The 121,896-nt window shown below is 42.8% G+C and overlaps 1 protein-coding gene across 9 annotated transcripts; it reads left to right on the forward strand.

Annotated features, from left to right (window-relative positions):
* Nucleotides 1–12,270: 12,270 nt before the first annotated feature.
* Nucleotides 12,271–121,636, forward strand: GTF2I (general transcription factor IIi). 9 transcript variants are annotated; one of them, XM_042922187.1, is made up of 35 exons: nt 12,281–12,605; nt 38,326–38,429; nt 42,371–42,509; nt 46,388–46,522; nt 47,546–47,729; nt 48,127–48,155; nt 52,807–52,861; nt 53,308–53,351; nt 62,817–62,894; nt 72,104–72,163; nt 74,160–74,216; nt 76,170–76,232; nt 83,338–83,448; nt 84,459–84,524; nt 87,399–87,582; nt 91,306–91,364; nt 92,424–92,495; nt 97,210–97,393; nt 99,041–99,099; nt 102,816–102,887; nt 103,910–104,093; nt 104,737–104,795; nt 105,462–105,536; nt 109,241–109,342; nt 110,102–110,167; nt 110,924–111,107; nt 112,552–112,610; nt 113,121–113,201; nt 114,542–114,625; nt 114,979–115,162; nt 116,364–116,392; nt 118,350–118,391; nt 119,196–119,237; nt 119,715–119,790; nt 120,495–121,636. In XM_042922187.1, exons 2-34 carry the CDS (start codon nt 38,331–38,333, stop codon nt 119,771–119,773), a joined length of 3,000 nt encoding a protein of 999 aa, XP_042778121.1. In that variant the 5' UTR covers nt 12,281–12,605; nt 38,326–38,330; the 3' UTR covers nt 119,774–119,790; nt 120,495–121,636. The 9 variants fall into 9 exon arrangements, with proteins under 9 accessions (XP_042778129.1, XP_042778121.1, XP_042778123.1 ...); XM_042922189.1 differs by having other exon boundaries at nt 72,107–72,163; XM_042922188.1 differs by lacking the exon at nt 12,281–12,605 and adding an exon at nt 21,687–22,025.
* The last annotated feature ends 260 nt before the right edge of the window (nt 121,637–121,896 follow it).

Below are 121,896 nucleotides of genomic sequence, written 5' to 3' on the forward strand. Positions count from 1 at the left end.
AAAATACAACAGAACAAAACACCAAAACCCGCTAATATGGACAATAATATAGATGAATGTCAACAACTGCTGAGTGAAAGAAAACAGACACGGAAAACTACGTGTTATGATACTCCATTTAAATAAAATTGTCAAGATTGACCGTTTAAAATTTTTAAATTTTTTTTTTTTTTTGAGAGAGAGTACAAGTCGGGGAGGGGCAGAGAGAGAGAGGGACAGAGGACCCGAAGCATGCTCTGTGCTGACAGCAGAGAGCTCGACGTGGGGCTCAGACTCACGAACTGTGGGATCCACAGTTGACCTGAGCCCAAGTTGGACACTTAACCCACTGAGCCACCCAGGTGCCCCAAGACTGACAATTTTAATCTACGGTGATAGAAAGGATTCGTGAGCTGGGAGGAAGGGGTGAGGATTGGATGGGAAGGAGCGTAAGGGAGACTGCGGGTGCTACAAATGGGCTCTATTTTTATGACAACGGTTGTCATGTATTCATAAAAACTCAAAGAACTGAGAACTATACTCCTAAAATGGGGGTGTATTTAAGTTAATAAAAAAAAAGATCTATTTTGGGGGCAGCGGAGTGGCTCAGTTGGTTGAGTATCCGACACCTGATTTTGGCTCAGGTCATGATCCCAGGGTTGTAGGATTGAGCCTCAGGCTGAGATCTGCCAAGCGTGGATTCTGCTTGGGATTCTCTGTCGTTCTCTTTCTCTACCTCTCTCTCTCTTAAAAAAAAAAAAAAAAAAAAAGTCCATTTTGTTCTCATCGCACATGTGCGCACACACACACACACACGAGGTAACTATGTGAGGTGATGGATGTGTTAACTAACCTTATTATAACTGTTTCACTATATACATAAAATCATCAGGTTGTGTACCTTAAGCATACACAGTGTTATGTCAGTTATATCTCAATAAAGCTGGCAGAAAACATAAAAAATAAATACCTATGACCAAAAAAAAAAAAAAAAAATCCATTCCAGTGCCACACAAAAAGGTTACATAGGAAGCCCTAGTGGTTGGTCCCTCCTCCAACTGAAGCAAATGTTGAGCTGAAAGGAATGGCTGTAATCAACTATTTCAGAACTCTGGAGCCTGATCAAACCCTTGTAACAACCAGAAGAGTGCTTGAGGAGGGAGAGACTGCTGTTTCGTAACCAGTGTGCACAAAGCAGCTACTATTGCCCATTCCTCAGCCCCCGCCATGAAGGTGGGGACAGCAGCCTATGTTCCTGGACTGGCTGGACAGGTGCCAGGGAGGGCAGTGGGGATCTTGTCCTTCACTAATTTGGGATCATACACTTTGGTTAATCCGGTGGTTACCGGAGGGACTAGTGTAGACGCTTAGCTTAGTTTTGGGCACCCCCCCCCCAACCTGCCCTTAGGCTACAGCAGCTTCCCTGGCAGTTATCTATTGAAAGATTTAAGGGAACAGCCTTTTGCGGGGGGGGGGGGGGAGGTGGACATCTTCCCAGGTTACTGGCTGACCGCAGAGACAATGGAAAAGAAATGTCAGTGACCACATGCAATAAGGAATATACACCTTATAGTCTGGAAGGGGCTCCTGGGTAGCTCAGTCAGTTGAGAGACTGACACTTGATTTTGACTCAGGTCATGATCTCACTGCTCATGAGTTTGAGCCCCACATTGGGCTCTGTGCTGACAGCTCAGAGCCTGGAGCCTGCTTCGGATTCTGTGTCTCCCTCTCTCTCTCTGTCCCTCCCCCACTTGTGCTCTCTCTCAAAAATAGACATTAAAAATAAGTAAATAAACATTAAAAAAAATTAAAAACAAACAAAAGGAAAAAAGAGAGCACGAGAGAGGCACATCAAGACACGGACTTTTAACTACAGAGAACTGATGGTTACCAGAGGGGAGGCGGGGGGGTGAAATCGGGGATGGGGATCAAAATGTGCACTTGTCATGGTGAGCACTAGGTGTTGGGTTGGAAGTATTGAATCGCTATATTGTACACCTGAAACTAATCTAACACTACATGCTAACTATACTGGAATTTAAATAAAAACTTTAAAAAAATTGGACCAAGGACCTGATTTCTCCAAAGATATACTCATGGTCACAGCTTCATTAGTCATGAGGGAAATGCAAACGCAAACTACCCCCAATGGGACACGGCTTCACACCAGGGAGGATGGCTATCATCAGACACGGGAGTGCGCGCACGGGCTCGCAGAATGGAAAATAACAAGTGTCAGCGAGGATGGGGGGAAACTGTAACAACAGTACCCTGCAGGTGGGAATGTAAAATGGTGCCGCCCCCCGGGGGAAAAGTTTGGTGCTGCCTCAGAACGTTTGACATGAAATTACCATAGGACCCAGCAATTCCTCTTGGAGGATTATATCCAAAAGAACTGAAAACAGAAACTCAAACAGATACTTGGGCATGAATGCTCACAGCAGCACTATTCACAATAGCCAAAAAGGTGGAAATAACAGCTGTGTGGATCGGCAAAATATGGTATATACATACAATGAAGTATTAGCCATAAAAAGGAATTTTCTGTTGCGTGCTATACGACACTGAAAACTCGCCAGATGAAATCAGCCAATCACAAAAGAACAAACATCGTAGGCGTCTCTTTTTAGGAGATATCTAGAATAGGCAGAAAGTAGGACAGAAGTTACCAGGCGCTGAAGGGAGAAGAAAATGGGGTATTAGGGCTGAATGGTAGCCCTAATTCTCTTTTTTTTAAGTTTTATTTATTTTGAGAGAGAGACAGAGAGAGAGAGAGAGAGAGAACAAACGGGAGAGGACCAGGGTGAGAGAAAGAGAGAGGGAATCCCAAGCAGGCTCTGAACTGACAGCACGGAGCCCGATGTGGAGCTTGAACTCACGAATCTGAGCTGAAAGCAAGAGTCGGATGCTTAACCAACTGAGCCACCGAGGCGCCCCAATGGTAGAGTTTTTTGGATGATGACAAAGTTCTGGAAACAGATCATCCTGAAGATACTGAATCCCGCTGAACCGCAAACTTACAAATGGTTCAAACGGAACATTTTATGTTATATATGTTTCATTTACCGCAACGAAAACCAAACCCCTCTCAACTATTTGGGCCAACGATGCTGTCAGGCAAACAGGATTAGGACGAGGACTGGGCAGGCTAAGTCATACTAAGCAAGCTCAGGCCGGCTGAGCTACAAAACCAGAATACTGTTCACCTGGGCACCATTTCCAAAGACGGACAGACACGACAGACGGAGCGGACGGGGCTTTTGTTTCAAGCTGTTCAGGTCCCGTCCGCAAACGCGCAGGCATGGAATCCCTACCTGCACTGGGACGTCTGCGCTCGCTGGCAGCTGCCCCAGAGATTGCACCAGCTTTCAGGAGTATCCTCCCCCGTCTCCCACCTCCTCACCCCTGCCAGTGCCCTGCCAACACTCCTGCGGCCACGCCCAGAACCCGAGAGCTCCCTGCCTCTGGTGAGGCCTGATCCGAGGGCGGTGGGAGCCTGCGGGAAGGGCAGAGCGCCCCCACCTGGAAAACCATGGCCCTGGGCTGCAGGGGAAACAAGATAGCGCGGGGTCCTGCCGCCAGCCTGGCTGGACAGAGACCAGGACCCGACCGGGATGGAAAGCCTTAAAGGCACCCTGAAATAGAAAGCCCACACGGCTCAAGCAAACAAGTGAGATGTACAGAGATGGAAATGCAGAAATCTTGCTTGGACAGAACGCGTGTGTACATGTGCCTATATACATACATGCCTTTATCGGCAGATCTATGTCTCTGTATCTATGTCTGTATAGATCTTGGTGTGGGGGAGGCTTTTCTCACTAGGGATTTTTAAAAAATGTTTTTAAAAACGTTTTCATTTATTGGGGGGGCAGAGAGAGAAGGGGACAGAGAATCCAAAGTAGGCTCTGTACTGACAGCAGAGAGCCCGATGTGGGGATTGGACTCATGAACTGCAAGATGATGACCTGAGCTGAAGTCGGCTGCTTAACCGAATGACTGAGTCACCCAGGCGCCCTCACCGGGGATTTTTAACACTGAGCATGGATACATTCGACGAGGTCAACAATGAAACTTGAGTATAACAACACAAAAAAAGTCATGGTCAAAAGACAAACCAGGCAAATATTTGTAACACACCTAAGGACAGAAATGCAAATTTCTTTCATTTTATAAAGCACTCACACAAAAGAACATGGGGGAGAAAGCAAAGGATCTAACTGAGCAAATGCAAACATGAATATTGTTTGCAGAAACGTAAATGCAAATGGCAAATACAAGTATGAAAAGACAACTCTACTCGGTTCATAATCAATGTGCACAGAAGAGCTGCGGAAAAAAGTGCTACTTTCCACTGGAACTGGGTGGGTGTGGAGGAAATTGACATGTTCACACCCTGTAAGTACAGTGGTGCAATTTTTCTGAAGGGCAAGTTGGCAACGTGTGTCAATATTTTAGATGCACAGGTTGTTGTGATCATTTTGCTGTTGAGATACAGAAGGCTAAGAGAGTCCTCTGAACTTCTGCTTTTTTTTTTTTTTTTAAACCATATTCATGTTATTCTGTTTTTAAAAATCGATCCTGGGGCGCCTGGGTGGCTCAGTCGGTTAAGCGTCCGACTTCAGCTCAGGTCACGACCTTGCAGTCTGTGAGTTCGAGCCCCGCGTCGGGCTCTGGGCTGATGGCTCAGAGCCTGGAGCCTGTTTCAGATTCTGTGTCTCCCTCTCTCTCTGCCCCTCCCCTGTTCATGCTCTGTCTCTCTCTGTCCCAAAAATAAATAAACGTTAAAAAAAAAAAAAATTTTAAATCGATCCATCCAGGGGCACCTGGGTGGCTGTCGGTTAAGCATCTGACTTTGGCTTGGGTCATGATCTCACAGTTCGTGGGTTCAAGCTTCACATCAGTCTCTGTGCTGACAGCTCAGAGCCTGGAGCCTGGAGGCTGCTTCGGATTCTGTGTCTCCCTTTCTCTCTGCCTCTCCCCCACCTGTGCTTGCTCTGTCTCTCTCTTTCTCTCTCTCTCCCCCCAAAATAAAAGAAACATTAAAAAAAATTAAAAAAAAAAGTCCATCCATCCATTCACTGCAAATGCAACCTCCTCCATGAAAAATGTCTTGCTTTACCTCCAACCTTCTGGTACCATCTCATGGCATGAACCTGAGTATACCTTGTATTTGATTCACTTATCATATCTAGCTGGATGAGATGGCTGTAGCCTACCAATAGTACTAGTTAAGAATTCGGGCTTGGATATGGGCCGATTTAGATCAGAGTCTAGATTTGGCCATCTATGTATTCTTGGCTAAGTACTTCAAGCTTTCTGAGCAAAGGGGGAGGTTCTGAGCACTCAGCACAGGGCTATGTGTGTGTGTGTGTGTGTGTGTGTGTGTGTGTGAGGTGCGGGGGGAGAGGTCAGCGTGCAATGCAATAATTAAGCACAGTATGTGGCACTGAAGGAAAGGAACGGTCTTATCTGGACAACTGAGACAGTCTCACAAGATTTCCAGAATGGAATAGATACTCGGATTCTTTCCAGTTGCTTATGTGTCCCTTACCTTCCCCGATGATCTCAGGGCCAATCTGAGTTCATTTGGGATGGGACTGCACACTTTGCTATAATAAATGAAGTGTGTCTAAGAGCCCAGGTACAACCCAGAGCTGGCCAGCCTGCTCCCCAGGTGCAGGGGAAGGAGAGGGTGACTTAACACCTTCCCACTGTTCGGAAGACCACTGGAAGTACTTGACACAGCCATGGTGGCTAATTGCACATTTGAACAGCTTCATTGTCCCTGGTTTCTTTTTTCCTCTCTAATCCATTGTTCAAAAATTCCCTTTATTCTTAGCTGAAAACTTCCCCAAGTGCATGTACCTTAATTATTATAATAAACACAAGGTCTGAAAGGGGGTTAAAGAGGTGGTTATGGGGGCACCTGGGTGGCTCAGTCGGTTAAATGTCTGACTCTTGATTTTGGCTTAGCTTATGGTCTCATGGTTTGTGAGTTCAAGCCCAGAGTCAGGCTCTGTGCAGCACAAAGCCTGCTTGGATTCTCGCTTCCTCTTTCTCTGCCCCTCCCCTGCTATCTCTCTCTCTTTCTCAAGATAAATGAACATTTAAAAAATAAAATAAAATATGCTTTAAAAAAAAAAAAAAAAAGCATTTTTCACCAGAGAAAGAGGAAAGGCTTGTAAAATGCAAAGATAAAGACCCAAGAATTTGGACAAAGAGAAGAAGGAAGGAATGGGGATATTTGTTTTCAGTATGTAAACGAGATTCCTTTTCTTGGTGTTATCAAAGCAAGGCTATAGGTTATGCATTTGCTTTGGAAATAACTTTGCTGACACAACTTTACACTGAGGTTTCTGAGTCTTCTACAATAGTTTTGACAGATATATATTCTGAAAGGGTGTGCTGCTTTTGCATTACTAGTTATGTCATTAGTTATATCATCTCATCAGTCAGATATGGTAACGGGTCCACCTTAATTCAATGATAAGAGTTCGCCTCAGTAAATGTATTTTCTCAAATATTAGCCTATAAAGCATCTTTACAATGAGCAATATATTTCTTCAGTCAGAAAAGAAACATGGACGTGTTGTTCGCATTTAAAAATAATGTTTGGAATGCTAAATTATACCATGTAATATTTATAGAACACTCAACTTAGAGTTTCTAATGTATTTTCGTTTACATATCATCTGATTCCCCCAAATCCCTGAGGAAGGCAGAGAAAATATTACGGAGCTTTTACATTTTAAAAATTAAGTTACATGGGGCGCCTGGGTGGCTCAGTCGGTTAAGCGGCCGACTCTTGATTTTGGCCCTAGGTCATGATCTCCCGGTTAGTGAGTTCGAGCCCTGCATCCGGCTCTCTCTCTTCATCTCTCTCTGCCCCTCCCCTGCTTGTGCACACAAGCTCTATCAAAATAAATAAAGTTTAAAAAAGTAAAAAATTGTTACACGACTACAGCAATGTGAACATAATGTTAAATAGAAAACCATATTCATCTAAATCCTGTAAACCCCCCCCCCCATATCTTTATTTCAACAAGTTTTACACAGAGAGTAGGTTTATTGCATAGGCAGGTGCTTGCACAAAAGACACAGCAAGAGCTGGAAGGTCGGTTTAGATCACATCTACATTATTAATTGTTATGAATAAATTATAGCTCGGATCTAGTTTTTGTTTTTGTTTTCCACTTTTGAAAGAGTTCTGATAAAAGATCATTTATCTAGCATTCTAAATATTCAAATTATCCAAACAGAAAACTGTCCAAAAACAGTGGTTTAGAATCAGTTAAAAAAGTATCTTTGTAGGGCGCCTGGGTGGCTCAGTTGGTTAAGCACCTGACTTTGGCTCAGGTTGTGATCTAGTGGTTCATGGGTTCAAGCCCCACATCAGGCTCTGAGCTGACAATCTACTTGGAACTCTCTCTTTCCCTCTCTCTCTGCCCCTACCCCACTTACACTCTCTCTCTCTGAAGTAAACAAACTTAAAAAAAAAAAAAAAGTATCCTTGTAATAACGAAGGATTTATCTTCTAACAGGGAGATACCCTCCAAAATCTAACGATGTCACTGTGGCCCAACCTGTGTGATTTGGATGGAGTTGTACAAATCCTAATTGAGAACACTGATATAAGAGATCACACTGGCACCTTACAAATGATATATATTTTATGGCCCATTCTCTCAATAAACAGTGCTTATGCATACTGTAAAGAAAAACCAAGAAACCGGACCCAGAAGATATTGGGCCAGCATCGGGGCCATTATGGAAAAAAAGGCCTCTGTTTAGTTTCAATCAAAAGCCTGGATGTATTCCTGAAACTAATGTAAATTGTGTCCACTGTATTTCAATAAAAATACGATAAAATAAAATATTAAAAAAAGAGACTGGGGGGCCTGGCTGGCTCAGTTGGTAGAACACGGGACTTTTGATCTCAGGCTTGTGGGTTTGAGCCCCAGGATGGGTGTAGATATTACTTGAAAATTAAAAATAGATCTTTAAACAAACAAACAAACAAAAGACTGGGTGTGTTGTGAAAAATGGGTATGTCAAGAGCACTTCAACTTTTGCTTAGAATGACCGTTTTGGACGATCGAAAATACATGACAGAGTCACAGAAAGATTAACTTATGCAGTTTGGATTCAAAAGAGTATCTTTAAAAAGAGCATTAAATGATCTCTCAACAACGGTAACCTTGACCAAGTGGCGTCAGCAGGGTTCTGTCGGCATGGGTGGTCAGGGTTTCCTATCCAGAGTGGGTCCGTGTCAAATAGTCCCATGCTAATGGAGAAGGCAGACTTCTGATACCAAGCATCAAAAACCCCAGGAGAATGTGATTATTTTTTTACTTTTAAATGTTTATTTATTTTTTTTTATTTTTTTTTTTCAATGTTTTTTTTTATTTTATTTTTGGGACAGAGAGAGACAGAGCATGAACGGGGGAGGGGCAGAGAGAGAGGGAGACACAGAATCGGAAACAGGCTCCAGGCTCCGAGCCATCAGCCCAGAGCCCGACGCGGGGCTCGAACTCACGGACCGCGAGATCGTGACCTGGCTGAAGTCGGAGGCTTAACCGACTGCGCCACCCAGGCGCCCCAAATGTTTATTTATTTTTAAGAAGGAGAGAGAGAGAGAGAGCGAGAGAGAGAGCGGTGGAAGGGCAGAGAGAGAGAGGGAGACAGAAGCTGAAGCAGGCTCCAGCTGTCAGCACAGAGCCTGCTGCGGGGCTTGAACTCATGAACTGCGAGATCATGACCTGAGCCGAAGTTGGCCCCTGAACCAACCGAGCCACCCAGGCGCCCCTGATCATTTTTTTTAAAGACCGGTGAACACATTCAGACATTACCACTTGCTATTTAAAAGTAGTGGGGGCACCCGATGACTCTGTCGGTTAAGCGTCCGACTCTTGGTTTGGGCTCAGGTCATGCTCTCGTGCTTTTGTGACTTCAAGTCCCACATCGTGCTCTACGCATGTAGCACGGAGCCTGCCTGGGATTCTCTCTCTCCCTCTCTCTCTCTCTGCCCCTTCCCCACTCGAGCTGTCTCTGTCTCTCTCAAAATAAATAAACCTAAAAAAAAAAAGCAGTCAACAAGGCTGTAAACCCAGTCTATATGAAAATGCATTTGTGCCTGGTGTAAGAGTTCACAGCTGGTCTAGATCCATCTCTTGACTGGCCAAGGCCCATTAGACTTGGCTTTTGTCTCTCAGGTATTCAGTAGAACGGAGTCATGCTATATGGATACTCGTCTGCACACACCAGGTTAAACGTTAAAAAGAGAAATATCTGAAAAAATCCAAAATAAATAACACGCAAGGTTCTGCCACCTGTTGGCTTCTGTGCCCTTTGGTCTTAAGTGAGCACGATCCAAGAGCTGCACATCAAGCTTAGCACGCACATCTTGCTATGCTGAGTGTGATTCTGAACACACTGAGCTGAGTGCAACGTAACAAAGGATTCCACCCCTAAACACAAGTCGTGGTTTTTTGTTTTTTTTTCCCATCTGTTGCACAACCCCCCAAACCAGCAACTTGATCCTATGGAAAAACAACTCGAGGTGCTGAGATGGTATTCAGTGGCTCATCTCACCACGATCACAATGAACACAGCACCTGTCCCCGAGGAGAGGGACCGACTGGCCAACAAAAAGGAACAAGTGTAACGGGAACTGCCAAGGTGGTGAGCCAGGCCTTCGGAAAGACCACAAAAGTGTATCCGTGACTATAAGACAGAAATGTGAGGGGTACAGCCCCCAACAACAGTAGGCAGATTAAAAAAGAAAAAAAAGAGGGGCGCCTGGGTGGCGCAGTCGGTTAAGCGTCCGACTTCAGCTCAGGTCACGATCTCGCGGTCCATGAGTTTGAGCCCCGCGTCAGGCTCTGGGCTGATGGCTCGGAGCCTGGAGCCTGTTTCCGATTCTGTGTCTCCCTCTCTCTCTGCCCCTCCCCCATTCATGCTCTGTCTCTCTCTGTCCCAAAAATAAATAAAAAAAAATAAAAAAAAAAAAGAAAAAAGAGTTGGCCCCCACACACCCTTCAAACCACACACCATTCCATATGCTGTTCGCTGTCCCAAAAGGGCCAGCTTTCTATCTAGAGGCAATTCAAAGCTAGCTAAAGCTTGAGAAAGTGTTTTAGGATTTAAGAATTTTTATGTATGTATGTATTTATTTTTTAAATCTTTTTTTTTTAAATATCTTTTTATTTCTGAGACAGAGAGAGACAGAGCATGAGCAGGGGAGGGGCAGAGAGAGAGGGAGACACAGAATTGGAAGCAGGCTCCAGGTTCTGAGCTGTCAGCACAGAGCCCGATGCGGGGCTCGAACTCACAAACCATGAGATCATGGCCTGAGCCGAAGTTGGTCACTCAACCGACTGAGCCACCCAGGCGCCCCAGGATTTAAGAGTTTTTAGGAACTGCCTCACCCTCAAAGAAGTTGGGAGTTGTTCATGGAGCAGCAGTTTCAAAATTCCACACCGAAGTGTTAAATGCATAGAAGCCAGGGGCTATCTCCCAAACAAGTTTTTAATGGTGACAGGCATAATCTTGGCCAAATGAACTTTTTCTTTTTTTTTTTTTAGCCTTACCAACTAACTCACTTTCTAACACTCCCAAATGCTACTTCATGACACCAGCGATTCACCCAGTGAATCCTTCCTTCACTGTCCTCAACATCCAGTGTCCTCAGGAAACCATCTAAGACTGCGGCCGCATAAAACGTACTCACCGGTGCTCACAGCGGCTGAATGTTTGTCCCTGGAAGGCTGACTGCTCCCAGCAGCTCAATTGCAGACTTTCTCAAAATTTGGTTTGTTCCTTACATAGATGTCAGTTTTACGTGCTACTGGGAATACGGAATTTAATAGTCCGGCATGTTAATGAAATACGAGTGCAAAAAGAAAACTTTTCATGAAAACGAAATGAACGCTTTGGAGAGACTCGACAAAGGAGAGTCACAATCGAGTTAGGCGGGGACAAAATGCCTGTAAAAACGTTGCAGGGGAAATCGTAAAAATGTGGAAATCTGCAATCGGACCGCTTCTGCAGGGATCTTTAAAGTCTCCCTCTATCTTAAAGAATCCCAGCATGGAAATTCTAGATTCGGCTGCCTTATGGGTGCGGTCTATTGCAAGAAAGATGGGGAACGCCAATCTGGAACGAAGAGTCAAAGGGAAGGTCTTGGACCTACATCAAAAGCCTGGCTGCTCGGAAAGTTTTCTTTCCAGCGACAAAGGCTGGAAAAAGCGCCGTGGTCGCCACCTACCGAGGAGGAGGGGGAGGGGGAGGATGGCCGGCGTGGTCCCCCCATCTCCGCTGGGGGGTAAAAATCGCAAAAGCACTCGATCTTGTGCTTTACAGAACTGTCTAAGCCCTCGGGGCTCGAGTTTGGTAAACTTTGGAGTTTCGCTTAGGTGAACAGCAATGTCTCATCCTTTTCGAAATTCGAGAGCTCAAGTCGAGAAGCAAAAGAATTAGTCGCGGGGGGAGAGGTTTCGGTAACCTTTCTTCGCGGTTGACAGAACAAAACGGGCTACACGGCAGGTTTTCTGCTCTCACTCGGTGGCTTTCCCTCAACTTTCCTTCTAAATGTTGAGTGAGGGGGCGTGAGGAAAGCAAGCCTGGGGTGAGGGGCGGTAAATAAAAACAGGAGAGTCCCCTCCCGTCGCCCGTCCAAAGTTGGGGCAACAGTCTCTGTCGGACGCTTTTGAGGCAAGCTTTTCAAAACTAACAGAAGTTCTTTGTGTCCCGAAGGGTGGTGCAGCGCGGAGGAAGTCCCTTGGCGGAGCACCGAGAGCGGCAGGCCGGCTGGGGCTCCCCGGCCTCTGCCGAGTTCCGGCCTCGCAATCGGCAGGGAATCTGGGGTGCAAGAGTGGGTGCGAGTCCCGGACGGTGGCTGAGGCCGGCTGCATCGGGGCAGTGAGCGGGCGGGGGCTACCCCCGGCCTCGATTTGCGCCCCCGTGCCCCGGCTCCCCTCCCCCACCCAGGCGGCCGCGCAGGCCCCAGGTGCAGCCATGTTCTTGCTCCCACCACCCGCGCCTCCATTGACAGTCCTTGCCGGAGAGGGCCGGGCGCCGCGCTCGCCGCGTCCTCGGGTTCGGGGCTCGCCCGCGCAAGGCTTCCTGGGAGTCGTAGTCCACCGCCCCCGCCGTCGCGTTGGTGGGGACCGATCAGAAACTACAACTCCCGCTGGGCGGCGCTGCGGGTGCGCACGCGCAGCGCGCCTTCGAGGAACAAAAAAAAAAAAAAAAAAAAAAAAAAAAGGAGGAGGAGGAGGGTGAGAGAGAAGCTCGGAGAGCAGAGAAAAGGGGCCACCGATCGCCCCCCCGCTTCCCCGCACGCGCTCTCTAGCTGAGGCCGCCCGCCTGCCGCGGTTACCCCGGCCTCTCCCTCGGTCCCCTGTGATCGGATCTAGGTGCTGAGCGAGGCCCTGCCGGGGCGGCCATGCGGCGGTGACAGGAGCTCGGCCGAGACGCCCGGGCCCCTCGCCCTCTCACCTCCTGCCCGCTCGCCAACTCGCCTCAGCCTGAAGCTGCTCCGCCGCGGCTGCAGCTCTCGCGCGGCCCACACTCGCTTCCCTTCTGCTCCCCCGGCCCCGGCGCTGCCTGGAGGCGGCTGCACTCGGGTGAGTCCCTGTCGCCTCATCCCCCGTCCCCCGCCCCGGTTGCCATCGCGAGTAGGGCCTTTATTTGAGACGCGCCCCCTCGGGGGCCTGCACCCACTGGGGTCTGGGGGTCGTCGGCTGCAGTGTGGGGGTACCCGACCACCCCCCCCCCCAACCACCCGGCCAGCCGGCGTGGGGGTGGGGCAGGAGCAGACGCGGTCGCGGGGGACGACAGTTGCACGCGCGCGCCTGGGTGCGCGTGGGGGAGGGGCGCGCGCGCTGGCGCTGCGTGGGGGGGCCTCACGCGTGAGGCCCGCGCGCGAGCGAGCCTGCGGGCTGCGCATGCCCGGCCGCTGATTGGCCATCTCGGGCGGTGCGGGTGCGCGCGCGGTGCCAGGCCCGAGCCGTGGGGTCGCGCTCGGCCTGGTGTCTCCGGGGCTCGTGCGCCCGGGCAGCAGACGCGCCGGATTGGCCGGCGGGCGGCCGGGGCGGCGCCGCCGCGCTGCCTGGTAACTGCGGCCGGCGGGCCGGCGGGCCCGGGAGCGCCGCCCCTCCCCGCCCCTGCCCCTCCCCGCCCCTGCCCGCGCCCAGGTGGAGCCCGGAGTGGGCTTTGTCCCGGGCCCGGCCGGCGCGCCGGCCCCGCGGGCCCGGTTCTTTGGGGGAAATAAACACAATGACCGGAAGGAAAACCTCAGCCTTCAGGCCATGAAAATAAGCCGTCTGGATCCCGCCAGCACCCAGACGGGGTTTTGGGGAGGGAAGAAGATAAAAAAACTGTCCTCTTTCCCTTCTCTCTCCCTCCCTCCACTTTTATCCAAGTTTTGCCCTTTAATAAAGCAAGTTGGGTTGTTTTGTTTTGTTTTGCGGCTGAGCATGTTCAGAGATCTACTTACACTGTTGGAGCAGTGCTCGCTCCTGCTGATGGGGTGGCTCCGTGCGGACTTCTCACCTCTCGCAGACAATGGCTTGATAGGCCATGCAGAAAAGTAGTCTTTGGGTGTTCAGGAAACAAAAGGGGGAAGTTAGTTTGCAAATGTGGGTGCATTAGAGTGCCCCGAGGAGGCCGAGCCTTCTCCCGAGACTAAGGCCTACGACTGTGACATTTACTCCTGCGACTGTGTGTTTTGTCAGTTCTTCAGCCCGAGTTCTGCCTGGCGCTTCTTTCCTTTTGCCTACTTGTTTGGACCTTGGCTCACACTTTTCGGCCGGAAGGACTTTTTCTTCCCTTCGGGCTCTCCCTTCTTGCTTATAGGCATCGCTTGAATCCGTCTCTTGCGTTGTTCGGTCAGAATTTGTTCGTACGAGGTCCCAATCAACTTGTTTGCCCCTAGGAGGGCATCTTTATTTTATTTACCCAAGGAGTGTGTTTGGTTGTCTGGTGTACTAGTCGGTAGGTAGGTAGGTAGGTAGGAGGGCTAGGGATTAAGCTTTTTCCGCCTTTGTCTCCCTCGAAGTGTACTCCCCGCCCAAGAGCCTTGTATACAGTGGTAAGAATAGCTAACATTTGAATGTTTCTTAAGTGCCCGGCATCGCTCTTAAGCGCTTAACGCGTATTTTCTTATTTAATCTTCAAAACAGCCCCGTAATTCCCCTGTGTAGATGAGGAACAAGTCTGGAGAAGCGGAGTAGTTTACTCTTGATTACTCAGCAAGTCAACCTTGACTCCAAGATCTGAACCGAGGCAGTATGACTCGTAACCCCTAAGCCAGTGGCTTTCAAAGTCTGGAGCATCAGCAACCCCTGGAGGGCTCGTTAAAACTTTTTGCCGGGCCGCACCCCAGACATTCCGATTCTGCAGGTCTGGGGTGGGGCCCGGGCGTTCGCCTTTCTAACTAGTTCCCAGGCCGCGCCGCCGCGGCACTTTGAGAGCCATTCACCGCGGTGCAAAATTAAGTTGTAAGTGTGGGAAATGGATTCTAGATTCTCATTAAATCTTTTCATTACTTTAAAACTGCGTCTTAAAGAACCAAAAATAATTCAGACTGCTTACTGTCGATTGCTTGGAAAGCTGATTGAGAGTTGAGAATTTTTGTTAGCTATGATTACGAAATTAAAAGTTTAATGAGTCTCCGGTTTTAAAAGGAGCCATGGATTTAAGTATAGGATAAAATTAGAAGACTAAATAATCTTGGCTTTTTTTTTTCCCCCCACTCAGTCATTTATCAATTTATTTATGGCACTGGCATTTATTATCTTCTCCCAGAGATGGCTGAGGCATCCCATCTCCACCACAGAGTCTAAAGTCTGGGAGCCAGAAAGGAGTGTGATAGGCCTGAACTTGACATTTAGATGGGGGAGGTGCTGAGCACCTGTAGCCCAGAATCTCCCCCCACCCCACTCCTTCCAAGCCCCGGGTACCTCCAGTGATTTGGTTTACTTTTTTTTTTTTTTTTTGTAAGCTCCATGCCCAACCTGGGGCTTGAACTGAGGACCTTGAGATCAAGAGTCACTTGCTCCACTGACTGAGCAGCCTGGCATGCCAATTTGGTTCCCTTTTAATAATGACTGCAAAGACTGTCCTTAAAATGTAGGTTTCTGGCGTTTTCTTGGAGCACAAGTCTTGAAAGGAAGATTTTTCCCTTATTATAATGGATTTCCTTTTGGAAGAAAGTAACTCAAATTAGGTAGAAGGAATGGGATTGGTTTACAGTTATGTTCTGTCATTTTTGATGATCCATAGATTGCTCGTGTGTTCCAAAACAAAATAGAAAAGACCATGGCCCTTCTCCAGGTTGTTATTAGAGAGCTGTAAATAAAACACTGACAAATCACTAAACACTTAACCTTTCCTGTTATTATTGCTGACTAGCTTGTACATTGCCATTCCACACCTAATTCAGTTCTACCGTGGTTTCATTCTTCTTTGAAAACATGAGTGTAAATATTGCAGTTCTCCCCATAACTGCTGTGGTATCATTAACGTGAAATTGTTTTAACCACTAGCTGAAACAGATGCTGATCGAGTGATTTTTAGGTATGTCTAAGGGAAAGTATTTTGTGAAGAGTTGTTTGAGAAGTAATATTCTGAGAACAGCATTTCACTTTTTAGAAATACATTAGAGGACAATTTACCCTAAAGAGAATGGCCAAGAATTTTATCCCTAGCAATCTCCTAATCACCGGTAGCACTTTTCTTTAAAAGTTGTATACTTCCGTTCCGCTTAAGCTTATTCATTGTTACTAACTGAAAGAAAATGGGAAATGCAATCAGTCATTTGGTTATAGTTGTAGAGTTGAGATTCCTTGTAATCAATGCTGTTAAAATAACAACATGCAGTATATTCACTTAACCAGCATGTAGCCTGAGGGACCTGTCTGGGAAATAAAGTTAAGAAGTCATATGTACACTGGAAAAATGATGCGGCTAAATCATCGTGAGTGCTGAAGGTAGTATCTCGATACTCAAGTTTCCATTTTTTCTCATTTGCCCTGTACTATTTTCTTCTCTCTTGTCTGTAGTTTGCTGGAACTGTCCCCACTGCAGTTTTCCTGTTTTTGTTTTCTTTCTTTCTCTTTGTTTCTACAGTCCTTGCCTTCCTACCCCTGGCTCGTTTCTGTTTTCTTGCTGGCACTTACTTTTTCTTGCTGGCACTGCTTTTTTTCCACTTTGGCCTAGTGGGAAAGTAAGAGAAAGTTCTAGATAGTCAGGAATTTTCAGAGTTGATGGGAGAATTGACTCATTGCACCTTGGTTGTAACTTGGTTGAAAACTATAGAGGATTTTTAAAGAATTAGTCTGTTTACAATGTAACTTGAGAAACAAAATGAATTTATAAATTGCAAGAGATGAAGGATGGCTTAGTGTGGCTATAGACACAGGTTCCGAAATCAGACTGCCTGGATTCAACTCCTGGCTTGTGCTACTTCTGATTATTACCTTGAGCAATTCACCTCACATTTTTGTGCTTCGGTTTCCCTATTTTAGGAAATAGGAAAGATAATGATAGAACCTGTTTCTCTTGTAGATTGTTGGGAAGATTGAGGGAGGTAAAACTGCTTGGGATTGTATCTGGCCAACAGTAAGCATTCAGTAAATATTAGCAATAAAAGCACCATGTTTGATACTTTTGAGAAATTGAAAAGTTTTTTAAGTTTATTTTTTATTTTGAGAGAGAGTGCGAGAGAACATGTGCAAACAAACGAGCAGGGTAGGGACAGAGAGAGGGAGAGAATCCCGAGCAGGCTCCAAGAGCTCACTCTATGCCGGACTCGATCCCACCAGTTGTGAGATCATGACCTGAGCCAAAATCAAGAGTTGGCTGCTTAACTGACTGAGCCACCCAGGCATCCCAACAGAAATGGAATTTTCTAAGGAAATAAAGGGGCACCTGGGTGGCTCAATCGGTTAAGCGTCCAACTTCTGCTCAGGTCGAGATCTCACGGTCCCTGAGTTTGAGCCCCACATTGGGCTCTGTGCTGACAGTTCAGAGCCTGGAGCCTCCTTTGGATTCTGTGTCTCCCTCTCTCTCTGACCCTCTCCTGCTCACGCTCTGCCTCCCTCTCATATAAATAAACATTAAAAAAAATTTTTTAAAGAAAATAAAAATTGTCCCAGTAATACTGACTACAAGATTTATCTTCCCACATGGGAGAATAGAAGCTCTGGAAAGGCAAGGACTTCTTGGGATTTTCCCCTGGGACTGTTGTTTTGTTTTTGTGGGATGGCAAAGGAAATTGTGTGTGTTTTTTTTTTCCCCCTTAAAGTACTGTATGATTATATTACAGTATAATTCTACAAGCAGAGAGTATTGAAGAGTTTGGTCTTATTTAGGGTATCTAGTTAAAATGAGCCCAGAATCTGTAAGTTTGTATTATGGAGACTAAACATGTCTACCCTGTGAATACTGAATTTGAATTGAAAAATAACCTTCTAGAATTGCTTACTTAACACGTAAGTTCACTGCACCCATTTACTGTCTTTAGCCCTTATAAGTTTTAGAGGTAGTGCCTTCTTTCCCTGCTGGTGATGTTGATGTATTTGAGATAGAAAACTAGTAAAGGAACTGAAAGGTATTTGTAATTTCTTGCCTTTACAGGGCAATTAAAGGAGGTAAGAAAAGCTTAGCTATCCTATTTGTGGCCAGGCCCCAGACACTTAGATTATTTCGTTGATAATTTGACAGAGAAGGATGACAGCATGTATTATGTCCACTGGGCTTATTATTATTATTATTACTTTTAATGGTTATTTATTTTGAGAGCAAGAGTGAGTGGGGGAGGGGCAGAGAGAAGGGAAGAGAAATGCAAGCAGGCTGCTTCTAGCTATCAGTGCAGAGCCCAACTCAGGGCTCGATCTCCCTGTGCCCGCTTTGTAAGTAAGGAAATAGAAATTAACCCTAGTTCTGGAATTCATTTGAAAATTGTCTGAACAGTTACAAGGAAATCCGTTAGCTTCACTTCTTCCTCCTGCTTTTTCTTTCTTTCTTTTTTTTTTTTAAACATTTTTTATTCTTTGGCATTAATTACATTCACAATGTTGTACGGTCATCACCACTATCTCTAACATTTTGCTTGTCACCCCAAATAGAAACTCTGTACCCATTAAGTAATAACTCACCATTTGTCCTCTCTCTCAGTCTCTGGGAACCTCAAATATACTTTTTGTCTCTGAATTTGCCTATTTTATTCTTTTACTTGTTCACTTCTAAGTAGGCTCTATGCCCAGCGTGGGGCTTGAACTCTCGACCCCTAGTTAAGAGTCTCACTCTACTGACTGAGCCAGTCAGGTGCCCCTTGCCTGTTTTACATATCTCTTGTAAGTGGAATCATAGAACATTTGTCATTTTGTATCTGGTTTATTTCATGTAGCAAAGTGTTTTCAAGGTTCATCTGTGTTGTAGCAGGTGTCAGATCTTTATTTCTTTTTATGGCTGAATAATGTTTCATTATATAATACACCACATTTTATGTATACATTCATCTGTTGATGGACATTTAGATTGTTTCTAACTTTTGGCTGTTATGAATATGCAACTATGGACATTGGTTCCCCAGTACATTTTGACTCCTGTTTTCAAATCTTTTGTGTATAAATACTTAAGAGTGGAATTGCTGGGTCATTGTTTTTCTTGTCGATGCTTTTTTTTTTGGAGAAGAATTTGGATGGATCTGAACAGATCTCCCAGTAGTATAGAATAAATGCGTTTATGTAAAATGCATTTGCTCCCTTTGTAAAGAGTAAATTTGGGACTACCGTTTCTAATTTTTTTTTTTTAACGTTTATTTATTTTTTGAGATAGAGACAGAGACAGAGCATGAATGGGGGAGGGTCAGAGAGAGGGAGACACAGGATCCGAAACAGGCTCCAGGCTCTGAGCTGTCAGCACAGAGCCCGACGCGGGGCTCGAACTCACGGACCGCGAGATCATGACCTGAGCCGAAGTCGGCCGCCCAACCGACTGAGCCACCCAGGCGCCCCGGGACTACCGTTTCTAACATGAACACCTCTTTCTTTCAAGTGGTTCCTTACAGTGATCTTAAAAAAGAGTTGTGAAATATACATACACCACAGAACTTGACCGTTTTTTCATTTATATTGCTTATTTATTTTTATTGTCCCTGTTTTATTTAAGTTTATTTATTTTAGAGAGAGAATGAGAGAGAGCAAGTGGGGGAGGGGCAGAGAGCGAGAGAGGGAGAGAGAATCCCAATGAGGCTCTGTGCTGCCAGCGCAGAGTGCGACATGGGGCTCTAGCTCAGGAACCATGAGATCATGACCTGAGCTGAAATCAAGAGTGGGATGCTTGACCCACCGAGCCACCTACATGCCCTATATTGCTTATTTATTTGTAGTGTATTATTTATTATGATAGCTACATAATGTTTTCAGTAAAGGTACTACAGAGAAATCACATCAGTAATCATTTTAACCATTTTTATTTTTATTAAACTTTTTTAAGTAGGCTCCATGTCTGAAGTGGGACTCGAACTTATGACCCTGAGATCAAGAGTCACATGCTGTACCAAGTGAAGGAGCCAGGCACCCATGTTTTGAAGAAAAATTTTTAATGTTTATTTGATATTTTATTTTACTTGATATTTTATTTTATTTGATAAAGAGAGACAGACAGACTACAGCATGAACAGGGGAGGGGCAGAGAGAGGCAGACAGAAACTCAAACAGGCTTCAGTCTCTTAGCTGTCAGCACAGAGCCCGATGGGGGGCTTGAACTCACGAACCGCGAGATCATGACCTGAGGAAGTTGGATGCTTAACGGACTGAGCCACCCAGGCTCCCCAGCATCCCATTCTAACCATTTTTAAATGTACAGTGGAGACATTCAGTACAATCACTTTGTAACAACTATCACATCTCCAGGACGCTGTCATCTTCTTAACCTGAATCTGCCCATTAAATAATACTCCCCATTTTCCGCCTCACCCCATCCCCTTGAACCCACCGCTCTGCTTTCTGTGGGTGATTTTGAGGATTTTAGGGACTTCATCTAGGTGGAGTCATACAGTATTTGTCTTTTCCTGACTGTTTTTCTTCACTTAGCATAATGTCTTCAAGGTTCGTCCATGTTGAAGGGCGTGTCAGGATTTACTTCCTTTTTAAATCCTTACAGTGGTTCTTGGATTTTTGAAGTTTTTGTTTTTATGGTACGGCAAAGAAACTACTGTGCGTGAATATTTCATGGCATAGTTGTAGAAGTAGGGAGTAGTGAAGAGTTTGATCCAATTTAGGGTATTTGGTTCAAACGAGCCCTGGTTAGAACCTGTGAAGATGTCTGATTGTATGGGTCTCATACTTTTGAGAATAGCTGTGTGAGTTTTGATTCTATTTGCACACATAGTCCTTAGCTTAGTGGTTTTTTTATAGTAAGTTAAAAATTATTTTCTGATTCTGTATTTTTGTCGTCTTGTTTGCTTCTGCAGAGCTTTTAGAATAATTTTTCTTGGGTGTGTTGGGAAACAGTGCGGTAGTCACTTAACTAGATATTCACTTTCTGAGTCTACTTATTTCATAATTTTCTTTATTTATAGCCTTATCTGTAGGAAAAACAGTTTTCTTATACTAGCAAAATGAGTGAGCTATTCACTATTCATCTGCTGTATTTTAAGCTTTGGAAAAGAAGAGATCCCTTATTGCTTTTGGAACAGTACTTATTTATTCACTTACCCAACATATTGAGGGCCTTCTGGGTGTGTAAGCTATTCTGTGAAGCCGCAGGACAATCTATTTCTTGGAAAATACTGGTCTAGGCAAATTATATTGTTGAGAGCTTCAGGGTAAAGACTCTTTAGTTCAGTGTGTATATTCAGTCTAGTTTCTTTGTTTTAGGTATTTGGAGTAAGGTGACTTTTTTAACTTAAATTTAAAACCTATTTAAAAAAATTTTTTTACTGTTTTTTTCATTTGGAGAGACAGCGCAAGCAAGGGAGGGGCAGAGAGAGAGAGAGAGGCAGAGACACAGAATCCAAAGCAGGCTCCAGGCTCTGAGCTGTCAGCACAGAGCCTGACGTGAGGCTCGAACCCACGAACTATGAGATCATGACCTGACCAAAGTCGACCGCTTAACCACCCAACAGCCATCCAGGTGCCCCTAAAACATAATTTTTGAGGACTACATTTGATGTAAACAACTTTTCATGCTGACACATGGATGCTTTAAAAGCATTTCAGAGCGATGATTTATTTATACCTTAAACTTACACAATGTTATATGTCAGTTATACCTCAATGAAGTTGGGGAAGACAAGTAAATAAAAATAAGTGGGGGAAAAAATGCAGTGACTTATTTTGACACTTTCTATTAGTTTTCTTGCCCTATCAGACAATAGGTTATTTTATTTAGTAGTAATTAAAGCAATTAGTTGGGAAATTTTCATTTTATCAGACTTGGATTTGGAGAGTTTGTATGTAAATAGATACATAAATGTGTGTTTTGCAAGTAACTATTTTAATAAAATTTAAATTTTTAAATGGTTAATTTACTGAACGCTTGTGTGAAACACTGTCAAGTACTTAACTTACGTTCTGATAAGTGTGTAAGGTAGGTACACCTATTCTTGTCATTTTCAAGACTAGTAAGTTTGGGGTTAAAGAATCCCAAGGTCAGTCATTCTCTAGTAGATAGAACTTGAATTCAGAACTTGGGTGTCATTCCAGAATTGGCGTTCATAAATACTGTGCTCTGTTGCCTAACATCTGTGAGCAGTATACTAAAAAAAGATGGACTTTTTAGATCATAGTTACTTGATTTTCATTTCCTCTTCCCATTTATACAAAGTTAGAAAAAGAACAAGTGATCCAGCTTTTCCAGTACTAAATGATTTTTAAGCTTGTAGTAAGGTCAAAGGGATACATTGTTTGTGTATTGGCAGAGTAAGCTGCTGCTTTTTAAAGGACCATCAGTTTCAAAGGATAACTTCTACATTTGCAAACAATTTCTCTCAAACTGTAGTACCAAGAAAAGTTACAGATCTTCCTGAATAGCTGGTAAGATTTTTTGTTTTTCAAGACCCTTGCTTTGGCTACCCTGAGGCTCAGGACTGAACATGGGATCCCTCACCTGGGCAGACCTTCTTTCCCCAGTTTCGTTTTATTATTTTGCCATTCTTCCTTTTACCTGGCTTTTTAAAATGTTTTGAGAGAGAGAGAGCATGAGTGGAGAAGAGGGGCAGAGGGAGAGAGAAAGAATCTTAAGTAGGCTCCACTCGCAGCACGGAGCCCGAAAGGGACTCGGTTCCATGACCGCATGGTCATGAGTCCAGCACTTAATGGGCTGATCCACCCGGGCACCCCTTACCTGGGTTTTTAAAAAAAAATTAAATTTAGCTATTTTTGTTAGGTATCTCAACATGTTTTTGAAACATGGTGGAGAAGGGTGTCAAGTTTTAAGTATATGTATAACATAGTTACAGATCATTTCAAATCCTAACCTTTCAGGGGCACCTGGGTGGCTCAGTAAGTTAAGCGTCAGACTCCTTGATCTCAGCTCAGGTCTTGATCTCAGGGTCGTGAGCTCCATGCACTTACATTTTAAAATGTAAGCAGAGCCAACTGTACAAACTTAAAAGCCTTGACTTAAAAATCAAATCTGGGGGCGCCTGGGTGGCGCAGTCGGTTAAGCGTCCGACTTCAGCCAGGTCACGATCTCACGGTCCGTGAGTTCGAGCCCCGCGTCAGGCTCTGGGCTGATGGCTCAGAGCCTGGAGCCTGTTTCCGATTCTGTGTCTCCCTCTCTCTCTGTCCCTCCCCCGTTCATGCTCTGTCTCTCTCTGTCCCAAAAATAAATAAACGTTGAAAAAAAAAAATTTTTTTAAAAATCAAATCTGAACAAAGGTTTGTCTTAGGGATTTCTAATTTTGTTTCGAAGCCCTTGCCATCACATAGAATTTCTAACATTTAATGGAAGTTAAGTGAACTAAAATGGGTCTTTGGCTCTGTTTCTTCTGTCTGCTGAGTATATATGTTAAGTATATATGTTAACGATATAAATTATGATTTTACATTCTGTTATTAAATATTTGTAAAATGGAACCTTTGAATGAAACGCTAACCTAATTTTCTTCTCTTTGGAAAATACCTATTAAGCCTGTGGAGATAAGCTCTTAGAAATGTGAATTAAAATATTTCTCCGTGGTAATAGGCAAGGAATAAGGAAATTCTGGGAGTTGCAGGTCCTAGTGTAGAGTCTGATGAACTGATCTTACCCAGAATGTTATGTCCAATTCTGGGACATTGCCTGGACAAACGGGAATATTTTGAGGATGGTGTGGTAAAGGTAAAAGGATGTTAGGGCTAAAGCACAGGACAGACTGGGGATGCTCATTCTGAGATGAGAGTGTTGGAGGAGCACAGTGCATTGAAAGGGCCTTTTTGTAGAATAAGGCTCTTCCAGGAGGAAGATGCCACAGGGACAGATTTTGATTTATTAGGAGGACTAATATTAAACCAGTCCGGTAATTGCAAATTGCAAATTTAAAAGTAGCAAGCTCGGGGCGCCTGGCTGGCTCAGTCAGTGGAGCGTGTAACTCTTCATTTCGGGGTTGTAAATCAAGCCCCGTGTTGGGTGTGGAAATTACTTGAAATCTTTAAAAAAATATTAAAAGTAACAAGCCCTCTGGGACGTTTCAAAATTTGAGGGGCAGTAAGAGAGTTGGGCAAGAATACCAGTCACTAGTAACATTTTTGAAGTGTTTTTTATGTGTTTGCTATTCTAAGCGCTACCTGAATCAGGGCGCTTGTCAGAGCAATCAATCCTGTGTCCCAAGGTAGGCAGGCTTTATTAGGACTCCCGTTTGAAAGTTGAGGAAAATGAGGTTGTGGGGATGCTAACTAATCCAAAACAACCCATAGTGAGGGACAGGTTTTTTGATTTTTGTTTTTTAAAGATTTTTAAGTAATCTCTACATCCAACATGGGGGTTTGAACTCACAACCCCCATGTCAAGAGTTGCATGCTCTACCAGCCGAGCCAGCCAGGCACCACAAGGGATAATGTTTTGGTTTTGTTTTTTTTTAAGTTTATTTATCCATTGAGAGAGAGCGTGCACAGGCATGAGCAGGGGAACTGTAGAGAGAGAGAGAATCCCAAGCAGGCTCCGCAGTGCAGAGCCCTACGCGGAGCTCCATCCCACTAACAGCAAGATCATGACCTGAGCCCGGTCAAGAGTCAGATGCTTAACCGACTGAGCCACCCAGGCGCCCCCTAAGGGATTGTTTTAGTATAAACTTAAGTAGTTGGATTCAGAGCCCATGCTTAACCACCACGGTATACTTATTTCCAGTTCTGATAATAACGTTTATAAAGTATAGGTAATGAGGGGCTCCTGGGTGGCGCAGTCGGTTAAGCGTCCAACTTCGGCTCAGGTCATGATCTTACAAGCTCGTGAGCTGGACCCCCCATTGGGTTCTGTGCTGACAGCTCAGAGTCTGGAGCCTGCTTCTGATTCTGTGTCTCTTTCTCTGTCTCTGCTCCTCTCCTGCTCATGCTCGTGCGCGCGCTCTCTCTCTCTCTCTCTCTCTGAAAAAAAAAAAAAGTATAGGGAAGATATTAGTGATAAACTAGTAATTTTCCTTAACTGTTAGTAAAGAAGATAGCTACAAGGTTGAAAAATCACGTACGCATACCTGGGGTCACATTATCGATTACATACTCTGACATGCATTCTATCCAGTGATCTACTCTGATAGCATGCAGTGGGACTAAGTTCTAGTATTGGGAGAAAACACCAGCCAGGAGCCCAGTGTTCACTGTTGAATTCAGCACGTGTGAAGAGTGCTCGCTATGCAGGATACCACTGTGTTGGTGCTGGGGTGCGAGGCTCCCCCGACCTACCCGTTGACAGAAGTACGGTCAGTGGCAAATACCGTCCAAACTAAAAGACCCTGGTTTACCAGTTGATGTGCAGTCTGTAGAGAAGTTTGATAACCTTTGAAGTGAAGTGTGTGTGTGTGTGTGTGCTTTCACTTCTGGGCTTCCCTCTTTCAAATGTAAACAGAGAGAAAAACAGCCCATTTCCAGTTTTATTGAAGCTAGTAGAGACAAATTGTAATCAATAAGTTACTATTTAACATCCTTTGCCTTTCTCCCAGTTCTAACATTCTACTTACCTTTGATAGCAAAAACAGCAAGACTTTAACACCCATGAAATAAGGCAAAAGTAGAGACATTTTAATTAGCTGCTTCGTTGGCACACATGTACTTAGTGCTTTAAAAATTATTTTGGAACGCTTGTAAACTTACAAAATAGTTACAGAAGCAGCAAACAAAATTTTCCCACACACCTGTTACCCAGAAACCTCATTCAGGTTTTGCCAGATGCTACTTTGTAGCAAAAGGGTCTAATCCAGGATCACATTTTCACCCAGGTGTCTTGTCCCTCTAATACACCTCACTTTAGAACAGTTTCTCAGTCTTTGAATTCCGTACTCTTGAACTTTTTGAAGGTTACAGGGTAGTCATTTTACAGAATGTCCCTCAATTTGAGTTTGTCCATGCATTTAGGCGGGAGTATCACAGTTCTAGTACGTTCTGTTGGTTGGCACATGATATCTGTCTGTTCCCTGACTAGTTGTTAACTTTGATCACTTGGTGTGTGCCAGGCTTGGCTTTGTTAATAAGTATTTTGTGTGGAAATAATTTGGGATAATGAAACTCTCTCTTTAGAATTGAGGATAAACTTTTTCTCTAGAGGCTGGGAATTTTTATTTTGTCCAAGTATTTGAAAACTAAATGTTTTTTTTTTTCAACGTTTTTTATTTATTTTTGGGACAGAGAGAGACAGAGCATGAATGGGGGAGGGGCAGAGAGAGAGGGAGACACAGAATCGGAAACAGGCTCCAGGCTCCGAGCCATCAGCCCAGAGCCTGATGCGGGGCTCGAACTCACGGACCGCGCGAGATCGTGACCTGGCTGAAGTCGGACGCTTAACCGACTGCGCCACCCAGGCGCCCCATGAAAACTAAATGTTTTTCTGGAATTTAAATACTGTGAATAGTGGCATTTGGGGAACGTTAAAAGTCAGATTAAATTTTATAGTAGGTGGTGTGGTTTGAAAGAACATGGAGAATTAAGAACAGTCAGATCTTGATTAGATTCTACTTAACAATTCTGTAATCTTGAGCAGTTTACCTTGTTTTTCCAAGGTATAAGCTGTTCTTAGATTTTATTTTATTTTTTTAGGGGTCTCTAAATGTTTTTTTAACGTTTATTTATTATTGAGAGACAGAGAGAGACAGAGCATGAGCATGGGAAGGGCAGAGAGAGAGGGAGACACAAAATCCAGGCTCCAGGCTCCAGCTGTCACCACAGAGCCCAACAAGGGGCTCGAACTCGCAAACTGTGAGATCCTGACCCAAGCCAAAGTCGGATGCTCAACCGACTGAGCCACCCGGGCGCCCCTGTTCTTAGATTTTAAAAAGAAGTTCCGCTTGGGGTGCCTGGGTGGCTCAGTCAGTTAAGGGTCTGACTGGCTCAGGTCATGATCTTGCAGTTCATGGGTTCGAGCCTCACCCCCCTCCGGCTCTGTGCTGACAGCTGAGTCTGGAGCCTGCTTTGGATTCTGTGTCTCCCTCTCTCGGCCCCTTCCCCACTCATGATCTGTCTCTGTCTCTCAAAAGTAAGTAAAAACATATAAAAAATTTTAAATACAAAAAAAGAAGTTCTTTGTAAAATAGGTCAGGCAAATGCCCCCCTTTTGTCATAAACACGTCAAGTTAATTCCTTTGGTATCCTTCAGAAGACACGCGAATAGGGTCAGTGAGTTACCTTCAACACGTTTTCTGCAGAAGCTACCGAGCAGATGTAATTAGAACAAGCGGTAGCGTGTTGAGAAAAGTTTGAGACACAAGTTCTGTGTTTGCAGAGTCCAAGCTGATTGTAGTCAATGCACGCTGCCATTTGAGGGATGAATGTTTCTTCTCCTGAAAGACGGATTTTTTAGCTGTTAGTAATTATAGGTAGAACGTGAAGGTGTTAAGTATTGTCAGTTGCAAAGGTAGAAAGACTTAGGCAGCCTAGAAGATTGTCAGAATACAGTATCACGTGATCACCCAAGTTAATCTTCATGCAACCAAATCTTGTTAAGGATAAAGATGGCTGATCACACTATTGGATTCTTTCCGTTTATTTTAGGGACCGTGTTATGACAAAATGTGCAACATCCCAGATGATGAATTTTAACTTTTAGTTCTCATCATTTTGAAGAAACTTTTATAAATAACTATACTTAAAGATTTGGTTTTTAAGTAATTTCTGTACCCAATGTAGGACTCAAACACACAACCTTGAGTAAAGAGTCACGTGCTCCACTAGCTGAACCAGTCAGGCATCCCAACAGTTCATTTATTTTATTTATTTATTTTAGAGAGAGAAAGAGAGAGAGAGAGGCAGAAGGAGAGAGAATGAATCTCAAGCAGGCTTCACGTTCAGTGCAGAGCCTTATGCAGGGCTCCATCCCGTGACCCTGGGATCATGACCTGAGCTGAAATCAAGAGTAGGTCACTCAACCGAGTGAGCCACCCAGGAGCCCTAACAATTTATGTTTTTAAAAGTCTGAGATCCCATTTTACTTTTTCCTTAGAATTAAATGATACTTGAAGTTATTTTATACTTCTCCCTGAAGACGTTTTCGTTAGTTTATATATTTTAGACTATGATGGTGCTTTTGTCAAATTTTGTCAAAACTTGACTTTAAGGTTTCTAAATAAAATGAGTTGGTAAATTTGCATTTTACCTCATATGCAAATAATAACCTGTGTGACTAGATCTCAGAGAATGGAGACAACTGGAACTGATACCAAAAAACCAAGGAAGAGATCATCTTAAATACTGGTCCAGAAAAAGACCGTTCATAATAATGGAAAGTCACACGGCATTTTTTTAACATATCATATTCGTCTTGCGTGTAGTGCACCCAGCAAGGGGCTTGAACTCACGAACCTAAGGTTAAGAGTGACGTGCTCTACCAACTGAGCCAGCCAGGCACCCCCCACACTGTATTGAAGGGTAGAAGTCAACAATTGAAGAAGTTTGAATGAAAGATTCAGCTATTTGAAAAGATTCAAGATTTTACTCTTGGTCAAAGTATTCCTTGTTTTGTTTTGTTTTGTTTTGTTTTGTTTTGTTACTTAAGCCTGATAAACAATTACAGAATTCAGTAGTACCATTATCTGTCCTGAATTGTCTGAATTCTGAATTCTGTCTTCCATGGACAGTATCCTAGTGGTAGATATTTTAGCCACTTTTGAAATTTTTCTGTTTTAATTGATCCAGATCTGGCTGGGTTTTTTGTACAAAACATTGAGTTAGAAAAGTTCCTGATTTTTGCAGTCTTGAAGTTTATTTCACCATACTTAAGTAAATACACAGGTTAGATCTTAATTGCTTAAAAATAGCTGAGATAACCCCAGCAGTCTGCGGAAAAATTTGAAAATAAATAAAGTTTTTGAGAAAAGAATAAACTAATGGGCTTGGTACTTCTATCAGTTTGAATCCACTTCCTCCTGGTTGAGAGTAGCTCCTGGGTCTTAGATTTTTTAACTAAGATTTGACTGAGTCAATTCTGAGGGCTGTTGGTAGTTGTTAGAGGAGATGCGTTTCCTGATCGTGCCTGTCAGCATTTTGTGACCCAAATTACGTGTTCATCTAGACACTAGGTTTGTAATTCATTTTTTTGCTTTGAATCAAATCCTTTATATTCTTCATAGAACGTGACCGATGTTGATATATATGAAGTATTCCTCAGTGTCCACCGTCATCTTTGTTTTATGGACAAAAAGGATACTTTCCTTTTGCTTCAGTTTGTTTACAGTGGGTGGCAGTTAATTTACTGCCTCATAAAGATTGCCTAGTATTACAGTTTTAATCCCTGTGTAATTATTTACTTTGGGTTCCTTTTTATTTAACCTGCTTTTCTTTGATTATTATTGTGCATGAAAGAGGTAATTTGGAATTTGGAGACCCAGATTCCAGTCGCTTGTTATAAAATTAACTTTCCTTATGACCTTAGCAAGACAGCTAATCTTTCTGGGCTGGGCCTCTCATTTATAACATAATGGAGCAGGGAGGTTGCACCAAAATATGTTGATTTTTTTTTTTTTTTCCCTTGACCTAAGATTATGTGTTATAAGATTGAAATGGAAAGATAACTTGTTGAAATTAACAAAGTAACAAAAAAGAAATAGGGCATGAATGTAATTAAAAAAAAGATAGGATCAGTGTAATCTAGTACCTTCCCCATTTACCAGTGGGATCCAGAGCTTAGATTTGAATCAGAAATACTGAACATTCAGTAATATTTTAGAGATCACCATAATAAATATTAAGGACCTCAGGGTTTGTTGTTGTTGTTGTTGTTGTTGTTGTTGTTGTTGTTAGAGTGATAATGGCACCTGTGAAAATCTTCACGATTTGACTCACTATAAAATATTTTTTGTTATTTTGCTGTTTAGCATTAACAGCAAGGATCAATAAACTAAAAGCAGAAGTATGGCCAAATGAAAATTTATATGGAATTCGTTACTGGCTTATTTTGAGGTAGAGCAGATCAGAACAGTAAGACCACAAATAAACCTAATCCCTGAAATGGATCTCCAACAAGAAACAGAAGAAGATTGTAAAGATTGACTGGAGTCTGTTTTCAGAGAGAGAGAATAGGCATCACATCTTAAACAATAGCTGACCAGGATAAAAGACCTATGAAACGGCAACAGGCCAATTAAGTTCGTCTTTGAAACTCATAAAGGAGAATTAAAGTCAAATCAGGGAAACAAAAATAAAGTCAGACAACACTCAGAGTGGACGAATTAAGGATATTGAAAAAATGGGAAAGAAGATACAGCAGAGTAAGGTGGCTGCAGGCAAGCACTGTTCTGCCTTTTTATTTATTTTTTCCTTTAGTCGGCTCCACGCCCAACGTGGGGCTTGAACCCACAGCCCTGAGATGAAGAGCTCAAGAGTTGCATGCTCTACAGACTGAGCCAGCCAGGCACCCCCAACTGCCTGACTGTTCCATGTGGGTCTGGCTAGACTGCCAGCCCCAGTGTGCCCCAGATAATCTTGTTCTGCCCAGCCACTGTAATTAGGCTAGGCTGGGGGCAGGCTGGGGACACAAACTCCCAGAATTTCGTGCACAATGTAGTAGATACAATAGTCTGCTGCCTTTGAGATCACGGTACCAGATGTGTGGGAAGCTTAAAGATACATGTGGCCTTCATCTCTGCCTTGGGGAAGAAACCCCATCTGCTCAAGGACACTGTTGGAGTAGAGCGAACTCCAGTGACATCTTGTGTTCCTGGATCTAGCTGCAGGTGGAGCTGGTGCAACCTTTAGGCTGAATAATTAACTAAAACAGTAAAAATTCCCTTCTTGGGGTGGTTTGAAATAGGAATTTGTTCTAGCAAATTCATAAAGTTATTCTTCAGAATAAAGAATATCATAAGCTGTGGTTCCCAAAGTTGGTGGAACTAATAAGAATGTTCTAAAATTGTATAACAGGGGCTCCTGGGTGGCTCAGTCAGTTAAATGTCTGAGTCTTGGTTTCAGCTCAGGTCATGATCTCATGGTTCGTGAGTTTGAGCCCCGCTTCGGGCCCTGCGCTGGCAGGGTGGAGGCTGCTTGGGATTCTCTCTTCCCCTCTCTCTGTCCCTCCCCACTTGTGCGCGCGCTCTCTCTCTCTCTCTCTCTCCCCCTCTAAAAATAAACATTAAAATAATTTTTAAGAGATTATAAAACAAAACTGGTAAAAATAACAAAGTTGATAAGATGGAAACTTGGAAGGGCTAATACAGAAAGGCTGCTAGGAAAAAGAAAGTGGGAACTTAGATAATAGAAATGAAAAATCACTTTTGTCCTGAGGGTATCTACCAGTTTTACCACCTTGTGGGATGAGAGGCTCAGAAATTGAAGCCCAGAGCCTGCACAAAACATGGGGGTCAAATAGACCTTTTTTTTCCCCTAGTAAGACTCCAGAGGGTGATTAAGCTAGTCTGCATCCCTATTTGTGGTCTGTGTTAACATCTGGGTGGCCCAAGGAACCTGAAGCTTTGAACTTGGATTATGGTGATCCAAGGCAGGTAGTGTTCCTAGACACCTGGAGGGACCTGTCTTAATCCGAGGCTGGTGGGGAGGGGCAAGGGAGAGGGAGAGAGAATCTTTTTTTTTTTTTTTTTTTAATTGTATTTATTTATTTTGGAGGCCGGGGAGAGAAAACAGGGAGAGAGCGAATCCCAAGCAGTCTCCGTGCTGTCAGTGCCGAGCCGGAGGCAAGGCTTGATCTCACGAACCGTGAGACCGTGACCTGAGCTGAAATCAAGAGTGGCACGCTTAACCGACTGAGCCACCCAGGTGCCTCCAGAGAGAGAATCTTAAGCAGACTCCACGCTCAGCTCAAAACATGATGTGGGACCCAGTCTCATGACTATGAGATCATAACCTGAGCCAAAATCAAGAGTCTGATGCTTGACCAACTGAGCCACTCAGGTGCCTCTAGGCTCCACATTTAAAATAAATGTTTTTAACAATTAAAAAATATATTTTTTAATGTTTGTTTATTTTTGAGGGAGAGAGACAAAGTGTGACTGGGGGAGGGGCAGAGAGAGAGAGAGGGAGAGGGAGACAGAATCCGAAGCAGGCTCCAGGCTCCGAGCTGTTGGCACAGAGCCCGACGTGGGGCTCGAACTCATGAAACACAAGATTATGACCTGAGCCAAAGTCAGATGCTTAACCAACTAAGCCACCCAGGAGTCCCATTAAAATAATTTTTTAAAGAAATGTTTTCTTCTTTTTTTTTCTCTTTCTCCTCCTTATGTTCATTTGTTTTGACAGAGAAAGCACAAGTGGGGGAGGAGCAGACAGAGAGGGAGAGAGAGACTCCCAAGCAGGTCCTGTGCTGTCTGCTTGGAGCCTGATGCAGGGCTCTAACTCACGAACCACGAGATTATGATCTGAGCTGAAATCAAGAGTTAGATGCTTAATCAACTGAGCCACCCAGCCCCGCCCTCCCACCCCCCCCACCCCCCCCCCACCCCCCGGGAGTAAAAAAAAAAAAAATTTTTTTTAACATTTATTTATCTTTGAGAGAAGAGAGGGAGTGTGCAAGCAGGGGAGGAGCAGAGAGAGGAAGACACAAAATCCGAAGCAGGCTCCAGGCTCTGACCTTTCAGCACAGAGCCCCACACAGAGCGGGGCTCGAACTCACAAACCGTGAGATCATGACCTGAACCAAAGTCAGACACTTAACTGGCTGAGCCACCTAGGCACCCCCAAAATAACTTTTTAATGTAAAGTGACCAGCACATAGTAGAAGATAATCAGGCATACATGGGAACAAGTACCATGAATATGAGCAAGAACCATAAGCAATAGAAATACAGCTAAGATTTTTTTTGAATTATCAGAGACCATAAAACAACCACCTCTGTTATGTTTGAGAGACAGCACGAGCAGGGGATAGGGACAGAGGAAGAGAGAGAGAGAGAATCCCAGGGAGGCTCTGTGTCCACTGCACAGCTCAACATGGGGCTCAATCCCATGACCCTGGGATCCTGACCTGAGCCAGAATCAAAAGTTGGATGCTCAACCAATGGAACCACCAGGCATCCCTTACCTCTCTTATATTTAAAGACGTATGTCAGGCTTCAAAGTCTCTAGGGAGTAGGAGACTAAAATGTTCATAACAACAAATAGGAATCTTAGAAATGAAATTTGTGAACAAAATAAAAAGAATTAGTGAAGCAGAAAGTGAGTCTGAGGAAAGAGTTTACGAAAGAGAGGAAAAATGAGAAAAATGCAGAAGAGGGTGTGAGTCTTAGTTATCAGCACCCATTCCATCTGAGTCTCACAGAAGGATGGCAGACAGAGAATGGGACAGAGTCGGTATCTGAAGAGGTAACAGCTGAGAATTTACCACCAGGAATCCTCATTCGAGAAGCCCAGTGAATGACATACTGAATAGAAAGAAGGGCGAAGCCCAGTGAAAGACGTACTGAATAGAAAGAAGGGCGCATCTAGATGCATCGAAGAAAGAACATCCTAAAAACAGCAGGCATACAGATGGGGATTATCTTCACAGGATGGAGGCCAGACTATAATGAAATAACCTCAGTGCTGAAAGTAAGAAGTTCTCAACCTAGATTTCTATTCTAGTGAAAATATCTTAGAAGAATAAAGGACTTTTTAGCACACAAAAGTTTGCCATGAGAAAGAAATTTTAAGGGATTAACTTCAGGCAGAAGGAAAGTCTTGAGGTGCAAAGAGAATAAACAAAGACTCTTAAATGTGTGGTTAAATAAAGATGAAAGATCGAAGCAAAAATGATGCTGCATTTGGAAGTACATAAAAGAGCCGAAAAAACATAAAAACACACAAAAAAATATTCATTCGTATAATAATAATCAGAATTGAAAGCCTGGATTGGGAATGAAAATTACTGATAGTTTTGGTAGAACATGTGACTCAACTTCAGGATCGTGAGTTCAAGCCCCACTTTGGGCATGGAGCCTGCTTTAAAAAAAAATTATTGACAGTTTATGCAAATATGAAACCATCAGACATCAGTTTAGTAATGGACCTAGGATCTGAGTCACCTAAGAAGAAATATAAATAATAAAACTATGAAAAGTGTTTCTTTAATAAGCAAGGAAATTCGACTACTTTGGTAGTAATAAGATATTCATAGTGATTAGGTCATAGCTGTGCATCCAAAGTGTTGGTGAGGCTGGTGAATTTAGCATAATTTATTGTTATTATTCTTTTAAATAATGTGCTTTTTAAAAATAATCTCTACATCCAACATGGGCTTTAAACTTGTGACCCCAAGATCAAGAGTCACATGCTATAGTGACTGAGCCAGCCAGGCACCCTGAATTTCGTATATTTTAAACATTGCTGGAAACAGTGTAAAAATTTTGGTGTGATATATCAAGAGCTATAAAGATGTTCATACAATTTATCTCTTTCAGTATGAAGAATTTTAAAATATGGAAATAAGGCAAAAGATATATCTATTTAAAAAAATTTTTTTAAATGTTTGTTTTTGAAAGAGAGAGAGAGAGCGCGCCAATGGGGGAGGGACAGAGAGAGGGAGACTCAGAATCTGAAGCAGGCTGCCGGCTCTGTGCCCCAACTCGGGGCTTGAACTCACGAGCCGCGAGATCATGACCTGAGCCGAAGTCAGACGCTTATATGACTGAGCTCCACCCAGGTGCCCCGACAAAAGATATATTTATGAAGATGCTTAGAGAAATTGTTATGATTCCATTTTGATGGGCTGTTACATAGCTGGGATGAAGAATTTATGCTATAAGAATATGTAATGTGGCAAGTAGATGAGGCTGGCTGATCATGGAGGCAAGGTCATTGCCCTGATAGGGGGTTAGCCTCCTTGGAATTTTAGTAATTTATCCTGAGAGTCTATGTCCCTGCTGTCTCATGGGCATTTTAATCAAAACGTATCATAAAACTGTACTTCTGTGTTCCTCCTCTCAGGACACCTACCAGAGAAATTACAGGTACCACCATGGTGGCTCAAGGGGTCATGAGAATTACTTCTCACAAATAAGCTTAGATGGACTTATGCGACATGGTGTAATCTCTGTAGCAGTATGGTTTTTGTGATGACGGAAATGTTCTGTGATCTGCAGTATAGTAGCCACTAGCTACATGTGGACACCGAGCTCTTGAAAGGTAGCTAGTACAACTGAGGAACAGAATTTTAGTTTTTCATGAAAATAGTTACATGTGGCTACTGGCTACCATATTGGATAGTACGGATAGTACATCTCTAAGTATTGGACACCTACTGGGTTGTTCCTTGACCGTTGGTCTTCTGCCTTGGATGACTGCCTTATAAAGTGATCACCTTTTTTCTGTCTACCACCCCTCCTTTACTAAGACCTCATCAGAGATACAGTGGGGAGTGAACACAGGTTACAAATCCAGAAACCAGAAGTCATTTTCTTGTCTAACGTGGGTTCGCCCTATGAATTGTCTTAGGTCAGTTCTTCTTCCTTGCCTGTATATAAAAGACTCAAAGGGATCCATTCTGTTTTTGTATTTACTGTCATATGGAGTACATGATTATTTTGTTCATTTTCCTTTTTGTTCCAGAGAATATCACTAATGAAATTCAGAGATACAAATATGCCTATTTGCATTCCTTGAGCACAGAGCTAACTGCCCTATTTTAGTTGCTTTCAGTGGTGCTTTTTTTTATTGTTCATTTCTAGTGACACACACACACACACACACACACACACACACACACACACCCTTTTTAAAATAAAGCAAGAAGAAAGACTACATGGGTTCTGCTCAAGTATTTTATGGGAACACCGTCTCCTGTGAAGTTCTTTTTTCTAGGTTCTGTGAATACTTCTGTTTTGCTTTTGTCCTCTCTTTCTCCCTTACAGTGACTGTCACGTCTCCTGTCCCATAAGCTTGTGTCAGCAGCCTGGCCTGGCGTGTGTCCCTGGTATCTGTCGTTAATGCCGCTATGTGATGGCAGTTCCTTTCTGGGAAAGAGGAGAGAAAGGCAGCGGTTGCCCAGGGAGGGTGCCAGGGAGTGTTCCTTGAGTAGTCTTGACTCAGCTATCCAGGGAAATGACCTCTTGGGGCGGACAGAGAACAATTCAGAGAATTTCTGTTGTAATGCGGATATACACACATTTCTTGAGAACAGAAAGCCCCAAACAGAATTCATCCTTCCCCATCAAGCTTGACGGGACTGGTCACCTCCAACGTTCTTCCCATTGAACATTGCTGTTCTGAACATGCCTCCTGAGTTCTGGTAATGAGATAGAACCTCTCGTCGTGTGTGGCACCCCCACAGGGCTGTCGGCGTGGCCTCTGTCTCCTGTTTCTTAACACTCATTGAACACGAATGGCCTCATGACAGATTTCCAGCAATTTAGGGTGAATAGTGGAAATAGCAGTGGGCAGAAACTTTTGTCCTAGTGTTGTGTTCTGGCACTGATAGTGGCTATATGACCTTGACACATCACTGCATTTGTAAAATGAGAACATACCTCCTCTTTCCCTTGCTGGAGAATTGAATGAAAAGTTGAGATTATGAAGAAATACTATGAGAAATAATGACGGTATATCCTAGGTGAATGTTCTGACTATGGCAAATGATATACCTTTGTTGTCCATTTTTACTGAACCACATTTTATTTATTTATTTATTTATTTATTTATTTATTTAAAATTTTTTTTTTTGTAATGTTTTTATTTATTTTTGAGAGACACAGACAGAGCACAAGTCAGGGAGGGGCAGAGAGAGAGGCAGACACAGAATCCGAAGCAGGCTCCGGGCTCCGAACCGTCAGCACAGAGCTCAACCCAGGGCTTTTGAACCCACCAACCTCGAGATCATGACCTGAGCTGAAGTCGGATGCCCAACCGACTGAGTTCCAGGCGCCCTATTGACTGAACCACATTTTAATATAAATTTACTTTAACTTAGTTATCCGAGGGGCACCTGGGTGACTCAGTCAGTTAAGCGTCGACTTCGGCTCAGGTACTGATATCATGATTGACGAGTTCAAGCCCCACATGGGGCTCTCTGCTGTCAGCACAGAGCCCACTTCGGATCCTCTGTCCCCCTCTGTCTCTGCCCCTCCCCTGCTTGCACTGTCTCTCTCTCAAAAATAAACATTAACCAAAATTAAAAAAAAACTTATTTGTCTAAGAGGTAAGAATGGGACCAAAGCTGTTAGGGAAAATGATTTCTAACCATTCTCTTGCTTAATGCTGCTTTTCTTGACTCCATCTCCATTCAAGACAGAGATCTTGTTTTGGAAAACAGAATTGCTTCTATTTGTTCACAGGTCCAGGGATAAGTAGTCATTATTTTTGTTACTGTCTTTCATTGTCAAGTTTTAATTCCTAAGTATCTGTGCTCTGTTACTTTAGTGTGGGCCCCAGCCTGAGTAGGGGAGGGCCAGAGTGAGAGAATCCCAAGCAGGCTCCAGGCTCTGACTCGGGGCTCGAACCCATGAACTGCAAGGTCATGACCTAAGCCGAAATCAAGAGTCGGACGCTTAACCGACTGAGCCACCCAGGCACTCCAATTTTAACCATTTTTAAAAGTACTTCCCTGACATTATGTGCATTCATTATTGTTCCGCAATCATCACCAGTATCTAGTTCCAGAGCTTTTCATCATCCCAAACTAAAACTATGCTCACTAACAATAAGTCCCCGCCACTCAGTCTTCCTAGTCCCTGGCAACCACCGTTCTACTTCCCGTCTCTACAAATTAGACGAATTCGAGGTCTCTCATGTGAGTAGAATCACAACAGTTGTCTTTTTGCGTCTGGCTTATTTCACATAGAAGAATATTTTCAGGGTTCACTTACGTCGTAGCATGTTTCAGACCTTCTTTCCTCTTTAAGGCTGAGTTCTATTCCGTCGTATAGATGTATCCCATCTGCGCATCCGTTCAGCTGACCGTGGACATTTGGGTCATTTCCGCCTGTGTAGCTGTGGTGCGTGATGTTTCTGTGAACATGGGTGTAGACCCAGCTGAGTGCCTGCTTTCAGTTCTTCTGCATATGTACCCACAAGTGGAATTACCGTGTCATGATAATTCTGTTTAATTTTTCCAGGAACTGCCAAATTGTATTCCACCGTGGAACATCATTTGACATTCCTAATGGCAGTGCACAAGGGTTCCGCTTTCTCCACATCTTCGCCAACATTTGCTATTTGGTGTTTATGTGTTGTATTTTTACAGTGTTTCAGATTCCGCTGAGGCTCCTTGCTGATACCCGAGTATCAGAAAGTGTTTTCCAAAGAGACCGATAGGCTTATTATAAAGGAATCTTAGATATCGTTTGTCCTGCAAACTATTTCCTCAGTAAGAAAGAAGAAATTCTCTTCCACAGCGTCAGTCTGCTGTACCCACTCAGCGTGGGCCTGGGACGAACGCCGCTTTGCATCCACGTCCTGTGTTGAACTGTCGTAAACTGTCACTGGGTTGTGGAGTTTACAGTCTCCTCTCACTCTCACTTGGGAGAGATTTTAACTGGTTGTGGGTGACATCTGAATTTATTTTGGGGGGTTATGCCGACATATTATGGAAATTAGTGGGACAGCTAGGGGATAGATTTTCTATCTTAGAGGGTAGGAGTTTTTGACAACTCAAATACTCAGTCTCTGAGCCTTATGTTTTCTCTCAGGCAAGAAAACTGTAAATGAGGCCATCTGTGGGGGACCCTCACCAGCTCTGAACGTATGTTTAGAAGAACATTGTGAATTTCTGCCGCTCACTTTCTTACTGCTTTCCCAGGGATCATGGCCCAAGTAGCAATGTCTACCCTGCCCGTCGAAGATGAGGAGTCCTCGGAGAGCAGGATGGTGGTGACGTTCCTTATGTCTGCTCTTGAGTCCATGGTGAGATGGCCTTACTGTCCTATAAAATTTTTATAGTTGGATAGGATTGAGCCGGTGGGTGAGACTGATTTGTTTTTGTAAACATATAGTACGCTTTCTGGTATGAAAAGAAGAGGTTTTTTGCTTAAATAATAATTATGGATTTAAGCCTTTCAAATCATTTTGTTACCATGTTTCAGAATATTCTTAACTTCGGTCAATATTTTATGTTTTACATTCAATTGCAATTGTTTACCTACCAATATCTTAGGCAATATCTTGTTTTGCAAGCATTGGCTTTGAATTTATGTGTAATATTTGGAGCCACTCAGAGTGAGTTTGTATATTCTAGGGTGGTGCTGGTGTTTTATTGTATCTGTATAAAGAACACTGGCAGGATATGGAGGCCCTGAGAGCCTGCTCACTATTTCTGTTCATATGTGCTGTGACCCACAGTGCACCTTACTCTACCGCCTTTTACTGCGTATGTAGTGTGTTAGCTCTTTATTTATTTATTTATTTATTTTTTAATTTTTTTTTAACGTTTATTCATTTTTGAGACAGAGAGAGACAGAGCATGAACGGGGGAGGGGCAGAGAGAGAGGGAGACACAGAATCGGAAGCAGGCTCCAGGCTCTGGGCCATCAGCCCAGAGCCCGACGCGGGGCTCGAACTCACGGACCGCGAGATCGTGACCTGAGCCGAAGTCGGACGCTCAACCGACTGAGCCACCCAGGCGCCCCTAGCTCTTTATTTTTAAGAAACCTGTATCGTATACTTAATTATAGCAAACTATTAAGTATTCTTCTTTTGCTGTATTTTTGTATTACTGTGATGGTAGTAATACAACTTAATCATGTTTTTACAGAACTATAGCTAGAAACATAGTATTTCAGCCTGCAGATTTCTATGCATCAGACTTAGGTATTTTCTGATGTTGAAATTAAATATAGTATACTCTAAGTAGGAGGAGGCTATGTATTTTCCAGCCTAGTTATTGACTAGTATTAGATAGCATTTAATCTCACAGGTGTCAGTATAAAATAATTGGTGGGTTGGTTACCCTCCCCGCCTTAAGGCATTATTTTCCTTCTTTGTACTATTTGAGAATTTTGAAAAATAATTTCCTTAAAGACAGAAAGTTTAGTATCTGTTCAGTGGCTGTATACTGTTAACTTTCTGAACGTAACTTATTTCTACCTTGTGTTCCTAAAAGCAGCCAACGTTTGTGGCTATAATGTTATTTTATTTACTTAAAAAAAAAATTTTTTTTTAACATTTATTTATTTATTTATTTATTTAACATTTATTTATTTTTGAGACAGAGAGAAACAGAGCATGAATGGGGGAGCGTCAGAGAGAGGGAGACACAGAGTCCGAAACAGGCTCCAGGCTCTGAGCTGTCAGCACAGAGCCCGACGCGGGGCTTGAACTCACGGACCGTGAGATCATGACCTGAGCCGAAGTCGGCCGGTCAACCAACTGAGCCACCCAGGCGCCCCTTTAACGTTTATTTTTGGGAGAGAGGTAGACAGACAGAGTGTGAGCCATGGAGGGGCAGAGAGAGAGGGAGACAGAATGTGAAGCAGGCTCCAGGCTCTGAGCTGTCAGCACAGAGCCTGATGTGGGGCTTGAACCCACAAACCATGAGACCATGACCTGAGCCGAAGTTGGACGCTTAATCAACTGAGCCACCCAGGTGCCCCTGTTTTATTTCTTTTTTAAATGTTGGTTTATTTTTGAGAGAGAGAGACAGAATGAGGGGTAAAGAGAGAGGAGAGAAAGAATCCCAAGCAGGCTCCACACTGTCAGCACAGAGCCCGATGCAGAGCTCAAACCCACAAACCCTCAGATCATGACCTGAGCCAAAATTGAGTCAGACGCCTAACTGACTGAGCCGCCCAGGTGCCCCTGTGGCTGTAATGTTAAATGATAGGTTAGAGATTAAATTCTACTCTGTTTATTAAAATAATTTTCTTTAATACTATACCGTACGTAGAAGAACATGGTCATATAGGACCCATTCTCTTCCTTTAAACTGTCTTTATAATTTTCTTAGGCAAAGTCATTTCATTATTCTCAGCCTTTATTTCCTCCTCACATTCCTGGTTGTAAATTATGAAGTATCATTATAAGTGTATAGGTCAGTTTCATCTTTCCTTTGGCTCATAGATTTCTTTGATCTAATCCTTGGGCTGTACATGCATCTTGCTTTGCCATTTCATAAATACTGCCTTTGGTGACAGGAATGTCCAACTAAGTGTGGATAGTGGAGTAGGCAAGCACCCTGTCCATACCTAAGTAAGTAAATAACACTTCCTTTTGGGTGAGCAGCCACAGTATATCTCATGTAAATATAACATAACGAAATTATAGGATGGCGTTATTCTTCATGCTCAGAACAATTGTTGACTCATCTCTAGGTCAGAAGTTCTGCACTGTGACTTTATTATATTTCAAAAGATATCTGATCATCTCAGTAGTTTTAAAATTATACATGATAATGTTGTAGAGCAGTATTATGCAAATCATTTTTATTTAAGAAATTAGGGAATGGTCCTTGTGTAAATAAAAACCAAATAGAGGAAAGCTGTGGTTTGCAACAAATGATACTGAGAACATAGAGTATTTGGTCCAAACAAAACAAATCAACAACAAAAACCAAAAGAAAACCCAAAAAACTTCAAGTGTTTATTACGTACCAAGTTGAAATTCTAGATGAGTAAAAAAAATAATATATCAGGGCAAATTTTAAAAACCAGAAGAAAAAATATATAATTGTATATTTAATTTCATAAACAGCTTTTCTGTGCCTAAAATAAGTGAGGTACTTTTGTGCATCAGTAGGGAAACAGACTACTAACATAGAAGAATAAGCAGAGTATATGTTAATTTATAGAAAAATATCTAAGGTACAATACTCTTTAATTTTGATACTAGCTAATTAGTGGATTATTGATTATACTAAGATACCCTTTTAAAATGTTTCTTGAAATGTTACACTGTATCATTTTTGAGATTTTTGTGAGTTCGCTCTTGTAGAAGCTCAGATGGGAACGTAAACTGATAGAACCTTCTTAGCAGTCTGCAGTAGGTTTTGAGAACCTTAGAAGTATTTGCTTTCAGAGTCGAAAGTTTTTTGACTCTTGTTTCTATTTTGTCCCCGGATTATTATTTCAGTGTTATTTTAAGGAATGATACTTAGAATCGCCGATATTTCCAATAATATTAGTACTAAATGAATTATTGTACATCCATAAAATGGAATGTTATAGAAGTTTTTAAGATTTTTAAGAACTTCTAATTTCATAGGAATGTACTTAGGAGAAGCCCTACTTAGTAAAAATATACTCGCCCAACACGATTCCCATTGTGTATATTCATACAGAGATACTTGTGGAGTTGGCATTATGTGGTAGATGTTGTGATGTGGCTTCAACTTCCCTTTAGGACTGATGGCACTAATTCCCCCAGCTGCTGTGAGCATTCGAGGCTCCCCTGCCCAAGGTGTCCCCTTTCTTTGGGGGGGGAGCATCCCAGCTCTGGAGCTCCCCTGATGCAGCTGCACCAGTGATCAGCTCTCCCTGTGCCTGTGCCGAGTTCGGTGCCCCTCACGTCTCACGGGTGTTGCTATTGAGAGTACCCACCAGTAAGCCCGTGTGCAAATCTGAGTCTGTTTCACGGGGATTTGGCCTGTAACAGATTGCAAGGGATTTCTGCCTTGTTTTCTTAAAAATTCTGCTTTCTCCTGTTTAAAATTGGGGTTCAAAACTGTAGAAAGAGAGCTACTTGTAAAAAATGGTGACTCTCTTCTTTATGTGATTATCTAAGCCAGAAACTAGGAACTTCATCTAATTCCAGATTCTGTAGTAAGAGTTGAAGTGAGATGTTTTATTCATCCAGCAGAAATAGTACTTTTAAACACCTGTATGTAACATAAGGTTTGCTTATTTGTATTTCAGTGTAAAGAATTGGCCAAGTCCAAGGCAGAAGTGGCCTGTATCGCAGTGTATGAAACAGATGTGTTTGTCGTTGGAACCGAGAGAGGACGTGCTTTTGTCAACACCAGAAAGGATTTTCAGAAAGATTTTGTAAAATATTGTAAGTATTATACTTTTATTATGCCTAAAGCAGAATGACATTTATACTAAAAGGATGTTCTAAAATGTCTACAGAGGGGCGCCTGGGTGGCTCGGTCGGTTAAGCATCTGACTTCGGCTCAGGTCATGATCTCACAGTCCGTGAGTTCGAGCCCCGCGTCGGGCTCTGTGCTGACTGCTCAGAGCCTGGAGCCTGTTTCAGATTCTGTGTCTCCCTCTCTCTCTGCCCCTCCCCTGTTCACGCTCTGTCTCTCACTGTCTCAAAAATAAGCATTAAAAAAAATAAATAAAATAAAATAAAATAAAATAAAATAAAATAAAATAAAATAAAATGTCTACAGAGACGTGCTCCAAATGAATCACAGGCATGGTAATATATAAGGGTAAATTTTACTGAAGAGTGTGAGAAAAATGGTGAATGTGTACTGTTCTGTGTTCCTTTCTCGGCATTACTTTGGATTAGTGGCACAAAGAGAGAAGGTAGAGAAATTTTGAATTGATTTAAGGTTCTTATTTAAATAACATTTATTTTCTTGATAGATATTTGGTGTGTTCAAAACAGGTCTTTCAGTGTGCATTAAATTCGTGTAAGCACAATGCAAAGTTAGGTCTCTGATTCTCTTAGTGGAACCAGCGGGTCAGAGTCCTCAGTGAGTTTTGGGATCCTCCAGTTGGGAGTTCATCCAGTCGGTGAGAACTTACTAGATACTGGCACAAATGCAGTAGAGAAAAGTGCCGTAAGATGTTAATACCTATGGCCTTTCACAGACCCACAGTTTCTGTATCTGTGTTGTGTTTTTGTTTTTGTTTTTAAATTTTTTTTTAATGTTTATTTATTTTTGAGACAGAGAGAGACAGAGCATGAATGGGGGAGGGGCAGAGAGAGAGGGAGACACAGAATCCGAAACAGGCTCCAGGCTCTGAGCTGTCAGCACAGAGCCCGACGCGGGGCTCGAACTCACGGACTGTAAGATCATGACCCGAGCCAAAGTCGGCCGCTTAACCGACTGAGCCACCCAGGCGCCCCTTATTAGTCATTTTTAATGTTTATTTTTTTATTTTTGAGAGAGAGCAAGAGTGAGAGCGAGTGGGGGAGGGGCAGAGAGAGAGGGAGACACAGAATGCGAAACAGGCTCCAGGCTCTGAGCTGTCAGCACAGAGCCCGACGCGGGGCTCGAACTCACGGACTGCGAGATCATGACCTGAGCCGAAGTCGGACGTTTAACCGACTGAGCCACCCAGGCGCCCCTGTTTTTGTTTTTTTTAATATATATATTTTTTAACGTTTATTTATTTTTGAGAGAAAAGAGAGCGTGAGTGGGAGAAGGACAGGGAGAGAGGGAGACACAAAACTGGAAACAGGCTTCAGGCTCTGAGCTGCCAGCAGAGCCCGATGCGGGGCTTGAACTCACGAGCGGTGAAATCATGACCTGAGCTGAAGTTGTACACTTAACTGACTGAGCCACCAGGCGCCCCTTCTGTATCTGTGTTTAACCTAACGCTGTCCACAGGTTTTATGTTGACTCAATGATATAGCTTCTACTTCAACATGGAAAGAGAACAAAATGGTGGGGATGTCTGTTTATAGGCATTTAATATACGTACATATCCTTTTTTTTTTTTAAACGTTTATTCATTTTTGAGAGACAGAGACAGGCTGTGAGCAGGGGAGGGACAGAGAGGGAGGGTGACACAGAATCCGAAGCAGGCTCCAGGCTCTGAGCTGTCAGCGCAGAGCCTGATGCGGGGCTCAAACTCAACTGGGACACCATGACCTGAACTGAAGTCGGCTGCCTAACCGACTGAGCCACCCAGGTGCCCCTCCTAAGTATATATCTTTAAGTGCCAAACTTAAATTTCCATTATCTAGTTAGATCCAATTCATGATAAATTGAGTGGATCATGGGTGAATAAAATTAGTTTTCTTAATTTATTAATTTCAGTTGTCAATTGTATTTTTAGTCCTTTAAAAAAAAATATCTTCTCTCCACTGCATGCCTCCCTCCACCCCCACTATAATCTTTATAAGCTTTATGGCAGTATAATTCATTAAAAATTTTTTTTTCATTATTTCTGATCATTTTGAGAATTTTAAGGCTTCGATTATGTTTGTGTGTTTAAGTTTATAGTAATAATGTTTTGATTATGTGTGTATCAGCTGCCATCTGTCCCATGAATACTATAATCCCCCTGGCAGCTGTGTTTATATTCCCGTTCCCTACACTGCCTTGCTTATGTGGTTCTCCAGTGGTTAGAGCTAAGCATTAGGGGGACTTGTCCTCAGTTGCAAACTGTACTCCCTGCCTATTAGTATTCATACTTTCTTTTTGTTACCAGTAATTCAGTGCTCCAGAGAATAATCTTCGGATGTAATTCTTAAGTGCATAATATTTGTTTATAGAATCTATTTTGCAGATAAGGATCAATAGTGGTCTTCTGTAACCTAATCAGTAGGTTTATGAGTCAGTTTTAGAAATTCTTGGGGGAGACTTGTCTTTCCCAGGGGCTGGAAAAGCACTATCCAGGAAAAATAATATGATGCGAATCACTCCTAGAATTTGAAATTTTTTAGTTACGACATTCATAAGAAAGAGAAACAAGGGAAATTTATTTACTGGTTATAGTTTAACCCAGTCTATTTAAAACATTATCATTCAACATGTGATCAACCTAAAAACTATGACTGGGATATTTTGCGTACTCTTTTTTTGTACTAAGTTTTCAAAATGTAGTATGTATTGCAAACTTACAGCACATCTTAGTTTGGACTGGTACATTGCAGGTGTTCATTAGCCACACACAGGTGGTTATGTGTTAGACTTTTCCAACCTGGACTGTGTTTTGTGGTGATGATAATCTCATATTCAAGTTTGTAGCTGATAAGTTACTCTAAAGACGTGTCTTTTTTATTTTATTTTATTAATTTTTTTTTTAATGTTTATTTATTTTTGAGACAGGGAGAGACAGAGCATGAACAGGGGAGGGTCAGAGAGAGGGAGACACAGAATCTGAAACAGGCTCCAGGCTCCGAGCTGTCAGCACAGAGCCCGACGCGGGGCTCGAACTCACGGACCGTGAGATCATGACCTGAGCCGAAGTCGGACGCTTAACCGACTGAGCCACCCAGGCACCCCAAGACGTGTCTTTTTTAAAACTACTAGTAGTTAATTTTTACTTTACAGAATTTTTAGTTATAGCAACACTTATTTCAGAGATGATGATCATTTCTTACTATTTTTATTCAAGCCATTTATGTCTTATGTTTTTATTTTTAAAGCTTAAAAAATTATATTTATCTGTCAAGTAAGCCCTGTGCCCAGCATGGGGTTCAAACTCACCAGTCCAAAAGATCCAAGAGTCGCACGCTCCACTGACTAAGCCAGCCAAGCTTAATTATTTTTAAATTCCCCCTCATCCCTTTTTTTCTGTCTTTTTATAACAAATCATAAATATTAGAATATAGAAAAAAAATACCTGAAACCAACATTGCACTGTATGTTAACTAGCTAGAATTTAAAAATTTGACAAAAATAAAATAAAGCGAGAAACAAAGAATATAGGAAAAAAATACTCTTTTTAAAAAAAATTTAAGTTTATTTATTTTTGAGAGAGGGAGGGGGGGGGAGAGAGAGAGAGAGAGAGAGAGAGAGAGAGAGAGAGAGCGCGAACGAGCCAGGATGCCAAGCGGGCTCCATGCTGTGTGTGCGGAGCTCGAGGGCTCAATCTCCTGAATCGTGGGATCATGACCTGAGCCGAGACCAAAAGTCCAACATTCAACTGACTGAGCCACCCAGGTACCCCTAGGACAAAATACTCCTACTGAAAGCCAGGTATTAAGGTAGTGGAGATGAGCCTTTTATGTCATTAATTGCTTTACAGGTGTTGAAGAAGAGGAAAAGGCTGCAGAGATGCATAAGATGAAATCTACAACCCCAGCAAATCGGATGAGTGTAGACGCTGTAGAGATTGAAACGCTCAGGAAAACAGTTGAGGACTATTTCTGCTTTTGCTATGGTAAGGTTCTACACTTGCATTTTCTAAAAGAGACATTATGTAAAGGGTAGATGGTGTAACTGCTTTAACACTCGTACAGCACACCTTGACAGACTGCCCAGACCTCTTGGGGTAACATCAGGAATGATCTCACTTTCTAGTTCTGGTTCAAACTAGAACCCAGAAATAAGCAAATGCACCTATTAGAGCTGTGGGGTAGGGTTTTTTGTTTTCTTTTTCTTCTTTTCAAGAGCAGTTTTAGGTTTATAGGAAAAGGAAGAGGAAGGTAGATTTACTGTGTAGCCCCTGGCTCAATACATGCATAGCCGCCCCCCCACCAGAGAACCTACATTAACACCTCATAATCACCCAGAGACCTGTTTGTTTTTGACTTATGTGCTGATCTCACCGATCCCCCCTTTTTTGTTAACCTAATCACACGGCAAACAAAGCTCTTAAGAAAAACAGTCAGAGGGAGAGGATACCAGTTACACTGTGAGGCCGTAGGTAAAATTCATCTCTGGGGAATGGGGTTTCTAGCATCTCTGGGCTTACTGCCTGATGTCCGCACACAAAAATGCTAGAACACACTTGGTTGTGAATGGCGATCGTATTTATGTAGTAAGTTTTTGATGAGAATATTGGCAAAACATCGCCGGATATTTTTAACAGTTGGATTTGTCAGGCTTCCATGTTCTGGTGCTGAATTGGATATGAAAAGATCATGTTATAACAACGCAAGGCCATTGTAAAGAAAGACAATAGTGGAAGAAATGAGCTATTGTTCTTTTCATTTTGTGTAGGTTTTATATAAATATTTTATATACTTTTTATTTTGCTCTTGTGGATATGTTTCAGGCTTAGAAATTCTAACATGGGAATAGGGCCCTCTTGATATTTTGAAGTCGCTTTGAAGTCAGATATTACAAAACAGTATGAATGCCGTTTGTGAAGCCATGATAAACTAATGATGGTTTTGTTTTTTAATCTTAACATTGAATGATGTTTACTTCTTTCTGCCTCACCCCTGTCCCTCACCCCCAGGGAAAGCTTTAGGCAAATCAACAGTGGTTCCTGTTCCATATGAGAAGATGTTACGAGATCAGTCAGCTGTGGTTGTGCAGGGGCTTCCGGAAGGAGTTGCCTTTAAACACCCCGAGAACTATGATCTTGCCACCTTGAAATGGATTTTAGAGAACAAAGCAGGAATTTCATTTATTATTAAGAGGTGAAGTACTTTCTCCCTTGCCCATTAAGAGTTTATTCATATAAAGTTGAATATTCACCTTATTTTAATATATTAAAAAATTTTTTTTAATTCTTTATTTTTGAGAGAGCGAGAGAGAGCGAGCACGCGCGTGTCCATGAGTGGGGAGGGGCAAAGGGGGGGCGGGGACAGAGGATCTGAAGCGGGGTCTGCGCTGACAGCAGAGAGTTTGATGCAGGGCTTGAACCCATGGACTGTGAGATCATGACCTGAGCCGCAGTCACATGTTTAACTGACTGAGCCACCCAGGCACCCCATATATTTTAAAAACTCTTGTTTACTGTAGAAGTCATTTAAATTTAAGGTTTACAGTAATTTTGTGTATTCATGTATAGTTTTTTGTTTTGTTTTAATACAGACCTTTCCTGGAGCCAAAGAAGCACCTAGGTAAGTGATTATTTTGCTTACTCATACTTCCTAAACTGTCTTTTGGGCCAAATTTAACACGTTTTACTAATTTCTCTTTTTTCTTTGAGAATATGACATAAGACCTTTTGGAGTGGGGTGTTATATATAAACCAATGAAAGGTCACTGAGCTGAAAAAGTAGAGACTTGCTTTGCTACTTTTTTAATGACATAGTCAAGGTTTTATTGTGGGCAGTATGTTCAATCATAGACTGGATCTGCCATCATTAGCCAGAATTAAGAGGATGGCTTAATTTATCTAGTGTTCATTGATCAGGCACAGAATTAGTGAGCATAAGATTGGGTGGGGATGGGATACACAACTGTGCATAAGCATTAAAGCTTTTGAGCTTTAATGGAAAGAGATAAAAAGCCCATAAAGTCACTACATCAAGAGCATAGCTGCACAGTGTAGGGATAGCTAAAGAAAATGCTTTGCAAGTTTGTTGTAAGAAGGATTTGTTTATAGCCCAGGAAGGCTTTTTTTTTTTTTTTTTTTTTTAATTTTTTTTTTTTTTTAATTTTTTTTTTTTTCAACGTTTTTTATTTATTTTTGGGACAGAGAGAGACAGAGCATGAACGGGGGAGGGGCAGAGAGAGAGGGAGACACAGAATCGGAAACAGGCTCCAGGCTCCGAGCCATCAGCCCAGAGCCTGACGCGGGGCTCGAACTCACAGGCCGCGAGATCGTGACCTGGCTGAAGTCGGACGCTTAACCGACTGCGCCACCCAGGCGCCCCTAGCCCAGGAAGGCTTTTGAGTTGGAGAGGGCATTAAGATGGGTCCTTGAAGAGCGAGGAGGATTTCAACAGAACTTCCTTTGGGGAAGGTTAAGCCATTGAATTTGAAGGGCAAAGTGATTTTTAGGAGACTGGTGCCTTTTGGAGGCAGGTTTGTTTGAGACTTTTGGAAATAAATGACCATTATCATTGGCGACCTCTTAACCAGTACAAGGAAGAAAGGACAAAATAATATATACACACGCAATATATTTTATTTTTTGTTAAGTAACCTTTGTTTCATTCTTACCATGATGAAAAGATTAAGTTGTTAGAAGCTTTGTTGAGGTATAATTGGCATGCCATAAAATTCGCCTGTTTCAAGCATCCAATTCAGTGGGCTTTGGTAAATTTACGGTGATAAAGTTTAAAAAGTTTACAGTCATTGTCACAATCTAATTTTAGAATATTTTTATCTTCTTCTCTGTTACTTCATGAATGTTACATAAATTAGATCAGCATAATTCAGTTGAGGCTCATCCAGATCGTTGGGTATATCAGTAGTTATTTCCTTTTTCTTGCTGAATGCTAAGTATCCCTATGGATGAATATACCACTTGTTTATCCAGTCACGGGTTGGTAGAGCATTAGATTAGTAGATTCCACTTGGCTGTTACTACTGTGAACATACTTGAACAAGTTTTTGTCTGGACATGTACTCTAATTTCTCTTAGAGATATATACCTACGAGTGGAATGGCTGGGTCATAGACTGATTTTGCATTTAGCTTTAAAAAAACTGCCACACTGCTCTCCACCGTGCCTGCACCATTTATGTTCCTGCTAGCACTGTCTGAGAGTTCCAGTTTGTCCGCGTCCCTGTCAACACTTGTTAGTGACTTTGCGTTCTTAACCATCCTCGTGGGTGTGAAGTGGTCTCATTGTGGTTTTGATTGGGATAGCCCGAATTGCTAATAATGTTGCATATCTTTTCATGTGCTTATTGACCATTCTGTATATTCCTTGGAGTAAGGTCTGGTCGGGTCCTTTCCACAAAGTTGTTTGTGTTTTTATTATTGAGTTGTAAGAGTTCTTACATATTTTTGATACAAAGATTTTCTCCAGTTTGACAAGTTGTCTTTTGACAGTGTCCTGTGAGGAACAAAAGTTTTTAATTTTTGCAAAGCCCAATTTATTTTATCACTTGTGCTTCTGATCTTGTATATAAGATTGTTGCCTAACACAACGTTGTGAAGATGTGTCGTGTTTTTTTCTGTCACTTTTATAGCCTGTGTTGTTACATTTAGTTGTTACATTTAGGTCAGTTTTGTGTTTTCTTGTTTTCTTTTTTAATGTTTATTTGAGAGAGAGTGAGTGCACTCAGTGGGTAGGAGGCCAGAGAGAGCGGGAGCGAGAGAATCCCAAGCAGGCTCCATGTTAGCACAGAGCCCGATGGCAGGCCCACCCTCACAAACTGAGGTCACGATCTGAGCTGAAATCAAGAGTCTGATACTTAGCTGACTGAGCCACCCAGGTGCCCCTGCGGTTAGTTTTGAGCTAATTTTTTATTACGGCGCATGGTAAGGGTGTAAATTCAGCTTTTGTGCCCGTGGCTGTCCAGTTGTTCCAGCGGTTTGTTGAAAAGACTGACCTTTCTCCCCAGAATTTCTTTGGCATTTTTGTTTCTTCTGCCTGTTTCTTGGCTTTCTGCATAGTGGGTCTTGTGTGTGTGAATCAGGACGGTTTACATCTTTGCAGTCTGAGTGCTTTTTATTTCTTGATCTTGTGCTTCTAGCAAGAATGTCCAACACGGTATCAAATGGAAGTGACCATAACAGACATCGCCCTGTCCACATGAGGAGGAGGACATTCAGGCTTTTGCCATTTGTTAGCTGTGGGGTTTCTGTAGATGTCCCTCTTAAGATTGAGAGAGAAAAGATTTATTGTCTTTCTTCAATTAAAGCTTCGACTTTTTTCTTGATATTTTTCTCCCTGAAGTGTTCTAGATTAGTTTTAATCTGCCACTTGTATTTTTTGAAGTCTTCTGTTTTAGAAACTTCTTTTGAAACATTGGGGCCTGGTTGTTAATTAAATTATGTTTCTTTAAAAAAAATTTTTTTAATGTTTATTTTTGAGAGAGAGCTAGAGTGTGAGTAGGGAAGGTGTGCAGAGAGAGAGGGAGACACAGAATCCGAAACAGGCTCCAGGCTCTGAGCTGTCAGCACAGAGCCTGACGTGGGGTTCGAACTCATGAACTGTGAGATCATGACCTGAGCTGAAGTCAGATCAGACACTTAACCAACTGAGCCACCCAGGTGCCCCTAAACTATGTTTCTATAGGATATTTTATACTGAGTGGTGCAAGCAGGTGGGTTTGTATACCAACTTTTTTATCATACCAACTTGCAAAGTAATTAGAAAGTTGAGATTGTAATGGGATTGTATTTCCCAGATTTTTAAAATTATTTATTTTGAGAGGGAACAGGCACATGAGCGGGGGAGGGGCGGAGGGAGAGAGAGGGAAGGAGAATCCCAAGCAGGCTCCATGCTGTCAGCACAGAGCCCGACATGGGACTCGAACCCACGAACTGTGAGATCATGACCTGAGCCAAAGTTGGATGCTCAACCCACTGAGCCACCCAGGCGCCCCTGGCTTTTCTAGATTTTTAAGTATAAATGGAATCATAGTAGGTACTTTTTTGGTTTTCCTTTTTTTTTTAATGTTTATTTATTTTTAGAGAGAGCAAGTGTGAGCAAGGGAGGCAATGGGGGGGAGAGGGAGGGAGGGAGAGGGAGGGAGGGAGAGGGAGAGAGAGACAGAGAGACACTATCCCAAGCAGGCTCCCTGCTACAGCACAGAGCCCAATGCAGGGTTCGACCTCACGACCCCTGTGAGATCATGTCCTGAGCTGCAAACAAGAGTTGGACGCTTACTGACTGAACCCCCTCGGCGTCTCTTGTTTTGCTTTTTATTTTAAGATTGATCCTTATTCTTTCTATCAGTTCATTATTTTACTGATTAGTATTCCAATGTATAGCTATACCACAATTTGTTTACTCATTCACTTGCCCATGAAAATTTGAGTTTCTATATCTTGGCCTTAATTATAAAGAAAGCTGCTGTGAATGTTTGAAGGCACGTCTTTATACGAGCATACGTTTCAGTAAATACCTAAATTTGGAGTGGCAAATGGTGGTTATGTGTTTAATTTTTTAGGAAAGCACCAAACTGGTTTTCAGCAAGATTTACTCCACTGGCCGTTCCCGCCAGAAGGGAGAGCACTCCAGTTACTCGACTTTTTCATCAACATGCGGTGGCATCCATCTCTCTTGTTTCCTTTTTATGTTTTTCAAACATAAAATGCATGCTTTTTTAGTATATGTAACATTCAGGGTTGTAAGGTGTATGCTTCCATGGGTCTTAGTATCTTTACAAGATGGACACCGTCACCAGCATGTAATTCCAGAACATTCTCGTCACCCCCAAATAAAAACCCTGTACCTGTTAGCCAGTCACAGCTTTCCAGTCCTCGTGAGCCAAATGGAGTCATGATAGAACTTTCTGTCAGCACTCCTGCATCAGTAGAGGCTTCTTCTACATTGGCAGGGTAATAGTACATTGCTTTTCTTTATTGCATCGGTAAAAATAGGAACTTTTTCCTTAAGTCGGGGAGGGTGCTGGCCGGTGAGGGGATGAATGCCGTCAGGATTGTCACCCCACTTCCTTTCCTTACAGGGGAGGACAAAGGACACTGTCGTGTGGAGTCACCGGGTACTCCCTCCAGCTTGATCCAGAGCTGTGGGCGCCCCTCCTCCCCTACTGTCTGCTCAGGACCTTTGGAAATGTTAGTCATATTGAAAGTGTGCGAAAAACCTGAATCTCATTTTTCTTTTCTTTTTTTTTTTGTACATAGGTGGTCGTGTGATGGTAACAGACGCTGAAAGGTCAATGCTATCTCCAGGTGGAAGGTAAAACATAGTTCATCAGTACGAATAAACTTCCATGCCATAGCGGTTTTTAGTCTTTAGGAATTTGAGGTAGTAGAATATTAAAAAGGACCATATCACATATCTTGATGTTTTATATTCAACTGATTGATTTGGGGTCCTATGAAAATGCAGTTTCTGACCAAGTACTTCCTGGGGGAAGCTAATGTGATAGATTGATAACTACATGGGGAATAGGAGGGCCTTGTAGTACAGTGGAATTTGCAAGTTACTATTATACTGTTGTACCCAAAAATTGATTGGGATTAAAGTACTAAATTCAGTTGACAAGTTATATATGCAAAGAAATAAATACGTACATTTAAAGTTAAGTCAGGTTTGCGTTGAGCTTGGTCACGTGAGGACCTGACTGCTGTGTGGCCGCCCGCACCTGCGCACTGCTTTATCCTGCCTTCTTTTCTTTTCAGCTGTGGCCCCATCAAAGTGAAAACTGAGCCCACGGAAGATTCTGGTATGTACTTGTGCTTTTAGAGTCCTCTATGAAATTTAAGTAAGGAAACCTTTCCCTTAACTTAGAAGGTTGTATTTTGACGCATTATTTCCGATAATGCTTTGATGAGAAGCAGACAGAACAAATTTATTCCACCGGTGACATGATTTCTTAAGTGTTAGACATATTATGCTTAACACCTAAAAAGTTGAGTTACTAAGTGTTACCCAGAAGTTTGTTGCTAATTACCCATTTGTAAACAAAATTTATTATTAGGTTTTCCCCCCAGTTATATAGGAATAATAGTGTAAAATGTCAGCTGGTTCTACAGTGCTTTTTATACAAACCCATCAAATGTCCTCTTACTGTCCCTTCTCCCCTGCACTCTTGTTTCTGCCCTCCAAGGAGACTGCTTTTAACTCTAAGCTGGTTTGAGTGTTGAGTTCCTTATTTTATTTTATTTTTTAACATTTATTTATTTTAGAAGGAGGGTGAGCATGAGTGGGGGAGAGGGGCAGAAAGAGGGAGGCAGACAGAGGATCCAAAGCAGGCTCTGTGCTGACAAGAGGGAGCTTGATGTGAGGCTTGAGCTCAGGACCTGAGCCTAAGTCATGTGTTTAACCAGCTGAGCCACCCAGGCACCCCTGAATTCCTTATTTTTAAATGTCATGCTTTTAGTGTTATTCTGTATAGATAGTTTTGGATAGCTTTATGGAGATACAGTTTACGTGCCATTGAATTCACCTGCCCTAAAGTATAAGATTCAGTGGTGTTGAGTACATCTATAGAGTTTTGCAGTTATTGCCACAGTCTAATTTTGGAACATTTCTGTCATCCTAAATGGAAAGCTGGTGCCCAAATAGAAGCCCTGTTCCCACCATTAGTCTACTTTTTGGGTTTTGTAGGCTTAGCTAGACATTTCCTATGAATGGAATCATACAATATGTGGTGTTCTGCATTTTGATTCTTTTACTCCGCATCATCTTCGACAATAGTTGTAGGGTTCATACCTGAATGTTATTCCATTGTATGCATATACTACCATTTCTTTATCCATTTACCGTTTGGTGGGCATTTGAGTTGTTTCCATTTTTTGGCTGTCTCGAGTAACATGGATGGTTAGGAATACTCCTATTTGTCTTCGTGTAGAAAAAATGTCTTCATTTCCCTTGGGTAGATACCCGGGAGTGAATTGCTCGTCCTATGGTAACTCCGTGCCTAACTAGTTAAGCAGCTGGCAAATTCTTTTCCCAAGTGGCTGCATGTTCTTAGCAGCAGTGTTTGGAGGTTTCACTTTCTCCATATCTTGGGCAACACATGGTATTGTCTCTCTTTTTTGAGTATAGCAATTCTAGTGAATATGAAGTGGTGTCTCATTGTGTATGGGTGTGGGGTTTATTTTTTGTTTGTGCACTTGTAAATAGGTATTTTATTTTTAGAGCAGTTTTATTAGGTTCACGACAATTGAACGAAAGTACAGTGTTTCCATGTATCTTCTACCCCCACACATACATAGCAATACCTCCCCCCCAAACTATTAATATCCCGTGTCACATTGGTATTAAAAATGATGAACCATTATTACCCAGACTCCTTCGTTTACATTAGCGTTCAGTCTTGTGCATTCTGTGGGTTTCGATAACTGTATGATGAATGTTATCCCGCACTATAGTATACAGAATAGTACTACTGCTCTAAAACTCCCCTGTCCTCTGCCTGTTCTTCCGTCTGTCTTCTCTAACACCTGGTCATCCATCACTGATCCTTTTACTGTCTTCATCATTTTCCTTTTTCCAGAATGTCCTAGAATTGTGGTTTTAATTGGATTTTCCTGGGGCGCCTTGGTGGCTCAGTCGGTTGAGCGTCCGACTTCAGCTCAGATCATGATCTCGTGGTCTGTGAGTTTGAGCCCCGCGTCGGGCTCTGTGCTGACAGCTCGGAGCCTGGAGCCTCCTTCGGATTCTGTCTCCCTCTCTGTCTGTCCCCCCTCTCCCCCAACTCATGCTCTGTCTCTCTCAAAAATAAATAAACAGTAAAAAACAAGCAAACAGAACACATTTAATTGCGTTTTCCTAATGATGTTGGACATCATTTGATGTGCTCATTAGTTATTCATATATTACCTTTGATGAAATGTCTTTTTAATTTTTTTGCTTGTTCTTTAATTATGTTGTTTTTTTTTTTCTTTTTGGTTATCTATTTATTTATTATTGAAGTAGAGTTGACATACAGTGTTACTAGTTTCGGGTGTACAACGTAGTGATTCGATACTTCTATACATTATTCAATATAGTCCCATCTGTCACCATACAACCTTATTATAATATTGACTATATTCCCTATACTGTACTTTTTATCACAGTGACGTGTATATTTTATAACTGTTTGTACCTTTTAATCTTTTTCACCTACTTTGCCCATCTCCTGATTCAACTCTGCTATGGCAATCAATAGTTTGTTCTCTGTATTTGAGTCTGGTTGGTTTTTTGTTACTCATTTGTTTTGTTTTTTAGTTCCACATAGAAGTGAAATCATATGGTATTTGTCTTTCTGACTTATTTCATGTAACATAATACCCTCTACGTCCATCCATGTTGTCACAAATGGCAAGATTTCGTTCTTTTTTCTTTCTCCTTTTTTTTTTCCTCTTTCTTTTTTAATTCTTACTTATTAGAGTTCTTTTATATATTCTGGATTTTTGAAATTAGAAATAATGTTTTGCAAATATATTTTTCTGCTCTGGCTTTTCTTTTCATTTGCTTACCGGTATCCTTTGAAGCCTTAAAACTGCTTTGATTTTGATGCAGTTCAGTTTTTCAGATTTTTCTTTAATCACTTTTACTTTGGGTGTTACCCCTAGGAAACCTAAAATCTTTGTCTAACTTGAGGTCATGAAGAATTTCTCACTTACTGCATTTTTCTGGAATTGTGTAGTTTTAACTCCTGTGTTTAAGCCTAAGATCTGTTTTGAGTTCATTGTGCTTGTTGGAAGGGAAGGGAAGGGTCTGATTTCATCCTTTTGTGTGTGGACTACCCTGCCGCCCCAGCATCTGTTGAAAAGCTCTTGTTTCTTCGTTGGATTGCCTCAGCACCTGTCAGACAGCATGTGACCAGGTGTACTTCTGTGCCTTCAGTTCTGTTTCCTTGAACTCAGATGCCCCCCACTCTTAGACCAATAGTACACTCTATCTCCTGTCGTTTTAAGGTTTGGTTTTATTATCTGTTAACATATGGAAAATGAGGATATAATTTTTTTACTATCTTCAATACTTTTTTTTTTTCCCCTTTCCCACTTTTACCATATATTTAAGTTGATTTTTATTGTTCGAGTACTTTCAGAACTGAGCATGGTCTTGGATATTTCAATTAACGTTTGCTTCTCCCCATGTCCCATTTCTAGGGCACAAGTGGTTCTGCCTGTTTATAAGACATACAGCTCTTCCTGACTTGATGACAATTTTATTGTTAGGATTTTTTTGTTACTCTGGTTCTATGAATGACAGCAACCTTGTGTTTAAAAATAATACATAACTTTATTATTTTTTATTTGTTTGTTTTGGGGGGAACACAAGCGGGGGAGGGGCAGACAGGGACAGAGGATCTGTACAGGCCCTGTGCTGACAGGCTGAGAGGAGTGAGCCCAGCGTGGGGCTCAGACTCATGAGCTGTGAGATCATGACCTGAGCTGAGGTTGGATGCTCAACTGACTGAGCCGCCCGGGTGCTCCCCCCATTTTTTAAAATATCTTCTGGGGCGCCTGGGTGGCGCAGTCGGTTAAGCATCCGACTTCAGCCAGGTCACGATCTCGCGGTCCGTGAGTTCAGCCCCGCGTCAGGCTCTGGGCTGATGGCTCGGAGCCTGGAACCTGTTTCCGATTCTGTGTCTCCCTCTCTCTCTGCCCCTCCCCCGTTCATGCTCTGTCTCTCTCTGTCCCAAAAATAAATAAAAAACGTTGAAAAAAAAATATCTTCTAAAAAATAATACAGAGCTTTAAAAGATCATTGTATTATTACTAAGAATATATTTAATGATTAGCTTTGGTGATTGGCAACAAAAAATGGACATTTACTGCTTTTTCGTATTGAAGACATAACGTAAACTATAACCTGAGCGTCAGCTATAGCTGGGGTCCAAAAGTTTCAATTGTGTAAAATGTAGTTTTGTATCATTGCTAAAAAGTGACATCTTCAGACTGATCTCCTGCAGGGGATGGAAGCCGTTTGTCAGTTTTGTCACATCACATTCACGCTTGCAGAACTTGTCATTGTGGGGCTTTCACCATCCTCCCAAGTTGGTTAAAAAATTATCCTGGGCTCCTGGCTGGCTCAGCTGTTACAGTGTGCCACTCTTGATCTCAGGCTTGTAAGTTCGAGTCCCACATTAGGTAGAAAGATTCCTTAAAAAAAGAAAAAAAATCTTTAAAAACAAATTACCTTGTGCAGTGAATTTCAGACTTAAAATTCACTTAGGAACGTAAGGATGAGATTAGAAAATCTCTAAACTCCCTTTCTCATGTTACTGAAATAACCAGAAATAATATATCATCTGAGTAGATGATAAAAAGGCAGCGGAAATCCTTAACCTGATGTGTCAGGCTGTCATACATAATTGTAAATGCCAGCCCATCATTGTGTTGAATTTTTTTTTAATGTGTATGTATTTTTGAGAGAGAGAAACAGAGCCGGAGTGTGAGTGGGGGAGGGGCAGAGAGAGAGGGAGACAGACTTTGTCAGCGCAGAGCCCTGCGTGGGCCTGGAACCCCCCAGACCATGAGATCATGACCTGAGCCGAAGTCAGACACCCCCTCCATCATTGTGTTTAAGAGTGAACTACCAGAAGCACTGTTTGTAAAACAGAGAGGCAGCTTTTCACCAGTTTCTTACCAGAATTCTAGTACAAACCAGTACAAGTATGAGGTGTAAGTAATTAGAAAGTGGAGGGCACCATTGACTTGTACGTGTGATTATGAATGTAGAACACCAGAGAATCAACTAGAAAACGGGAAACAAAATACCGATAGTTTGATGTGACTTTGTAAAGAATTCCAGATATAATAAGAGTTTAGAATTAAAGCCTTTAGAAAAAAAATTAGTAGTCCTTTGAGTGATTTCTAAGCAATACGTTTGACTAAGAAAGAATTAAACATTAAGGATGACAAGGTCAGCCAAAATGTGTCAAAGCACATGTGAGACACAGGGAATGGCTGTTTGCAAGACAAATGACAAACCTTGTTGTATTTGACTTATAAAGAGCTAATCCAAAAAATAAACGATCAAAGATTGTAGAAGCAAGGGAACATGCTAAGTCTAGTTAAGGAAATGTAGATAAAAATCCAAGAAAGATGAAGTTTAGCTAGCAGATGGCAAACATTCTGCTCATACTCCACAAAGAACAGGGAGAAACAGATTTAAAAGTTGTTTGTTTTTTTTTTAATTTATTTATTTTTGAGAGAGAGAGAGAAAGAAAGGGTGTGTGTGAGTGAACAGGGTAAGGGCACACAGAGAGAGAGGGAGATAGGAGACAGAATCCCAAGCAGGCTCCATGCTGTCAGCACATAGCCTGATGCGGGGCTTGAACTCACAAACCACGAGATCATGACCTGAGCCCAAAAGGGATGCTCAACTTACTGAGCTACCCAGGTGCCACAGGCTTAAAAATTCTTGATGACTGTTTAAATTGTTGGTTTCTTACAGATGATGCTTTGGTATTTCATACTATTTATTTTATTTTATTATTTCTTTAAGATTTTCTTTTTAAGTAATCTCTACACCCAACGTGGGGTTGGAACTCACAACCCCAAGATCAAGAATTGCATGCCTGGGGCGCCTGGGGGGCTCAGTAGGTTAAGCATCCAACTTCAGCTCAGGTCATGATCCCACAGTTTGTGGGTTCAAGCCCCGGGTCGGGCTCTGTGCTGACAGCTCAGAGCCTGGAGCCTGCTTTGGATTCTGTGTCTCCCTCTCTCTCTGCCCCTCCCCTGCTTGTGCTCTCTTTCTCTGTCTCTCAAAAATAAATAAATAAACATTTAAAAAAAAAAAAAAAAGAGTTGCATGCTTTATCGACTGAGCCACCCAGACGCCCCTCGCCATAATTTTTCACAACTTCCTTTCTTGCAGTACAAGGTGGTCAAGGTTCCTCGCACTTTCTCTAATCCAGCCCTAGGGTCAACCATTCCAAGAAACCCCGGGTCCTTTCTGAGGAGAATGATCTCAAGATGTCAGTATCTTGGTGGGAGGTGCGTCCATTGCCATTGGGAGGTTACTGCTTCCCAGTGGACGCAGCTTAGGAATCCGTGTGTGGGGGCAGTTTGTGTACACAAAAATATATACATACATGCATTTACAGCTATAGTTTTTCATGCCCACGTCTTCTGTTCTCTTAACATCCCAAGGGGTTTTCCGTATCCCTCTGTTCCAATGAGAGTCCTTAGTCTGTTTTCTTCATTTGACCCATGTCCTGTTGTCTAACCCATGTCTCATCGTCACTGTCCTGCCCGGACTCCCGCTCTGACGTTCCTTGTCGGGCTGTCCGCAGCCCTGCCTACCCTCTTATCAGCCTGGGTCTCCTAAGGCCCTCACTTCCCCTGCCCTTCGTGTGAGTACACTTCTCACTCAGCCGGCCCACCCTGCTGCACTGAACCGCCCCGTGCCGCTGTCTGCCTTGCTCAGTGCCCTCTAATGGCATTTGGGGTGAATAGCTGGGGAAAGGGGAAGCTGTGTTAATTGTGCCTGCGTGTGTGCGTGGGGCGGGGACAGCTTTTGTGTGTGGTGCAGACAGGCCGAGTGTTCGTTTTTTGGGGAGATCTGCAAGAGTGGTAGTGTTGAATGTCTTTATTGGGAGGAAGTATTCGAATCTGTTGCATTGTTTTACAGAAGGCTTTTTGTTGTTGTTTTTCATGCCACAGGAAACGTCAGTTTTCTGTTTAGCTTTTAGTTGATTGCACCTAAATCATCATTTTGCAAATTGTTTTCTCTCTTTTATTCATAGAGTCATCTCCTGAATAGTTTGTATCTAAAGATAAACGTGCTGAATTGAGAAAGATTGTATTTTACTGAATTCTTTAACCATCTTTGGGGACACAATAGCACTGCTCTTCTAGGGGTTTCTTTTTTCTCCTTGTGCTTTGTATCTTTATGTTCTTAATTTATCCTGCAATTGCTTTTAATATTTCCATTTTTAATTTTTTTAATGTTTATTTATTTATTTTGAGAGAGAGAGAGAGAGAGAGCCCGTGCGATTGTGGGAGGCACAGAGAGAGAGAGAGAGAGAGAGAGAGAGAGAGAGAATCCCAAGCAGGGTCCGCGCTCGGTGCAGATCCTGACGATACAGGACTTGATCTCCAGACGGTGAGATGGTGACCTGAACTGAAATCCAAAGAGTTGGAGGCTTAACCGACCGAGCCACCCAGGCACCCCTTGCTTCTTTCTTATGTATTTCTTGAATGGAGACAATTTAATGTAAAGGTTAACTAATGATTAACTTCGTATTAGAAGGAGTAGCTGAGGAGCCCTGTGAGTAACGACTCGAGGAGCTGGCCGCCACCCTAAAGTCTCAATTTTGCCTTCTGAGGTGGGAGGCCGTGGGACGGTACTGCTGTCTGAGGCGACGTGTGAAAACTGGTCCTGCTAGGGTCGGAAGAATTTCCCAGGGGGTCTTGCTCTCGCTATGGGAAGTGTCAGATTGAAGGAGGGTGCCAGCAGTGAGTGACCCTGACCGGAACGAGACGCGGGTTGGTTTTCTCATCTCTGGCCTCACAGCCTCCTCCCCGTTGCGTTCCCTGGGGAGTTTTTGCAAGGAGCCCGACCGGTTTGCGGTCCAGGCTCCAGCAGAGTCAGGGAGGGTGTCTGGAACTGGGACAGCAGCTCAGTGACCGCACTGGCTGCTGCCCCTGTGGCTGCTCATCCACACCCGCCCCTACATATTTGGGCTTCCTTGGAACAAAAGGACAACTGTTTCCGTCTCACAGCGTGTAGCTGCCCTTCCTACAGACTCCTCCACTTTTGCTCTCTCTCCAAAATGAGGAGTTCCAGGGTTCTAGCAGTTTCTGTCCCCTTCTCTGGGAGACTGATTAATGTCCTCTCCTGAGCTGTCTTACTTAGGTCTCACATTCACGCTCAGCCTGTTTGAATATTCTTTTTTTCTAAAGGCTAAGTGGCAAGGGAAACCTAACAAAACTTCTGTAAAATAACAATGCAGAGGAGAAGAGAGAACAGTTGGTACATCCAGATACACGTGTTTGCAGAAAGAAACACTCCCAACAAGGAAGAAAATACGTATAGTGACCACATTTCAAGAACTTGTCACAAAAATCCACACCTTCCTAATCCATGACCCATTATATTGTATTTCTTTCTTTGCCTTCGGTCGGGACCTTAGCTGGTAAGGTTCTTGACCTTTCCCTGGTTGAGGCGACCCAGACCTTCATTCCTGAAGGGTCTAAATCCCCAGTGGATCTGCCTTTTTTGTTTGCTGTGATTTCCTCTTAACCTTTGCTGATGACCACTCGTGTGGTAAAGAGACAGCCTGCAGAATCTGAGCGGTTTCAGACCTGTTCCCTGTCGCCGTCGTGGGAAGCAAATCAGTTTCCCATCGGTAATTGCCTGTTGCGTTAGGGGTAGGTGTCCTCTAGTACGTCGGGCTAGCTCTTTTTGAGCTGTTTTCCTCAGTTGAAAAAATTACATGCCAACTTCTCAAGTCACGTAGCACCGGCTCAGTATGAAGTTGATCAGAGGACTGTATGGTTGTGGTTGGCTTTCCTGCATGTGGAATTGTACCGTGTGTGCTCCTTCATGTCTAGCCACGAAGGCCCATGCCAGATGATCTGTCCTCATTGTAGGCAAGGCATTATGCGAAAGGTGTATTTTGTACCCTTGTTAATAAAGGGATTTATTAGGATAAAAAAATCTATGTATCTTATTAAAATGGTTTAAAATTATGCCACCATAACTGCAGAGTAGTGAGTTATTATAACTGATGACTAAGTGCTTTTCAGTGGTTGGTAAAAGATCTATCTATCTATTTGATTCCTTCCTTCCTTCCTCCCTCCCTCCCTTCCTTCCTTCCTTCCTTCCTTCTTTCCTTCCTTCTGTAAGCTCTACGCCCAGTGTGGGGCTTGAACTCAAGACCATGAGATCAGGAGTCGTATGCTCTCCTGAGTGAGCCAGCTGGGTGCCCCTGTAAAAGCATTTTTAATGTTGAGTGAAAAGAGAGTAGGACTGATGTTCTCCAATTCCAAAGATAAGAATGTCAGAGAAAAAAAGTTAGCAGCAAGTAATCCCAGAAAATTAGTGATAATTACAACGTTGTATAGGTTGGGTTTTAGGTGATTTTTGTCCCTTAGCTACCTAGCGAACTTCTGTCCTTTCACTAGTTCCTTCACTGTTCTTTCACTTCTGTTCTGTACTATTTTAGGACAGAAGAGATTTTCCTACACCATCTAACCGCATTCCCTAAAGTGTAAGTAAATAATGTCATTTTCTTTTGTAGGTATTTCCCTGGAAATGGCAGCTGTGACAGTAAAGGAAGAATCAGAAGATCCTGATTACTATCAATATAACATTCAAGGTAATAATACAGGTTTTCTTTCCAAAAGTTATCAGCGGTTAAAATTCAAATCTATTGATTGTCTGAACTCCTTAAATACTTCTTGCTTGTGTGACTGGCATGCGTGCTTATGATTGATCACTACAATAAAATAGATTTCAAAAATGCGGCAGTGAGATAAGTAATCTACAGCAGAAATGTAAAATAGCCATTGATATTCTTAAAAGGACAAGCAAAAGTTGGGGCACAATTTAGAATTCAGTTCCAATTTCTAGTATTATTTGGGAGACCCAAGAGGTCTTCTGAACCTTGGGTGGCTCTGTTTGTGCAACACAAAATACCCGTATAAGCATTATCCTTATCTTAAAAATCTGTAAAAGGTAAGACGTTAGTAAGTATTAGCTGTTATTGGTCACTCTGTTCCATATCTTTTGGCTTGCTTATTTAGGGAGGAACGGAAGGCTGTAGTTTCACAGTATGCAGCACGCTTTCACACATTATTGGATTTTAGTTTAGAAGAAGAACGTTTTTGATATTTTATAGTCAGTTTTGTGTTTATGGCTGCATAAAATACATTAAAGTATTTAAAGTATAAAACTTGATTAGTTTTGTTGTCTTTACGTTCGGATAAAACTTTTTTCGCTGCACTCGAAATGAGATTTCTATAACCCTCACGTTTCCTTGTGTTCTATTACAATCACTGCCCTCCCCCGCCAACCACTGATCTTTTTCTGTCATTTTAGCTTAGTTTCTGTCATTTAGAACTTTGTATAAGTGGAATCCTTATCAAGTATGTACTGTTTTGTCGGGATGGGGTGTGCCTTCTTTGATTCTACGTAATTGTTTTGTAATTTATCCCCAGTGTTGCACGTGTCAGTAGCTGATTCCATTGCTTGGCTGCCCCACAGGTTTATCCCTTTGTCTGTTGATGGACATTTTGGTTGTTTCTACTTTGGGGGGCTATTAAAAACAAAGCTGCTGTGAACTTTTGTGTGCAAATTGTTGTGTGGAAATATTCCTTCATTTTTCCTGAGTAGATTTCTAGAAATGGAATAGCTGGGACACATGGTAGGTATTTAACTTCGTAAGAAACTGCGAAACCATTTTTGCACAGTGCTTGTACTCTTTTTACATTGCCACCAGCAGCGTCCAAGTAGTTCCTAGTTGTTCACGTCCTTGCCGACACCTGTCCGGTCAGTCTTCTCTTTTTAACCATTTCAGTGGTTGTCTCCTGAGACCTCATTTCAGTTGTAATTTGTGTTCGCCGAATAGTTGTAGCTCATTTAACAAGATAAGCCCTCATCAGTTCTGGAGCATTGTAAAAGTTTAATGAAAAATTGATTCTGATTTGTAATCATGTGACTATCTGTAAACATACATTTAACCATTTCATAGTGAATATCATTATTTTTATTTGTCAGTTTTGAACACTTTATTGCTTTTGACATTAGTAATCACATGGCTAGAAGATTGAGATAATTCTATGGGTTTTCAATTAAACAGTTAAAATTTTGGAAAATATTTAGCCTTTATAAATGGAGTTCTTGGTACCTTACTAATACATGTGTATTAATTTAATAAGTTTAATTTATTTGATAAAAACTATTTAATAAAATAGTCTTTTTATATGCAGATAATGTTTCATTTTTAAAATAAAAAGTCTGCCTTTGTCTTTGGTATTGCCTGTTGAGCAACGTGTTATTCCCCGCCACGAGTATGTTCCCTTTTGAGATTGTGAGTGTGAGTGATTTAAAGGTGATGCCTGAGAAGTAAGAGTTGGAAATCTGATGCTTTAGAGGGAAAGATTGTTTGAAATGATAGTATCTTCAGTACAGTTGAAGAAGGTAGGAGCTAGCAAGCTGAGAGATCTAGTCCACGCAATGTGGACGTTTTTCTGAGCAATTGAGTTTGTATATTCTGTGTAAAAGGATACTCTGAATAAAAGTCCTGTGTGATACGATTTACAAATAGTTCAATTTGATAAAGTCCAGTTTGTTGATCCCTACCCCCCTCACTGTATGGATTGTCCTTAAATATCATAGGTAAGAAATCTTTGACCCAAAGTCACCGATTTTCATCTATGCTTTATGAAAAATCGGTAGTTTTACCTTTAGGTCTTCATCAGTTTAGGTCTAGTTTTTGTGTGGTCCACTTTTTCCAGCACCATTTGTTGAAAAAACTTTTCTCCACTGCATTTCCTTTACATCTCTGTATGTTCTGTTACGTTGGTCTCTGTGTATCCTTTTGCCAAAATCACATTGTGTTGGGTACTACAGCTTATAGTAAGTTACGAATTCGGATTGTGAGTGTCCTACAAAATTGTTCTCCTTTTTTAAAATTATTTTGCCTATTGTAGCTCCTTTATCTTTTCATATAAATTTCAAAATCAGCTTGGTGATCAAAAAATTATAGGGATTTTAATAGTGATTATGCTGAATCTATACAGCTAATTGGGTTGAGTATCTTAATATCCAATCTTCTGATTCATGAGCATGGTTTATATTTCTTACCTATTTAGTTTTTACTAGATTTCTTTCATCAGTGCTTTGTTTTCAGCATAGAGATCCTATTGTGCACAGTTTGTGAGATTGTATACCTAAGTATTTAATGGGTTTTGGTGTTACTGTAAATGCTACTGTTCTTTTGCATTTCAGGTTCCAACTATGGCCAATACATGGAACTATAATTGATTTTCACATACTGACCTTGTATCTTGTGATGTCGTTAAAAATGACTTACTGGTTCTAGCAACTTTTTGGTAAAATCTTTGGGACTTTCTAGGTCGACAGTGTTATTTCTTCCATTTCCTTTCCTTGTGTAATTGCACTGTCTGGGACCCTCTAGTAGCTGAATAGGAGTAGTGAGAGGAGACATCGCTACCCTGTTCACAATTTTAGAAGGAAATCTTTCAGTATGATAGCTGTGGGTTTTTGGTAGGTGCCCTTCATCCGTTTGAGGAAGTTCTCTTGTGTTCAGAGTTTGGGAAGAGGTTTTAGGATTATTGGATGTTGAATTTGTAGAAGGTCTTCTCTGTGTCCCTTGATGATTATATAGGGTTTTCTTGTTTAGTCTGTTAAAGTGGTAGTTGATAATTAATTTTCACTTGTTCAACCAGCCACGGATTACTGGGGTAATAAACCCTGCTTGGTTATAATGTATTCCTTTTTATGTATTATTGATTGTTATTAAGAGATACTAGATGATTTCTGGTAAATGTATTTATTTGGTTTTGATAATGTTGGCCTCAATAAAACAAATTGGGAAGAATTTGTTGGTATATATTGGAAGAATTTGTTGGTAGAATTGGTATTGTTCTGTTCTTGTTTGGTCAAATTGCCAGTGAAGCTACCTAGACCTTTTGGTTTCCATAATGGAAAATTTTTAAGCTTGTTTTTTGTTTTTTTAAACAAAGTTTTTTTTTCAATGTTTATTTTTGAGAGACAGAGCGTGAGTGGGGGAGGGGCAGAGAGAGAGGGAGACACAGACTCCAAAGCAGGCTCCAGTCTCCGAGCTGTCAGCACAGAGCCCGATGTGGGGCTCAAACCCACGAACCATGAGATCATGACCTGAGGCAAAGTCGGAGGCTTAACTGACTGAGCCACCCAGGCGCCCAAATTCGGTCTATTTTTTAGTTTTTAAATGTATTTTAATAGTTATAGGATTGTTCAGGTTATGTATTTCCTCTTGATTGAGCTCTGGCAGTTTGTATCTCAGGGAATTTGTCTACTTTACCTTAAGTAGTGTTTTTTAAATTTTACTATTTGCAAAGTCTATAGTGATGTCCCTCTCGTTGCCAATTTTGTAATTTGTGTCTTTTTTTCTTGGTTGCTCTAGCTCAAGGTTTCTCAAGATGTCAATATTTACATTTTGAGCAAACAGTGCATTGTCGTTGGTATCTTTTTTATGCTGTCTCTATATTGTAGAATGTTTAGCAGACCTCCCTGGCCTTTTACCCACTAGGTACCAGAAGCATCTCCTTAGTTGTAACAATCAAAAATGTTATAGGATATATTCACTCCCAGGGGGATGGGGACACGGTCACTACCAGTGGAGAACCATTGGTCCAGCTCTAGAGCTTTCTCAAATGTTTTCATTTTTCTCAAAGATCCAGCTTTTACCGAGGCATCTGGGTGGCTCAGTCAGTTGAGCTTCTGAATCTTAATTTCGGCTCAGGTCATGGTTCCAGGGTCATGAGATTAAGCCCATGTCGGGCTCCACACTGAGTGTGGAGCCTGCTTGAGATTCTTCTCTCTCTCTCTCCCTCTGCCACTCTCTTCTGCTTTTGTGCTTGCTCTCTCTCTAAAAAAAAAAAAAAATCCATTTTCCCCCTCTGTTCTATGGTTTTTCCATAGTGTGTAGCTATTTTTTAAATTTTAATTTAAATATAGTAACAGTTAACATACAATATAGCGATTCAACACTTCGTACAGCACGCAGTGCTCGTCACTACAGGTGCCCTCCTTAATCCCCACCCACCTCCACCCCTGGCAACCATCAGTGTGTTCTATGGTTAAGCATCTTTCTTGCGGGCGCTCAGGTGGCTCACTTGGTTAAGCATCCTACTCTTGATTTGGGCTCAGGTCACGATCTCACAGTTAGTGGGTCGAGCCCTGTGACAGGCTCTGCGCTGACATTGCAGAGCCTGCTTGGGATTCTTTCTCTGCCCCTCCCCTACTCACTCGTACTCTCTCCCAAAATAAATAAATAAACATTTTTTTTTTTTAAAGAAGAGTCTGTTCCTTGATTTATCACTCTTTTTTCCTGTGTTCATCTGTTTTGGTTCTTTTTTTTTTTTTTTTAATTTTTTTTAATGTTTTATTTATTTTTGAGACAGAGAAAGAGCATGAGCAGGGGAGGGGCAGAGAGAGAGGGAAACACAGAATCCGAAGCAGGCTCCAGGCTCTGAGCTGTCAGCACAGAGCCCGACGCGGGGCTCGAACTCAAGAACCGCAAGATCATGACCTGAGCCGAAGTCGGACACCCAACCGACTGAGCCACCCAGGCGTCCCTTTCTGTTTTGGTTCTTAAGGTTTTGTTTGTTAAATTTCACATATGAGTGGAAACTTAAGGTTTTCATCTTTCTCTGTGGCTTATTTTGCTTAGCATTATACACTCCAGCTCCCACCATGTTGTTGCAAATGACAAGAGTTCATTCCTTTTGATAGCTGGATAGTACTCCATTGTAGCTATATTCCACGTATTCTTTTTTTTTTTTTTTTAAACGTTTATATATTTTTGAGAGAGAGAGAACGCAAACAGGGGAGGGGCAGAGAGAGGCAGAGGATTCGAAGCAGGCTGCACGCTGATAGCGGAGAGCCCAATGTGGAGTTCGAACTCAGGAACCACGAGATCATGACCTGAGCTCAAGTCGGATGCTTAACCGACTGAGCCACCAGGAGCCCTCCACATATTCTTTATCCATTCAGCAGTCGATGGGCATGTGGACTGTTTCATAATTTGGCTGCTGTAAGTAATGCAGCAGCAAACATAGTGGTGCATGTATCCCTTTGAATTAGTGTTCTTATATTTTTTGGGGAGATAGATACCCAGTATGTAGATCATAGTGGAAGAAGTGTGTAGGGTTTGGGAAAAATTTTTTTTAGTGTTTATTGATTTTTGAGAGAGTGTGAGCAGGGGAGGGGCAGAGAGGGAGACAGAGGATCCGAAGCGGGCTCTGTGCTGACAGCAGCAAGCCCGACATAGGGCTCGAACTCACAAACTGTGAGATGATGACTGGAGCCGAAGTCGGACGCTCAGCTGATTGAGCCCCCCAGGTGCCCCAGAAGTGTGTAGTTTTAATGTCCACATACTTAGGGACTTTCAGATATCTTTCTGTTACTGATTTTCAGTTCACTTCTGTTACAACTGGGGACTATTCTTTGTATACTTTCCGTTGTTTAAACTTTGTTAAGGTGGGCTGAGAGTCGTTTAGGTCTGTTAGCCTTACTGCTGTTTCTGACTGCTCTTTCCGTCAGGGATACAGTTCTGAGATCTCCAGCTGCCTCCTGATCTGTTTCTCCTTTCGTGCTTTCTGAGGGGGCTTTTGTTAGGTGCCAGGATCATCACTAGAAGCTCCTTCCTTGGGGCTCCTTTCCAGGCAACCCCCTTCCAGGGGTAACCCTTCTTCTGACCTGTAAGAACTTGGATTAGTTTTGTCTGGTTCTGTATTTCACATAAATGGAATCCTTTTGCACATACTGTTGTTTTAGGGTTCTTACATAAAACCTAAAATTTGTGAGACATGTTGTTGGGTATGCTTATAGATCGCTTATTTGCATTGCTGCATTGTATTTCTAAAATGCTTTCTTTTTAAATAAAATATTGAAATGTACACACATAACGTACATCTGCCAAGGTTTATAGAATCTTTACTATTTCATCATTTTCCTCCCCACCCCCCAAAACACACCAGTATATAACATGTTAATATGGGTCCCAAATTTCCATTTCTTTTTTTTTTAATGTTTATTTCTTTATTTCGAGAGAGTAAGCAAGTGCGCGTGCAACAAGAAGGGGGAGGGGCAGAGAGAGGAGAGCGAGAATCCCAAGCAAGCTCCGTGCTGTCAGCACAGAGCCCAGCACGGGGCTTGATCTCAGGAACCGTTAGATCATGACCTGAGAGCCACCCAGGTGCCCTTCTGCTTTCTTTTCTATTCTTCTGAGTTAACCATTTTCTTGAAGTTGACGGTTGTCCTTACGAATAAAGATTTTATGCCTTTACTGCATACCTGTTCCCACAAAAGTGTCTGTGTGAGCATGCATTTTACACACAGTATTTTCTTAGTTTTTTAAGTTTGACACAGATGGCACAGTTTGGCACAGTGTTGTACTGTATATATTGGTACGTACGTGTTCTTGTGTGTCCCTCATTCAGTGTGAGTTTTTGAGATTTACTTGTCACCTAGAGATTTAATGGTATTGTTGTGATAGTACATTGTGTAATTATGCTGTAGTTCATTCTTTCACATACGTGTTTTCTTCCATAATTTTTGGCTAGGACAAAAAAAAAAAAATGGGCTAGGACATATCTCCGTGCACTTACCAGTCTTTCCCCAGGATAGTGGTGTTCAGGTGTGAGCACTGGTAATGTTTGATTTCATGCTGGGTAGTCACAACCAGCGTTTTGAGCGTGAGGGTGAAGTAGGCTGCGTGTTTTACGATGAAGAAAACCCAAATATGTGCTGTTAAAACATACAGAGCTGGGGCGCCTGGGTGGCGCAGTCGGTTAAGCGTCCGACTTCAGCCAGGTCACGATCTCGCGGTCCGTGAGTTCGAGCCCCGCGTCAGGCTCTGGGCTGATGGCTCGGAGCCTGGAGCCTGTTTCCGATTCTGTGTCTCCCTCTCTCTGCCCCTCCCCCGTTCATGCTCTGTCTCTCTCTGTCCCAAAAATAAATTAAAAAAAAAAAAAAAAAAAAAAAAAAACCATACAGAGCTAAAATGCAACCAACTTCATAGGTGATGTGAAGGGATAGTGATCTGTGAAGTCATACTGGGCAAATCGGAACCGCCCAAAATCCAGCTTAGCAATATTGATTTGAGGCCGAAAAAGAAAAAAGTAACAGGTATACAAAGTTAGACTACATGATATGGATAGTTATAATTCACTGAGTTGATATAGTGGGCATTAATTCATATATCCCTTATAATATAGCTCAAAATTAAAATAGAAATAAAGAATTGACACAACTGTAATAAGTTTTTAGATCTACAGTCATGTGGGAGATTCCAACAAGTGGCCATTGATAACTGAGACATCATGTGCCAACGAATACTTATTATAGATGATAAATAGAATATTTGCATTCTACAGTTTGGAAAGATAAGCCAATTGATACGCACATATAGAATTCACCCAGCACCCAGCAGATAAATTTACAAAGCGTGGATCTTTTACAAAAATGGACTTGTTCGCAGATAATCTTGTGATTCACAGATCACAGATAATCTTAAATTCTCTGTACATAATATAATTAGTAAAATGAGAAATCCAGAGTAAACAGGTTATTTAAAAGATAGAAATCCTATACATTGAAAATCCTACAAAAATGTACTTTGTGTTAAAGAGGACCTTACTTTTAAAATCTTGGAACAGAACAGAGCATTACTGAGAATACTCCAAAACCAAACTTGTGAAAAAACAGCTAAAGCTATGCTTACAGGTCAAGCAGCAACCTTAGTTACGATTTAATTATTTTCTGTGTATTTTTTACCCAGGAACACTTGACTGGGAAGCAGTGAATCTGGCATTTGAATTCAAGTCTCTTTCATTCAGCCTCTTGCTCGTAGTTGAAATTCCAAATACAGTTTGTGCATTTTCTAGGAAATTGTTTCTTTGCTTAGTTGGGTGCTTTGTGAAGCTGCTCCTTCGTTAGCGACACCTTTCAAAAGTCTTAGGGTACTATCCAGTTCATACTCAGAGATAGTGAAGTGGTTTGTATTCATTTTAATACACGAACCCTATTTTAAGTAGCCATTAAAAACACAATGTTTTGTTCTCTGTTTTAGATTGATTACTCTCATCACTAACAAGCTTGTTCCTATGTGTAATATATCATCACAATGTTTATAGCATTATGTGAATGTTTAGTTAACTCAGAATACTTCCTACATTTATAATTGGGAAGAACAGTGTGAAGTTGTTAGAATCCTGTGGGCCTGCAGGAAAGACGGAATTCTGAGTTAATAACTTAGCTTGTCATGTTTCTGTTTCAGTGGACATTCAAGCTTACTGGTATTTTAATTACGTGATTCTAGAGATTCTAAGGAAGATATAACAATTTGATTCTGCAGTGTTCTTCAGCATGACAAAAGATTAAGCAAATACTTGTAAAGGAAGGAAGAAATACACCTTATAAGATAAACCTGCACTTAAAACCTGTATGAAGTATAAAAGTTGCAGTTTGCTGTTACAAACCAACCTTGTACTGTTTAGACAAACCCATGTCTGCCATTTGAGACCTGTCATTCCCGTTCGATCCATATGTCTGGTCATTTTCAAAATCACTTTGGACTGTCTATATAACAAATTCATCTGAGCACACCTTTTCCATTCAGTAAGACCATAAGCTGATGCCACTCGTTTCGTCATTTTTTTTTCATTTTGCCTTTTTTTTGTTGTTGTTCATGAAAAGGCTGTATTATTCCATCTCACTCACCCAAATTCGTTTGCTAAAGTGACCCAAAATACATTTTTGGGATTACTTTTGAAGTATTATCTTTGTATTCCAAAGCAGGCCCTTCCGAAACTGATGATGTTGATGACAAACTCCCCCTTTCGAAGTCTTTACAAGGTATAACCTCTTCACTTCTGTTTTCCCACATACTGTTCTCATGTTATGTTCTTTATATTGCACAGACTGTGTTTTAGTATTTTATCTGTATTGTTACTTTTCTAAATGGAAAAGGAAAAAAATGTATTGGCCTTTTTTTTAAACATAAATGAACTTCACAAGCAACAATTTTTCAAAACCAATTTTCCCTTTTGTGAATCTAGTAATGAATCTCGAAATGGGTACATGACACACTTTCATATTTAAGGTAAAGTACACATTTATACCTTATATCAGAATAGTCAGAAATAAGGTTTTTATTGTGTAGTTAGGAATGTAAATATCGATAAGGTCATGTTGATTCTTAGTTTTTAGAAAGATTGTGAAATGCCACTTTGTAAATGAATCCCAAAGTTTGCTACTTGAATACTTTTCTGGGAATTGTATAGAGTGCCCTAACTTGATGATCATAGGCTATTTGTGATGGCTTTTACTTTTATCTATTCTTTGGGTGGGATTTCTTTCCTTTTTTTTTTTTTTTTTTTTTTTTTTGGTTTTATGTCAATGTAATTGCTTATTTCAGGTTAAAAAAAAAACCCAAAAAACAAAAGCAAAACCAGAAAGGACACGTAGAATCATTGTTGACCTGCCCTCTTGTAGTATAGGGTGGAACAACCACCTTAACTCCTTATCCTTTAACCACCCTGCATTTTTAAATGCTGCTCTCTGCTCCATTATCCTTTGACCTTACGCCTTAGTTTTCTTTGACTTTACCGTCAGAGAACCCAGGGCTCCTTGCATTCAGATGTTAACAACGTTAAAGGGGTGGAGGTTGGGACTGGGTTGAGAAAGCATAGTTGAAAAGTTAATTAAAGAATAATTTGTGGCTCTAGATTTGTAGATTAGCCTAGCATTTTGAGCTCAGGTGAGTTTTTATACTATGGAGTAAGTGGAAAAGAATCCTAAGTAATTATGGCATCAGAAAGCTAGGCATTTAAAAACCCAAAGTATTTGACCTTAGCATGGCATTTGAAATTAAAAAATACTGGACACTGGCAGTTTTTGAAAGTGTAATCGATGCTCTCTAAAAATCAAGGTAAAATATACTTAAAACCTATGTTTTTAAGTATCAGCTCAGCTATCAGTGGATGACAAGATAGATTGGATTTTCCTTTTCCTGTGTGGTTTCTCCTTACTCCTAGGTAATATGTTTTATTAATACATGAAGGCAGTGATTTTCAGCCTTTTCCGTGTTCGTAGCTCAGACATTTCAGGACAGAGGATGACTATTCTGGGGGGCAGTTCGGGCAATTAATCCTAAGTGGCCCTCCAATGTTGTGGATTACTTCTTTCCTATTTATGAGTAAGACTTCTGCTCTGTAGGATGAGCCTGTTTACCTGTGACTGCCTAACCTGACACATTGCTTTATGTTCCAGTTTTTAGAAGCAGGCAGATTATATTACCTGAATTAAAATGCTTTTGAGACTAAAGGTAGTGTCTTAAATTTTAACTTCCGAGTTTCCTTTTAGTACAACTTTGATTAAATGATGGGGATTTAGTTTCCATAGCTTCCGACATTGTTAAAATGGAAAGCAGGAAACATTTTATAGCAAAACCTGAGCTTGTTTGTCTAGACTAAGTAGAGGCTGTGAGCAAAGATTTGTGTTTTTGTGTGTGCGTCATTGACAGATGAGCGTGGTACCTTGAGCCATAATTGTTCTAGATCCAAATTCCAACATCTACCAGTAATTGTATTGTGTAGTTGCAGTAAATAATATTAAATCCCCAAAGTTACTTAGGTTTGCTTTATCTATGTTTTAAAATAATTTTTTGTGCTTTCAAATAGAAGTGTTACATGTTTTTCTGAATTAGATCACATTGTTGTAATTACGAAAGACTTAATCAGTCTGTATATGTTGTATGATAAGTCTTAAATTATTTGCACTGTTACCTAGTTTCTCTTCTTCCAATGTAAGTTTTTACTGGTTTAGTATATGTGGTTTATTTTCTCTTTAGGAAGCCATCATTCTTCCGAGGGCAATGAAGGAACAGAAATGGAAGTACCAGCCGAAGGTTAGAAATGAAGGGATTTTTAATTTTCTATATTTGTATTGCTTGCTCTCTATTATAGAGAATATTACCCTTCAAGCACCTTATTGGGAACCAAAAAGATGATTGTTTTGGTATGCCTTCTTAGCCAACAGGTTTACTGTTTTAGTCCTAAGATGTAATATACATCTTTTACTGTATTGAATAATAAAGCGTATGGGGATGAAAACATAAGCGGTAAGTAAAACTCTTCATGCTGCAAAATGCTGCCCTTTTTCCTGGTCGTCTTGTGCCATGTTAAGAATCTCTTAGGAAAGAGTGACTTCAGTGTTTTAGACTTAAAAATATGACTGGCTTCTGTCGATATTTCATTCTTAAACATATTATTTAATGGCACCGTTTTTTTAAGTAGGGTAGTATTTCCACATAGGATTAATAGAGGAGGGATTTTCTCTCTGCTTATTTTTATACCCACAATTACCCTGGGGAACTCCTTTGTCTGTTTACCAGCCAGTCCTCCTTTGATCCTAGCATTAAGTGAAAATTTAACTGTGGTACAGCTTTTTAAATTCTTGCAACCTTGAGTTGAAACTGTTATCATGCAGAATGACTTCCTATTTCTAAGCAGTTTATATAGCTCCAAAAGAATTCTTAGAGCTTTCTCCCAAGGAAAATGACAGGTGTGAGGTACCTGAATTTTGTTTTAGTATTATTATTTCTCTCATAAACTGGTCATGTTGTGTCTTTTTTTTTTTTCCCCCCCTGGAATAAAAAGGGAGGCTATTCTGTAAATTTTTATTCCTTATGTTTGCTTTTTTATTTAACTTTTTTAAATCATTCATGAATTTCCACCTGAGTAGAGGGAGATCTCAAGATCCCTGGAATGTTGACTAAGCCTTCCAAATTCAATTTTAGAATTAGGGTTTCTAACTGAGAAACATTTCTTGCAGAGATACCGAGATGCTCATTTTCAACAATATTTTACATTTCTTTTTGAGATCTTTTTATAGAAAATCATGTGGATGAATTTTTTTCTTTTTTACCGGGTGGAGGTAACTAGATGTTTCGTTTGTAACAAAATCTCTGTTTTAGATGTGCGGTATATTTGCAACAGTGAAATACCTGTGTACAGGACACAGATGGCACACGGCTTCTTCAGGCAGTCTGCATTGCTTCATCGTCCACAATTTGGTCATTAGATATTAGGCTTTGAAATACTTGATGTTTGAGATTTTTATTGTCACATTGCACTATGAACAGAGTTGAGTCATACCTGGGTTCTGGTCTTTATTCCTTTACTAACAAGTAAACATAATCTTTGGCAAATCAATTAATCTCTCAACCTTTGCAAAATGAAAAGAGAGTTGATGGTGATGCTCTCTAGCTGAGCTTTCTAGCACTAATATTCTGATGTACATGGTTTTGTGTAGTAACAACTATAAATAAAGTATCTAAGTTTTAAAAGGATGTTGCATATATAAAGGTAGGGGATAGAGCCCTGTATGCATTTGTCCTAGTCATTGGCTTGGTAGGAGGGTCCCCAAAGCAAAAGATTGATTGTGGTTTTATTTAACAATATAAACCCCTCCTAGGACTTCTGAAATGAGAGGGGAAATAGCAAACAGAAGAGAAAAAAAGCCTTTGGTTTTATCCCAGCATCTTCTAGTTCCAGCAGGAAAGCAATAGGGATGCCATTATAATCTCCTTCCTCTAAAATCTGAGTGTTTTGAGTCCATTGATGCAGGTAACTTGGTATTATCAAATAGTGTTCCAGAGTTTTCCTATTTTCTGTTTTCTCTCCTCCCTGTTTACGATGAAAAGGGTCAGATATTTTAACCTAACAAATACGAGATGAATTCAAATGCCAGTAAAATTTCATATAGTAGGCTGCTTTTTGAGTAACAAATTAGTAAAATGTTGGAACATATAGAAAGTGCTTTATAACGAATGTCATTTTAGAATTTTATTTTTTTCAAGATTCTACTCAGCATGTCCCTTCAGAAACAAGTGAGGACCCTGAAGTTGAGGTGACTATTGAAGGTTAGTTGTCTCAAAGCCTTGATTCCAAAAGTTCACTTCTGGTCATAAACCTATTTGTCACATTCACATGGCTAAGTGTGCATCTCATTCATTCTTCAAGGTAGCTTGTGAAGAGAAGTGCAGCATCTCTGTGTATGTGTGAGCAAAGCAGCCCGCTTCCCCGCAGCGCGGCCGGGCCTTTGGGAGTGGTAGACAACACAGGAGGCCGCGGGCGCGAGCGGTGGCCCGCACGCGGACCAAGCTATGCTTTTCTACCCCCAGGACCCGAAAACAGACAAACGAGAACCATGACCAGACCTGATGGTGCTCGCGAACACATTTTATGACCTTGGTTGAGTCGTGATAGAAGAGAGCAAGCTAGTAACCCAGTGAGGTGGAAGGGAAGGTGTGGACACTTAGTTACTCCTTCACGTTTGCCCCTAGAATACTGTCGAAGGCTAACGCACGATCTGTCTTTAAAAACTGTTTTTGAAGCCATACCGACAAATACATTCTCAGGTAATACCTGTAACTAATGGGGCTTCAAACCTGGTTTTTCTGCCAAGGTAATGCATGAAGGCACATGGGCCAGAATGATTTATAAATTCAGCTAATAGAATTAACAGTCTCACATTTCATATTTCATAATTACCAAAGGCACAGTGATGTTTTTCCTTCTCAGTTAATGTCTCATACCACTCCTCTAAGGGCGCCCCCCCCCCCCCCCCCGAGTAGCTCTTCCCTAAGGTAAAATATGGAAACACTACAATAAATTGCACTATGTCAAGTTTTCTTTACCCCCTGCCTTGTTTTAAAGTCCCCAAACTCAGGGGTAGATGTCAGTTTATTGTATATACATGTAAAAGTAATTTTGTGTATAAGTACACATGTATGTGTATATTTAGTTTCACAAAAATATATGTGTTTGCAGCATGCAGCATTATAACGAATATTTGAAATACACCTACATCATATTTCCAAAGAATCCCTCCTCCCCCGCCCCATCTTGGTGTTTCAGTTTTGGGGAGTTTTTTTTTTTAAACTGCTGCCTAACCTTTCTTAGTTTGATTTCTTTCTCTCTCTGTCTCTCTGTCTCTCTCTCTGTCTCTCTCTCTTAATAACTGTCTCCTGTTGTCATTTGGTTATTCATCGTGTCTGCCTATTTCATACTACTCAAAATGTCTGTCTTCATTGCTTCTAAGATATAAATTGATGATTCTCATGAGTATTTATTTCATACTTCATTTGTTAATCTCAATTTCATATACATATTTCTTTTATTAATATAATTTTACTAACCTAAAAGCAATTTTGAATTGTTTGTAGTCAGCATTAAATAATTGAATTTAATTGTTTTTTAGTTAGAAGTCTCATTAATTTTCAGAGAAGAACATCTTACGAACATATAAATATTCTACACACTCAGACCTTTGTCCTTTCTGTAGAGAATAAGAGAAATAGATGATTATAAAAATTATTAGAATAAAACTTCTAAATAGGACCAGTAACCCATTAGATTTATGAATCCTTAAAGCAGATACAGACTATATTAAAATTGTTTAGAAAATAAATGCTTGCTTTTATAGCAAGAGACCTTTAAAGACAATCATGGAGTAAACGGCTTGTGAGCCTAACGCATGTCAGTCTCTTCAATCCTAACTCTTTGGAGGGAGAGATAAATCTTGGTTCTTTGAAACTAAGACCTACGCCAGAAGTTTGATTTGCCATCCTGATTTATTAACGAGTAGTAGCGTTTCTTTACTATGTTCGGAAGACCAGTGAAATGCCAGAAGACCGTGCAAAGTAATTGCTTTTCAGGCTGTCCTTTTCCACGGCATATACATTCAGGCACATGATATGGATCAGCCCTAATTAAATTGATAATTAACTTTTTATCCATACATTAAGGAAGGTAAACTCTAAGTGTGATATTAACAAGGAAGGTCAGATGAGAACTTACACACACATCTGTTTGATAAGCATATCGTATATTTTTTCTGGAAAGATGACCGCGAACCGGTGGATACTAGTTAAATACCGTTAGAAGATAAAATGTACTGTGTAGAAAAGTGCACGGGCATGGAAATAGTGCCGTTGGTTTTTTGTTTGGTTTGCTTTGAAGCAAGTGACCTGAAAAAAAGACCCCTACTGTAGTAAGTTTTGAGGTTGGAAAATCCCTGCCTTTCATGAACAGAGCAAGTTGGAAAGGAAAAGTGTATCTAGAGACTGGTGTTAGTTTTGTTTTGGAAAATTCTGTGCTTTAGAGCAAATAAATGAAGGTAATCCTACTTGCCTGGGGATAACTTTGATTTTCTCCCATTGTGTCTTTTTGCGCTTCCCAAATAGTTTCTAGAAAAGAAAAAAAAAAAAAGAACTTGCCATCAAGTAAGTTTGTTAGATTTTCCATCGCACTTTATCGTTGATCTCTGTTTTTGAAATTACGTAGGGATAACGAAGAGGCCCATTTGGCATTACCGCAGATGCTGACCTACGATCACAGCCCTGCCCATCGCTGGCGGTGTGCTCCTACTCGTGCACCCCCGTTTGTCCCGGAAGTCAGTGTACGCATCCCGGCTTGTATGGCTTTGGTCTGGGAAACAGCCTCCCGAATAATGTGACCAAGCCTGCCTTCATTTAGCCAACATCATGCCCACATTTTGGAGGGACCAGACTGCTGACAGGTCTTTGCTAAGTGTAGAGAAAATCATATTTCAGAATTGTTGGGTTTAGCATGTTAATAAAGGAAAGTTCTTTTGCCTCAAAAGAGAGGTTTCCTTATCATACACTCGTCTCAGGGCATCGGTCGCCAAACCTGAGCCATTCACACATGTGCGTTCTGCTGTGGCCTCACTTCCTGTTCGTGTCTTACCCTCGTTTTTTCTTTAAGGTGATTGTAAAGAGATTCACTTAGAAATTAATCCTTCATCTTCTTCAGTAAAACTGTGTTTGAAATACTCGATTTTATTTCTCGTGTACATGGAAACGTACACATAAATATTTCAACCCAGGAATGTAGTCCCACACGGACTGTAATTGGAGAACAGTTTTAGAGCTTCAGCAGCCGGATTACTCGTCGTCCTCTGTTGGTATCCTTTTCTGTGATATTCATGTGTAGGACCTTCGTAAATTTTGGGCTACCGCTTGTAATTAGCACTCCACTGCTCAAGTACTCATGTCGTCCTTCTGTGGCTACCAGGCGGCTTGTATGTGCCCCAGCCGCGTAGGTGCCAAGGACTGAGGAGTGGACGAGATAGGCAGGTCCACCTGGAGGGTTCTGGGCAAGACGTTCTGTCCTTCACTTTAAAGATACAACGCTGCTTTGTGCTCCTTTGTGAGAGACCGAGAGCAGGCCAGAGCAGAAGCCGGAAAACCGGCTTAGCAGGCTGTTGTAGGTAGCCACGCAGGGCTGGCTGTCTGTCTGGGAACAGGAAGGTGGCAGTGGAGGTAAAAGTGGGTGAATTCCGGGCGTGTCCTGAAAGTGGAGCCCGTAGGCTTTGCTGTTCGTCAGTGTTTACTTGCTGTGCTGATCGTGCAAACGTTCCTGGCACGTTCACAGGGTCTGGATGATTGAGGTTAGTATTTGAAATGTTTGTGTTTTCACTTTTGTAACTGCTAAAGAGTCACTTAATGAAATTGCAGTTATTTATGTAGAGATTAGAGTTTTAGAGGAGTTGGGACCTGGGTCCATGGGTGAAAACTGGTATCCATTAATTTGAAACAGGTAATGTAATTCTTAACGGCTCTGCCTAATTTCGAAGGGGATACAGTGCCTAGTTTATTTCAATTCTTAAAACATAGCTATCACATTGTACGATGAAAACATTAGCATTTGAGTATGTTGCACATAAGAGTATCAGAAAATTTGTTTCATGTTCTATTAATGCATTCAGCTTTAAGAATGCCATAATACATTTGATCTCAGAAGTCTGTATTGTCCCTAGATGTGTTTGTAAATATGTTGCAAAAAAGAGACCGGGGGTTTCTAAATATAAGTATCGAGTCCCGGGACGTCGCTGCCTTTTTTCAAGATGCGGTGGGTGCTTGTGTTAGTACTGGCAACGTGGCGCCTAAATACTCGCGCGTAGCAACCTTTTCGCATTAAAATATTTTGAAATTTATCTTACAAGCTTTTAGTATCGATGAAGTAAACCTTTTCAATTCGGGCTTGAATTTGAAGCTCCCTGAACTTGTGTGTCTTTTAACACAAAAGTGGTGGCTCCCACATTATAATGTGGGGAAATACCACGATAATTAGGACGCCAGCGTTCTCTCTGCGGGGCCTGGTTAGAAGATAGAGGCAAACATTTAGAGCTCTATTTGGTATTTTTCCTGCAGAGAAGTAGGTAATTTTGATCCTTTGTGGAAAGGATTTCGAGGTCAAGAATAACATTTTTCTCATGCTCTTCGCAAAAGAAATTACAGGTTTTTTTGTCGCAAAGAGCGGAGAAGACCACGGGAGATACGGGCAAGTTCGTAGCTGATCTTTTGATTTTGTTCCACGTGTCACATAATACAAAACACCCCAAAAGTGATTATGAAATGGGGTAGTCTTTTGCTAGAACGTGTGGTAATATATTTTATTATCACAAATAATTAAATCCATCTCTCAGCATTTGTTCACATGTATAGGTTGAACGTTATTATTTCTGGCTGGAGAGAAAGAAATGAGATACCACTTTTTAATATGTTCCAATCTGTTCCCTCATTTGTCTGGTTCGAAAATATTCCCCTAGATTTGTCTTTGTTCTTTTTTTTTTTTGTCTTGATGGTTAATGAGGTTGCGTTTATAAAATATGTTTATCCTATGAAATCTTTTATGGTCTAAAATAAACTGATTCAAGGGGTTTTGACAACGCTCTTGTGCCCTTTCCCCTTGGCCTCCGTTTCAAAGAGTTTGTAGTAGAGATCAATATAATAGATTGCTGGTATCTTTCATTACCACCCTCCAGCTCTCAGGTTTTTTTGTTTTTGTTTTTTTTGTTTTTTTGGTTTTTTTTTTTTATTCTCTTTCAGTTTTCATTTTATGTAATTCGGTTAACAGTCACCTCAAATGATGACTGTAGAAATAGGTTACATTAGCCTACAGGGACAGTCCTTTTGTTTTTAATGTCATTGCTTAATGTTTTTAAAGAAATGTTAACATGAAGCATTTAAAATGCTTTGACACTTGGGTGCCTGGCTGGCTTAGTTCTTAGAGCTTGCCACCCTTGATCTGAGGGGTCATGAGTTTGAGCCCCGTGAGGGGCATAGAGATTACTTAAAAATTAAGATAAAATGATTTGACACTATTCATAGGTGAAACGAATGTCTTTTGTTTTACCTTATACCAACTAGCATCAAAATATACTTAGGTTTCTAAAACTGGGAGTTGAAAAAGATGGGGTGGTTTTTTTCAGTATGTTTTCCCAAATGTGTCTTTTTAGGTTGAATTTAATTACTTGATAGTCTTTTATAGCCTCTTGACCATTTTTATAGCCATTTGACCACTAATCCTTGTAGTAATTAAATAAGCCCAGATGACACGGGCTAGTTTTATTTTACTAGTGGTTTGTAACTTTGAAATCTTCTATGGTAGGTTTCCTTTTGTTCTGGATTTGAACAAGGGTTTCTACAGTGGCAGTTAGCACCTGGAAGTTATAGTGTCGTAAATCGTTCATCTGATAACATTTCCCTAAAGTAGCATCCCCTAAACGTAGCATCTTGGTCTTTCCCAGCTCATAAAGGTGTCCTGATGTGACTTGATCTGGTATTGGTGATATTGGTGACTTTTTCTCCTATTGGATAAAATAATCAGTAAATGATTTCAGGTTACTGGAATGTTGGTTGGCATTAGAGGAAGAACCCAGAGTGCACGAACCAGGGGGACAGCGTCTGTTGTGCTCTCTGCTGCTGTGATGGGACCAACATACAAGTATTTTAGGCTTCGGTCAAATTTCCCCTTGTACGTTAAATGTACATTCCAAGGACATAAAAGTTACATGTGGCTGTCCCAGGCAACGTTGTATATTTGGCGAGATTTGGATTTCTTGTTGCCTCTGCGAGAGTGACGCGTTAGTCTGCTGGTGTGAGTGCCGGTTGGAATGTGATCTCGGCTGCTTTGACGAGTGCTGTGACGTGATCACTTAGCTTTCCCTGCGCCGGTGTCTTGAACTGTCAGGCGACAGTGAGAAAGACCTAAAAGGGGACCTGTCTTACCTGCGTGGCATCTTTTGGTGACGGCCTTTAACACAGTGGCTATTTCCCCTCTACCCCATATTTAGTTTCCAGTATGGATTTCTCAGAGTGAGGTTTTGAGTAATTTATGGATGAGCTTTGAGCATAACTCTTAGTACTGTGCCACGTGACATTTTCAGGGGCTAGAGAAAAGATGACGTTGACAGCTCTTACTTTATTCAGATGTCCTTAATTCACGTACTAGCTGAAGTCCTAGCAGAGTTGAGCTGCAGACCTGTCCGTGAAGAGGTTGGCATGAACTCACGCTACAAACGTCTACAAACATCTTAAGTAGTCCACGTTCCGTGCTGAAATCTCTGATTGCTCATTTCTGCTAGGTTTTGTCTTCACTCAGTCAGTATTATCTGTTTCACAGATAACGTAGCCGCCCTGTTTCATTAATTCTGTGAGTTTTGTGTTTGTTCCAAGTGTTCGACGTGTAGTATCCGCCCTCCCTGTTTATGCATGCCTGGATTTTGTGTAAGCTGGAGCGTTTTTCTCTTCAAGCTATATATTTCCTCCCCTTTTTCTTATGTATTTGTATAATTGTAGGTATCTGTGTCTATCAAAATCTTTTTCTTGAAAGGCTTCAAAGAAACTGTAATCCTAGGAACTGAGAGGAGTTAGGGGAGAAGGGAGATTTATGAGGATGTGATTTGAAGAGAGCAAACGAAAGAAAATGAAGTAAGGCCAAGGAAAGTGAGGAATGTTCACCTGAGCACATCACCCAAGAGTAGGGAACCTGCAGGCGTGCCTGGGAAGGAATAGGCCGAGAGGGACCCTACTGATGGCTGCTGCTACGCGCGCGTGGAAAGCCCCCTCCCCCCATCCTTTTGAATGTTGAGTATTGAGCAGACGGTGGCCCTCACTCACTTAGACCGTTCCTCCAGTGATGACGGTTTTCTTTTTCAAGATGATGATTACTCGCCACCTACCAAGAGACCAAAGAGCAGCGAGCCGCCCCAGCCACCGGTCACGGAGCCTGCCAATGCTGGGAAGCGGAAAGTGAGGGAGTTCAACTTCGGTAGGTTCTGGGTCAGATACAGGCCCCTTTGCTCTCTGTCCTTCCAAATGCTTTCTGTTCCTGATCAGAGTTCTAGCCTTTCTTTTTGGGGGGAAGGGGGTTGCTTTAAAATGTATAGTTAAAACATTGAACGTCTCCATTTTTTAAATAGCATTTTAGTATTTTAATTTGTCGTAGTCCTAAATACCGGATTTAAATTGAATTGATATAGATAGTAGTAAGTTTACATGGCACTCTAGTTTAGGTTGCAACTGTACGTGGATACTTCTTTCCACACAACTTAGACGTGTTTTAGAAGGTTTCCTGAACGACCTTGGAGCCCTCCCTCTTTTCTGCCTCCACCGTACAAGTGTTTAATCGGACTGGTCTTTTCTGTCCTGCTTTTCAGAAATTACCAGGCTAAAAAGAGGTATTCAGTAAGAAGTGTTTCAAAAATAAACTGTAAACCATCTCTTAAAATCTCTTACTGGACCAATTCTAAGAACCACAAAAAAGGGAAAAGTTCTTGAGAAAGCAGTAACATTATATAGATGGAGTTGGATTATTAGCAGTTAGGACTGGAGTTACCTGGCCACCTCATTCGGTGCATTGTGTGACGCTGGATTTCAGGGTTGTGAGTTCGAGTCCCACGTTGGCCGTAGAGATTATGTAATAAGAAATCAGGGGAGGTGCTTGGGTGGCTCGGTCAGTTAAGTGTTCAGCTTCGGCTCAGGTCATGATCTCGCGGTCTGGGGGTTCGAGTCCCACGTCGGGCTCTATGCCGACAGCTCAGAGCCTGGAGCCTCCTTCGGATTCGGTGTCTCCCCTGCTCTCTGCCCCTCCTCCGCACTCTGTCTCTGTCTCTGTCTCTCTCAAAATGAATAAATAAACGTCGGGGGAAGAATTAGAAAAAAATTAATTTGAATGTATGATGTAGAAAAGAAGTCATTAGGTGTTGGGTCATCTCAACACAGCAGTGCCCCCAACGGGGATTCCTCATTGAGATGTAACTGTGACTCCCAATTTTTCAGAGAAGTGGAATGCTCGAATTACTGATCTCCGTAAACAAGTGGAAGAGTTGTTTGAAAGAAAATATGGTAAGTCTGAACTCAAAAATTCTTGAGTAGTTTGTTGAAAAGCATTTTAATAATGGGGTTACTTTTCAACCAGTCAGTGTACAAAAGGCCGCTTCTCCCAGTGAAGTGTGCCTCACTTGCATATGTGTCCGTCGCAAGGTCATGGGTAGGGTCCGTCCAGATGTTACAGACCTTGTCACTAGGAAGCCTAGGGAAAGTTTTGTTTCTGTGGTTATCGGTTAGCATCTCCTGTAATCCTTCTGCTTGCGCGTTTGGGCGTTCACGTACATATTTGTTGCACCCTGGACAGCTAATTGAAGATAAAATTCTTCAGTCATAGTCTTTCTTAATCCACTGTGTTAAGTCCAGTATTCAACTAGATGTCCTTATTTGCTCTGCTATTGATGCATAATTGTTTAAGTTAGGTCTCACATTCTCCTTTTCTTTCCGTATTCTATCCTCCATCTATCTTTAGTGACCAACCAGTGTTATTACTGGTCGGCATATATTAAATTCTCACCTAAAAATAGCAACCATCGCTGGAGAGTATCAGCTGTTTCGCTGTGTTTTTATTTGGAGGATTCTTTACTTTGCAGTTCACTGACGGTCTTTAAATGGGTCAATATATTGAATTTTTTAACTTGAAAATCCTATTTTTAGGGTGCTCTCCGGTATCACTGAATTGCTTTGGGTGAATTTCTTACATGATAAACTACACTGACATTATTGACTTTACTAAACTTGACATAATAGCTCCTGTATCCTTTCCATGGATGACAGCTGACCTGTCAGCGAAGATTTAGAATGAGAGGAAATTCAGTAGCAAATTCAGTAACTTGCCCTTAATGCATTCACTTATTTCCTGCAGGTTCTCTTAGTAGTTCTTCCTCTCCAGAAGCCGTAGCTTTTTGCCTGTGGTTTTAATCGGCCCACTTCAGAGCAGAGACTCCCCTAATTCGCTCTACATTAAGCACTGTCCCGTGCTGGTAAGGTCCCGGGCCCTGGGACAGGAGGCTTGGCCGTTCCCCTTCATCCTCTCCGAGCCTTGCTGTCCTCTCCTGTGAAACGGTCAGGAGAGCGTAGATGTGCTGGGAAGATGTGAGGAGACAGACAGCGTAGTGTGTGTAAAGAGCTTCCTGTAAGTGGTGTGTAAGCACAGAGAAGGTGCTCGCTGTTTATAGCTGTGTTATTATAGACTTAACGCAGTCCTGTTTCGAGGAAGAAGAATTTACTGTCCTAACAGTTTTATAAATCTCACAAAGAGAAGCACAGATTATGTTTTTGCTTTTGTTGTGATGGTGATTCGTTTCATTAGTTTGCATATGAGAAAATAATGCTTACCAACCATTATGAGATGAGAGGCACACGGTATTCACATTTTACAATTTGAAACCTTTTTAATGGTAATCGCCCCAAGGAAAGATATTTTCCTTGTTCTGTGGGAACAGGATTTTCGGGTGCACGGTGTAAACAAAGGATATTAACCGTGACTCCGTATTAACGTGTACCGTGGTGAATGTGAAACTCAAGTACGAGTATTAATGTTCGGCAAACAGACGAATTTCACATAAATTACTAGCAAAAAGGAGCAGCTGTTCTGCTGAGGGGGATTCCCGCGGGAGGAGAAGGAAGAAAGGGAGTGCACAGAAGTCATTTTCCTTTGGGGACTTGGAGCCTTTTCGCCGCGTCCTTAGCGGCTCTGCTGTTCTTACGGCGCACACTCGCTAGAAGACTTTTTCTGTGACTCCGCTGTGTTCGTGAACGAAGTAGAAGCCTTTGTGAGAAGAGCGATGCGTGTCTGCTCTGCACTCATAGGACACTTGGCGTGTGTTTGACTCCGTGTCAAAAGGTTTAGCTGTGAAAGTTTTACTACTGTCGACCAATGTGCCTGTGTTGTGGATGAGCTCACCTGATGCTTTTCTCAATCTTTTTATTCTGGAAACTTCCAAACAAAAAGAATGTAAATGATGTTCAGACCCTCTAAGTATCCACCACCCAGATTCAACAGCCGGTATTTAACATTCCAGTATTTTCCTTGTCCGCTCTCCCCTGTCCCGTCTCTTTCTGATGCAAGCCTGTTTTAATATTTTAAACCTGCGGTGTCCCGGACATCATGTCATTTTAGCTCTATCAAGTCTATATTCAAAATGGGGAATCGAGGGGGTGCCTGGCTGGCTCATTCAGTAGAGCGCGCCATTCTTGATCTTGGGGTCGTGAGTTCGAGCCCCACCTTGGTCATAAAGCTTACTCGAAAAAGAAAATTTGAAAATGGGGAGTTGGGTGAGAGGAAAGCATGGTCTTAATATCAGCTCCACCATCACACCTGGAAACACTACCCTGCTGTTTAGAAAACCTGATCCTTTGCAGTTTGTTTGATGGAATCACCAAGGTCTTTCTCCTTCTATTTGATTCCTAAGAGTCTCCGTGCTTTTTTGACCTGTAGCTGCTATATTATTTTACCTTTGGATAAATCAATCTTGGCAGAAGCTTTCCAATTAAGAAAATCCTCTGCGTGAGTTATTTCATTAAAAACTCTTTTCTTACACTAAAGTTTATTGTTGAAAAATTTTACTGTATGTGTTAGCTGATGTTTACCAACGTGTTTTTGTGGCTCATGGGTGGTTCAGGTTTCAATAGGACATCTGGCTGCATCTACATGACTCACAATAATCCACTATTTGATTGCAGATTGGGTTAGAGTACCGGCACGTTTGGTGTTCTTTTTCTTTTAGTTCTTTTGTACTATTTTTCTTGTGATGATTCAGTTACAGTAAGCAGAAGTAAAGATAAAGCTACAAAACGTACAGAGCAGTACGTGTTCATTTATTCTGTTGTACAATCTGTGGTTAATCCTTGTCATTGAATGATTTTTCCTTTCTCTTTTTATCCTTAAAGCTCAAGCTATAAAAGCCAAAGGTCCTGTGACGATCCCGTACCCTCTTTTCCAGTCACACGTTGAAGATCTTTATGTAGAAGGACTTCCGGAAGGAATTCCTTTTAGGAGACCGTCTACTTATGGAATTCCTCGCCTTGAGAGGATATTACTTGCAAAGGAAAGGATTCGTTTTGTGATTAAGAAGTAAGACTGTGGACTCTCATCTTTGTTCTTTAGTGCATCTTTCTATATTGTTACCAAACATTCATCAATCTCTAGGACTATATCTTAATTAGATTGAGTTATATATTGTTTTATTTACCACTTTTGAATGTGTCTGTGGACAAGATTTTCGTGGTCATGCCCAGAGTTGGCTCTCGGAACATGAATACCTGCCTGTACGTGATTCCCACATAGCCGTCATGTTCTTTTTCCAGTTTGCTGCTAAGTAAAGGAATCAGTATAATATAAAAAGTAATGCAGTACCAACTAATATTAGTAAAACAGTGTCTTGATTTTAGATTTGAATTAAAAAAAAATTTTTTTGTAACGTTTATTTATTTCAGAGAGAGAGAAAGGGAGAGAGTGAGTGTGAGTTGGGGGCAGGGGATGCAGAGAGAGAAAGGGAGACACAGAATCCGAAGCAGGCTCCAGGCTCCGAGCTATCAGCACAGAGCCCAATGTGGGGCTCAAACTCACGAGCCTTCGAGCTGTGAGATCACGACCTGAGTCCATGTCAGATGCTTAACTAACTGAGCCACCCAGGTGCCCCTTGATCTGAATTTTTAAAAGCATATATGGAGGGGCGCCTGGGTGGCGCAGTCGGTTAAGCGTCCGACTTCAGCCAGGTCACGATCTCGCGGTCCGTGAGTTCGAGCCCCGCGTCAGGCTCTGGGCTGATGGCTCGGAGCCTGGAGCTTGTTTCCGATTCTGTGTCTCCCTCTCTCTCTGCCCCTCCCCCGTTCATGCCCTGTCTCTCTCTGTCCCAAAAATAAATAAAAAACGTTGAAAAAAAAAAAAAATTAAAAAAAAAAAAATAAAAGCATATATGGAAATGCATGTAAGTTATAAAATTAAAAATAAGTGAAACCATGGAAGAATGGAAAAAAAGCCTAAGGTAGCAGAATGCTATAAATTCCCTAAGGCCTGGCATAAAGGGTCCAATAAGGAGCTCTTATAAAAGCATCAGTGCAACAGTTGTGATTGGGAACGTAAATGCTTGCGTTTAAAACTGGCAGCCACATGACACACTCATAGTTTCCTCTGGGATTCTGTTAAGATTAAAGTGAAAGGTTTACAAAACTGAGGACATTTGCAACAGATTTCAGCCAATGAAGAAAGATGGAAGCTTCCTGTTACATCCGTGAAGCAAGTGCTACATGTATTTATAAAGGGGAACGGATGGAGAATAGTTTTTCGGAAATTATAAAATATAATTGCTACAATATAAGTTTTCACTTAAAAGGCTGGATGCTGGTTAGTCCTGTAAATTGTAAAAGTTGTATGTATGAGACATGAAAATGTTGAGTCTTTATCTAGTGACATCCCACTTAGAAGTATCAAAAATGAATAACCGTTGTTTTCCGAGCCTGTAAAAATTACAGAGCGGGCTAAGCATGAGACAAAGAAAGCTGTATACCTTGCCACACCTCATGATGTCCTAGTGCCCTAAGGATAAGGGAAAAAAATCACTAGGTTTTAGAGAATAAGACCAGGTTATTCATAAAGAATGAACCGTCGCGGTGATGGTAAGCTTGCTTTACGCAGCAATGGATATTAACGCTGTCAAGCCATTCTCCCTGTTTTCTAAGTGCAAATGATGGGAGCCAGCCAAACTTGCCAAGCATTTGTGAAAGGAAAGAGAGACTTTTTGACATGGGAGAGGTGGGGTGGCAGTTAGGATCTGCAGCAGTAAGGGCCAGAAATCCCTAAGTCAGTCAACCTGATACAGTTAACGATGCTTCTCTCGCCTCATGAGGAGGTCAGAGGTAGGATGGTTAAAAGTGGTACTTGGAAAAAAAAAAAAAAAAAGTGGTACTTGGACCTCTCACCAGATTCTTCCTTCCTTGGGCTGATCGTCTCCTTAGAGCAGCCGTGAACGGGATGCAGTAATGTAGGCCTCACAGCCAGGCAGTGTATGGGGAAGAGACAGTAACTGCCTGTGTTTCTCTTGGAAGGTGGCCTTACTTTCTCTGGTTGGAATTCTGTCAAGTACTTACTCTTCAACCAGGTACAGGCACGAGAAAGAAGCTGTTATAGGTTTAGACCAAGAGGTACTCCTGCCCCAGGGAGGGCCGCTGGGTTCGCTTCTTTTGGAAGACATGGCTTTCATTTTAAGTCCTTCCATTGGAAGTGAGTCTTTTTGAATTTGTGTGCATATTATAACTGATTTTGAAACTTTTTCCTGACATAGCTTGAACTATAAACGGTAAAGTGACTAAAAGTAGTGGGATGATAGTATTGTTGGTAGACGTGTCCAGCTTCATCACGTTGGGAACACTGGTACTGTTGAAAAGGTGAGGAATTTAACGACCACTCTGATCAGAGATGACAACCAAGCATACTGGCCTCTCGGTGTTCAGTGAGGGGATGACAGCTTTTGAGATTTAACGAAGGATGGAAAAGACCCGAGAGGCACCGCAAGATAATAAGTGAGCTGTCCTCCTCAGAGAGGAACTTGTTGCTAACCGTTAGTTTTCCTTCAAGTACATTGTAGTTTCAAGATGCGGTAGGCTCCAGAAATTGAATTATAAACCAGATGGCGGCCCTGTAAACGCTACAGCCCTGACCCTGGCCAAGAACCATAAACAGGCGTCCCCTTCCCCCTGGATGTTGATACATAAAGAAGTTTGATGTTTTAAGAACTCTTTTGTACTGTCATTTTATTGGGTTGTTTCTAACGTTAGAGGTTTTGAATCTGTGTTTAAGTAACACTATTTAAAGAACACAGGCAAATTATTTTATTAGGTGCTGCTCTCATTTGCTAACTTTAAAGTGTACAGAACTATGTTTGGATGTTTAAATGTTAATGCAGGCTTATCACGGGATGCTCTATGCTGCCCGCATCCTGTTTCGAGTCCGTTCAGTATATTCCTTCATGGCAGGCCATCCTCCACATTTGGAAGGGATTTCTTAAATAAGCCTTTCCCTAACGGTTACTGTGGTTAGTCTGGATATATGTAAAGTCTTTTGTTTATTTAGAAGGATATTTCTATAGAGTTTAGCAGAGTTTATAGGTCACTAATGTTATTTAAATATTATATATGCACTATTGACTCTGTCCTGTGCTACTTTGCAGCATTTCTGAGATGGTTGTTAAAATAGGCACGGTCCTGCTGATATCTGAGCCAGTTCCCAATCCCCCCACTAGCAACACTGGACTTTTGACCATTACATCAAAATGGAATGATTGCATATATAAGTTGGATTATGGGAATTCTGTGATCTAGAAATTATTTCCTGGGAGGTTTCTGTAATTACCAAAAAGAAAACCAAATCCCAAAAAACTTATAATCTGTCTCGCAAATGTGTTAGTATTAAAATATATTTAGTGTCCTTATAACCAATTTATAGATACGTTGAACTGAGTGAGTCTTGAATATAATGTAAAATTAAAGGATCTCACTTAAAGTTTTTATGTTCGCTTCTTTTGGTGGTAACGCTTTTTATAAGATCCCTTTGGGTTGTAAAGTGAATGAAGGACACATGGTCCAAGAAGCACCTTATTGAAACAATTTGCAATTTCCATTTTGTTTTGTTACTCTCTGGAAATCTCTGGAAATTAAGGTTTAATTGTGCTCAAGAGCCCAGATTGTCTCTTCGTTTTAAAACTGGCCTTCACGACTGAATATCAAATAAGTGCTAGTGGTTACTATTTTTGCCATATATTGCCTGGTAAATACTTAGTACTTTTTCCTCACCTTTCAGACATGAACTTCTGAATTCAACACGTGAAGACTTACAGCTCGATAAACCCGCTTCAGGAGGTAGGTCTCCAGTCTTGTTTCAACCCGTGTGTCAGATCAGGGCGCCTGGCCGGCTCAGTCAGTGGAGCCTGACACTCTTGATCTCCGGGTCTTGAGTTCAAGCCCCACGTTGGGTGTGGAGATTACTTTTTCTAAAAAACCGTGTCAACTCAGAACATTATATACAAGAAATAGACGGTATCGAAATACTGTTCTCTGCTCCCTAGAAGAATCCCCTCATTTTGTTCCTAACGATCTGTTACAAATACGGGCAGACACCCCACACCAGGTAGACCGAAGGAGCAGTGCCTGGTCTACTTGCGAGATGTGAACATGTTCCCTGGCACAGTGTTCCGGACGGTGTGTCGTTGCCCAGGTCTGTGTCGGTCGACTGAATCCTCACTTGTCACCATACACGTCTCATGAAAGGGTTTACTTCTTAGAGCGCAGGGCCACGGGTGTCATCACTGAAGTCGGTGAGCCGTGTTTCGGGGGCAAGACAAGCGCAGTTGGTCCTCTTCCTTTGGCTCTGGAGGGCCAGGGGGTGGGGACGTAAGACCGCAAGTTCCGTCACTCCCAGCTGATGTAACGGAAAGATTGCGTCCTGTTTTCGGTCTTATCCTATCCCTACACGTATCGTCGTGCAGCTCACCTGTAGGCTGTTCTGGAGTGAGCTGAACTCTGATGTTTCCTAGTTGTGTTCATGACACTTGAGAGTAGCCGTGTAAAATTACTCTTCAGTGATCCGTTTCCATTTTTTCATTGTTTGAGTTGTTCTTACTCTTTTTATTCAGTGTCAGCACTGTTTTTAAGAAACACTTTCTGAAATCTCAGAAATAATCTTCGAACAGGGAGGCCTGGCTGGCTTAGTCCGTGGGGCAAGCAGCTCTTGAACTCAGGGTTGTGAGTTCGAGCCCCACATTGGGTACGGAGCGTACTTAAAATAAAATTAACGAGTTAAAAAAAGAAACTCTTCGAACAGAGTAGTAGTACTGCCCAAGTTACAATCATAATACTTAGTTAACCTGGCTTAGTGATTCCATCAGTCTGAGGACGCGTGTGTATCTGTTCCTGTTACAGTGAAGGAAGAGTGGTATGCCAGAATCACTAAATTACGAAAGATGGTAGACCAGCTTTTCTGCAAAAAATTTGGTAAGTCTCATTTTCCCCGTGACTAAACTGTATTACTGAATACATTTTCCCAGTTCTGCTTTAAGAAAGTAAAACAGTGAATATGACTCCCCTCTACTGTTTCTTAATTGGTGAATAGCATACATTAATCGTAAAAAGGTTTCAGCACAGAGGAGAGGACAGTGCGCCGAAAGCCCCGGGAGCTCTTTCCGGGGGGGGGACTCCTGCACGTGGGGAGCTGATACAGTGCAGGGGATCTCGCAGCCTTGGAGTCCTTTTTCAGCGGATCCTGAGCAGCACTTGCTGTGACTCTTCGTAGGAAAGGAGGCCTTCGGTCACAGTCTGTCACCGAGGGGCTGGGTATCGGAAACCGCGGAGTGACCCACACCGTTTTCAGCTTGTTTCCCGGCCTTGCTGGCTTGCATCCCGAAACGCTGGCCCTTGGGTTGATTTGTCACGCGTGGCATCTTTTGTTCCCTAGGATTGCTCTCCCCTGCTCTGTCCCGCCTCTCAGCGGCCTTCAGTGGCTGTGTTTCTTCCTTTTCTTTTGTTAACCGATTTAAACTATTTACGTGGACAGTTTCGAACCTTGTTGACTGTTGCTGTCTTCCTGTCTCAGTGGCCGCTGTCCTTTTCACTCACGATGATACCTCCCGTTAGTTCATTGTTCACATCTTGGAGAGCTGCCTGGCAGCTGAGTCCTGAGCCCCGCTTCTCTTTTCCTGCTTTGCTTTCTCTGCAGGTAATCCCTCTCTATCTTGGGGTCTTACACATTATAGATTGTCTATACCCTGCTGGCTTCCGCATTAAGCTTCTAGCCCTGGAAACTCCATCTAACACCAGACACCTTTATTTTTATCTGCCTGTTTGATATCTCTGCAGACATCACACATCCTAATCAGAGCCTTTGCTGTGCCCCCTCCCCCATAATATGTTCCTTTCCCCCATCCTGTCCCTCCATTGTCCGGGCCAAACCCCTAGGAGTGACCCTGGATTTCTTGATGGTTACAGGCCTCCTGCTGACTGTACCTTCGGCCCACCCCAGATCCATACCCTCTCTTTCTCGGCTGCTGTCCCTCACTGCTGGGAAAGCCAGGGCCGCCAAGCAGCTAGATTTTAATCTCCTCGCCAACAAAAAATGGAGGCCTGTCCCTTCCCTGTTTTCCATTCGGTGGCCTTCCTTTGTTCTTGGAATAAGCTTCTCAGTCCCTGGTCATGGCCACCGGCCCCCCCCCCCCCCCCCATCTTCTGATGTCGCCTCATGGTACTGGCCTACTTGCTCACTTCCTACCAGCCGTAATGACCATCTCCCTGTCCTTTATTTTTCCAAGGTCACGTCCTCCTGGGGAGGGTTGCACTGCTGCTACCTCAGATCTTTCCGTGCCTCTCCGTTTCAGTGTGGCCGCTCTGGTGGGGTCTTTGCTGGGTCACCTGTCTGCCATACCCCACACCTTGTCGCGTTTTCTCTCCGCACAGCGCCTAGCGGTGCCTCCCGCTACCACACGCTAGATAATGACAGCCAGGACCCCGCGTGTCTCATCTGCTGGAACCGTGCGTGGTGCTGGAGCACAGATTTCTGGGTGGACGGGTCGGTCTCACTGAAGTGTGGCTAGAGCCATGAGAAATCACCGAGCCCCTCGGTCGTGTAGTGCACGTTGGACTCCCTGACAAGACCCGCAGACGTGCGGGAGGACCCGGCTGGCCTGCACTGGGGAGACCGCAACGGGGGGAGGGCGGGGGTGGCTCAGGACGGCGGCGGTTCTCGCTGTGCTGTGAAAGAATCCCTTTGAGTTCTACCACAAAAAAGCCAAGACTCCTGGGTGAGGACTCTGTTTGCCCCGCGGGTTCCAGAAGGGGCTCCTGGCACCGGGTCTTAAAGGACCCAATAAACCAGCCTGTAGGTGCAGCTCAGATGGCAGCTACAAACTTGGGTCCCTGAGGACTGTCATGCGCAGGATCCGTGTACTTGCTGTTTGCCTGAGAATTGAAGGCGTTGTGGAAGTCCGGATTTTAAGTTGTTCCTCCTGATCCGTGTTCTGGACTGCGCAGCATGAATACAGGACCTCAGTGACACGTTCTCTCCTCTTAGAAATCAGCTGGTTGGAAATCAGCTAATGAGCTAGAAACTAAGGAATCTTAACCACTTTAAAAATTGGTATATTTCTGGGGCACCTGGGTGGCTCAGTCAGTTAAGCATCTGATTTTGGCTCAGATCATGGTCTCATCGTCCTTGGGTTCCAGCCCTGCGTCGGGCTCTGTGCTGACAGCTCGGAGCCTGGAGCCTACTTCAGTTTCTGTGTCTCCTTCTCTCTCTCTGCCCCTCCCCTGCTCACACTCTGTCTCTCAAAAATAAATAAAACGTCAAAAAAAATTTTTTTAATAAAAAAAAATCAGTATATTTCCAAGGCATTTAGTAAAATGAATCAGGTGAAGAACATTGTTCATCATTAGAGAAGCCACCACAGTGTCAGTATAGTTCACGAGTATCTGCACAAACAGGCTTAAATTTTGCCCTGGTGTGTGCTTCTGGAAGTTGAGCTTGGGAAAGCAGCCGGCCAAACCTCTTAGCACCACTGATGCTTACCAAGCAAGCCTCGTGGAAGGAGGAGGCCGTTGACGAGCTCATGTACTCCCGTGAACAGTGGCCGGTGGAAAATATTTTGGCATTGTGTCAGACCTAAGAAAATAGGTAAGAGCTTATGTGTTGTTGTAGTGTAAACGGTGAAAGTCGAGCTAGTTTTGTTTTTGCTCGTGGCCTTCGGTGAGTCTGGGACTGTAGCTACTTTAGAGAGATTTGCTGCTTTCTTTAAGGTTCCTGAAGGGAAAAGAGGAAAGCTTACATTTTCCAGAAGTATCAAGCATCCTAAGTCTTGAAAGTTTCCCTGCCCCAGCAGCATTATCAGTTTTAGGCATTTGGCGTCCGTGAATGCCCAGGCTGCAGGTGCCGACAACCCAGTGGGGCAGGAGGCAGTGCCCGTCCCCCGGATGAGGGAAGATGCACCGCAGAGCAACACGTGAACGTTTCATATGCAAGAAGGTGTTGAATGGCCTGTGGGAAAGGGGGCAACAGGGAGACAGGCGGATTGTTCTTTTCTGTAGGGGAAGCCTCACTGATGACCAGCCAGTGCAGCTGCCCTTCTTCCCCTTTCCCCATAACTTCTGCTCTTCCTGGCTCCACTCCAGCAGTTGATTCTTTTTTATTTCATAGGAAGTTTGTTAGAATTATGATTATATTCTTTTTTTTTTTTTTTTTTTTTGCTAATGTGTTTCACCAAATAATAATTATTGTTTTACACATCACATTATAGATCTCTCCCAGGCGCGGTGTGAAAGACTTTACCATATTTCTTAAAGGAATGTTTCTTTTAACAGTCATGATTTTTGTTACAGTGCGTGTGGTTTTTCAAATATACATGCTTTGCTTTTATATCAAAGAGGTCTAAGGGCACCTGGGTGGCTCGGTCAGTTAAGTGTCCGACTTTGGGTCAGGTTATGATCTCACAATGGTTTGTGAGTTCAAGCCCCACATCAGGCTCTGTGCTGACAGCATGGAGCCTGCTTCACACCCTTCTACCTCCCTCTCTCTGCCCCTCCCCAGCTTGCATGCACGTGCTCTCTCTCTCGCTCGCTCTCTCTCTCTCTCAAAAATAAATATTTAAAAAGAGAGAGAGAAAGAGAGAGCCTATACTTGAGCCCTTCTGATTTGGTGCTAATGAAATAAGGAAGGAGAAGACCTTTTTTTAGAGCTCTGTTCAGATGTGTTTTCAGAGCAGAGATTAGAAATTGCATTTTATATTTTAAAATTACAATTCTCTACCTATTCAAAAGTAGAAAAACTGCGTTGCGTTCCTATATACCTATTTTTCAGACTCATTGATCGTTAAGATTTTTCCACACTGCTCATCTTTCCTGTCTTTCCTTCGTAAGAGCATTATAAAGCAAATCCCAGGCCCTGTGCCATTTATGTTGTGTTCAGTGTGCCTCCATGAGTAGTGCTTTCATTTTCGTAACACAGCCACGGTGTCACTGTCACGCCTGACACAATTAGCCGTTCCTTTGTACCCACTCCTGTCCAGTCCTTTTCTGAATTCCCTCATTCATCCGGAAAGTACCTTTAAAAGTTGTTGTTGAGTCTGGATCTAAACAAGATTCATGCATTGGCTTTGGTTGATAACACTTCTTTTAATGTAAACCAATCTCTGCTTACTGTCTTTATTTCCCATTCCGTGAATTCTTTGTAGAAGTTATTTCCTTTTAAAATGCCACACTCGTGTGGTTTAAGGGGTAAAGAACATCAGTCTCATGGTTGCAGTACAAGTAAAAGTATAGCCTGAAATCACTTTGTGTGAGGGAACCAGTAAACGGAGTATCACCTGCACAAAGCATGAAGTAGCAAAAGCCTCCCTCTAAATATTGGGAAAAGTAGTATTTGAGTTACATTCTTTGTCCTCTGTGGTAGTATTCTTATCCTTTTATTTCTCAATATTGACAGTTGGTTTATGAGACCGTAGCACTATAAAAGTTGCCTTAGATTCAGGAGACTCAACTCCACCGAAAGTTACCTCGTGATCACGGGCCACTTACAGCTTGCATTTGCTGACTTGGGTCTATTTCAGCATTTCTTGGGTGTGTTTCCAGACTTTTCAAAAAGTTGACCTGTACCTTGCTTAGGATCGTACTCAACTGTGATTTCAACAGAAACTTAGTCTCCTGCATTGTTTTTTCCTGTGTAAAGCGGAAGCGTTGGGGAGCACGGAGGCCAAGGCTGTACCTTACCAGAAATTTGAAGCACATCCTAATGACCTCTACGTGGAAGGACTACCCGAAAACATTCCTTTCAGAAGTCCCTCGTGGTACGGAATCCCAAGGCTGGAGAAGATCATTCAAGTGGGCAATCGAATTAAGTTTGTTATTAAAAGGTAAGATAATGATCTCCAGAAACAAATGTAATGTTGTCCTTAAGAAAAGATTTATAAATTTGATGAAAGCAGGTCTTTTGTTCCTCTCTCAGTTGGACTTACTCTCCATATTAAAACTTCAGGTGTGTTGCATTTAGATTCATTCCTTGTGCAGGTGTTTATTTAGTACCAGGCACCAGAGAGACAAAACCGGGCCCAACAGGAACCCTGTCCTCGGGAGGCTTATTTTAGAGATACATGCAATAAGGTGTTACTAGGTGCTTTGGGGGAGGAGGTAAGGGTGGCGGGGAGGTCGGACAGTTGTGCACGAACAGTAGTGGGAAGGGGGCTTCAAATGAAGGAAACAATAAAAGTAGAGAAGGGAAGTGTCACATAACCGCACCATTCTGGGTGGACGTGGTGGTGCCTTGTGGGTATGGCGTGGTAAGCCAGGCCGACGTGGGCGCGCGGATGAAGGCCTTCTGTCCTACACTGTCAGCGGAGTAATTAAAAGGTTTTAAAGCCAGTTCCACTTAAAATGATTTGGAGGGGTTCCTGCGGGAGGCTCAGTCAACATAGCGTGCAGCTCTTGATCTTAGAGTTGCGAGTTCAAGCCCAGCGTTGGGTGTAGAGCTTCCTGTAAAAATAAAAATGGTGAGGGCACATGGGTGGCTCAGTTGGTTAAGCATCTGACTTCAACTCTGGTCATGATCTCTCGGCTTGTGGATTTGAGCCACGCATCCGGCTCTGAGCTGTCAGCACAGAGCCTGCTTTGGATCCTCTGTCTCTCTCTGCCCTTCCCCCACTCATGTTTGCTCCAACACACACACTGCGTTTCCCTCTCTCTCAAAAATAAATATACATTAAAAAAAATTACTGTAAATAAAAATAATAATTTGGGGGGCGCCTGGGTGGCTCAGTCGGTTAAGCGTCCGACTTCAGCTCAGGTCACGATCTCGCGGTCCGCGAGTTCGAGCCCCGCGTCGGGCTCTGTGCTGACGGCTCAAAGCCTGGAGCTTGCTTCCGATTCTGTGTCTCCCTCTCTCTCTGCCCCTCCCCCGTTCATGCTGTGTCTCTCTCTGTCTCAAAAATAAATAAACGTTAAAAAAACAAAATTAAAAAAAAAATAATAATTTGGATTTGCATTTTAAAAGGATTCTTCTGGCTTGATTTTGAAGGTAGCAGAATGGATGATTGGGGGGCAGGGAGAGGATACAGAAGGGCTGTCTTTACTACAGAAGGGTGCGATAGGGGTAGAATCCATAGGTCTGGCTTACTCTCTGGGGCCCGTGCATTTGTCTACGTGATCACTGGGTCGCACCGTGTCGGGGAGAGGGATCTTTAGGACAACACACATAGGTATTTCGAGCTTTATTAGGAGGGCGTTCCTCTGAGGTTTTAGAAATGGCAGGTTGAACTGTTTGGGGCCAAAAGCCAACTATTTTGCAAAGTTGAGTACCTAATGCCTTTGAAGACACACCGGTTCTAAACCTGAAGCTGTGCAAATTGCTGTTTTCAAAATGATCGCGTCCTCAGAACGATTTTCCCCCACTGGAAATGAAGGCGGGATGATCCATGTTGGAAATCGTTGGCAGTGCACAGCCGCGTGGGGAGGGCCTTCAGGGTGTTCCCGCGCTCTCGTTACTAACTTCCGCCGCGTTCTTACAGACCGGAGCTTCTGACTCACAGTACTACTGAAGTCACTCAGCCGAGAACGAATACCCCAGGTAAGATAGTTGTGAGTCCCTTGTAAAAACTGGATCAGTGTTTTTTAAACTTTTTTACGATCTTTTAAAGTGATGTACTTGTCTTTCCTCCCCCCGCCCCCCAGTCATACGTGGACACTTGACACTCACCGTCCTCTTGATTTATCAGCACAAACTCAGAGAGTTCGGCGGTGTGTTTAGATCAGTGGGGTTCAGTAGACGTATAATGTGCCTCACAGATGAAGCCACGTGTGTCATTTTGAATTTTCTGGTGGCCGGACGTGACGTGTGTCGTTCTGGTGTTTCTGGTAGCCCGACCCGTGTGGGTAAACACACGACCAGGCGAATCTCTGGCGCATACGTTGCACTGGGAGCGCATCTCACCGCGGCGGCCACATTTCAAGTGCTTGGCTGCCACGTGTGGCCGGTGCGGCCGACCGTGCAGATCCCAGCCTTCGTCTTTATTCGCGCAGCCTGTTGTCCTAACGGCACGGCTGTGATCGCAGCAGCTGCACTGACCCCGTAGCCCAGCAGAACCTTGGGCTCTCCGGCTCAGCTGTGTGAATGGTTTTATTTCCTCCATTGGAGCTATAAGGCAGCCTTTATTTCTTTGCCATCTTTTTGTTGACCGCTGCATAAGGCCAGGAAAAGTGACCCCAGCTCGCACGTCTTCTACAGTGTTACAGACTTCTGTTGCCAAGAAGTAGTGGCCGTTTCTGAACTTGGCCAGCTAATTGTTCTGGTGAATATTGCGGTATTTACCATACATGCTATGGTATACAAGATACCTGTACTAAGCTACAGATCCTTCAGGGGCGCCTGGCTGGCTCAGTCGGTGGAGCCTGTGACTCTTGATCTTGGGGTTGTGAGTTCAAGTCCCACTTTGGGTGTGGAGTTTAGTTAAAAATAAAAATATTTTAAAACAATTAATTAATTAAAAAATGAAGGTCAACATACTGATCCCTCAGCTCTGAGAGTACCTGGGGGCAACTGGTGAAGGTCAGCCAGTAAGCCGGCTATGTTGTAAAGTCATTTGTGTTTATAACCACGTGCAAAGTGATTGAGAAATATTGTACAAGGGAAACAGAATTCTCCTGTGCCCCAAATCCTGCGGGGAAAACAGTGTGATCAGTTGAGCATCAAGAATCCACATGACGACCTCCTCAGCCTGCTGTTGATTTAGGCAAAGAAACAGTATTGGTAATGACCTGAAGATTGGAGATGACTTAGACTTTTGCTGAGGGAAGTAATAGGAAGTATTCCCCAGGGTTGAACCGGATTAACGTGGATTAGCATGAATATGATGGAAGTCTCTGTATGAGTCTTCGTTTCTCCAGGCAGATGTCAATTCAAGGTTGTGATTAATGTGATCACTTTTTTTTTTTTGTAACGTTTCTTTCTTTTTGAGAGACAGAGACAGAGTGTGAGCGGGGGAGGGGCAGAGAGAGAGGGAGACACAGAATCCGAAACAGGCTCCAGGCTCTGAGCCGTCAGCACAGAGCTCGATGTGGGGCTCGAACTCACGGCCTGCGAGATCACGGCCTGAGCTGAAGTCGGCTGCTTAACCGACTGAGCAGCCCAGGTGCCCCAATGTGATCACTTCTTAATAATTCTGATCGTGACTGCAAACCTGAGGATGTTCGATACGTGCCCGGCGCCACGGATTGAGAGGCCCCGTTTTTAGCAGTACTTGATCTGTTGTCTTCTGACATAGATGGCCGAAAAGCCCGTCATCGAAAGAAAAATCTCGGTAATCTGAATCATTAATAATACTTGGCCTTCCACCATTCATAGGTGATCTTGGCAAGAGTTAAAGTTGGCAAATGTCTGCCAGTGAACCAGGCACTAGTCTTTTGCTGGCCCAGCTCAAGTCTCACTGCACGACAGAATTTAGTTCTGCCGTTCAAGAGGTCGACTTAATTCTTGGAATGACACACAATCCGGTAAAAGCTGTAGGCTTAAATACGCCGTGGGGACACTCTGCCCTCCGTTTGGTAAAAGATTTGCATGGTGGCACACGTGAGAAAGTCTTGGAGTTAGCCAGGTAACTGAGCTTTGAAGGGGCAGAACAGGAAGGGTCACTTGATTCCCGAAGTAGCTCAGACGTCTTCTTGCATTAGAATGGCAGGTACCAGCTGTTCTAAGGAGGTGTTGGGTGAGGCAGGAACTGGGTAGGTGAGCAGAAGCCCTTGACCGTGGAGAAGGGGATCTGGATGTCTTTGTAGGAATATTTCAAATTTGGTTTGTACCAAACATACGTCCTCCGGCTGAACGGTTGAGGCACACCATAGTAAACCCTTGAGATGCTAGGATTTCGTTGAAAGGAACAGTTTTAAAGTACTTCTACAGTAAGAGTGAACAGTGTGTTGCAAGGTTTTCCGAAACCACTGACCTTTAGTAGCATTTCCAGAACTTGCCCAGCATCTCCCACTGCCTTTGTCCGAAGACACAGACCCCTAGACCCCTTCCACGCCAAATGTGACCCTTGCTCTCTGCCTTCCCCACCCTTCTCTCTCTCTCTCTCTCTCTCTCTCTCTCTCTCTCTCTCTCTCTCTCTCTCTTTCCTTCCCTCCTTTATTTGTCCAGCCTCTCCCATCACCTAATAGTGCCTCCAAGGCCCTCTCCATCCACAGCTCCATCAAATAAGACCTGAGTGTCTTTTCAAGTAAGTGACCTCCTATGTGTCTTCCATAATGGCCCATTTCCCTGTATTTTTATTTACATTTAAAAGGGGATGGTTGTCCTGGCACTTGGCTGGCTCAGTCGGTAGAGGGTGTGACTCTTGAGCCCCAGGTTGGGTGTGGAGCCTACTTAAAATAAAAATTAAAAACAAAAAAAAATTTTTAAGGGGATGGTTGTCTTGTAAACAGGGGTAAAGAAATAAACCAGATTATAGATGTGAGTGTTTAGTGACGTCTCACTAATCCCTTTAACATGTATTCCTACCATTTATTTCTGTGAATAATGAAGTTTTGCTTTCTACGGATTTCTAGCCACACATCCGTTTGATAAAACAAGGATGTCTGTATAGAAAGCAAATATAATTGAAGCAAATATAATTATGATTTCAAATATAATTGAAATATGGTTGAACCTGGCATGGGAAGCCTGGCTCTGTACCAGCTGGTCCTCCTTGACCTGTCAGGATCCTGTGCTGGGTCTCCACGGAGGAGCCACTTGTAAAGCACTCGCCGAGAGCAGTCTCGCCGGCACGTTCTTTGTTGACAGTGTGAACTGATACTTGAATTCCATCTTCCTGAAGTTCTGCTATTTGACAGGTACAGGGAATCCTTTTTCTCCTTAAGACCCAAAGTTTTTGTTTGTAAACGAAATCGAATGAAGAGTGTCACTGGATTGTGCTCCCTAAACTGCCACAGTGTTGTATATGAGATACATCTCAGTCTTTTAAAAAAGAACATCACTGGGGCGCCTGGGTGGCTCAGTCGCGTAAGCTTCCGACTTCGGCTCAGGTCATGATCTCATGGTTTTTGAGTTCGAGCCCCGCGTCGGGCTCTGTGCTGACAGCTCGGAGCCTGGAGCCTATTTCAGATTCTGTGTCTCCCTCTCTCTCTGACCCTCCCCCGTTCATGCTCTGTCTCTCTCTGTCTCAAAAATAAATAAATGTTAAAAAAAAAAAATGTAAAAAAGAACATCACTGAGAAGAGTGGCATCCAACCTAGTTGTGTGTCCGCACCAAGAAGGAAACATTGTTAATTACGTTTATTTTTGCTTTCTAGTCAAAGAAGATTGGAATGTCAGAATTACCAAGCTACGGAAGCAAGTGGAGGAGATTTTTAATTTGAAATTTGGTAAGTAAAACCCAGTGATTATGTCTTAGTTTAGAAACCTAAATGAAAGGCAGGTTCTGAATGAATGATAGCACTACAGAACCTACGGAAGGAAGGTCCCAGAAACTGGGTTTTAGTTGATGTCTGCTCCTTACCCTGAGTACCTTACTTTATTTCTCTTGGATTCAGTTGTGTGGTGTGTGGTGGGGAGAAGCTGGGGCGCGGGGGGTGGGGGGATCTCCGCCCCACCGTCTGCACTTCGAGTCCGGCTACCACACACGGGTGGCAAATAAGTCCCGTTTGTTTCAGCTTAGATTTGGTGACAGCTAGCTGTTGACCGCTGTCTTGAGGATTCTGAGGAGATTCAGCAGGAGTGTTTCAGTTGATTGGGTGTGTGTCTGTCATGGAAAAGGAAGTAAGGAGTGGGAGTGACAGCAGTGTCCCTGGGGCCTTCCCATCCGTCATTTTTGTACCTGGTGTGAACGTTCTGTGGCCTGGATCTGGAATCTGCCGCCTCTGCCTCTGATGTAACGTGATGAGCTCTGCTTAGGTGCACCGCATACGGCTCTCGTCTTTCAACGGCCCACTTGTCTCTTTGGGCGTGAAATGGCCCGTAGTTCGTTTCTGCACAGAGCACAGAGATCACTTTGGCTAGAATGTTCTTTTTACAAGTACTTATTTTTTAGGCCCTTTCTTCAGTTTTGCACGGTACACTACGCGGAATGCTTCCAATAATTGAGTGGAGGCTCCCCCTTAAAAAAAGATAATGGTGAGCGGAGATTGCTAGGTGGTAGGGAATTTTTGCATAACACATTTGAGAATGCCAGGATGTTAGCTCGACTTCTTGTGATCATTTTGCAGTTTGTACAAATACCAGTCATTCTGTTGTACATCTGAAAGTAGTATAATGTTATATGTCAAATACACCTTGATAAGATAAGGGTTTTTGTTATTTAAAAAGCTTATTATTAAGATTGCAGACAAAAATAAAAGAATGTCTGTAAAATGTTACCTTCCGCACGTTATGTTCTCCTCACCTGCAGCTCAAGCTCTTGGACTCACAGAGGCAGTAAAAGTACCATACCCTGTGTTTGAATCAAACCCCGAGTTCCTTTATGTAGAAGGCTTGCCAGAAGGAATTCCCTTCCGAAGCCCTACCTGGTTTGGAATCCCACGACTTGAAAGGATTGTCCGTGGGAGTAATAAAATCAAGTTTGTTGTTAAAAAGTAAGTTCGATTTGCCACTGTAGTCATTCCTGGAATTAAAACAGTAACGTTCTGTTTCTATTTAAAGTTTTTTCTGGCTACAGGCGACCCCTAAGGCTTTGTAGTCCGTGATGGGAAGACACAGCTCTGAGCTGCGGTCCTGGCATTGGCTGCTGCCTTTGCACATCCCTTAACCTGTACTTGATCTCCGTCAGTACAAGGAGAATGCTAACACCTGCCTCGCAGGGGTGGTGTTCAGCTTGGGCAGAGACGCTGTGCTGACTCTTGAGCATTCCCAAATGCTGAGTAGAGGGTGAAGAGTCAGATTTTTCTCTGCTCCGTTATTCCTCATTAAGCTTGTGCGCAGCTGAATTCCCACAATTATGTTCCTTACTTACACGTCTGCAGAATTTCCACTGTTGCAGCAACTAAACTGGTGTTAGTGAATTTTCATTTTCAGGAAAGAAGTCATTTACTCTTCATAAAACCAAGTAGCAGATTACCTTGGGGGGGGCGGTAATTAATTCTGTAATACACAGAATTAATTGTGTATTACATGATGATAGCCTTTAGTAACAAAATCTCTGGTCATGATGATGCTTACGGTCTGTGAAGACCAGTATCGTGTCCTGGCTCTTGTAATGTTTCTTGGTTTTCTTTCTAGACCTGAACTAGTTATCTCCTATTTGCCTCCGGGAATGGCTAGCAAAATAAACACTAAAGGTAAGACATGATATATACTCTTTATTAACCTCAGTGCATTAAAACATTCTTTATCGACATGACCTAAGTCACACGGAATCATTGGCCAGTATCTTTTTGGGGCTTTCGGTTTGTTTGTTTGCTTGCTCCCCCCCACCCCCAGGTGTTTTATGTAATGGACCCCCCATAACTACCACCACCCCTTTTTCTTTTTTAACATTTTGTTGAAAATTTCATGTTTGCAGTCCTCCTTCATTCACGTGTCCACAGCTTTGTTGAGACTCAGTGGAGGATTAAACTTCCAATTGAATCCTTTCGGTTTCCTCCAAAAAATCCAGACTGTATAAATTTTAATACTCTGCTTTCTTTCTTCTTTTTTCTTTTAATTTTTCTTTTTTATGTTTATTTTTGAGAGAGAGAGAGTGTGAGCAGGGGAGGAGCAGAGAGAGAGAGGGACCCACAGAATCCGATGCAGGCTTCAGGTTCCGAGCTGTAAGCACACAGCCCGACACGGGGCTCGAACTCACGAATGGTGAGATCGTGACCTGAGCCGAAGTCGGACGCTTAACTGAGCCACCCAGGCGCCTGGGTGTTTGGCACACTCTGCTTCTGGGTTGTTTGTTTGTTTGTTTGTTTGTTTGTTTGTTTTTTACAGGACACAGAAGTAATCGTGTGCTTATTTTACAGCCTTGCAGTCCCCAAAAAGACCACGAAGCCCTGGGAGTAATTCAAAAGTTCCTGAAATTGAGGTCACTGTGGAAGGTAAGGCCACCCTGGGGTAGGTTTCTGATGATTCTTCAGTTTACAGTTTGTTTTTATGCAAATGAATTTTTACAAAACTGGGCTTAGGTGTGAAGAGCTGCCTCTTGTAAATTTCAGAACTGTTCCTATTCAGAATTTCCCAACGGTCCACGTGGTGTTCTTGGAGCACATTGCAATCTGCTTGCAGGACGATCCCTGAGAGGCTTTTCTTTCCTCCTAATAAAGTAAAGGGTGCAGAGAGCAATACGTAGGGTTCTTTCCTCCTCTCTTTTTTTTTTCCTATTCTTTGCAGTAAAGAGTTGAGGTATGGTTGAAACAGCAGTGCCTTGGATTAAACTCGTTCCTACATCTTCAAACTAACTCCTTCTCCACTCCCAGGGGGTCTGTGGAGGGACTCATCTTTGCAGGTTCACGGGGTTAGAGTACTTCACCCCGTATAGGTGGCTCTCCGCCTGCTGTCCGGGATGGTTACTACCCTCTGTCTCTGCAATTAACACAGAAAGAAGGGCCCGCTTCAGTAGGATGATTCTTTGTTGTCACATAACCTCAAGTTTTGTGTTAATGGTTTACAGTACTAGGTGGCGCCTCAGCCCCCATTTTGTTATCTCGGGGGGGCACCTGGTAGAGCATGCAGCTGTTGGTCCCAGGGCCGTGAGTTCAAGCCCCACGTGGGCAGGGAGCCTACTTAAAATGAGAGTATAGGTAAGCTCTTGGTTAGGAGTTACAGGTTAGAGAAACAGAGAAATAAAGAGTTAATATGATTGGGTCTATAGAAGTAAGCTTACCAAGTACAGTTTTAAGATTGTATTCTATTGTAACCAACTGTGACTTTACAAAGAGGGAGATGCATGTTTTTCTTACCTAAAAGAAATTTTGAAAGTAGATTACCCTTTAGTAGCTCAGAAATTAGGAGACTGGCTTCTCGGTTTCCTCTTGTCCCTTCTTTCACGGATACGGGATGACCAGTGGAGCTTCTGGGATTAGGTGTACGTGCAAAGCAAGACACAGAGGAGATACAGTATCAGCCCTGCCTGGACCCATTGTCTGCAGAGGCCGATGTAGTATTTAAGGGGATTTATTTAGTGAAGAGCTGTGTCCGTGTCCAGGAACATTCTGCCAATTTATGGCCGGGGGTGGGTGGGTGGTATTTTGTTTGCACTGTACTAATATTCTGTTTTAAATAATAAATTGTGCTGGTTTGGGAGTTTTTAACTTTAAGAAATAAATGTATTAGGTATAATTTCGACCTAGTAAAATGCACCCATTGTGATTGTACAGTTTGAGTTTTGAGACATGTTTGTCCCACTACTTCAGTCAGCTTCTGGAACACATCCACCACCCTGGGATGCCCCCGTGCTCCTCAGCAGCCAGTCCCCCCCACCCCACCCCCCAGCCCGGCCCCCTGGCCACCACTGCTCTGTTTTTTTGTCACCGTGGAATACTTTTGCCTGTTCTGGAATCTTCTGTAAGTGGAGTCCTACTGTATCTATTTTTTTTATGGTCAGATGCTTTTTCTCCATCTAACACTCTCAGATTTACGTTTTATGCGGCATTTTAGCACTCCATTTTTAGTGCTGAGTGTTCCTCCGTGGCGTGGATTCACCATGTTTTGTTGATACATTTGTCAGTGGACATTCGGGTTTGTTTCCAGCCTTGTCTAAAAACGATGCTGCAAACGTTTGTGTACAAAGTGCGGTATACGCCCTCCTCCCCTCGAGGGTTATGTAGTCGAGAATCGGGGAGTTGTTAGCCTTCTGTGAAACTGCCAAACAATCTTCCAAAGTGGTTTTCTCGTTGCATACTCCTGCCAGGGATACGTGCATTCCAGTTGCCTCACATCCTCGCCGTACTTGACGTTGTCGTTATTTTAAATGTAGCTGGGTGGTGGGTGTGTGGTGTTATTTCACGTAACCATAAGCGTGAATGCTGCTTTATTCACGTAGGGTAAGAGCTGGATACTTTCATCCGCTCAGTTCTGTCTGCCGACCACAAGTGTCTCCCTGTCTCACCCTGTTAGAATCGCCAGCATCCAGTTAGAAGCAGAGGTGTGGGCTGGGTGCCTCTAGTAGCCTGTTGGAGGGCCGTGGTGACAGGGTGGCCTGCTGGCCTGATGGCCTCTGTGTGGGTATACCTGCCGGCTAAACCAGGCTGCTGGAGCCAGCTAGCCCAGAGTCCCTGGGCTCTCATCACCTTGCCGTCTTGAAGAAGCTGTCGTTTTGACTCACGAGCTCTGAAATAACTAGAGTAGAATGTTGCATCTTGACGTTTTATAGAGAATCACAGATACATTTCATCTTGAGTCACGTCATCGCCTCTGACACTCGTGAGGGTTTTCTGAGGCCGTGTACATCCAGGCTAAGTACAGCAGGTGGAAGTGGCCGCACCCGTGCTGAGGCCACCCTTGCCCAGACGTAGGAAAGACTCAAGTTCGGGTCTGCGAGCACATCAGAGAGACCACGTGGTGGTGGAGACCAAGGAGCCAGACTCCGACGGTTATCCCGCCTCCGTACCTTGGCCGCCGTGCGGTCGACTGCAAATTACATAGCCCCTGGGACTCCGTTTCTCCATGGTTGAAGTGGACACTAAGTTAGTTAAAACACATAATGTGCTTGGGACAGTGACCGTGTGCACCTTTAGCTGTGGCAGTGTCACTGCAGACCGTTCCCCAAGCAGAAGTCTTTTATGTGAAGATAAGCATAGGAAGTAGGTAACTCCGTAGAAAGGTAGTTTAGGTGAAAGTCCAGAGCCTATACAGATATTTCTGCAAGTCGGGAAATTCAGAGTTTGAAGCTGAATCTTTAGAATATTGGTTGTTTTCTAAAGAAATCTGAATAAACTTAATTTCTTTTTATTTTCCCATTGTTTTGGCTATTTTCCTTACTGTTTAAAAATTGCTGGCTGGCTTAAGATTAAAATCAGCTTATTAATGGGGCGCCTGGGTGGCTCAGTCGGTTGGGCGTCCGACTTCGGCTCAGGTCATGATCTCGCGGTCCGTGAGTTTGAGCCCCGCGTCGGGCTCTGGGCTGACGGCTCGGAGCCCGGAGCCTGCTTCGGATTCTGTGTCTCCCTGTCTCTCTGCGCCTCCCCTGCTCATGCTCTGTCTCTCTGTCTGTCTCAAAAATAAATAAAACATTAAAAAAAAAAAAATCAGCTTATTATTTAAGCATTAGGTGACCCTACATAAAGAAGACTCAGGGCTTGGGGTTTATTAAGAATAACCTAAGCTAACCCTCCTTACATTCAGTGGAAGAAAGCGGTTTCCTATAACATTGTTTCTAAATTGTACCCAGAATTCAAAGGAAGGGTGTTTCCAGAGTCAGCTAGAGTGTCCAAAGGAAAGACCTTCGCACCTGCAGCTGTGGTTAAGTAAGGGTTGAAAGGAAGGTGAGCAAACATAGCTGACCAAAAACTCAATGGCTCCAGAGGGCACGGGGACGCACAAAGTGAAGCGAGGGCACCTCCGATGTTCCAGAAAATTGATTACGTTTGGGGCAAAAATGACTGACTGTAGGGACGGCAGTAGATAAACAAGTGGAGGGAGGGCTGTGACACCGTGCGTCCTGCCCATTTCCACTGCGCCATGCTTGTGTGCTGTTTGAGTGTCACTTTGTTTTTTGGGCACGTGTCCCAGAGAAAGTGTAAGCAGTACTTAAATGTGATTGAATGCATGCATTGATCAGGATTCTCTTTTAATTCTTCTTTAGGCCCTAATAACAACAACCCTCAAACCTCAGCAGTTCGAACCCCTACTCAGACTAATGGTTCTAATGTTCCCTTCAAGCCTCGAGGGAGAGAGTTTTCCTTTGGTAAATATGGATTTTCTTTTTCTTACTTTCATCATTTTAAATAAAAGGAACCAATCCGGGTGCCTGGGTGGCTGACGGTTAAGCGTACGACTTGGGCTCAGGTCATGATCTCACGGTTTGTGGGTTCGAGCCCCGTATCAGGCGCTGTGCTGACAGCTCGGAGCCTGGAACCTGCTTCAGATTCTGGGTCTCCCACTCTTCTGCCTTTTCCCGCTTGTGCACCCTCTCTCTTTTTTCTCAAAAATAAATACATAAATATTAAAAAAAATTTTAAATAAAAGGAAACAATACAAATACTTTAATTTTTTAGGTGAGTTGTTTTCTATCTGGTAAGTCCGTGTATAATAGCTATTAAAGGCATTGTAATAGTTACTTAACCCCTGTGCCTCAGTTTCTAGATCTGTAAAATGGGGATAATGTTCCTGCTTCATGAGATTATTATGAGGATTATAAATACTAAATTATTTGCAGGGTAGATAGTAGGCAGATAGTAGATGCTGTAATTGTTTTTTTGGAAGGTTTCTTGGTATTCATTTGTTTTTTATTTTAGCCTATGTCATTTATTTGTGGCCAGTATATTAGTAACAATAAAACAGTTGAATGATGTAGGATTACAGTAGTTGTCAGACCTGACTGTGCTAAAAACCTGTGTTTTTTTTATTCTGTACTTCTTAAAAACACACAATAAAATGAGAAATGCCTGAGCGTGGACGTATTTTGGTAAGTATTACTAATAACTGTCTTGGTTTTTACTTGCAGAGGCCTGGAATGCCAAGATCACAGACCTAAAACAGAAAGTTGAAAATCTTTTCAATGAAAAATGCGGTAAGGTCATTTTGAAAGATGAGTATTAAAATATATATGGTAGCTTTTTCAAATAGAAGAATGTGCACAAAATAAAATGTTCAGTATTTGAATATTACTATCATTGGGGTGCCTGTGGCTCAGTTGGTTAAGCGTCCGACTCTTGATTTTGACTCAGGTCATGATCTCACAGTTCGTGAGTTTGAGCCCCACATCAGGCTCTGTGCTGACAGTGGGATGCCCTCTTTCCCTCTCGCTCTGCCACTCCACTGCTTGCTCTCTCTCAAAAAATAAATACACTAAAAAAAAAAAAAAAAAAGATTGTTTTTAATATTACTGTCATCGAAAGTGTTTGGGTTTGGGGCGCCTGGGTGGCTCAGTAGGTTAAGTGCCCAACTTCGGCTCAGGTCATGATCTCACAGTTCATGAGTTCGAGCCCCGCATTAGGCTCTGTGCTGACAGCTCGGAGCCTGGAGCCTGCTTCGGATTCTGTGTCTCCCTCTCTCTGCCCCTCCCCTGCTTACACTCTGACTGACGGTCTCTCTCAAAAATAAATAAACATTAAAGAAAGTGGGTTTCACAAGCATGAATTCCATCATCTCTCCCACTTTTCTGAGCACTGCAAAATTGAACCTATTTTTCTATAATTAAAATATTTTTCTTAAAAAAAGAGTAATTTTCTTATCTATAAACTGATTTAAAATGCATTTTTAAAAAGGTTGAATTTAGGAAAGTGGCAAATGTGAGCAATAAAAGAAACGTGTGTGTCTCTTACAGGCGAAGCTCTTGGCCTCAAGCAAGCTGTGAAAGTGCCGTTTGCATTATTTGAGTCTTTCCCAGAAGACTTCTATGTGGAGGGCCTGCCTGAGGGTGTACCCTTCCGGCGGCCGTCTACTTTTGGCATCCCGAGGCTGGAGAAGATACTCAGAAACAAGGCCAAAATCAAGTTCATCATTAAAAAGTAAGGACATTCAGGGGCGCCTGGGTGGCTCAGTCAGTTAAGTGTCCAACTCTAGATCTCGGCTCCGGTCAGGAGCTCACGGTTTGTGAGATCAAGTCCCATGCCGAGACTTGAGCGGAATGTGGAGGCCGCTTAGGATTCTCTCTCTTCCTCTCTCTCTGTCCCACGTGCGAACATGGGCACACATTCTTTCTTTATTTCTCTTTCCCTCTCTCTAAAAGTTAAGAAAGAAGTTAAAAAGTTAAAAAAGTTTTTTTAACCTTTATTTATTTTTAAAAGAAAAAGAGACAGAGCATGAGCAGAGGTAGGGGCAGAGAGAGAGAGAGAGAGAGAGAGAGAGAGAGAGAGAGAGAGAGAGAGGAAGATACAGAATCCGAAGCAGGCTCCAGGCTCTGAGCTGTCAGCACGGAGCCCGACGCGGGGCTCGAACTCACAAACGGTGAGGTCATGACCTGAGCTGAAGTCAGACGCTTAACCGACTGAGCCACCCAGGCGCCCCTGAAAAATTTTTTAACTTCAAAAAATAAAGTAAGGACGTGCAGACGAAACGAGTTGGTACTAGGGCACAGCCGGACTGGCGCACGGATTCAGCTTTGTGGCCAAATTAGCTGTAGGATCCAAAACTCTTTAAACTGTACCTCTGAGGACCTTTCACGTTCTCCATAATTGGTTAAAATAGGGAAGGAGGGCTGTAGGTTGCCAGAGGGCCTAACAACTTGATTTTGTTGAAATCAACCGTCGTCGTATTTTGCTGGTCGATGCTGCTGGAAGGTGAGTAGTAGTTGAGTCTTGTGGAGCCCTGTTCCTTCTCCAGCTTACAGAATGTTTTTCATTTCTGTTTGCCTTGGAGGTCTATGAATTAGGCCAACACCACTGAGATAGGGGGGAATAATTGGAATTTAAAAATACTCATTGGTGCTTAAGCATTATCTGAAATTAATTGCAGTGACTTTGAGGTTCCATTTATTAGTGCTTGCTTTGGAGTCCCACAGCAGTGTTGGCAAATACTCGAAGGCAACACCACCAAGTGCAATGGCTACCTTTTGGGGTCTGCAGAGGTCTGGCAGTAAGTAGTGAAGGCCTCGGCTTCTACTGAATAGAGAAAGACTCATGCTTATGGTTCCGTGCTGCCCATGTGCAGCCTTGCTCCCTCTCTCCATTCTCAAGTCTAGCACTGGATCCTTCCAGGGTAGAGTGGAAACTGGGCGAAGAAGCCCCTAATTTAAGCTCGGGAGGGCAGGGCAGGTGTTACGATCATAAGTATAATTGGTCTTTTTGTATACGTTCCTTTCGTTGAGGCGCTGTTCTTTCTGTTTTTCCATTCCTAACAGTTGGAATGTGTATTTACAGAAAGTAAATGGTTTTTTTAATTTTGTTGAAAGTTTAACGTTTTCTTATCAGATTATTAGCAAACATGGTTTTTTCCTCTCTTCTCGTGTTGCAGGCCTGAAATGTTTGAGACCGCAATTAAGGAGAGCACATCCTCCTCGAAGAGCCCTCCGAGTGAGTGTCCTTGCTACAGGAAACGTGCCGTTCGCAGCCCCTCTCCCAGCCGTGGCCTACTGCCACGAAATCCAGAGCGTTGTGGTTGAGGGGCAGCTGGGTGGCTCAGTTCGGTTAAGCGTCTCGACTCTCGATCTCAGCTCAGGTCTTGATCTCAGGGTCATAAGTTAGTGCAAGCCCTGTGTTGGGCTCCGTGCTGGGCGTGGAGCCCACTTTGAGAAAAATAAAGTGGGGTTGTGACTGGTTTATGATTTGGAGTCTGTTTAACGAATGAGAATCTCTGTGTGTCTGGTGCTATGCTAATCCCAACAAGAAAGAAAAGGTGGCGAGGGGGAGAAAGTCTTTAAAGAAGCTTAATACCACAGAATGACAAAATAGACCATAAAAAGGAACAAGCATTGAACAAAGTTAGGTTAAATACTATCTTGCGGAGTCTGGATCGTAAGCACATGAGTAGAGAGGATTTGAGTCTATTCTGTGTACACTCTGATCTGATGTTTCTATGTTAAGGAAAAATAAATTCATCGCCCAATGTTAATACTACTGCATCTGGTGTTGAAGATCTTAACATCATTCAGGTGACGATTCCAGGTATGGTTTCTCTGCCTTTATCTCGTTAGTCGGGTTTTCCTTCTTTGGGTGTTAGAGTAGACAGGTTCCCGGTGCTCGCCCTGTGCAGCACTGCGTCCCCGCCTGCCCTTCAGAAAGCGCTCACCAAACACATCATCTCATTGGTTGCTTTGCAGAACGCTCTAGGAGGTTACCGAATGCGGCATGAGCTAGTACCTCGCGTCTTGTTTAGGAAATCCGTACAAGAGAGCAGGTGAAGCTCTTCATAACAGGAATAAAGGCTTAGCATTTTCAGGTTGCTGTCATACTCAAATCATTTGGTTAAGTTGTTTTAATCTTGAGTAGTGTAAAATACTTCAGTCTTCCAAAAACATAAAGCAGGTTGACTCAGCACGTAAAATTTGACTTGGAATTAAACTTGCATTATTGGGGCACCGGGGTGCCTCGGTTGAGCGTCCAGCTCTGATCTTGATCACAGCTCATGAGATCAAGCCTTGCATCAGGCTCTGAGCTGTCAGCACAGAGCCTGTTTGGGATTCTCTCTCTGCCCCTCCCCTGCTCCTGCGCACTCACTTCTCTCTCTCTCTCTCTCTCTCTCTCTCTCTCACCGTAATTAAATAGACATTAAAAAAATACTTTAGGGGGGCGCCTGGGTGGCTCAGTCGGTTAAGCGGCCGACTTCGGCTCAGGTCATGATCTCGCGGTCCGTGAGTTCGAGCCCCGCGTCGGGGTCTGTGCTGACAGCTCAGAGCCTGGAGCCTGTTTCAGATTCTGTGTCTCCCTCTCTCTGACCCTCCCCCATTCATGCTTTGTCTCTCTCTGTCTCAAAAATAAATAAACGTTAAAAAAAAAAAATTAAAAAAAAAATACTTTAGGGGCACCTGTCGGTGCTCAGTCGGCTGAACATCCGACTTTGGCTCAGGTCATGATCTCATAGTTTGTGGGTTTGAGCCCTGTGTTGGGCTCTGTGCTGACAGCTCAGAGCCTGAAGCCTGCTTCGGATTCTGTGTCTCCCTCTCTCTTTCTCTCCCCCTCCCCCACTCACACTCTGTCTCCCTCTCTCTCTCAAAAATAAACATTAAAAAAAATTTTTTTAAATACTTTAAAATTGCATTATTGAGGCGCCTGGGTGGCTCAGTTAAGTATCCGACTTCACCTCAGGTCATGATCTCACAGTTTGTGGGTTTGAGCCCAGTGTCAGTCTCTGTGCTAACAGCTAAGAGCCTGGAGCCTGCTTCTGATTCTGTGTCTCCCTCTCTCTGCCCTCCCCCATTCACACTCTGTCTCTCAAAAATTAATAAACGTTTAAAAAATTTTTTAATTGCATTATTAAGCTAGAACTGTCCTCTCACCTTTTCTAGATGATGATAATGAAAGGCTGTCAAAAGTCGAAAAAGCGAGACAGCTCAGAGAGCAAGTGAACGACCTCTTCAGTCGGAAATTCGGTGAGTTCTGCATTTGCAGGGTGCTGCTTGTGGTGAGCTTGGGTGTTCCAGTACTGGACTGTAGCTTAGGCTCAGATAGTTGTTATTTCCCGTTATGCAAGGAAATAAGCTTTCAACGTAAGTGTTTGAGTTGCTCTAAAGTTCTTTCCTAAGGAAACCTTAGCTCTGTCAGACTCTTGACCATCAGGTCGATATCAAAGTGACCAGAACTGAGGTTCAAAGGTAAGGTTGCTTGTCGTGTGCATTGCCTTTATTAACAGCGGAGACCGTGTTTAAATGTTGGTCCTGTGCTTTTTAGCCGCTTCTAAGATGACAGGTTAATCTGTGCTTTTGTGCTGTTTGTCTTGTCCTAGGTGAAGCTATTGGTATGGGTTTCCCTGTGAAAGTTCCCTACAGGAAAATCACAATTAACCCTGGCTGTGTGGTGGTTGACGGCATGCCTCCTGGAGTGTCATTCAAAGCCCCCAGTTACCTGGAAATCAGCTCCATGAGAAGGATCTTAGATTCTGCCGAGTTCATTAAATTCACAGTCATTCGGTAAGTGAGAGCTCCCTGCTTGTTTGGAAGAATGAATCTGCAGACCATGAGGCTACGTCGTCTTCCAGAATGTAGGCCTAGGGAATAGTAGAGTCCAGCTCACCATGTGGCGAAGGGAAACACGTAAAATACTTCAGTTATCTTACTGTGAGGTTCTCTTCTCCCTGGGCTGACTCTGGATTCTCTGGTTTTTAAGGCAAGGGGTTAGCAAACCGTCGCCTGTGGACCAAATCCAGCCCACTACCTGTTTATCTTATAAAGTTGTATTAAGACACCGTGCCATGCACTTGTGTCCATAGTGCCGACCGCCGCTCTCAGGGTACAGGGGTAACACTGAGTCATTGGGACGGAGACAGCGTCGTCTGCAAAGCCTGAAATATTTACTGTCTGGCCCATTAAGGAAAAATGGCCAGCCCGTGTCTCGGGCCCGTCATCGCAGGCTCCGGGCAGTCGAGTCTGACCCCAAGTCAGCCAGGTCCTTTTGTTTCCTTCCTTGTCTGCACAACAATAGTGTGGGTTGTCACCTTTGAGAGCATCAGCTCCTTATCCACAGCGTTGGGAGCGATGATCGTACCTCCTCGCCAACCCCGTCGGGAATTCCATTCCTTACCGTGCGCCCGTCCCAGGAGGTTGGCAGTAGGTGTCCTCCTTCCCAGCTGCCCGAGCACGCATCCGTGGCGTCTTTACGCTCCTCCCACCTCCCAGAAACGTGGCTGTCACGAGATCCTCCCAGTCAGCTCATTGCCAGGTTCCCACTGTGTCCGGTACAGGTCCTTCAGGTCTGGCTCTGGGAGCTAGCTCACGTGGTAACCTCTCCCTAGGTTCCTTCCTGGCATGCGCTCATCTTCCCCCAGTTTTTGTCCCACTTAACCTGAGTCTGTCATCCGTGCTCCTCCCCGGGGGTCTCGGTAAAAGCCTGCTTCCGTTAGACCCTGCTGCCGGAATTCCTCTCTTCTTTCTTCTTCACTGCTGTTCTCTTCTCACCGTCTTTACTGTGGCCTTTTCTAATAATGGCCTGTAGAGTTCTTCACGTGTCTGTGTGTCCATAGATTAAAAAGTGTGAGATTGAAACGTAGTTGGTAACAGTGCTCGTTGTGACACGTAAGTGACATGAGTTACAAGTTAGTGAGATAAGCTGAATGTACATGTAACTGCTTGTAGAGTAAAAATAAACGGTTACCCCATTTGTTTCTCTCTTCAGACCATTTCCGGGACTTGTGATTAATAACCGTGAGTAAATTTCATGAAGTCTTTTTGTTTCGTCCTGTGCGGGGTGTGCGAGACTGTGTGCACTTGCACTTTGCTCACACGGTAGATATTTCCGTTCACCTACAGCAGCAACTGGGCGAAGTTGGGGTTTTAGCCTCAGTGTAAAAGCACTGTGCACGTTACACATGTGAAATGGGGTCACTTGTTGAGCTTTTAAATCTCACTTTATTTGTTCCTAAAATGGTGATGTTAGTACCCATATTGAGAGCTTTAGAGCATTTTAAATGACTCATTACGTGTCAGACCTCTTAAACGGGGATCAGAGAGTTGTTGCCTGTGTTTGTAAATAAAGTTTTATTGCGGGCGGAGGGGGAGGTAAAAAGAACGTTTCCAAGAAGGCCTGTTTGCTTAGGCGGAGTTGGGAGCTGTAACAGAGAGCATCGTCCCCTGCAAATCCTGAAATAGGCAATCACCTAGCTCTTGATGAAAAAGTTTGTTGACCCCTAACCCAGAGCAGTACTTTATGTGCTCAGGAAATACAATCTGTATTCGATACTATTACCGCAGTAACTTTACTGTTACTGTGTAATCACTGTGCTAGATAAGTAGATCTTTAATGAGCCGTACCTTGCTTCCGTTCCTGGTCAAGCCTCCATCTGGCACGATGTGCTCTCCAACGTTGTTGCACCAGCAAATGTATATATGTCCGTTCTTCCAATTCCTTGATGTTCTTATCATTTTAAGTTGTATTTTTAGCAAACACTGTATATACATGTGCTGGTATGTTTTAGGTTCTGCCGACTTCATTGAAATGTTTCAAAAGTGAACATTCTCTTTCCCGGTACCGTTAGCATTTCAGTCTTTTTTCCAATTGGCATTATTTTTATAACTCTCTAAAACCCCTCTACTTTGAGTACTCAGTCTGTAGTCTGTTCACTGGGAAAGTGGGGAGCCTCTTCAATTTAGTGTTCAGGAGTTTTGGGGGCCCACGGAGCAGCAGCGTGGCCCCGCTCCAGCCGACCTGGGAAATCACGCAGGGACTGTAGGTGCTGCCTGCCCCCCTGTCCTCAAGCCGTTCATCCCGCTGGGGGCTCCACTCTTCAGTGTCCTGGATTTCGTTCTGTCTCCTCTGCCTCCCAAGTTTTGGGTTTCACTTTATCACAAAATGTGTTCGTTTGATTGTACCCCCAAACCATGACTTTTTTTTCATAGGTTCTGTTTTTCTTATTCTCTGTCTGGGCCAAGTGTGTTAGTCCGTGGTGATGTCAGTAATGAAAGAGGACACACACCTTGCTTCATAGATATTTTCATCATCTGTGTGACATTCAGCTTGGATCACACCAGGGAATTTGGTCATTTAAAGAAACCCCATGATAATTTTTTCCTCTTTTTTTTTCTTTTTTTTAAATGTTTATTTTTAAAAGAGAGAGAGGGAGAGACAGAGCATGAGTAGGGGAGGGGCAGAGAGAGAGAGAGAGAGATTGAGAGGGAGACACAGAATCCAAAGCAGGCTCCGGGCTCCGAGCTGTCAGCACAGAGCCTGACTCGGGGCTCGAACTCATAAACTGCGAGATCGTGACCTAAGCCGAAGTCACTCAACTGACTGAGCCACCCAGGCGTCCCTGGATTTTTTCTTTTTTTTTTTAATTATTAATCCCAATTCATCTGTCTTCTGTATAACTGTTAGGTTCAAAGAGCATTGTATTTTAAACCTCCTAGCCCCCTTAACTTTGTTTAAAATGTTCAATTTTGTTCTCATCCTTGTGCAGTAGTCTATAATAGAATTTTCCAGTAATTACTATAAATTAGTTCTTCTGATGGGACATGCCAGAACTCTTGTGTTCCCTTCTTGTCATAGGAAAATAGTGCCTGTTGTGGCCAAGTTGGAGCATCCAAATTGAGAATGTATGTACAAATGCTTTTCCATTGTAACAGCATGCATTAAGTTATTGTTCAAATCAATCTACTTTATTTTCAGAGTTGGTCGATCAGAGTGAGTCAGAAGGCCCAGTGATACAAGGTAAATTAAGTGGGGTAAAACATAGAATTGTTCCTGCTTTTGTGATAAAATGGACCACATAAAATTGTGGGGACTCACTTGCTAATAACATTCGCCTGACTTTAGGGAAAGTCATTTACACACTCACACTTAGACTTTGTCTTTGACTCCCGTGTTTGGAAGCCTGTATGTGCTCGAGCTCTGGGTCCCAACTGAGAAGTGTGGGGCATATGCCATTTGACTCCAGTGCCCCCGTCAGCTGGGAAGGAGGTCAGGAACCCCAAGGCCAAGCGTGTGCAGTGCAATTTCTGAGGGCGAAGCTTGTCTAGACTTCACCGTTGGTGCCATTCATTTCCATTGCTGGTCACCAGCCGGATTGTGCCGGGTGGAAATGCGTGTATTGTGGCTTTAAACATTCCTTAGAAACCAGCGTTGAAGCCTGCTACTGTGGTTCACTGAAACCAAAAAAAGGCTTTCATTAAAGGGGAACCCACAGAAAAGGGGAAAAGGACGTGAAAAAGGAACTTGTTCCCTCATGTTAGAACTAGGTGAAACTACAATTGTTATTGAAGACTTGGGTTGCGTGAGGAAACTGAAATGTCCGAAAAAGGAGACTTTTGTTAGACCAGTTGAGACACCAGTTGAGACACGTGAGACACGTGTGTTTAATCCCAAGAAGCCGTGGCTGCTGTTTCATCTGCGACTTGCGCTTGGTGTGCGGTGTGTGGAGGGCTTTCTCCTGGCTTCCTCTGGGCCCTTGTAGATAAGTGAGACACAGCAATGTTAAAACAGCGTTACAGCAAATCTTGATGTGTTTCTCTGCAGAATCCGCTGAGCCAAGCCAGTTGGAGGGCCCTGCAACAGAAGGTAAAAGGGTAGGGCAGCCGGTGGTCCAAGACTGAAGTCCCCCAGGAGCGCTCTTAGGACAAGGGATTGACGGTGGTGTTCGAGCCGTCTCACTAGAACTGTGTGCTTGGGTTTTCTTTTGTTTCTGGGTGAATTGGATGTGTCGTTTTTGCCCAGAAATGGCGTGTTGGCGATGACTCATGGTTCTTCTGCTCCGTTTTCTCCAAATGACTCGAAATGAATTCTGAGCCAGTGGAATAACTACTTTCTAACGTAGATTTTTAAATAGATACATAAGAAGATGCTTGTTACTGTGAACACTTAAGTGGCACAATTAAGAACTGTTAGGGAAACACTGTCTCTGAAAATGTTATCTTTAGTATCTTTACAATTCTTGATAAGTCATTTTAGCACATAGTTTGATCTGAGTGGGTTTATAATTATACACATTTGCATTCGTAGTGTAATTTATCAGTTCCCTTTTGGTTTTCTTGATAGAAATAAAGGAGACTGACGGAAACTCTCAGATCAAGCAAGAACCAGACCCTACGTGGTAGACCTCTTCCCTCCTAGGGTAAATCAGCATCTGTGTCTGGGATGCCCTCTAGTGTTCGTCTGAACTTCCCCCTCCCCCGCATGCTCATAATCTAATGCTGTGTTTTCCCTGCTTCGGCCATAATGAGGTCCAAGTGTAAGCCCTACCGGATGGTTTGAGTTAGAAGATCAAGCAGAAAGATTTTCCTTAGATCAATATCTGCCTTTGAGCCAAAGACGTAAAAGCGCTTTGCCCTAAAAGAAAAATGTTTTGTTTCTGATCTGTAGGGTAGATCTTATCCTCTCCATTGGAGTTCACTCTGAATCCGTATCACCACGCTGGCTTTTTCCCCAATCACAATAATGGTGTTTGCAGAGTCTGGCCAAGCTGCTCAATCCATTTTGCAGCTCGCATAATTTACTTACAACCCTGAACCTGCTGTTCAGACTTCCTGAACTTGGCCCGGTTGTTAACAGGAGCGGAGCCCTATGCCGGGAGTCAGCCACCTCCGCTCCCGTCCCGTCGCTCCTCCCCAGGCCCCAGCTGTTGAATGTAGACGCGCTGGTCGGAGGGTGTAGCTTCGCGGCAGTGGGCTCTGAGGTGTGCCTGAGGGCTTTTTTTTTTTTTTAATACTGTCAGTTCATGGACTTGGGTGCTGATTGAGTTGTGCTATCTGCGGATGTGAAAGTCTTGTAATCAGATTAACCCGTGCTCTCGCTTGTTTGTTTTCTCTTCTGTTTTAGCTTAAAGTATCAGTGGGTGAGAAGAGCTTTTCGGACCTGTTACTGCCCCGAGCTGTGTAATATACTTGTATAACAGAAATACCTTCTATACAAACCTTTTTTTCTACTTTTAGATAGAAATGTCTACTTTTTCAGCAGTTCTGTGAATTGAATTAAAGAGCAGAGTGACTGTAGATTTGGAATGGCTGGTTTACTTTGGAATGTATTATAAGGATTTTACAGCAATGCTGGAAAAACGACAGGGAAAATGGCAGGGATGAATCTCATCAGATTTTTTACGCAGCAACAGAGCCTTCAGCTGTGGTGTTTTGTTTTCCAATCAAGTGAAGATCTCTCCTCCGGGAACATCTCAGCTCCTGCAGTGAAGAAAGCACCTGTGACAGTCCTTTTAGGTTTTTTCTATTTGAGAAATCATTTAAATGATCCTTTTGTTCACGGCTCTCCTTGACGACTGAGTGAACAGCTAGTATCTGTATATTTGACTAAACCTTTTCCTAAGCTATCTATCATGGTTCATATGTTTTTTTATCATAATTAAAAAAACCACCATCCGGATCGCCTAACAGCCAGCGAGAGGTTAGCATGTCGGCGTGTGGCTTACAGACGGAGCCTCGGAAGCTCTCCCACCCTGACTTCTCGTCCGAATAAAACGCCTGGTGTTCCAGAAGCTGAAGATCAGGTATGAGTGTCGGGGCGAGCTCCGAGACACTAAAGCCTCACCGCCCTGTGACCTGTGGCGGTGTGGGTCTCCTCGGAACGCCGCTCCCGCCTGGGTCAGGCCCCACGCGTTTCCATTGCCTTCGCCATTTTAGATCTCGACGTGTAGCACTGAGGCTCCAGCGTGGGGAGGGAGGGGCCCACGAGCTGATTCTGCGCCCTCTGAGAGTCCTGCGCCCTTCGTGGGAGAATCGTACGTGTGTTGGGATTTCACAGACAATGAGAGTTGTAAAATACCAGCTATAAGAAGCTAGAGTACGTGACGGCATAGAGTTTCCATTAGCTTTATCACAATATTCACGATGGAGAATTATATTACATGGTAGCAGAAATAGGCATTTTTATGTGTTGCTTATATTTTACCTCAAATTAAATTGTAGATATAGGGTAATAAATAAAATCCATCCATGCCTTTCACACACTAACTCATTGCTCTCGCAGGTGTTTTCGTGGTTCTGTCTGGGGAACCCGGGTGGTTCGGCGGTAGGCGGCGTGCAGGGCGAGGGCTAGGAGGGCGCCGTTCCGGGGAGCCCCCGACTCTGCCCTTCGGGGCGGTGCTGGGGCCGCCCCCCGTCCCCTCCCCGGGCCGCTCCAGCCGGAGCTCCTCCTGCGACAGAACCCTGCAGCACATGCACTCTGGGGACTTTCTGTTCTCTCCGCGGGTGCTCTCGGGGAAGGCAGAACG

Source organism: Panthera leo, chromosome E3, assembly GCF_018350215.1.
Source record: "Panthera leo isolate Ple1 chromosome E3, P.leo_Ple1_pat1.1, whole genome shotgun sequence".
Classification (NCBI taxonomy): Eukaryota; Metazoa; Chordata; class Mammalia; order Carnivora; family Felidae; genus Panthera; species Panthera leo.

Coding starts and splice junctions, on each gene's coding strand:
- GTF2I (XM_042922187.1), top strand. CDS start 38,331: ATGGCCCAAGTAGCAATGTCTACCCTGCCCGTCGAAGATGAGGAGTCC. Junction 83,449..84,458: donor AGTGAGGGAGTTCAACTTCG/GTAGGTTCTGGG, acceptor CCAATTTTTCAG/AGAAGTGGAATGCTCGAATT. Junction 91,365..92,423: donor CGATAAACCCGCTTCAGGAG/GTAGGTCTCCAG, acceptor TTCCTGTTACAG/TGAAGGAAGAGTGGTATGCC.